This window comes from Protomyctophum bolini, assembly GCF_963924005.1.
Source record: "Protomyctophum bolini genome assembly, chromosome: 6".
Classification (NCBI taxonomy): Eukaryota; Metazoa; Chordata; class Actinopteri; order Myctophiformes; family Myctophidae; genus Protomyctophum; species Protomyctophum bolini.
In genome coordinates, this window is record NC_137867.1 from 39,038,661 (window position 1) to 39,182,839 (window position 144,179).

Here is a 144,179-nt window from a genome sequence, read left to right on the forward strand (position 1 = left end):
GTCCTACCCCCCCGACCATGAGACTTACTGCAGGTCAACTGGTAGTGGTCCTACCCCCCCCATGAGACTTACAAATCCCAAATGTTTATAAACAAATCCCAAATGTTTGTAAACAAATCCCAAATGTTTATAAACAAATCACAAATGTTTATAAACAAATCACAAATGTTTATAAACAAATACCAAAATGTTTATAAACAAATCCCAAATCCCTTGGTCCTACCCCCCCCGACCATGAGACTTACTACAGGCCAACTGGTAGTGGTCCTACCCCCCCCATGAGACTTACAAATCCCAAATGTTTATAAACAAATCCCAAATGTTTGTAAACAAATCCCAAATGTTTATAAACAAATCCCAAAATGTTTATAAACAAATCACAAATGTTTATAAACAAATCACAAATGTTTATAAACAAATCACAAATGTTTATAAACAAATACCAAAATGTTTATAAACAAATCCCAAAACCCATGAGACTTGGTCCTACCCCCCCGACCATGAGACTTACTACAGGCCAACTGGTAGTGGTCCTACCCCCCCCCCCCCCCATGAGACTTACAAATCCCAAATGTTTATAAACAAATCCCAAATGTTTGTAAACAAATCCCAAATGTTTATAAACAAATCCCAAAATGTTTATAAACAAATCACAAATGTTTATAAACAAATCACAAATGTTTATAAACAAATCACAAATGTTTATAAACAAATACCAAAATGTTTATAAACAAATCCCAAATCCCTTGGTCCTACCCCCCCGACCATGAGACTTACTACAGGTCAACTGGTAGTGGTCCTACGGTAGTGCCGGTTCTAGGCCTTTTGAGGCCCTAGGCAACATATTATACAGAGGCCCCCCCCCTCCTGCTTTGCCACGCCGAATAAAAATTGTAAATTTGCCATGAAAATGCTTCAATCTGGTGCACTTTGAGATCAAAATTAAGAAGCTAGGTGGGGGCCACATGTGGCCAGTAGCCCATGTAAGGGATACATGAAAAAAAAAAATCTTCTCCCTGTGACGAGGCCCCATCAGTGGTTGAGGCCCTAGGCGACCGCCTAGTTCGCCTATGCCTAGAACCGGCCCTCAAGGAAGCATGAGGTCAGTCCGCTGCCCCCCAGGTTGGCAGAGGAAGTGTAGCGCCCAGGATTACATTCGATAATTGACACCAGGTGAAAACAATGGGTTTGCAAAATCATGGGATAAAAATTATAGAAAAAAAATAAAGGGGGATTCTCGGCAGATAGCGACAATAGGATTATCTGACCTACAGTACAATATCTCATCTGATCTCCCTCCTGTTTTTTTGTCTGTTCACCCTCCACCCGACCACCCCTGTACTCCACTACTCCAGGTGTGATGCCAGCATATCCAAGCTGAGTGCTGATGTGAGGTCTGGGGAACAGCAGACCGTCAGCCTCCGTCAGGAGGTGGCAGAACTCAGATCCGCTTTGGATGGAAGACTGAAGGAGATGGAGCTCAAGGTGTGGTGTCCTCATTATCTATATATCTATAGCCTACTATCTCTCTTGTTTTTCTGACAAAAATTGCCACGTGAGTGAATATAGTATATTTCGCCATGCAGCCTTAAATAATATACACAGTGATTGAGTTTCGTTCATGTGTCATGTGTCATTTAGTGTGAAGGGACGCTATCATTTGTGGTCTCACACTTGCATGACCACACTCTCTGAAGGGTGAAATGAAATCACCCCAGAGGAACCAAGGTCTCATTGTAAACTGCTTTCTTATCCCAGTCTGTTATGTTGTATTTCCTCCATAACAAGATCGATAGCAGAAAAAACAACCTTGACAGCCTGCTTTTAGAGCACATGAGACTCCCCTAGCACAATAAACCTGACCTCTCTCTCTGTGCGCACACACAATGTATGATGCATTCACTTCGACATAAAGACACAAGCATTTACGGTTAATATCTTCCATAGTTGCCTTAAAACAACGCACATTTTATGGAATGTGTGGTGTGCATGTGTGTTTGTGTGTGCGTGTGATTACTATAGCTGTATCAGGTGGAAGGCAGACTAGAGGGCTCTCTAGCAGAGCAGTCCCAGAGCCACAGGAGGACTTTGTCTGAACTGCAAAGCCAGGTGAAACTACTGGAGGCCAGGTGAGCCCATGTTGACAAATATCAATTTACCAGAAAGTACTTACCGTACTTTAAATAAGGTAATCCTTTTCCAAGCCGCGAACCCCAGAGGACCGTCAGCGGTTCTTGGAGGGGTTCCAGTGTTGGTCGACAGCAAACGTAACTAATATACTTTGTGAGTCCGATCTACTGTATAGTGTATGTATAACCTCACAACACGTCAGAATGTGATGTGTTATTTAAAAAAATAAATAATCTTGGATTAATTTTCAACACAAATCTTAAATTCCTGGGGTCCCTGGAACAGTTATTTTCAGATGGGGGTCCTTGACATGAAAAACTTTGAGAACAGCTCTATTTATATTCCGGCTGAGCAATCAAACTACTTAGCAGCAAGATGTGTAAGAAATCACACGTATTCTTTGCTTCAGAGTTCCGAGGTAAATTCTGAGATATAAATTATATAGTCAATGAGCTCTCTTTAACTGGATTTCTCCTGTTGCAGAATAATAGCAGGTGTTTCTCCAATGGTTCCCATGGCGATCATTAGAATTCTTTAGAGAAATGCACTTTACTCTTTTAGCTAGCGGGACAATAGAGATGGGCACAAATAATTGGTTCCACGCTGTGTAATCCAGAGGCATTATTAAGCTAGAGGATAGTTTCAGCTCACTTGAAGTATCAGGATAACAAACAGACCTCAAGCAAACACCCCCCATCCCCCTGAGACCTGAGCGATGTTGCTGTGAATGTTATTTAATGCTTATACATCTCGGGCAGACATTCGGTAATTACCGGTAAATAAAAACAATCACACCCATGTGACTTGAGGGGCGCTCTTATCATCATACTGTACATCATCTCATTCTGGCCAATCACAAATGCGAGAAGCTGTGCATAGGAGGGGCTATCAAAAAGAGTAATTTAATTAGTCAATAAAGTGTCAAAGATCAGAAGGGCTGTTCATTATTGAAAGCTTTCTTTAAACATCTCAAGGTGAATCTTAAGTCATTGCTTACATATTGTAGTAAAACGATGCAAGAGTTACAGTAACACTCAGGACCACTGTGGTCAAGGTTGGGTGTGTTCCTAATCAGGTTTCCTTCAGCTGTGCAGCAGAGCAGCAGAAAGGCTCTGGTCAGCCATGCTTTATATAGCTTGTGCAGGGCTGCTGAAGAAGCATGTGGAACCAGCAGAAACAGACGACAAAACTCATAGTAATTTAATTGTACATGCTTCTGCAAAAATAAACAAATAGTAAGCATTACTGATGAGAGAGGGAGTGTATACGGTTTGGGGATTATAGGATATTGTTTTGCAGCTCCGGTCTATGGTAAAACGGTGTGTTAGACCATGTGTGTACAGTATGTTAAGTGTGTATGTTAGACATGGACAGGTAAGGGATTATATTGTTGTTGACATTGACATATAATCTATATAAATCATTTGTATCAGAGCCATGTACTGCAGCCTCACCGAGAGAGGTTATGCACTGTATAAGGGAGAACACACACACACATGCACGCACGCACGCATGCACACGCAGTCACACACATCCTGCCTCATTGATTTTCTCAGCCACTTCATTAACAACGAGAAGAAAGCCAACTGAATGAATTGAAGCTCCTGGCTGTATGAACTGTAGATAATATAAATTTCCCCTAAGAGAGAAGTCGTAGTGATTCATTGTCCGACGGCCAGAACGATGCAGAGATACTATATTTACAGTATCAGCATATCCGGTGGGGTGTGTGCGTGACTGCGTGTGCGTGCGTGTGTGAGAGAGAGACAGAGACAGACAGTCCAATAAACCAAAGAATACACTGGCAGAATACTGTAGCTGTCCTGAGGACTGATTGAACCAAAACTAAGAAAAGCCTTGACAATATAAACTGCCCATCCTTCTACACCCCTCTATGGAGCTTTGGTACACATTCTTGCCGCACACGCATGCTCAAACGCCTCCACAATTTCCACAACCATTGATATTACAGCATTGTTTGTAGTTTCTATCCTATAGTATGTTGCAACGTGACTATACAGCTCTGTTTACGCATTTCTTTATTCCCTTTTAATTGTACATACTGTACTTGTCTTATAGTTAGTATGTGTTTGAGAGAGAGAGAGAGAGAGAGAGATCTGTACCTTTTACAGACAGACAAATTCACTATTGTTCGTGTTCCAATCTCACTGAAATATCTGCTGCCTCAGCCAGCGCTTGCAGTGCAAGATAAACAGAAGAAAGTAGACCAGACCAGACCACTAGACTAAATTAATCCACTTGCAGCATGCTGTATTCTCTCTTTTCACTGCTTTAAGATTCTACTGCTGTCCTTAGCAGTTGATATGCTGGTTTAGCCGAAGATATTTAGTGCAGAGCGAAACCAGGAGGTGTTTCATAACATATGTTGTTTATTTTATAGATACAGTATTATCTAAAAACGATACTTCTGGCTGCTCGGGCAGTACAGTACAGTACAGTACAGTACAGTACAGTACAGTACAGTACAGTACAGTACAGTACAGTACAGTACAGTACAGTACAGTACAGTACAGTACCACTCACTTCAGACGGGTCAGATTTTTACTTTTTGCTCCACAAATGAGATTGCAGGGCTCAATGGATGCAGATGTTGGTCTTTTCAACTAGCAGGGCTTTTAGATTGTAATTGTCCTTATGCACTCTGTTTCTTTGGAATTTGTTTCATATTTTACTCCTGTCTGAGTTTTGCTGTTGAGTGTCCAACATCCCACTGCCGTTTAAAAAGAGCACGTCGTATAAATGAAAATGAAAATCCATGAATTACACAAACTGACTCATTCATTAAGGCAGCAGAGAGGTGAGGCCCAGCGATGCAGGAAGTCAAAAGATACAGTAGTTTAAGTACTTACTGTAAGTAGGATTAAAGACAAAAGAGCGTTAAAATAAGATCCAAGAATGATCCAGTTTAGACATAATTCCTGAGGATTACAACGTAGAGCGCGCAAAGGCATTAGGAGTAGTTTATGTGAATTCAGAAACGCCCATCTGGATGAACTGAATAGGAGCAGTAGTGGGTATATCAGCAAGAGATGTACGCTGCTGTAGGTTAATAGCACAAGTTTCAGTAGGTCGTCTTATTGATTATTCAAATTAAAAGGTCCTCTACAACGGTGCTGATTTCGTCGACTAAAACTATGACGAAAAATGTTCGTCGACTACCTTTTTTCACTGATGAAAACTAAATTGAAACTAAATTGAAACTAAGCTATGATGATTAAAACTAATATTAAATATATGGACAATTTAGTCAACAGCTTAAAAACTACACAAAAACGTCATTTTACACTTGGTTGCATGCTGAAAATAGCCAATCTACAAGCTTACAACGCGTCACGCTGCGACACGTAAGCTTGTAGATTTTCAGCAAGCGTAAAATCAGCGTAAAAAGCGTAACATTAGCCATTAGGGCATCAAGGCCTGCAAAAAACAACAGTAGATTCAGTCGGCTAAAATCGCATGACATTTAGTCGACTAAAACTAGACTAACACTAAAGCATTTCAGATGATATAAACTATGACAAAAACTAAATTAAACTTTATTCAAAAGACTATGACTAAACAAAAATCAAAATTTGCTGCCAAAATCAACACTGCTCTACAACTATCAATAGGGTTTTGCCGATCTGATCATTTTCAAATGATCGGATCGGGAGCCAAAAAACATGATCGGGACATCCCTAGTATCAATATTATCCATATCATGATATTAGACTGGATATTATCTGTGATTTGGGGTATTGTTCTATTGTGATATGGCATAAAGGTGTACTATAAAATATAAATATCGGATCGGGAAAAATCTGTATCGGCAGATGTTCAAAATCAAATGATCGGAATTGGATCAGGGGCAAAAAAACGTGATCGGGACATCCCTAACTATCAGTACTGCTGTAGGCTACCGCTATATCATTATACAATCTTTTAATCTTATTGTGACCTTCTTTGAGACTAATTATCAGATGAATATTCTGCATACAGAGCCAAGCATGCAGGATATTAACCTTTATACACACTGTAGCTACTGTACAAGAAAATAGAATCCACTAAATAGAAACACACACAATAATAAAGGCTGCATAGCAATACCTCAAATGCCTTACATTTATAGTAGCAGGCCAATTATAAAGATATTGGAAACCAAGCATGCATGCACAGCACATGCGAGCACAGACTTCAAACTGGATATTAGTAGATTGGGTTGTGGGAAGAGCAAAGTGAGTCACTGTTATCTTTTTGTCTTGTCTTGTTAGAGTAATACCTGGTTGCTTAGTAACATTCTAAATTTGGAGCTACAGTTTCTGTGCTTTCAAACGGTATACAGCACCACAGTATCCAATATCCTATACTGAAAGAGACAGGTAAAAGCCCCTAGTCTAGGTTATTATTGTCAGCTAACTAAATCTGGTTGCATTAATTTACAGCAATAGCAATACAGCTGATCCTAAGATAGTTTGTATGCCGTCGTTTATATTTTTGTATTTTGGACACTTTTTTCATTTTAAATTTCACTGGAGAATATGCAGCATCTCATTCTTGAAAGGGTCCTCAAAGCACAACATGAAACAAGAAAACACAAGACAAAGAACAAAGGACAACATATCAACAAGAACATACAATTTACAATTGACATTTAGCAGACGCTCTTAATCCAGAGCAAGCAGACAGTAAGAGACATGTGAGAAGTTTGGCTGGTTGAAGACCAAGCGAGCTGCGGCATTCTGGATCAAAGAGGCTTGTTTGACTGCCAGGATTAATTAATCTATCGCGCATTGCCAACGTTTTATCGCTCGCAACCCTTATTTTGAAGAGCCAAATATCCGTAACCGGATGTTACAATGACAAAGTGTGGTGTATTGACCGGTTGTTGTTCTCTCGGTCGGTGGTGAAAAAACCTGACAGCGAGTATCACAGCGCCTGCTGTCGGCCGTTGAAAAACCTTGTTTTCACCAGAAACGACATTCATTCCGCTGATTTGGAGATACAGGCCATTGAAAGCACCACATAGATTGCAAGTGGATGCATGCGCATCTTCAAAATGGCTGTGGCCACTGTCCCACTTTGACTGTTCCCACGAGTGACAGCTAACGATTCGATCAGATCAAAACATGGATTAAAGAATATAAACCCTGGAAAACATAGTCTACGGTTCTGGCAGGCTAGACGATTAATTTAATCCTACGGTTACGGTTCTGGCGGGCTCCGTATTAAGAGCGCATGCCAGTAGGCTAGTAAGGACTCAAGGAGAGAGTTACAATAGTCAAGTTTTGATATGACTGATGTCTGGATAAGGAGCTGGGCTGACTCCTGGGTGAGGAAACGGTCTAATTCGTCGAATGTTATATAGATATAGTGTAAACCTACAGGATCGAGTGATCGCTGTAATGTCTGCTTTGGATGAGAGCTGACTGTCCAGGACAACACCAAGGTTCTTACACATACACATAAAGGCTCTCCACCATCTAAAACCCCACTACATCAGTACACTAGTATACATAGAAATGCTTTCAATTGAAATGAAATAAAATTGAAATAAAATAAAATAAGACAATTCAGGTGGCCCAAATCAATCAGACAGTAGTTGATTCAGAACACTGCTGCTCGAGTCCTTACTATTAATACCAATACATTTGATAATATCCAGTTCTCAGAGCCATACACTGCAGGCTCCCTGACCCGTTTATTTCACAACAGTTTATAAAACATGAAATCGCTTAGGGCCAAAATAAATTTCTGATCTTCTGCTACCTTATGAACCATCCAGGCATCTCAGGTTGTCTGGGACAGGATACTGCTTTCATTCATTCCGTGTGTTGCACTCTAATTCTATATTTGTAGTTTCTTTCTTTTTGCTATATTCTTAATGTTGTCATCTTAATATTACTCTTATTTTCAATAATAACGTAATACTCTTGTTGTTTGCGTAAAGCACTTTGAATTGCCTTGTTAAAATGTGCAATAATAAAAAATGAACTTGCCTTTGTGTGTTGTTGTGTGTTCAAAATGTAGTTATATATCCATTCTCTGTGCGTACAGAAGCTCTGGTGAGCTGCGGGATGCCATAGAGGAGATAGACCGTGTGAGGAAGTGGGCAGAACAGCAGCTCCATGTCTCTGAGAAGACCAATACACAGGGCAACCACGTACTGCACACTTCACTCCAGGATAAACTGGTAAGAATGGGGTCTTTCTTTACATACTTTCTGTGAAGTTGCCCGAGGGCCAAGGGTCAGCGGTGCTTTTTGGTGGATTTTATTTCTCCAAAACTCCAGCTCCAGTGCAGATATTCACAATGGAAACATATCAAACTGCAAAAATAATACTGGCCAAAATACAAAATAAAGAACTCAAAAATACTTAACGCACAACGTAGGACAAAGGAAAAATAACCAAACTGAACTAGGCTATGCCCATGACCTGGGCCCTAGCAGCTCTCTCACTGGGCTGTCAGCATGATGCCTGCCCCGAGCATAATGACTAGCTCAGCTCTGCTTGCAGTCTCCCCTTTATAGGAGAGGATCCTACCACCCACAGAGAAGCACTTAACCATACACAGCTTATCTACAAGCTCACAGATATCAGCTGAACCTGAATAAGTAACCCCGTACATAGATGTTCTATTTTAGATTAATCGTCATATGGGGTTACATTAATTTCCCCAGATAATAGACATACTTTGATAATTGACATTGTGAAACACCCCTACTCCTCAACAGTACTTGGCACCTTCCCCCCCTTCTTAAACTGAATGGCTGAGCCCTGCTCTGGTTCAGCAGCTCCGATTCAGATAGAAGAGTGCCAGCACTGGAGAGGCCATACAAACACTGAGCTAACCACAGGTCACAATAAACTGAATGTTTACCCTGTGTGTATCATTTCATTTGTACATCCTTATGAACCCTGAATGAATTGTAAATGCATACATCAACAGTATTGACATTATACGATAGGACCTGTCTGCCCCACTACCCACAGTCTGTGTGGTGTGTGCGTGCGTGCAATGTCCTTAATCAGTGTGTGTGTGTGTGTGTGTGTGTGTGTGTGTGTGTGTGTGTGTGTGTGTGTGTGTGTGTGTGTGTGTGTGTGTGTGTGTGTGTGTGTGTGTGTGTGTGTGTGTGTGTGTGTGTGTGTGTGTGTGTGTGTGTGTGAATAGGGCACGGGCTGCCCCGTGACACTTTCGTTACATAATAATTATGTATGGGGTTCAGTGTCTTGCTCGGGGAAACCTCTTATGAAGCTTGGAGCATTCGGGGATGGAAGTTAAACCATAATTTATACTCTGTAGAACAAACAAAGGTGTCACTTTGCTGACAAGAACCAGTCTAGCTATAGCTATCGTGCCAAAGTTGTTCACTTTTAGATCAGTTCTTGTCGGTAAGCGACACCGTCCAAAGTCATTAGCATGCAGCCGCGCCCAGCAGCCGGCGTAAACTAGAGTAAGTCCAGAAAATTAAGGCCCGGCCCTACCTGAGCCCTCATCAAACCCTGTACACTCAAGACACTGCCCCTGCTGCCACCCTTAGATCTCATATGGAGCGGACCTGTTCTGACATGTTGAGTCGTGTATTAAGTAACATAATAGTAATATTGCCCAACACTAGTCGTCAGTCTTATCCTTGCTTCCCCACCACTGCACAGTATGTCTTCAGATTAGTTTTGATCTATTTTTAACTGCCTATGTTGACTAATCAAGAAAACTAATAATGGGCGAGAATTAAATGTACTGCAATCCGTCACACCATTTTCAGCTTTGACTCAGCAGAAACTGTATTCAGCCTTGAAGACTGACTGTATACAGTAAAGGACAGATGGTCAGAAACCGTCCAGTGAGTGATTCAGGCTTACGTTCAGAATTACGGTTTGGGTTGGCTTGACTAGGCAGGTAGTGTTGAAGGTTAATTATGGAAATAATGTACAGAAAATCATCGAAGGTACTTGCTGCAAGTAGCACACAATTTTGTCGCTCCCCATCAGTTTCCCCATTTCCTGTCTGTCTACTGCCCTATCAATAGGCATAAACATTTTACTATACTTGTGGGAACACACACACACACACACACACACACCTATCTGCCTGACTGTGTGTGTGTGTGTGTGTGTGTGCAGGTGGAAGCAGAGGCCAGGCTAGCCGAGCGTCTGCGTGTGGTGGAAAGCCGTGCGGAGCACTCGGAGACCCATCAGCAGCGGAGCAGCCACGGCCAGCTGGAGAGACTGAAGCGCTCAGAGACCAAAGTCAGCGGCCGCATCAACTCACTGGAGAGCAGCCTCCGCCAAGAGCTGCAGCTGGTCAAACAGGACTACCAGGAGGGTAGGTTGGTGCTATGTAAGCTTTAGTGTTGATTTCGTCTACTTAAAACTATAACGAAAAATGTCCATCGAATACCCTTTTTCACAGACAAAAAACTAAAATAAAAACTAAATGAAAACTAAGCTATATGATGATTTGATGACTAAAACTATATGACTAAATACACTGACAATTTCGTCAACAAATAAAAAATAGACTAAAATGTTAGGGATGCACTAGTAAGAGATTCAGTAGTCATTGTATGCTTTGGTTGCAGGCTGGAAATAGCAGATCTACAAGCTCACATGCAACCACGTGTAAAATCAGCCATCAAGGCAGCGCCAAAATAAAAATGTGTTGACTAAATCAACTGTAGATTTAGTCAACTAAAATCGTATGATATTAGTTTAGTCAACTAAAACTATAGACTAAAGGTAAAACATTTCAGATGACTAAAATATGACTAAAACTTTAATTAAAAAAAATATTCAAAAGACTATGACAAAGTGGAGGATAAATTAAGTACTCATATCCGCCCCATGCAGTACTTACTTGAGTCAAAGTATTGATGCTCAGTGGTGCCGACCGATTCTGCTAAAGTATCTGTCTTGAGAGAAAAGTCTTGCCCAAACATGGAGGGATGGTGGGATGGTGGATCTAACATTATGAATTCCCCAAAAGATATTCACACAAAGATATTTGTAACATGAAAAATATTCAGTGTGTGAGATTAGCCACGGATAGACAGACAGCGTTGAAGATGAAGGAGTCATCTCAAGCAAGTGAAGCATTTCAGTGTGAAATACAGCAGCAAGCTATCTACACATGTCAGTGTTAACAGCTAGACTACGCTACGTTATTATATGGAGCAGACCACAGAAAACTTGACAGCCTGCCTCTGCTTGAAGTGACACATCCATCTCCAACTCCTCACCCTACCAATTTGTAGCTCATTTCCCCAGAGACAAATAAAAGGGAAGACAAGGGTATGTCAGTCCATGAATCTCCTGTCCTTTAAGACTCCAATATGCATCCTGGCACTGCAGGGACCATCCATCCACACCCCAACCCCACTTACAATATCGGAATGAATTGATGGAAGGAGATGGCATGGGATGGGAGGACAGCGATGCAAAATTGATAAGGCTCGTAAATATAAGAGTGAGAGGAAAGAGAGAAGACTGATGTGATGTGAACTGTTGTGAGAATCATTTATATTCACTCATACATTCACATGTTGAAGGACTGTAGGCTACATACATTATCCAGATACTGCTGAAAGCTCTGTAAATAAATGTAAAAAAAAAAGAATCAGTGTATGTATAAGTATACTAGTCATACCCACTGTTGACAGTCTGATGTTTGAACATATTCATAGGCCATGGATGTATATTATATTCATGCATATTCACTGATGATAGATTGTACATCTATGCTTTTGTTAACTCTTGTTAACTCAGTCAGACAGATGTCTAGTGTTTATTTATTTTATTTTTATTGCATCTTAATCTCTGTTTTTACCTGTACTGGCCTGTGTTGAACTCTCCACGAGTATGAACCCTCCCAGGGAGGGGGAACAAAAAAGATGTATCTCATCTCGAATTGAGGGTTACATAAGATGCCGTGAGAAAGAGAGAGAGAGAGAGAGAGAGAGAGAGAGAGAGAGAGAGAGAGAGAGAGAGAGAGAGAGAGAGAGAGAGAGAGAGAGAGAGAGAGAGGGAGGGAGAGAGATGTATGAGGGAGTGCATTTGCCTTTAAAACCTTTCTAGTTTCTATATTATTTTGAATATTTCATTATACAGACCAGATATTTCAAACATGGGCAGCTTGGACTTCTGTTGTGTCTTGCCTCTGTAATGGCCGACACCAAACCATATGAGAACATAATTAAAGGCTCTTGGAGCCAAATTGCACTTCTATTTATTTTGTTTTGTTTATTTTATTAATGATGTGTCCTTCCTAAATGATGACGTAATGTCAACCAGTCAGAGGGTGGTTGGTTGTCATTGTAACCCTTATTACTGTACCTGTCAGTACAGTGGGTGATGACACTCAGTGGGTGATTGGCATATCCAAAAGATATGCTATGGACATTGAATTAATCAGGCATGTGTCAAACGTTTAGTCAACCCAGTTGCATTCCTGTATAGTCTACTACTGTTAGGCTTTACAAAGGGGATGTAAGTGATCATTTGTATTAAAATAAGCGTTAATGATTGCTATAATAATAATATTATTCCATCCTAAAATAATCTGGACCAAAACAACAAAATCCATAGTTTGCATGATGGTGGAACTGGCGTTTTGGTCTTTAACTTTTAAACATAAGTCTCACAAAGTCTGTGTTTCATGTGTTCTGTGTGTCCAGACAAATCTATCAATATAAGTCTCCATCATTTCCTTGTGCTTTGGCCCCATTAATTGTCACTTTCTGCTTTAAATTGTAGACTCGCATTCTTTATTTCTTCCTTCAATTGGTAGATTGTCTAAATTGTTCAGCTACTAACTCCACAATTCCTGCTTTTTGGACAGGGTTTAAGTCTGTTCATGACGCCATCGACTCCCTGAGGCAGATCGTTGACGCCAGATCCCGCCTGGACAAAGAGAAACTTCAGAAAGACTTGAGACACATCCGAAGAAAGATGGTGGGACTCAGTGACCCGTGAAACATTTTCAAATCAGAAAATGAGTTATTCTCTGCAAGGCCACACATCCATACTAGTGTAAATCATGCTTAGTGTCACTCTCTCCACTCATATTCAATTGTTCTTTAATCTTGTAGCAGGCCTATAAACATTAGAGCAAGTTGTGGTTCTGTATAATTGTACCTAGCTGCTTTTATCTTCCATCTGAAAATCCATTCTGTGAGGTATTTACCTCAAAATCTAGTTGTTTGGATGTACTCTTTTGGCATTTGGCACACAATACATTTTGCACACACAAAACAGTAGACGTGTAGGAGAAGGAGGGAGACTCGCACACTGCCCCTTGCTGGTTCAAGAGCTTTTATTTAAATGCATAATGAGCAACGTATCAGTCTTGTGGAAGGTCACAAAGCTCTAGTCATGTGCGGGTATCTCCCTCCTTCTCATACACATCTACTGCATGCTTTGTTGCCAACGCACCTGCTTAAAAGTGAACCGGGTGTGCAGTCTTCTCTGCACGAACAAAACATAAGTAAAACATTGTAGAACTTTGTCTTGATTATAATGTACTCATTGTACTGTTAATTCTTACTTTCTGTGGGCATTAAACATATTGTATAGGCCTGATCAAACATTAAAAGGAATTTTCAATTAACTATAGTAAAGTAATTTAACCCTTTCAAACAAAGGTCAACTTTAGACAGGCATAGATAATAAAGTGAAATACAAAATAATAGAAACTCGTTTTAAGATCATTTTATTTGATGAACTTTAAAGTCCCTCTCATAGGCCAACAATTCATGTTTTAGGTGTCAGGTGAAATTAAGTGGCTGATGACTCCATGTGTATCAGCAGACCAATCTTTATGGCTGTAAATGTTTTATTTTGTGAATCTGAATATGTAGGCCTACTGGATATTCATGTTCGTTTTCTGCTGTCATAGCACTGGTATACAAATTATGGCGAAAAGCAAATTAGGCTTGCCGGACACTGCAGCCCCAAATAATAATAAAAATCATCTCATATGGCACTTCAGAATGCATTTCTAGTAATAATATGAGGAAGACTTTCTTTCACACACACACACACACACACACACACACACACACACACACACACACACACACACACACACACACACACACACACACACACACACACACACACACACACACACACACACACACACACACACACACACACACACACACACACACACACACACACACACACACACGTGTCTCTCTTATCTATTTAAGTTCTCTCTGTAACGCCTTCCCTCCCTCCCTCCCTCCCTCCCTCTATCTCTCGGTCTTTCTCTTAACTCTCCCAACTCTCTCTCTCCCTGCGGTTACCCCAGGACAGCTAGCTGTTTTCTGAAAAAACTATGTTGCTAGGCCTAGTAGTTCTCCTCATACATTTAGCCTGTCCAAGGACGGAGGACCACCAACATTATATGCATTTGGCTGCTCATCTCCAAATATTTGATGAGATTTGAGGCAAAGATTTGAGTTAGAAATCTTCACCTTAAACGATCAGGAGAATAGGTCGGGTCTCAACGTTAATACAAATAATTTGTTTAGAAGCCTTGTATGACGAAGGCTGTGATTAGGAGTTCACACCATTGTAATATTGGAGTAAATATACGAAGTCCCAACCTGAGATTCAAGGTTGACAAAATAAAAGAGTTGACTTTGACTGCTGGAGACCTGTACGAGACCACTGTCCCAGTAGAGGGCATCAGGATTTAGAAGACATTTAGTGGAATGTGCTTTCCTTTCTATGCAAGCCAAGTATGATGAATGCTGTTTCAGTAAAGCTCAAAGAAACATGAAGGAAGCCAAGCCATTACTATAATTGTAGACTTTTAACAACATGAAATAGACTTTGTTGTAGCCTAATATGTTTTCACAATTACTTCATATATCATAATTATCAAGTATATAATAATTATAATAATTTGACCTGATGGTCAAGATTCAATTCATCCTCTGAGCAAGCAGGCACGCAGGCATCCATTAGACAGACAGCGCCTTGGGGCCAACTAGACTGATTCTGAATCAGCATTACACTGCATCTCATTCTAATGTGAGAAAAGCAAGCCAGGTTCTTCACCAACATACAGCAGCAAAATGGCATGCCTGATGATGACCCCTTGTGGTATGTTCTTCAATTGCTAAAGAAGGAGAACAAAGTCATGTATTCTCATTTATCTGAGATAATGGAAAAAACTAATCATAATGAGAGTGACCGAAGGGACATGATTCATAAATTGCAACGGCTTCCCAATACACGGCTTGGGAAGCCGTGGATATACACGGCTTGGGAAGCATAGTGTTGCGTAGTAAATAAGTGTTGCGTAGTACATAATACCTAATAAATGTGTCTTATTGCCTTCGTAAATAAGCCTAATCTAAACTTCAGAAATAGCCCTAACTGCAAACATGACAGATGGTCACGTTTTTCACATAAAGGTCAGTCATTTGTGTGTTAATTTATCAATTTGTGGCTCAAAGAGTGTACAATTGTACAAATAACACTCTCAGAGTTGAATTGAGGTAGGGCCATAATGTTATAACTCTTAGATGGTACTCACATCAGCTCACTGTTGAGCACGCCAACAACTGTGGGGCCTTTCAGATGGTACTCGGCAGCGCCACACTCTCAGCTTCTGGATCTCGTACCACTTAATCATGTACTACAGGGTCACACACAACACAGAAGGTCATGTGATGTACAGTATAGGAAACTTTAAAAACAAGTGATATTAGCTACAGCATGTTTTGGTAGATGATATTATTAAAACTACAATGCAAAAGTAGTTGGAGGAGGTGTCTCCTTCTTCATTTGAGAAATGTAGACCCTGTTGGCCACCTATTGGTTGATAAGGAGTACTGCCTGAAGCTCATACTTTAGGATTATCTCCCCTGGATAAACGTGTGAAGGTACTACTCTCCCATGCGGGACATGGAGGTTCAAGTCCCGCATAGTACATGTAACCTACAGATTGCAGCTTTAATCCATTTTGACCTGAGATCAGAATCTATAAATGTCTTCTACATCCTGACAGTTTTCTGAAAAAGCTATGTTTCTATGTCAGTCGTTCTTCGATTTTTCAAAAATAGCAGACCTACAAGCTCATAGCGCGCCACTCGGTGGCGCGCTATGAGCTTGTAGATCTGCTATTTTTCAATAGCTAAAGCATAACATAATGCTAACACCAAAAGGGGTTCCCGCCCAAAATGGGTAAATAGTACAAAAGGACCCCAATGGAAACAAGCCATATGCTTTATTGGGTTTAAATCCTCTTAGCAGACCTGGTATTGAACTGTATTTTCCTGTGCTTTTTTCTGCAAACTGCTAATAAAGCAGCCAATCAATCAAAATGTATTCTACAGTACTCAACTATTCATGCATGTACATTTGAATTAGTAAATAAATGTTTGTGTTGCTCCGTAGCAGATATCAGATAGTAGCAAACACGAAAACCAAGGCCAGATATATGCAATATAGTATTAGTATATAGTATATTCACCCTGGTGGGATCAAAGTTCTGCTGAACAGCAGGCTGGGGGCATTTGCCAGGCTTGAGGACCTGAGCGTTGGCTGCCAGAACGCACGTCAGAGTCACAGAAATCACCTGGATGGCCTTCATCTTCTCACAGAACCTGCAGAGAATATCAGAGGTTTGTGCTTGTGAAGTACAACAGAGCATAATTAATTCATGATGTCGATAATGCAGAAATTATTTCAGACAAAGAATAATAGCTGAGGAAAGAGCCATATAGTAATGGTTGAGAATCACGAAGCAGTGAAGGGTCCTGAAAGATACATCAGTCTTACCCAATACCAAATCTTTCTGTTTTATGAACACAAGGCTGCTGTACTTTATACCTCATACTAGGCACCTACCATATGGGGCTATAGTGGAGTAGAAGTAAAAGTACCTGAAAACTGTACTTGAGTAAATGTGCTTTATACTTTACACCAGCACTTCTAACGAGGAGTGACACGTCAGCCGGGTGGAGTCACACTCCAACACACACAGAGGTCATGGTCAGGGGTCACGGTCAAGGTCACAGTGCAACAAACCATGTACAACCCAGATTCGGCACAAACAAGGGACTAAATTATTTTCGCTCCTATGCCACCAAAATGTGGAACGCCCTACCAACAGTCATTAAGACATGTGAATCCCTTGACTCCTTCAAAACCGCTCTCAAAGGGCATCTACGGACGGCTGCAATTCGAAATTGGCCCCCGTAATATCTGAATCCCGCCATCAAGATGCCTCAAGACCTCACCAACCAGATCCAGAAACAGCTTCTTCCCCTCAGTCATTATTCTCCTGAACTCTTTAAGCAAACGATAGTCTGTCCCCCCCCCCCCCAGGTCAACATATGAACTCCTGACTGTACATAAACTGTATTTTTTCCTACAGTTTTTACTCTTGCCAATACTAACAACTATTGCAGTACTATATGACTATTTATTTGTATTGCATTTGGATTGATGCCAACAGATTAATTTCGTTGTACACTTGTGTCCAATGACAAAATAAAATCCATCCATCCATCCCCCCTCCCTTTTCCCCTCACTGTATATGTTTCTTTTCCCTTTTTACCTCCTTTATGATGATTTCCTGTTGTTCTTTAACTATATAGAAGTGTCTATTTGTACGTCTCTAAATGTTTTGATGAATTGAACATGGTGGACCCTGTTGTAAACAAGTGTAATGCCTGATTGGGTTGTCCACTCACAGTTAACAGTCTTTGTATTGAGTTTGTGCTTGAAATGTACTGTAATTTAAATATTTCAATCAAAAGTACCAGTCACACAAAACACAGCACAACTTCACTACCTTCCATTGGTCTGTAGATGGCAGTAGTTGACAGGTATAAAATAATCATGGCAAATAGACCACATGCCCACCACTACACACATTGATTGATTGAAATATGTATTAACAGTTTGCAGAATTACAGTACATTTCAAGCACAAACTCAGTACAAAAGACTGTTAACTGTGAGTGGATGTCCCAATTAAGCATTACACTGGATTACTGTGGGCGACTGTGGCTCAAGAGGTAGAGCAGGTCGTCCAATGATCCATGGTTCGAAGTGTCCTTGGGCAAGACACTGAACCCCAAATTGCTCCTGATGTGCTGGTTGGTACCTTGCATGGCTTCTGCCGCAAACGGTGTATGAATCATGAAAACACATGCCATGATTTTGCAGATGTAACTCTAATGCACCTATATAATATTTGTGTCCTTGTATGCATATCCTTTGTGTGGACATAAATAAATGGTTAAAATATATGTGTGTGTGTGTCGTGTGACAATGTCGTTATGGAAAAATAATGCAAGGATGTAGAGGCAGACCTCTGTGAAGTAAATTTACATTTGGTAACTACATTGTTTTTTTTCTTTAGCTTGTTAATTTATTTATTAATGTCTTGCAAAGCTGAGATGTGCACACACATATGACATTTACACACACCCTCCACATACAGCACTTTGTGCCGCACTGCGAGCTTGTCTCTGTTATTTGTGAACGGTTTAGAAAAACCTTGAAAGTAGCGATGTCCCAATCACACACACACACACACACAGTCTGTCTCGCTCACTCACTTACCACTGACATTGTGTATTTTGTAACACATTTATTTTTTCACCCGGTAACAATTGCCTAAACTGTAATCCTGGGTGGTACTCTCCCTCTTGTTCATTAACAAGAGATTTCTGCACCTGGCAGTTATGACTGAGTATTTTTTGTTTTAAGCTGCGTTTATCCATTTCATGCATTTGTCTTCTGAATATGAATTTGTTTCATTTGTCCTTGTCCTGTATTCTATGACAATAAAAAATCTCTATTTTCTTTTCTGTATTCTGACATTTTGTCAAACTCCAAACCATGTGGAGCTTGTACAACAATTTGTTTTACCCACTCTAGACCTAAACTTGTGTGTGACAATAAAGTTGAAGTTGTAACCTGAAGGCTAAGCTCATAATTATTTTTGATGAACAAGGACTTAGGGTAACAATATTTCTATACAGTTACAGGTGCATTTAGTTAAACTATAACACTCTCGTGAATCTTTTAACAAGACTTGTTTGCACAGAAGGGCAACAAATGTATTCAACATATTTCCATTAAGAATCTTTATTGATATGTATTGTTTATGCCTCTGGTAGCCTACTAACTGAAAACAATTCCACTAGCAGATGTTGTGAATATTTCAGTTAAATATACAAAGTTCTTGTTGACTGAAAGGGTTGTGTGATGAATTATAAATTAGCCTCCCTCAACTCATCCACAACCCTTTCCTATACCAGTCAAAGCAGGTTTCCACATGAACCCTCCACAGAGATCAGATCATTTTGCTTCTGTCCCGTTTCTGTGTTCATAAACGGAGATTAAACTGTCCACGACACAACAGAAATATGCAGATCCATCTTTATGCAGCACTGTCCCTTCAAAAGGTCCCATGACATGACGTCACTGGTTGCATGGAGGTTTAGGAACTGGCCCTTTACAGAGGCCCGTCCGGGGTAGGATTGGGATCCTTTAGGATTTTAACGATTACAGTTCCTTAACGATTTCTTCTATAGTCCGATGCCTTAGCGGTTCCCGTCAACGATTCCTATAAGGTCTGTAACTCTGAGAGTGTACAATTGGAACCAAATGCATTTGATTCCATTTGTACACTATCAGAGTTATGGTGGTCCTTGAGAAGCATGAGACCCACCGGTATTGTAACTGTATAGCAGACATGAAGTCCACATGACAGCTCTGACAAGTGTGATAAAATGGGCCCCGGAAACGGTTCCAAATGTGATGGAAAGAATTCCGGTTGCTTAATGTTGGATCCGGTTCCTCCGGTTCCGGATCCCAACCCTAGTCAGAGGTCAGCTGTGGTCTACTTTGGGTTTGGAGAAGGAGCCCAGCTGTTTGGTGTTGGCGTCTCTGAGCTGCTCCAGCTGTCTCTCTCCACGCCGGTACAGGTACTCGATGTGCATAACGTCCGTCTTCTTGATACGAGAGTTCTCCCGGAACTCATCCCTGATCCGCGGCACGAAGCCTGGCTTGTCTCGACCGGCGCGGAGGAACTGGCGGTACAAAGCCAGAACATTCTTCTGCAGCTTACTGTGACGCGCCATGGCTATAATAAACAACACTGAATTTGTATTTGTGAGAGACGGACAGTAGTATGCCGGCTGAGAGAAAGAGAGACAGTATATGAGATACAGATAGATGGAAGGCCTGGGGGAGGCGGACGGGGGGGACGGACAGTGCAGGAGGGACTGACACAGACAGTGTCTCTCTGTGATGTATATGAAGTTCCTATACAGTCCACAAATTATGGTTACTGGTTCCAGGCTGAAGAACTAGACAAGCACAGTGGCAGGTGGGGGTGATTTGCATATCCAGAGATGGATAGATGTGTAGGACAGTCAGTATGTCTCCTATAAAAAAGAAGAAATAATGCTAGTATTTGTCAATCCCAGAATACAGACTATAGTGGTGGTTTCAGATGGACCAGGCAGTGACTGAGCTTAAGCTTTTAAATGCAAATCACACCAATGACAAAAATATATTGATACAATTCTGTAAATGATTGAAACATACATGTTTCAATCATGACATGACCATGACGTGAATATACAATGACACAGCATAGGCACTCAGATCATATCATGTTGTATACTACAACACTCCATAGCCATTAATCTATCTAATGTGTGTATATGCATGCATACATATAAAACTGACTACTACATTATCTCTTCACTTCACAAATGTTCTATTTAATTGCAGTCAGAGTACAGACCTGTTTGAGTCAGTGTATTGACCCGTTTGTCAGCTCTCTTTGATGGTTGGTCTCTCCTGATCTGTGAATTTTCCATCAAAGCACACTAACAAAAACTCTGTTTTTAACGTTATATGGCGCGATGAACGTTGTGTCAGTTACTGAATTACATATCTCCTGAATCTCCACAATCCATATGACCTCGCCATGCATGTTATGACAGAGCAAAGTTGCGTCAAGTAAGCCACAACAAATCTACTATGAGACCGAAAGCAGGGCAACCTTTCCTTCAAAATAAAAGCTAACCCCTCTGGTCCAGGAATACTTCCAGGAAGCAAATAATATGTGTCAATGTATGGACCATCTTCAAATTTGACTATAGTATAGTATAGTATTCTGGGGGTTTGTTTGGTTTTGATTATTTTTCTAAAATGGATCATCAAAGATATGGTGTGATTTTATATTATGATAATTATTATTATTGTTATTAACTATAATTTCACTGTATTCATACTTATGTTTGTTTATTTATTTGATATGGACTTCACCACAATCACATTTCTCATTGCACAGTTGTACAAATTGTAGATGCATCGTTTACAGTGCAAAATGTTCACCACCTGTCCACAGCCCACAGGAGACTTTTCAAAAAATGCATGCAGTAGCACTTTAGTTTAAAAAACCCAATCGTTCAAAAAAGGGAATATATACTAATAGTATTTACAACACATGAAATTACAATACTCATTACATTAAACCTACTTACCTACAATACAAAAGTTGGCTGATTTTGACTTTCACACACCGGGGAATTGTTGTTTAATTATGGTAACTTGACGCTAGTCGAAGAGCCAAGAATAAACAGCTTCCGCTTCGCAACGGATGTCATGATGTCATGGTGCGCCTTTTACTTTGACAGATAGGTGGAGTAGTTGTTGTCAAAACAAACATGGTGGCCTGTCCGTGTCAGGCGTCAGTCTGGTGGTTGACAAGTGGACGGATTTTTCATTAACGTCCTAAAGGTTTGGTATGCATCTTCTATTCTTATACAGGCATTGTGCACGTTTAGAATTATATGTTCACACACAATGTTGTGTAGAGTCAGCGAAGCTTTGCTATAGCTGGTTCATGTTGGTTAATATTCTCAACAGATTAACATTGCAGTCAGGGTCAACTCACTCAACTAATAGCATTATCGACCAGCTAAAGTCAAATAGTTTACACAGGGTGATTTAATCAGAGATCAATGTTATTGTTATGTTGCTGTTACTATATTCTGCTATCGTCACACCTCATCATGACCTGCATTCATCAGTGTTTTTGCCCACGTCATTGATTGATTAAACTGAACATTTTCGTTGAAAACAATGCATTTCCAACCCGAGCTTGTCTCAGTTCAGGCTGCATGAACAGGCTTAAGCCCTCGGTTTCTGCCCCCTCAATATCGTAATTCTTCTATTAGATGGCTCTGGGTAGGGCGTCAAGGACCCCCAAAATGATATATATTTGGCGGCCGACCTCAACATATTTTGTTCCAGGGACCCCCAAAAGCAAAAGAAAACCCCAATATATTCAAAGGTTTGCACAAAATTAAGATCTTCGCACCACATCTGCTATTTTTGAATAGCAGATAAAGTGGTCAAAGTGGTAAAAAAAAACAAAAAAACAAAAGTAACACAGATGCTTTCTCGGTTTTAAAGACTGTAGTTGTACTATAGTAGCTACCAGTGACCACCATCGAGCCTGTACCGGCAGGTGTTGAAAGTGTTGTACGAGCGGTTTCGGATTAATAACGCACCAGCATTCCGTAGTCTGTAGTTTCAGGTCATTTATTAGAAAAGCCCGTCTTTAGATTAAACAAAACAAAATCATTCGTATAAGGTTATATTCCGTTGTACAATTGTGCTATGCTATGTGGTGGTGGTGGTGGTGGTTTAAATGTTTGTCCCTGCCGCTCTCGTTTCTGATCACATCATGCCGTCACCTGCCTCATCACAGAGTGACACCCATAAATCAACGTGACGTCCTCACATTACCATAACAATCAGCAGATCGTATAAATAATAGCAGCAAATAGCAAACAAAATAACTCAACATTTCATAATATCATTTCTCAGGCATAATTCATAGAAAATAAATGATAATCATAAATGATAAAGCAAATCTACAAATGGCTTCAACAAGTGTGTTATGTTAAAATTACCACCAACTCAATCAGTGTTCTATCCGCCACTCCTATGTTATCCTACCAGCGCATCCAGGTCCAAGAAGAGTGTGTCCATCCGTAAATTCTGTACCCTGCGCTGACCTCTCTCCTCCAATCCAGTCAGCACAGCAGCCATCATGCAGGTGGAGGTGGAAGAGAAGGAGGTGGAGGAGCAGATGGGTCGGCTGTTGAGCGGCGAGGGGTTAGAGGTCACGCTGTTGGACGTGATTCCCGAGCTGGCCAGACCACCGGTGGTACTGAAGAAGACCGTCTCCTACATTGTCTGCGCCGTCATCTTCAACGATAAGGTCAGCAGAACTAGGCCTGTCAGAATTATACATAACCGCCTGATCGATTACTTGAGATAATCACAATTTTTAAACGCATAATCGTTTCCATCACAAATTAGAAATGCCTATATCCATTATATCTAGTTTGCTTGTTAAATACTTCAAATCTGCTCTGCAGAATTTATAAGTGGCCTGTGTGGAAATGAGTCGTGATTCAAAAGAGTTTGAATGCTCTAGCAGGCAGCAGTTGGCATAGGTCTACACTTTCCCTCTAAATTGGATTTGAACCCCTAACTTCCTGTTCTAGGGTAAACATTTGGTGAAAATAGCAATAGCAACGGTGAATGTATTCAAGACACTGGCGAATTAATCGCATGGAAGACACTGGCCCCATACATTTATTTTGTAATGAGTACGTTTGCATGTTCCATCAGGAGGAAGTGTTGATGGTACAAGAGGCAAAGCAGGAATGCTACAAACAGTGGTACCTCCCTGCAGGGAGGATGGAGGAAGGAGAGAGCATTGTACAGGCTCTGAGGAGAGAGGTGAGAGGAGCTGTAAAGTGTAAACAAGGAAACTTTACATCACCGCACGCATACAGTGGGAATTTTCCTTGATCCATGCTTTGGACATTATTATAGGAATCACGGACTGTCAAATTATCCATGCGTAAATAATACACAAACAAAACATTTGTCTGTCTTTGAGGTTCAATTAAATCTAGTAGGTAGGTGTTATGGACAAAGGCTTATTTTGTAAGATATGTCATTACTGGTTTTGTGTTTCTCAAACTCTATTAAACGATGATACAATATTTTGTCAGGCAGAAACCTAGTCTTGGAATATATTACTGTTTTTTTTGTTTTGGTGGCAGTTGTCAGCAAGTGTGCAGTGTCAATAGCACACATCTCCCTCAATCATCACATTCAACTGAAATACTTTGTCAAGCCGAGAGGTACTATATGTGAAAGGTAGTATTCAAGAGATGTGTGATAATATTTAAAGACATTTTATTGTTGGTCAGGTGAAAGAGGAGGCAGGGTTTGACTGTCAACCAATCACCTTGCTGCTGATCCAGGAACAGGGACCTCAGTGGATCAGATTCATCTTCCTGGTCAAGGTCACAGGTCAGAGTTCACACATAACTAATATCACTGCAGCACTGGCATATTCGTCTGGTTTCCAGGATTGTAGTTGTTTTGTCTTTTTGGTTGGTACATAATTGTGTTAAAAAGTGTTAGTTATTTTATAGTTTTGATATCTTGAATGAGTAGGTGTGTCTACACGTTTGATGGAATACCGGAAGACTCGCCCCGGTGCTTGCCCGTTTTTCCTCCCGGAATTGTCACCAGTGAGGGGGATAACTTTGTAATATGCTATTGGCTGTTTGTATTCTTTTGGGAAAAATATAAAAAGATACTCCTGTAGAAAGGCTATATTATTTTACTTATATTGACCCTATAAACAATTTAGTATCATTTAGTATATGTAAGGTTTTGCCCCCTCAAATGGTACCTCGTCAGATAATCCCCCACATAGCCTACGACAACTTCTGTGAACAGACTTCACTGTAGTAGCTTTTCATAAATTATATTTGTACTTAGGCTGTCATGAAAGTTTATAGTTAGAGAAATTCAAAGTCCAGCCGTCTGCTGTCCAGCCTCTCCCACCCCTCACTGGGGAAAATTTTGGGAGGAAAACAGAAACGGGGCGAGTCTTCTTGTTACCGTTTGATGTATGTATTCTGGATACATACATTGGTTATAATATATTTTAATTGGTTATATGTATTCTGGATATAGGTATGCATACAATGCATACAGTATTTGGATAAAGTGTGTCATTAGACTTGAATCTTTAATACAAATGTCCTACATTCACTAGACAAGAATATGTTTGCTTTTAGGAAGCTTTCAACTGTTTACAATGTGTTAGTGTTAACACATACATTTCTTTCAATCTGTCTGACCATACTGTAGGTGGGAGTCTGAAAACTCCACAAGACGCTGACCAGGAGTCTCTACAGGCGGCCTGGTGGGACAGAACATCTCCCCTGTCTCTCAGAGGACGAGACATCCTTCCACTCATTGACGTTGGACTCAAGTACGAACAATGAGGTTCATGTTTATGACACTATGGTACAGTGGAGACTAGGCAGACAGTACAGAGAGAGATAGCACAGGGAGAGAGACACGGGCGAGAGACAGGGCAGAGAGGAGACAAACATTCACATTTTGGTGAAGGACTACCGGTACATATAGCTCATAAGAATGGTGTATATCAGGATGATAAATGGCAAAACCATGACAAATCTTGATAGGAATGTGTTTTTTTTCCTCTTTTCCCCCTCCAAAAATATATAATGTCTGAAAATACACATTAACATGAATCTAACGCAAATACAAACAAACAATATAGCTGCGAGCAGCGATAAGGCGGGACCAAGGAGAGGGAGAGAGAGAGAAGGGTGGAGAGAGAGAGAGACAGAGAGAGAGAGAGAGAGAGAGAGAGAGAGAGAGAGAGGGGGGGGGGGTGGAGAGAGAGAGATAGAGAGAGAGAGAAAGAGAGAGAGAGGGAGAGAGAAAGAGAGAGAGAGGCGGTGGAGAGAGAGAGAGAGAGGGGGGGGTGGAGAGAGAGAGAGAGAGAGAGAGAGAGAGAGAGGGGGGGGGTGGAGAGACAGATAGAGAGAGAGAGAGAGAGAGAGAGAGAGGGGTGGAGAGAGAGAGAAGACAGAATACACTTATTACACTATTACACTTATTACACTATTGCACTTATTACACTAATTACACTATTAGACTTATTACACTACTATTACACTATTACACTATTACACTATTACACTATTACACTTATTACACTATTACACTACTATTACACTATTACTTATTACACCATTACACTGCTGTTACATTATTACACTATTACACTATTACACTAAATACACTTATTACAGTTACTAGTATCTCTATTAATGTGATGTCATGTCCGAGAGACAGAGAGAGAGAGAGAGAGAGATAGACATGCACAAATAAGAATCACAGGCTGAGTTGTCGCTACCCGGATTTGAACCAGTGACCCTGTGGTCCAAAGGTGAGAGCTCGACCGACTGAGCTAAGCAGACACTGTCAGTTGACTCATTCTAAACAGTAACATGCAGTATAGGTATTAGCTGCCAACCGTATTTGGAAGACGTATTAGTTGCATGAGAGGTTTCACAAAACAGCATTTTCGTTGGCTCATAAAAACTTCATTTTTTCACTTAAAATAAATCTGTTACGATTTTTTGTTCGTTTAAGTCCAAAGTTCAAGTGTAGACGTTTTTGTACATTTTGATCAAAGATTCTGGGAGGAGATAGATTTTAAATGGTTTTCATATAATTCAAAATGGTGCGTAATCTAAAGGTCAGAGGTCAAAAGTCAGAATACGAAAGTTGTTCGCCATGAGGAGACAAATATGTGTATCAAAGTGTCATTGCCAACGGTCAAACGGTTCATGAGATATGCACGTTCAAAGTTTGCATTTTCAGTGCTATAGCGCCACCATTTGGCCAATGGTCATGGGCTTCACATGGTCACCGTTTGGCATGGCCCTCTACCAGATTACAGAGTTTCGTAAAAAGCGACTGCACGGTTCAGTCAGAACAGCTATTTTTGGCGGAAGGAGAAGGAGAAGAAGGAGAAGAAAAAAAAACACAAATACAAGAAGTGACCAAAGTCACTGCGTGTCTTCTTGGTCCCTTAATTACATTTACACAACAGTACTGTTAAACAGATCTATGAAACCTTCCAAGCTGCAGCATCACTTGGAGGAAACCCTAGATTGATACTTAAAATAAAATCCTGTCTCACATCTGACAATCGGCTAAATATGGTGAGCTAGCTTTGAAGACCTCTTATGAAGTTGAACAGAAGGCGTAAAATACCCATAAGCAACACAATTTATGTAGTGCTGCTTTTAATTTCTCTCCGCTAAGGGGTCCTTGGCCTGAAAAACATTACGTTACATTAACTTGCTGGACTACTCAATTACTAAGTTAATCATTAGTTCATTACACCCTAATTATTTGCAAGAATACATAGTTAGTATGTTAATTATACTGCACTTTAGTCTGAAACGGACCTTCACTGAACAGGACGTTCTGGTCAACTTTCCACCACATCTTTATCTCTGGATGTGGTTTTTGAGAGGAAGCGGTCATAACCAACACATCTTCTAATGTGGTCCATAGGTCCAGGAAATGGAAAATCCAACGCAACACAGTAAACCATACTTGACAAACAGGCCTGCAGTATAGAGTGAAAAGACAAGTCTGTTATATAATCCTGCTGTGTGTGTGTCTCCAGCTCACTGAGTAGTTAGTGTGGCCCTGTCTACATGCATCATTCCACATGGTGCTTCTCAAACCAGTTCTCTTGAAAGCAGTGAGTTTCATTCACTGATTCCAGCCAACCACAGGCTGGTGGATATACGGGGGGTTTCTTTAATGTGTGTGTTTGTAGGTACCGTCAGTCGGCCTGGCATCCCACCACCATGCCTATAGACATGCCCTGTCAACACGTTGCCCAGAGAATCATCATGACCTTCACCAACTCACAGCAGGAGTTGTGGGTACTGCTGGCCACAGGTACAACACTTCCTCTCAACCACAGCACCCATGGCCTACCCTGTAGATGCTATTTTGTATTTGTATGTGTCTAATGTCCTGGTGTAGACTGTCTGGAATGTCTGAGAGTATGTACTTAGATAAAACAAATGTTTACAAACAATCTGGCGTCATTATCTGGCGTCAATATGTCTCAACAACTGCAATTGCGCTAAGTGGTCACACTGCTGGCAAAAGCACGCTGAAATAGCTTTAATGCCTGCAGACAACAACTCATGGCTCAAACTAGATGGGCCCGCCCCAAAGTCATTAGCGCAGCTGCGCCCGGCAGCCGTTCTCAACAGGCCCGAAAATTAAGACTCGGCCCTACCTGGGCCCTACCTAACTGGGCTGGCCCGAGGCCCTGCCTGGCCTTACTAATTAGCACACATTTTACACCCTACCCGGCCCGAAAACATCAATAAAAAAAATCACACCCGTGTGAAGTGAAGGGCGATCTTATTATGCAATCGCACGTGTCTGCTCACTCATACATAAGTTGCAATGAATCAGATGTGAGTTTAATATAAGAGAACAGAATAACTATGGGAAAGGAATAGATCAGTGGTTCTCTTTTTTTTAGCTCAGTCTGGACCACTAGCCTATGTTGCTGACTGTTAAGGGCTTACAGCTGCTATAAGCAATGTTTTTTTCCCCAGACAGCCAGCAATGGGTAGAACGCTCCCAAAATAAATTCTCTGTGACACATCTAGGGGCCGCAATCTGCATTCAAAGATGTTCCTAGAAGCTTTGTCATTGGTCGAAAAAAACCCGGTCGCAATGACCAATCAGGAAGCAGACAGGCAAATCGACCAATGACAAAGCTTCCAGGGTGGTGGTCCCTCGTTCATAATCAGTTGAAAACCCCTGTTTTAGGAGGACACAGAAGATATCCAATGACATTCTGTTACTTTGGAAAGCCAAAAGATTTTGCCGGTCTCTGAGCACACTTTCCCACCTACACCATCCACAAACCAAGCTCCACAGGTTCTACTTCGAATTGGTGATTCTGTCTGGCTCTAGATTGGTTCACTTCTTGTACTCATCATACATGCTTGTTTAAAACTATTGATGTGTTTGTTTTGAAGCTCCGTCGGCCCACCTGCCGGCAGCCGCCGCGGTGAAGACCCACACGGTGACCTGGGCTGCTAGCATGGTGCTGCAGGAAGCCACGCCCAGCCGTTACCACGACTACGACCTCAGCACTCTGGGCGTGCTCAGCCTGCAGCACACCGGAAGGCAGCCGGGCAAAATGGACGGCGTGTGTCTCAACACGCTGGTGTCTTTGGTGGAAGACCGCCCCCAACGCAATGAGGACGGAGAGCGCCTGGAGCCGGCGGAAAGCGCCCCTCCGCCCCTGGAAAACCCCCGTTACCGCTGGCACAGGGTACGGAACGACGCACTGAGGCAGAATATTCTGGAACGAATAAAGAAGAAGTCAATTTTGCCTGTCAACAGTCTGTACTGACTAATTTTTTATTCCTTTCACACTGTTCGCATTTTGAAAGGAACAGATTGTGTCATTTAATTGCGTTAGGGCTCAGTCACACATGTGCCCCAATACATCTGCATTCTGCAAAACATGCCATGTGTCATGTTGCTGACAATGCTGGGAGGAGTGCCGGTTTTGTGGTCTGTAAGTTTGTTTCACCTGGTCAAGGTTCAGGTTCACCAATGTTGAACAGGACAGTTCGGACTTCACACGCTTCAGAGCTGTCAACGCACCACAGGCCCTTTTCTCCTCATGTAATTGTAATGGAAGTGAACAGAGAAGCTGATGCGTCTGAAGCTCAGAATGTGTTAAGCTCTGCACTGTGTAGTGTCGCGTTCAACATTGGTGAACCTTGGCCGGGGGCACCAGCCAATAGGACAGAGAAGCGCTGTGCGTTGATCACACTTGGCAGGGAAAACTAGAAACTGACGTTATAGATCTCCAATGGCCTTGTAAAACTATGCAGGTTTTTTACACATCATTTAATTTGCTTATAGCCATTATCCAACATGCCAAAGTTTTACATGCCTAGTTCCAGTATATAGTAGCCTGGCCCAGCCAGCCTGATTTCTGGTGTAGAGGGGCAGGTGCTGCTGGGATCACGGCGGTGGCTACAGCATATAGTGGTTTCCGTAACACCATTTGCCAACATAGTTGGTATATACACTGTATATTATACAGTAACATGAATTTACCTTTACAATGCATACATACAAGATTTCCATGGAGAGGAACCATAACTTATATTTTGTATACTTTGAATGTTTTTAGATGGTCATACTATGCAGATATACAGTATGTTGGTTACTTGTTCAAATGTTATTTAGATAGACATAATACTACAAGTTTGATAAGCTTGACTACAAATTCTGTGTAATTCTAAGAATGTCCTAGATATAGCATAGCATGTTATTTTACACAGATGCCATGTTGGATGTTTACGTGGTATCTTTGCCCTCTACGTGACCATTTACCCTGTTCATGACATTTTATCTGATCTTGCAAGTTGCTCTCTGGATAAGAGTGTCTGCTAAATGACTATATATATTTATATCAAAATAAAGTAACCATGTATTGTATTTTGACAGTACAATAAAATACATTTCCCTGGTGACATCATTCTATCGCTGGTCCATAACCTCCACTTCATACTTTATTCATATACAAGATTCCTTTACAGGATGTCCTCACTGGTCAACAAAAGCACCTTGAAGACCTTAACAGGAGCCCTCGTACAAGGTTTCTTTGACTATGCATGCACCTCTTGGTACCACAGCACCTCAAAGGCCCTTAAAACAAGGCTCCAGACCTCCCAAAACAAACTGGTCAGGCTCCTACTTGGCCTCACTTTGAGAGGCTGGGATGGCTCAGGGTCGACGACAGAGTACAGCATCTTGCAATGGGTCTGGTCCACAAGATTCGATACACCACCAAGATGCCCATGTACCTGTCTAAATACTTCCTTAATGTAAACGAAGTCCACACCCACAACACCAGAGGGAGAGCAACAAACCATGTACAACCCAGATTCGGCACAAACAAGGGACTAAATTATTTTCCCTCCTATGCCACCAAAATGTGGAACGCCCTACCAACAGTCATTAAGACATGTGAATCCCTTGACTTCTTCAAAACCGCTCTCAAAGGGCACCTACGGACGGCTGCAATTCGAAACTGGCCCCCGTAAAATCTGAATCCCCCCCCTTTCCCCTCACTGTATATGTTTCTTTTCCCTTTTTGCTTCCTTTATGAATTCCTGTTCTGTTCTTTAACTATATAGAAGTGTCTATTTGTACGTCTCTAAATGTTTTGATGAATTGAACATGGTGGACCCTGTTGTAAACTAGTGTAATGCTTAATTGGGTCGTCCACTCACAGTTAACAGTCTTTGTATTGAGTTTGTGCTTGAAATGTACTGTAATTCTGCAAACTTAATAAATATTTCAATCAAAAAAAAATCCCTCCTCCCTTATCAACAGCTAGGGGAGGAGGAGATAACACGGATCCAGGGTCCTTTTCTTTTCGCAGATAAGTAAGCCTGGGACCGAGGCTAGGGTCCTCCTCCTCCTACTTTCCTTGAAGGAGAGCGAGCTGTGACTAGTGGCTACAGAAAACGAAAAACAAAAGCCTGCAGCGACTCAGCGCGAGACCGCGAGTGACTACCATCTGGACTGGAGCACACTCTACACTTGGCGGCAGTAGAGGTCTTTCTACTGGGTCCGCCTGATGGAGGCACTGTGACTGCACACTGCAGTGCACACATCCAGGCCAGAGCCATCTAATAGAACATTTACGATATAGAGGGGGCAGAAACCGAACGCTGTTCATGCAGCCCTGAACTGAGCCAAGCTAGAGTCGAAATACATTGTTTTCAACGAGGGCGGCGCAAACAAGAGCTAATTTAAGCATGTGTGCAACATGACAACTGTTAAGTATTGTACAGTAACAACTAAAGTCTCTTTAATGTTTATGTTGTACTATTACTACAAAACAATCTAAAATAAAGGGATTTAAGATCATTGAAGCTGGGCTGTTGCCTGGGTCCAATATGCATTTCTGCCTACTTTCGGTCCAGGACTTGGCCCTGTTGGTTGTCCCCACGCTCTATGTAAGAAAGCCGCCATTGGACTATAGCCTCGGTCCCAGGCTTACTTATCTGCGAATTGGACTGGCCCCATGAAGTGAACGCAGTTTGCGTAACTCTGTCTATGGCTCTGATCCAGGCTATCCCTTCCATGTTTAAGGGTGTGGCCATTGGCCAAGTCATTCAAGGCAAGGCATTAAGGCAAGCCTCAGAAGCCTGGAACTGAGTGGACGTCTGGGCGGATAGACAAGAAGACGAGTAGTAATGTAAACGTAATTACATCAATACAGGGCAGGAACAAACAAAACTGGATGCATCGACAGCCCGACGATCCTTTTGGTTTAGTTTGTTTTCTTCTTTTTCTCTCCAATCTCTATTTGTTGTAGTTTTTGTATCACCACGCCGATAAAATGCCTTCTATAAGACAGTTTAAGGTCACTTATGACGCCCTGAACGACCACGGGACGTTCTCCGAGGGCGACAACATCAGCGGCAAAGTGACGGTGGAGCTGGAGAAAGACGTTAAAGTGGAGGCGCTGTTTGTCAAAGCCAAGGGAGACGCCAACGTGCACTGGTCGGAGCGACGCAACGACCGCACGTACAACTACAACGCGCACAGGAGGTTCTTCAAAGTGAAACAGTCTCTGGTTGAGAAGGGTAGGAGGCCATTAATAATACTGTGTGTGCTGCCGTTTACAACAGTGGTTCCCAAACTTTGTCATGTCGTCAAGGACCCCCACATTGACACTAATTAGCCCGCGGACCCCCTCACCAATTTGAAAAGGTTACGGCTCTAGCAGTGATTCTCAAGCAGTTTAATTTCAACTAAGGACCCCTAGTTTGACATGCTACGGACCCCCATTTAATGGCATCTCCAGACTCCATCTCTGGGATCCCGAATTTATATTGTAATAAAAATCAATGTTAATTTAACTCTAAGAGTGTACAGTAAGATCCATTTGGTTCCATTTGTAAACTACCCATAAGAGTCCATTTGGTTCCAAACAATCATTTAGCTGGGGACCCCCTGGAACTCCCTCAAGGAACCCTAGGGGCCCGGACCCCACTTTGGGAACCACTGATTTACAATAGAGGACATCATCATACCAGGAAGTTGCATGGAACACTTTTTAGTAGAAAAAACAATACTTTATGGCCTTGACAACCCATCCTATCTGATTGCATTAAACTTTGTCACTCACTTTGCCACTCGATTTGCCATTCACTTTATGCATGCGCAATTGCGCATACCCATATGTGGTGGTGGTGGTGGTAGTAGTAGTAGTAGTAGTGGTGGTGGTGGTGGTGTTCATGTATACGTACTGAGAAGTATAAACTACTACTACAGGTGGCTTTCTTCATTGCGTGCATGACATGTTTGCAGGCTTGCAGTTGTTGCAGACTAAATTTGTTGCAGCAGCAATCGCTCTGTGCGAGAAAATTAATGTGCGTCCTGCAATGATTCCTCTGCAGTATTGCTCTCACTCTTTAATGTTTTGTTTTATAGTGTTTTTTGTTTATAGTAGTATTACTTATATCCTTTATCTTTACTTCTGTGCTAGTTAAACATTTAAGAACACCTTCATATTGTAGTAGGCTAAAGTAGTAAGTAATCACATACCGGTATCAGTACCATCCATACCTTAGCTATCATTGAGCCATAGACTGCCCATGATGACTCAAAGTAAATAGACAGCCTATAGGCATACTTTCCAGTGGTAGAAAACGTACTCACATTCTTTACATACTAAGTAAAAGTATCAATACTTCAATGTAGAAATACTCTGTTACAAGTTAAAGTCCTGAATAAAAAATATATTTGAGTAAAGTACAAAAGTATTGGTATCAAAATGTACTTAAAGTACCAAAAGTTGAAAAGTACGCAGTCTTCATTATGCAAATGTCCCATTTCACACGTTTTAAAATGTCTCAAAAATCTTTTGAAAATAGCAGATTTACAAGCTCACAGTGGCCGAAATGTAACGAAAGTTTTCAAATGAATGTAGCTAGTGGAGTAAAAGTACAATATTTGTATCCGAGATGTAGTGGAGTAGAAGCAAAAGTATTGGAAATTGGAAATACTCAAGTAAAGTAGGCCTACAAATATCTCAATTTTAGCTACACAAATACAGTAGCCTACTAAGTAAATGTACTTATAGTTACTTTACACCACTGACACTTTCTGGGATAATTTATTAACCACAACCATTTCCCGTGCAGATAATGTTCTTCCCAGAGGGATACATCACTTTCCATTCTGCTTGAAAATTCCAGCGGGGTGAGTGAGAATAATTACAATTTTCAGGAAATGAAGAAAACCTTAGGCTATATTTTTAAGACAATGTAATACTGCCTCATCAAAGTTGGTATTTTGACTTTATATATTGATAGGAGGAGAGGTACGTGGTGGAGTTATCTGCTTTAGCAGACAGTTTGAGTTTCCGGATTACTGTGATATTAGTATGGCCAAGTCAGGCTAAGTTTGAGGGTCCAATGGAGTTAGGTTTTGTCCAAAGCACTTTTTATACATTTCATTGGTTCAATATTTGTTTTAACCAACGCACACGTAAAGGGTGTTGAATGGTGTGTAACTGTGTACACGCCATTATCTCTATCTCCAAGTTGTTTAGTTTTTAGTTATGCATCGTATTAACGGCAACAAATCAAAATGTAGCCTACTGCCATTGCCATCAGATCAAGAAGTTGAATCAGTTTGGTCTTAATCCATTAATAAAACCGGGAAATTGTGTCATTTTAGATTTTAGATATTCAAAAATAGCAAATATACAACAAGCTCATGGTGTGTCAATTCGTGCTGCACTATGAGCTTGTAGATTCGTTTTTTTATTGTGAAAATTGGTGCAAATCTTTAAATATATTCTTTAACTTTAACTCAAAACTTTGCTTCTGGGGGGGGTCCCTATTTTGAGACAGGGGTCCGCAGCCAAATACATATACATTTCGGGGGTCCTTGACATGAAAAACAAACGACATCCCGTTAGTCGGACTACGTGGCCGGTTAAGACTCACCCCGTGGCTTCCACGTGCAGTTATGATTTGGGATTGTTAGTAATGGGTCGGACTAATGAGTGGTCGGAACAATGACACGTTACCCTGCACTGCACGACACCACTGCAGCACACATGTCTATCCTGTCCACTCCAGTCCGAACAGCCACACCTTGAACAAGCACTGTAGTAATTGAGTAGTCAATCTTCAGGCCAAATTAGGCCAAATTGACCCCTTAGCTGAGGGAAATGATTTAGCCGATTGTCTGTTGACTGTTGAGAGACGTGAGACAGGATTTTATTTTAAGTACCGGTATCTATTGGTTGACTCCAAGTGATGCTGCAGCTTTGATGGCCTAGTGGTCCAGGCGCATACAGTATAGGCTCTGGCCTGACAGCGCGTCTCTGACACACACACATGCACACACAACTTTAGCATTACAATGAATGAAAAAGATGCGTCTGGTTTATCGTTGCAGATCCATGCCATCCTCCTTCAAAGGGACTTATGGGAAGATTGTGTACGATATCGAAGCTAAATTGGAAAGGAGTTGGAGGATGAATGAAACCGATTCAAAGCACCTCAACTTTGTCTCCAAGTCTTTCCACAACATTGGCCACCTGATGGTATGTACATATTATGTTCCAGTTCATGTTTGTTGAGAGTACTAGTGCTAGTGGTTCTAAAATGTTTTATTTGCAAGGACTGGTCTGCAACCACCTTTACTCCAGCTAAACTTAGAGAGAAATCTGATTTCATGCCATTAACAAAAACACACAATTTAACGTTTTTATACATATTCATTACTATATCCATAAATGTACCAATGATGCCTACTTTAGATAGTTTATACCAAAGGGCATCCCTCCAGACTGTATCGAATGCCATACTGTAATGTAATCTATAAAGGAACAGAATAATCTCTTATTTTTAAAGCAAAATAATTCAACAATGTGCTTCAAGAGAAAAATATGGTCACTGGTGGAGTAGTTTTTTCTAAAGCCTGCCTGGGTTTCCCTCAAGATAGTCTTCAAGATTGTCTTCACAGAAATGTAGCAGCCTTGCATTTAGTTCATTTGTGAACAATTTACCCATGCAACTCAGAAGCGTAATCCCTCTATAATTATCACAGTCAGCAGTATTGCCTTTCTTGAAAATTGGTACGATCATGCCAAGTGTCCAATCTTCAGGGAAGATACCAGAGTCAAGGATCTTATTAAACAGGGCGGAAGTGCGGAAGGTACACAGCGTCACTGCTACTGGCCATAGTGGCCAATCGCAGCATGTCTTTTCCAGGATTTATCAATTCAATCCAAAAGAGCTGTATTTGCATGAGAAAACAAAATGACAAGCTCCCAACGCATCACTACTGTATGTGACCTGTTGTGATATAATACACCACAAGGAGGGCTACTATATGGTGATCAACACCTCAAAAGTATAGCATGATCTCAAGTGTATGCTACACACAACTTCTGCTGTTATGCTACAATTCCATTACTTATATTTATGATTAGAAAGCAATGAGGTCAGTCTGTTGCTCTCCCCAAGTTGGCAGAGGGAGTGTAGCACCCAGGATTACATTAGACAATTTACACTGGGTGAGAAAAATGGGTTACAAAATTGTGGGATAAAAAAAAGGGAAAAGAAAGAAAGAAAAAGTACTTTGCTACTTACAGCATATGATAGCCATTGCTAGCATAAAGGTAAGGTAAATGAGGATAATATGGTCGTTTAATTGGGCAGGGTAGGGGACTTAGAGACTTATCTTCTTGCTGTGTGATGTGTGTCCTTTTCAGGCTCCCCAATGTGGTTCTACGAATAAAGAGATGGGCATGTTCTCCAAAGGTCAAGTTCACATGGACGTAACTGTCGACAAGAGGGCTTACGCTCCAGGTAATGTCACCACAACTTTATAACTTCTGTATTCAGAATAGAGTCCATAGTAATCAATTTAAAGTTTTTTACTGTAAACACTTATTCTGTCCAACAACTATATGCATCTGCAGATTGGTACTGCACTGCCATTCCGACTCGCTCAATGTTTGATGATAAAGTCCAGAAATGTATTCCGATACAAATTCAATTCAAATACTTTGTGATTTTCTTTGTACTATGGACTTTCTAATATCCATAGTACATACAATAAAACAAGTTATTAAGTTTTTTATTTTTGGCATTCTCACCCATGAGTAGACATTTCATATTTGAAGTAAACTATACATTGAAATAAATATCTCTGTCTTAACTCAGTTCATATCATTGACCTACTTAGTTCACACTTGGCTGGTGTATTGGATACAAATATACTGACAAGAAGACAGGAAATGTGTTAACCACCGACTAAACCACTAACCCTAGTAGCTTCACAATTCAAATGTAAAATAATTGGGTTAGACTTCGCGCAGACGAAATGAAAGCCTGGGTATCGAGGCTAGACTTTAGTGGACGATTATTTGTCATACAAATAATTGTCATTTATGATTTAATTGTGTTTCTTTGCATTGAACGTTTGAACATGTGAATAAGAAAATGCCTTTTAGGCAAACATTGCAGTATTGATACTTTTAGTAAAAACTAAAAAAAAGTGAATACTTTTTCCACCACTGCAGGTGAGACTGTGAACATTGTTGCCAAAGTGAACAATGCGTCATCCAAGGAAATGACACCCAAGTTCAGTCTGAAGCAGAAGGTGGTGTTCCACGCCGATGGCCATAGCAAGTATGAGAGCAGCGTGTTGAGCAAAGTGGTCGGAGACGTCATCAGTCCCAACACGGAAAAATCCATCACGTGTAAAATGACGCTTGGCTCCAACATACCCCAGACCATCCAGAACTGTGAGAACATCATCATCCTGGAGTACGAGCTAAAGGTACGGGGGGGGGGGGTTCCCGGTCGGTCCACTCGTAGAAATGTAGTAAGTAAAGTACACATTAAAATGTACTTAAAGCAGCACTGTGTAACTTTCCTTTTCTACCCTAGATTTGAACCCAGTTACTTCACCACTTTTCAACCCATCTTCATATAATTGGTCCTCACTAATTGGTCCTCATAATAAAATACCACCATTTCTTTCTACTCAGTCTGTGTCTCATAGGATAGGCGGGTAAAAATATGGTTTGACCCTAAAAAAAATTCACATTCTGTTGAAGCTTTCAGGAGATTTATTTTGATACCATAACAATAAGGAATACATTCATTATTACTGGGCGGTACTGTCATATGATGTGACATTTGTAAAAGCATGGCTGCCAAATGATAGACTCATTAGACTGGGAATATTACACAAATCATGGAAGAAATGTACAGAGAAATGTCTGCACTATTTTATTTGTAAAGGTGTCTGGCAATAATAATAATAATAAAAATATGTCCCCTATAGGGTAGTGGTTCCCAAACTGTGGGCCGGGACAAACATTGTGAAAATAGGCGATCTATAAAAGCTCACAACGCTGAGTGTCTTTGCACCAAACACACTCAGTAGGACCAATTGGCCACTTGTCTGGTCTATGGGGAAGATGGACTCCTCAGTGGGGATACAGTGGAGAGAAATGGCCCCTCAATGAGCCCTCATGGGCCTAGAGACTAGAGGGTGTGCAAGTCAGTCCAGAGCTATCACACATGTATCTTGGTATATAGGCAGGTGGTGGAGTGTGGCATGGATAGGGTTCAGTTATGCTTGTCACAGACATCTTCTTATTCCCGAGACTGTAGTAGTTGTGTGTGTAAAATTAATTTCACATTTACTTTGTGTTTGCTACTGCTGGCAATAACCTTGAGCCCTGGGCTCCAGTCTCTGTCTCCCCATAGAATCCCAATCTAACCTCCCTCCACGCTGTAGCCCTGCTGCTATCCAACAAACAAGCATTGCTGCCTTCCAATGCATGGCTTTTTAAGTCATATGGCAGCCAAGACTATGGACTTTAATGTTTGTTTAGGGCACACTAAATGACAACGTAGGATGCCATGTGGCCAATATAAATACAGTGGGCTCCCCTAATTTCGTGTTTTTTACACCTTTTGCAATTTCGTACTACAGTAGCTGTTCTAGAGGAGAGGGGAGAGGGTATTCTGCGCCATAAAGATCAGTCACTGGGGGCCCCAGTAATATTAATGGTCAGCCACCAACCAGACACCGACTCTCCTGTGAGCCAGTCCGACATAGGGACACCCCTGTCTGCCTGACAAACAATCATGCACCACGTGGAGGTCTTAGAACCACCACTATGTGGGTCCGACCCTTCTGTATACCTATGCCCACTCTAAGCGCCTATAGCTCAGACCTAGGAGCCAGCAGGAGGTCCATTTGGGACCAGCATGCATAAGAACACAGTTCTGACAGTCTTGCAACATGTGGAGGTCTTATAACCACCATCAGTGGAGACTGTCCTCACTACCTAGGCTAACTCAAGAGGTCCTATCTCGGGAGTAAGAGCCAGCATGGTCCACATGGGACCATTGGGACTATAAGCCAGGCGACATATAGGAACACTCCTCCCAGCCTAAGCTAAGTTCCTTAGTTTCTACCTCCTCCACACTCCGTTCCCCAGCATGCCGTGACCCCCACCTACATGAGTGAGTAGATTAATCTTGTGACTCATGTAGCCTATTTATTTTGAGATGTTTCCTCAATGTAGACATGCAACTGGTGCAAGTTGCAACATCCTTTGCAGGAAACTATGGCATTGCATTTATTGCACTTTGCATGCTCAGCCTCAAGAGTCATTTCCCTCTCTGTTAACCACACTCGCAAAGTGCAATAAATGTGATGCTGTGGAGTAGGAAACTGCGAGACAGGAAACCCAGTTTGTGTAGAGGAGTTTACTGATCTTCCACATACAATACAGACACTCTGTAGTGAGAACAACAACACCGGAACCGGAAGCACTGAGTCCTCCATGTTTCCCCCGTGCTCTTAAAGGCACCATAGCCCTCGGGTGAATGTCTCTCGCAGTCTCTAGATGTGGGTCACCACAATGCCATAGTTTCCTGCAAAGGATGTTGCAACTTGCACCAGGAAACATCTCAAAATCAATACGCCTACACGAATAACGTTAGAAAATAAAAACTACTAACTTCTACAGAGCTTTTTATTATGACTCGACGTCTTTCTGTCTGAATCACGTTAACTAAAAATCAATTTCTCTGCACTTATTTTTACGACTTATAAGCAACTCAATTGATTTTTATTTGGCTCTAAATTAATCGCGCAACTGTTGAGAGCCCAGCCTTTAGGTGCATATACATATACCTCCATAGATTGATTACTTTATAAACAGTTTGCAAAAAAAAGCACAGGATCATAGCCTACAGTACAATAAAAAATAATATTAAATTAATCTGAACATTAAAGACATTTGTCACCACAACAATCATTATTGCAATGTGTACTGTATATTTAATATACAGAACAAATTTCAACAATGATATTGTCGTGGCGGCTAGCTGGTGGTGATTAAATAATAGTGCCAACTCATAATTGTAAATTGCAAATACAATCATTTAATTTGTGTTTATTAAGTACTTGGTTAGGTTAGTTATAATATAAGCATAATATATGTCAGAAAAAAGGGAAAAAATAATATTAGGAACCGTTAGGAACCGGAACCGTTAAAGTCCTAACAAATCCCAACCCCCCTTTACCTCCTCACCCAACCCCACCTATCGTACTCCCCTCTGCACCCGGTAGAGACTTAGGTTCTGACTACTCTGCACTAAGAGTAAATAATGCAATACATTAGTTTTGGGTGGGTGTCAAAGATGAATTATTTAGTTTGAGCCTAATTGTATCCACAGATCCAAATATATATAATATTTCAATATTGCAATCAGGAGTAGGCTATTGTCTATCAACTGACAATATTCTCTGCCACAACCTTCTGAATTACTGCAAATTGTGACTATTAGTTTTGTTGTGTTTTGAGGATATCTTGAAACCTTATTCCAAAAATATATATAAATAGTTAGATATTTATTAAATATTTAGTTTAGTTAACTTGAAATCGGTGACTATTTCAGAGGGTTTTAACAGTCACAAACACCATATTGGATTTCACAATTATCTAATTGTATCTCTGCAATTTGGACAAGTTCAATGGACTCCTAGACCCCAAAAACATAGGGTTAGACACAAAAAGTACTTGTCTAGGATGAATAATGAAGGAGTTAGGCTATTTTAATGGTTTTTAGGCCATCTTGGACGCCATCTTGAAAATAACACCTTTCGGGTGGTCAAACTTTGGTAAACTTTTAGTATGTTATTAAGGACACCTAATACTACATAAATCAGTTGAGAAACCTTTTGTTACAATTTTTTTAGGGTAAGGTGCTTTTTTCATATATTTACCCGCCTAGGAGGGCTATGGGCAGTTCAGAAACCCATCCACCAGTGACACCATTGCTGTTTCTATTTGCTTGGATTCCCCATCAATGATGTCACTACAGGACAGGTTTCTGACACACAGCCCTCCTGTGAGACACAGGCCTTTCTATCAGGATTAGTGAGACCAATTCTATGAAGATAGGTTGAAACATGGTGAAGTGGTCCGATAATTAAGTGCTGAGATATTTACCATAGAGGGTTATGCATAAAGTGAGTGGCAAAGTGAGTTTAACATTGTTTAACGTTGTTTAATGCAATCAGATAGGACTTTTCTGTTTGTATGTATGGGCAGTCAAGGCCAGAAAGTATTTTCTGTCACTCGGTACGCCTTCCTGCATAACTTCCGGGTTTGATGAAGATGTCACTGAGCTAATAGAGCCTGCCTGCTTGCTCGAGGGATAAACTGAATCTTTATCCATCAAGTCAAAATTCGTGCCAGATCCTGTGTCTGGGTGAGACATGACCTTTCTTTGACCCGAGAGACAATATACAACCACCCCAATTGTATTAATTAAAAGTACATGGTGTGGTCTAAGTGTATTAGATATAGATCAAAATTCATGGGACTGGACTGATGACTGGTTGGAGATTCATTCCTTAATCTATAGCAAAGTGGTTTGAGATGTCATTGGGAAAAAAAGTTTTTAGGGAAGTGAAAAGCGGATGTGGAAGGCCTCAAGTCTTCATTCAGAGACGTTTGAGTTACAGAGAATGGCCCACTATCTACCAGTAAGACGCGCAAACGCGGGAAGCGAACGCAGCTCGTACATATTTGGGTTCTTTTAAGATTTATTTTTAAGTTATTCTTTTTTTAAGTCTCATGTCACCCAGCCATGACTCAGCCATAACCATATAAGGAGTCCCCAAAGCAGCTATACGTCCAAATATGGAGTGTGTTGCATCAATCACAAACAAATCACTCAGCTCCATATATGGGCAAAAAGGGGGAACACACGCACGCACGCACAGACAGACATGATCTGCTAGGTCTCATAGTAAGTGCTCACTGCGTTCGCAATCACTGCGTTCGCAATAAATGCCTCTGTAAGTCTGTAATCGACGGAGCTCGAGATCCGTTCGCCCCTACATCTCCATGGAGCTGAGATGTTCTCCATATTTGGGCATGCCTGACAAAGAAAGAACTCCATATATGGGCATAAAAGGGACACGAGACATAATAACTGGGTGGGGCTTGCATTTCCAACTTGCATCGTTCCAAGAGGCCAATGCCGCACCGCTCTAGTAAAGTATAAATATAATAAATATGGTCATTATGAACAGTATTAGACATGTATAGTATGTGATGAGACGAGGCTTGTACTCAATCAATCAACAAACACATTATACAAACAGCAAACATAAGTCGCGACATAATACTGGCATAGCTCACCATATATTATCAAAATGCATTGCATTACAGTGAAAACGGTATCCCCACAACAATGAGACAGTCAGCAGTGAACAATATAGGTTTCAAACACATTTAAAATGACAACTACCTTTTTCCCCTTTCCAGCTGGGCGCTAAACTCTGAGTGACCATGGCGTGGCAGTTCCGTTGGCAACATAAAATCCTTCACTGTAGCGCTTTCCCATCCGTCTGACCGTTCTGTTCCATCCCGAACACATGACAAACAAACATTTCTCAACTCATGTTGGGCTGGCTTTAATAGTCAACTGGTCCCAGTGGACTAGTGTGCTTCCGGTGTTCCTGGAAAACCTTTCAAAATAAAAGCTTTTCCGTTCCGCGGTCTGTTATATTACCTTCGGGTGCATTTACATATACAATGTCTGCTGTGGAAAGGGTTCATTCTCAGCTGTGTGTTTTATCCAGCTTGGGTTTACTCATTTGTGTGGACATCTGGTGGTCAAAGATGTAATGCGCATGCTAAGACTGTATGTAAAAAGGAAATAAAGGCAGGCAGAAAAATGCAATTCAGAAAGGCAATTTCTGAAAAACATTTATTTATGTTTAACCCATTTAGACCCGAGGACGCATTTGTGTCACCTTATAGCTTTTAACCACTTTAACCATTATTTGAAACTTTAGGTGTTTGTTTTTTTAAATCGTGAAAATGTGTGCAAATCTTTGAATATATTCTAACTCCTATCTTTGCTTCTATGCGGGGGGTGTCCCTGGAACAACCTATTATCAGATGGAGGTCGGCAGCCAATTACATATACTTTGGGGGTCCTTGACATGAAATAGTTTGAGAACCACTGACATACAAACCTAGGTTTTTCAGAAAACTGTCAGGATTTAGAAGACATTTGTAGAATCTGGTCTCAGGTCTAAATGGGTTAAGTACCGTAAGTCTTTAGATAATATGAAAGGATACCTGAAGGAATATGAGCTGAGATCTAGATAGTATGAAATATCTGAGGGAATGTGAGCTCCTTGACACCTTTACCAACTTGGACAATAACGTGTCAATGAGACACAAAATCTCATTAATCTGCTTCTGTATTCGTAGGCATATTTGGACATCAGCTTTTCTTCGGACCCAGAGGTCAAGTTCCCGGTGGTCCTCCTTCCACTTGGATACATGGATCTCTGCGGCGGCCAGGGCCACCCGGGGGCCTTCGGCGGACCAACCAGCAGTGATTTCCCCCCTCCCGCTTTTCCTCCGGGCCCATATCCTGCTGGCCCCCCAGGTCAGGTCCCGTATGGACCCCCGGCGTATGGACCCCCAGGACAGGTGGCGTACGGACCCCCCCCAGGTCAGGTGGCGTACGGACCCCCCCCAGGTCAGGTGGCGTACGGACCCCCCCCAGGTCAGGTGGCGTACGGACCCCCCCCAGGTCAGGTCGCGTATGGACCCCCAGGTCAGGTGGCGTACGGCTACCCGGCTGGCCCAGGTGCTGGGCCAGGAGGATACCCCGCACAGCCACCTATGTACGGTGCGCAGCCAGGCATGTACCCCGCCCTGCCCGGCGGCGGGACCCTGGCAGGGGGTTATAACAACCCATTGCCGACGCAGCCGTCTCCTTACGGCTCTCCGTTCACCTCGTCTTCGACGTCTCCAGTGAAGCATCCTCCTCCTGCGTCTGCGCCTCCGCCTCCTCACGCATTCCAACCACCTCCCTCTGCCCCGGCCCTCCCCCAGAAGTCCGACCTCCCCCCCCCCACCGACCAGCTGTACAACATGAGTCTGTCGGACATGTCCTCCCCCTCCGCCCCGTCGTACAATCTGTCCGACACGTCCCCCTCCGCCCCACCGGCGTTCAACCTCCCGGACATGATGAACACCGACTTCCTGTCCCAAGAACAAGTGCCTCCGTCTTATACGTCACTTTACCCGGAGCCTTCCTCCGACACCAGTGCACCGGGTGAAAAGAAGTAGTGGTTTCCAAGTGGTATACTGGGGTTAAGCTTGATTTTATACTAACCCTATCGTAGCAGCTTGAAGGTCAGCTTGTGTCAACTCAGCAAGCGACGTCGTAGTACAGAGTGGTTAGGTTGACACCTTGTGGCCTTGTAACACTTAGCACCCACAGGCATTGATGTTGTCACCTTCTTGTTTTTGCCATATGAATGCTTTTATATTTTGGAATTGTGTACATTACAAAATACTATATATATGTAAATGTCAGATTTTATCCAGCTACTGTATATCTTGATGTTTATTACCAACCCCTACTGATAAGCTACCTTGACCTTTATTATGTGCCCACTTGGAACACTGACACCATTTCAGGGTTACTTCTTTACCACGCAGCCTGGAAAACATGGATTTGTCTTATGCTGTTTATTTCCAATCTTGGGAAAAGTGTTGTTCTGGAAAATATTGTATCTGTAAAGAGATAACTGCAGATCAGGTTAGATATTAGATATATAAAGCTAGATAGAGGTAAATAACAGATGCACCCTAACACAGTGGTTCTCAACATTTTCAGGCTGTGACCCCCAAAATAATCTGGGGACCCCCCATCCTGACAAACACTTGGAATTGTAGAAGCTGAGGCATTAATTTTTTTGTTTGCCGCTGTTCCACTGATAAAAACACTCCATTCCCATTGAAATGCATTGGCAAAATCCGCCCTCATAGGTAGCATAAAGTGCGCTGTGATTGTGCCCTTACAGAGGATAACCATGTTGCATACTTGTTTGACTTTAAAGAAGAAAGCGAGAGCAAGCACTCAGTTGAATAATTCCACGTAATGGTGTAACGGGTGCACGGTTCAGGAAGACATACACTGTGAGAATAAATACCAGCACTCACGTTGTGTCCTTTTAGGATTCTTGTTTTTTTTATTCTTGTTTTTTAATAGGATAGGAATTATGATCATTGTGAACATCGTGAGGAAAATGACCATTTTCCCACAGCGGTCACTACGAATGTTTGTTTTTACTTTACAAAAAAAGAATAAGGGTGGCTGGAAAACTTTAGGTGACCTGATAAGATACTGTAACTTGTTTATTACAAGGAAGATGACTACAAAGAGAACTATAGATATGTTGTTTTAAATATCATTTTAACTCAAGTGGATATGGAGTCCACGCTAAAACTATAACGACAACAGTTGAAAACCATGATTATCATAATCCTTCCCAATTGACAGTCCATGGCCACATTTAACATGTCATGTTTAACACATAATTGGCATTGAAAATGTTTACAGAACAATATCATTCATCATTGTGGATGCTCGGATTATTATCCTGCAATGTGATACGCGGGTGCGGACGGCAGAACAACAATGCAGAGAGGAGGACAGTGTTCCAGGAGTCCTGAGTTGCTGTCGACTCGGCTAGTCCACACCCTTGCATCGCATTATGATTTCATTATCTTTACAGTTATCATTCTTGGTGTGTGGATGCCATGGATGGCCCTTTTATGGTCAGGCCACGTGTTCTGATGGCTCTTGTGGGAAACGGTGTCATGTTTTCCGATTAGGACAGAGGTTCCACTGTTCCACAGAATAGGCCTTTGTTATTATGACATGAAATGTAGAAAGGAGGAAGCGGGAAGAACGTTAAATAAACGATGTTGCCCATGCCATTCTTTAAAAGCTAAACATCTCTTCCACGAATAGGCCTTCTGTTTTTATTAAGCCATGTCACATTAAGGTCAATCTAGGTCTGTTTGATTCTGATATTGAACTTGGATATATGTGAGTTGTGAGTTTTACATGTAGATTCTGTATAAATATATAGTTAAACCTAATTAGCACCCACCTTACTTACACTGTGTTGTGTAACTACCTTTGCAGTCTCCACATGGTCAACTTCAGTTTGCTCAAAAATACTGATGGATTAATAAATCGTTTAATAAACATTTCCGAAAAGGAGTAGGAATAATAATGCCTATTTATTCCTACCCCAGTTCACATATGAGGTGCATGGTCTTGGATATACTAACCACTATATTTCCTCTGACTTGTGAGATATTAATAAATGTCTGTTGTTGGTGCATATTCTCTGTAAGCAAGCGAAATTGCGGAAATTGCAGAAATTGCGGAAATGGTAATTGCGGTAATGGGAATTGCGGAAATGGGAATTGCGGAAATTGAAATTGTGGAAATCGTAATTGAGGAAATTGCGGTATGGCAGAAATTGCAGAATTCAATTTGCTGAGGCTCCATTTACAGTACCCATATTTTTTCTATTTTAGTTGTCTACTCTAGTATAGTACATTGGAAATTGTATGACATGATGGATTTACAGTATTACCCCACATTTATACACAAATGACTACAATGGAAATATGCTCTCAGGCTTCTTTGTGTTTTATCCTTTCGACAGATACTGTATGTATTGTACAAATATGTTTGTGCATTTTTGTTAATAAAAACAATTATCTATGATGCGTCTGATGTTCACATCACAATGCAAACAATGAAAACTAGTTTTCCTTCGTATTCATTTACATACTACATACCATGTAGTCAATGGTGTAAACTCAAGTGAACGATAGTAGGCTACAACTGTGTTACATAATGGCTAATAATTCACCAACATCCCCACTAGCATGTATCCAGGTCATCACCTAATTTTGTTACTACTTACTAGTGCACAGAGACCCCTTGGGGGTGATGATGTTGCACTATAAATAAAAAATAAACTGAAACTGAAACTAATTGCAATGTGCAGCTGTCTGGCATTTCCAAGACCCGCACGCAAGAGTCTGGTCAGCCATGTTGCACAGTTGGGCTCTAAATGTGGAACATAAAATTCCCATAGATTGTGAAATCAACCAGGTGCTCGAATGAGATACAAAACAGGTTTAAAAGTAGGCCTTTACTTGGCATACCTGCCCTGATGAAGACTCCTTTGTGAGGTGAAACATGTTGGCTTTTTAAACCTTTCGAATAAAATACCTTGAATTTTCTATCCACCCTCTCCTCATTTTTACACCTTTTTGAGTGGTCGGATCGCTGCCTTTTCTTCAGTATTTGGTTATATTATTATCTTTGAGGTGTGGGGAACAGTAGGCTTTTATGCACCACATCTGAAACAAACTCCCAGAAAATTGCAGGTCTGCTGCCACTCTTATTTATTTTAAAACATCCGTTTGCCACTGCCACCTTTCCTTTTTCTCTTTTCTTTCTGTACTTATTTAGTTTTGCATCCTAATGTTATTGTATAATTTAGTTTCCTATGCTTAATGCTGTGTAAAGCACATTGAATAGCCTTGTTGAAATTTATACAAATAAAACTAGAGCTGCACTCTGTCCAGTGCCTACTTGTGCACACAATTAGGCCATAAATGGCCTACTAGTGCGCAAGCAGAGCATGCAAGTCGGGTTATAACTGGCTGTCAATGGTGACGTACCGGTAATTACGATATGTTTCAATATTCGTTGGGTAACAGGTAACGTATGTCACGTATACATGTATGTAAGTTGAAAGTACTATACTGTGATCGGCTATGCATTGTGCTCAGAGGTATATATACTAGATGTTGATGGTGACATAATTAAGATATGGATCAATGCCGGGTTATAACTGGCTTTTGATGATGACGTAATAAAGATAGGTTTTCAGATTATGTATACATAGACATTACCTTTAATTCACCCGACACTGAAACATATCCTAATTACGTCACCATCGACAGCCAGTTATAACCCGACATTGAAACATATCGTAATTACGTCACCATCAACATCTAGTATATCTCCGAGCATACACATAAAAAAGTCAGCACAACCACAATACTTGCACGCTCTTCTTGCGCAAGTAACTACCTTGCCTTGCCTTTCTCATCTGTCACTCCACAGGGCAAATATAGGTGCTACGCCCTTAGGATACATAGATTTTGTGTTAACCAAACAGTTATGCAACTTGTGTTCTCAGCGAGGAGGGTACCTTTTCAGGTGATCTGAAAGGAGATGCCAGATGTGCAGTGGTCGACTCGACATGGAATGGGAGATGACAGCAGAACATGCACACAGAAGATATTTGTAAACTCAAAGTGTTTAATTCCAGAAAACCCAGAAGGTTTGAAAAGGTTTGAAGGCTGGCTGAAAAGTTTTTTTTTAATGTCCCCCTAAATGTAATTCAATTCAAGCTCCATCAATCATGAAAGGTGGAAAGGGACAGAGAAAGAAACTCTCATGGCCCTCTCACCAACACCTGTTGCCATAGGCCACTGTAAATGTTTGAACAACACTTGACCAATGCACAGTGAGACATTACACAAAGCATTATTTTGCCTGATCGAAAGGCTCTACTGTAGGTGGGGTGCCCGGCTGCGGCCCCCACCTTAAATACAATTTCATATCAAAAGTCACATAGTGAGTGTCGTTTTTGGCAGTTGACAAACTGGAATAGAGGGTATGCGCATGCTTAAAGTGAATGGCACATCGAGTGGCAAATCGAGTGGCAAAGCAACATGCGTGAGTTTAACATTGTTTAACGATGTTTTTAATAATAGGACTTTTCTGTTTGGATGCATGGGTTGTCAAGGTCAGAAATTAGTTTTTGCCAGTCAGTAGGCACTCTATAAAGCTTATTGTCTTGACTCTTGGTTGTAGGCTATTGAAATGCATAACGGCCATAACCTATATGTCATATTGTGTTGTGGAATGGGTCCTCCAAGGAGAACGGCTTGGTCCCGGAAATCGAAAACCTCTCCCTTCATGTGTTGTGAAAACCATTAGATCACTGTATCCATCAGCAACTGGAGAATATGTTGGATACAAGGAATCAGAGGACTTTCTGGATTTGTTTTAGTTCTTTGTTTATTTTCTGACTTCTGTGTTATATTATATTGCTCCATAGTTTTTTGATATGTGCAATAGTAAAATATAAAACTAATAAAAGAAATCACACCCGTGTGAAGTGAGGGGCACTCTTATCATCGTACATCATTATACATCAACTCATCAGGCCAATCACAATTTGCGTCTTCATCATGACGTAAATTGACACTGTATTTGCTCAGCCTCAGACGTAATTGTCCATTCATTGTCAATGGGAATTTAAAGTTTGTGTAAGACAGTTTGTGGACATACCAAAAGCTGGAGGGGCTAGCACCTATCAAAAACTAAATTTGGTCTGGACTGAAATGTGTATACAGATATACATATACACAAATGAAGAAATGATAAGAATGATAACACACATTTTGGCTCACTCAGTATCAGTATCAGTATCAGAAACATTATCTGTATTCTCCAACAGATTTTGCACTGGAAAACGTGTTGTATGTTCTAGAATCATAGTATCTTTATCAGGCTTTGGAGTTCGAGCTATATTGGCAGGTAGATGAACTGGAGGATGGATGTGGAACCGATCATCTCCAAGCTTGATGTTGTTGTCAAGTCGCCGTTGAATGACTCGTTGTACCAAGTCGTTTCGAAAGTCCTGGGATGTAGGCTCATAGAGGTTCCTAGAACGCCATTCACCTGACAGCTTGGAGTGAAATACACTGACCCTCTCTTTTCCTGGGGGAGTAATATTACAAAAACACAGCATATTCATTTATAACATTAAAGTTGTAATATGAATCCATTCCATGTTTATCCCACTTAGACCTGAGGCCGTTTCTAAAAATGCCTTCTAAATAATGACCTATGTTTTCTGAAAACTTCAAATATTTATTCAATAATTACAAAAATGTTGCTATTATTCTGTACATAGCATCACCATCAGCTACCCCAATAGGGGTTCCCGTCTTGAAGGGTAAAAGGTTAAAACCCCAAAGGGGTTCACATCCTAAATGGGTTATTTTTCATTTTAAAACATTTTGGTTTGGGAATGCATAGCACACAGACACCGTCCTGTCAAGTTCAAGTCTTTTTTTGTTTCAAACATGCTTACCAGCTTGAGTAGTGGCATGTTGACGGCCAACATTGTGGTTGTGGTCAATGACACTCAGTTGGATTCTTGCCTGCATGGTGACATATTTGAAGTGCCTTCTCTTCTCAGCATACTTCAGCATAGAACTGTGGTACACTTCAAGAGCTCCTGAAAAAAATACATGGCATCATTTTTATAAACATGTCCTATTGAATTTTTGAACAGGTAACACATCAAATAATAGTATTCTTTGTAGTTTTCTTTTGTGTGCCACCTAACAACGCTATTGTTGGGTGTGCTTGGAAATGTATAACCTACAAATATCATAGCTTGGGTACCAATATTCATAAACTGATTCCATCTTACCAGTGTGCCTGAACAAAGTCATGTGATCCAGGTCTCTCAAGAGTCTTTTATCAAGTACAATAGCCTTGAGAGTGTCGTATGCGGCACTGTCCTTCTGAAGCCACTTCTTCCTTCTCTGTTGGTCAACACTGAGCTCATCATGGTAACACTTGTACTCCTGTCCATCATCTTCCCACCGGTGGATGCCACATACATGAAACAAGACAGAGGTCCAACGGCGTTTCAATTCCTGGACACATTTGATTTATAAATTTAGACATTTTGCAACATAACGCCCGATTAAAGTATTTCAGTGACATGCTTTGCTCTGCAATACAGCATTTTATAACAAATACAATAAAATCAGAATCACCCTTTCATCACCACCACAAGTGCTGCAAGACCACCAAAGGTGATTGCTTATAGACTTGATCCATGGCTGCAATTCACGGTTGCATTTCTTCTTTGATAATGCAGCTACCTTCTTCTTCACGCCTACAGAACAGAAGACAGACATGGAATTAATGGATAAACTAAACAAACGTAATAATTAACAGTACAATCTTCACAACAAAAATATACTTTTCTATCAAACTTGAAGTGTTACTGTAGATAAGGCAAATAGATATATACTTTTTATTACTCCTGAAGGAAATGTGTTCTTTTCAACAGCTCCAGTTGCAATACATTCATAGTGTCAATGAAAAGCATGGTGAACATGTAAAATACATAGAATGCAGTTTAAAAAATATATATATATATATATATATATTGAGCTGTAGCTGGTTCAGCCTACAACGTCCTTGATCAGCTTCCTGTACTCCCCCCTCCTCTCCCCATTGCTACACTGGCAATAACTGTACACAATAGATAAAGAAAAACATCAACACAATTACCTTTTGCAACATGCCATGGATCATACTGAATACTGATGTCTAAGTTTAGGGTACTGCACCCTCATGATCTTCCTTATGGATGGATGACGATCTGTGGTGACAACATCAATACCAACTCCTCGACTCAGCAAGCCATTCAGCCCCCTCTGGAAACCTTCGGCCTCCATCGCAGATGAACTTGTAGTCTCAGATACCTTTTCGAATCAGAATTAAACAAACACAAAGTACCCACAAAAGTAAGTAAAGGCTAATGGTGTATCCATATCTAAAATATAATGACAACAATACCATGGGATGAAAAATGTTACCTGGACTAATTCTGACTTTATTATCTTCTTGGTTGCGTCATCCATGAAGTTGTAAGAAGTGTATTTAGCACTGTAACCTGGGGAATCGGATCTGTACAGAAAAAGAGAGAATCAATTATACAGCTGGGTTAGACGTGGATTTCAAGATACAATTACATTCCAAAATGTACAATTTGATCATAATACAAATTACCGTATTGTGCCGAATATGAGGCGACTCTGATTATAAGACAACCACCATTTTTCAAGACTCATTTGTGGAAAAAGAACATTGCATGTCAAATAATAGTCCCTGATTATAATATGAACATGTTTTTTTAGGATATTTCCATTGGGAAAAAATGTAGCCTTATATTCAGCACAATAGGGTAATACACATTTGTTTATGCTTGTTGGTGCTGTATTCAGAGGGTTAGCACCAGAACCCGCTATGAAACGATATAATTTGATACATTTCATTTCAATAGTAGTGCAGCACTTTATTTCAAGACTATATAGTCTTCACTCTTCAGTGATGCAAATAGGCAGCATCCTTAGACTAGATTGACTACATTGAGAGAGGATGCAATCACTACATTGAGAAAGGATGCAATCATGTCACCCTCCGTGGGTCCTGGGATGCAATACTGTACTCCAACGTCATTGAAGTAGGACTCATAAAATGTCCCTGGGACCCATCTAAAAGACCACCATTGGGTTCCAAATGTCCACACATTACATTGAAAACCTATTTACATCACTGAGTCTGTCTGTGTGTATAGGTAGTACATAAATCAACTGCCCACATTAATTGGAATAAAAATATATAACTACCTGGCATCACCTCCAACGTCAATATGTCCACCATTACATGTTATTTCCTGGAGATTGGACATAATTTGTTCCTGCATTTCAGTGTAGGCTTCATAGACAACTGGTATTAGATAGGTTGACTGCAATGAATAATAAGCTGTCTTTCTAGGAAGCTGTAAATTGACAATATCAGCCCACTCTGTAATTTCAGTCTGTGTTGTCCCAGTGAAAAGAATAGCCGCTGAAGATATCAAGTTGTTCTCAGGCATTCCACGAGCATCAGGACAAGATTGCCATGCTCCACTGTGGCCACCAATGCAAGTCCATTCAATCTTGATCATGGATCCATTACAAGTTGTTTTTCTATCAAACTCATCAATGATTTTCCCACATGTGTGACAAGTGGCAAACAGTTTCATGAGGGCTGTTTCATTTACAATCCACTTCCTTTCGGACCAATCACTGCTATGTTGATGTTCTGCTACATGAATGCCATCATCTAAGAAAGACGTTTCCACAGGAGTACATGCACTGCTTGGTGTATGAAATGTGCTGTCCTTTTCACAAGGCGTTTCCATTGAACTCTGGCTCGTCTCCAGTGCCTCAGGTGCAACTGCTGAGCTTGTGCTCTGTAAGACATACATTCAAAATAAATTAGAACTAGATTTTGTGTACATATAGTATACACACACAATTACCAAATAACAATTGTATTTTGTACATTATGTTTAATGTGTTCATGGTTTCTACGTTTACTGGGCCCTAATCAGAATTGTATCTTTTTTGAGCTACACTAAACTGAATAAACTGTACATATCAGCAACTACCTGTGACTGTGTCCAGGTGGGAGGCAAAGCAAGGTAGGTTCCTGAAGATGATGCCCTTGTTCTTGGAACAGCATGGTCAGACTCAGGGCTGGTGAGAAGAAGCTTCAGGCAGGAATCTCCCACATTCTGAGGGGTACACTGAGGCGTAGACTGTACTAAACTTGAAAACATTTTCCTAGCTTCTTCAGGGCTGGGATCCATTATGGCCTCCAATGTTTCAGTTGTATCCATCACACCAGCAATAGATCCCTTTAAACAATAATTGCATGGAAAGTTATGACATGCTCAGGTGGGACTGTGTGTGTGTGTGTGTGTGTGTGTGTGTGTGTGTGTGTGTACGCATGCACACACACTTCAAAATGGAGCACTAAGATCACACACACACACACGTGACGTGTGCATGTGTAAAAAGGAGCACTAAGATCAATTACATAGGGTCATCTAAGAAATAAATGTCATAGATGCAGTCATGTAGGCCTGCATTAGTTACTTTCATAATGTTGTTGACCCTACCCAATACAGTGTTTGATCCAACTTGACTAGAGTGATCTGGTTCACAGTATAGCACACGTGCATCAATTATAATTCTTCATTCAAAGTGAACATATTAGCCAAGTTAGAAGTAGTATAGGCTACAATTACGTAGTTGAATGATGGCCAAAACATATTACCATCAGGTTATTACCGCTCCATCCTCCATCTGATCTCACAGATGCTGTTTTGAGTCTAATCGAACAGTAGTGGGGTTCCGTCTCCATGTTAAATTTAGTTGTCATTTACAACTCATGTAAAAGTTTCACTTTCAGTACTAATTTCAAGGTGAGGGTCTATAGAACCATTTTGGTTCGAGTGGCAATCACCAAAATAAAATAATTGGCCTATAGGGGGCGTAGTCAGGTGCCAACCCCCATCAGCCCTACCAAAGTATGTAAACTGTTGTAACTTTTGATTAAATTATCCAATCTGAACATATGAGATATGTATGGATTCACAATCAGGAGTAGCAGTTGGTACTTAAACCTTATTACACATATAATATTTGTTTCCACCCAGTATTGGTGTATATCCAGCTTCTATCCTGTTGAACCTAGAATGGTGATGTTGGTGCCTATACCTATGTTATCATGAATGCCTAATTGTATAAAAACAAAATACATATAATAGGACAATATATAATATTTCACACAAATGAGACAATGCAGTACATATGTGGCGAACTAAAGTTAGATATTGGAATATAATACACCACTCGTGTGTTATATTGGTTTATTTTATTAGTTATACTATGTACTGCCACTTTAGGGGGCAGAGTAGCAGGTGTGTCTTAATTGTTCAGACTTGGTAGCTTGTTAGTTATAAGACTAAGCATACTGCAGAAGAGAATGAGCTGCACTGATTGCTCTCTTGTGGTATTGATATTTTGAAGGTAAGCAAAAAAGTTAAACATGTCATGAAGGATCCTAAAGTGTTTTTTATGAATATGGATAGTCATGTGGGATAAGTGGCCAAAGTACTACATCCCAATAGTATGAGCTAGCATCAACCAAAGTAGCCTGTAGCTATAGCACAGGCTAAAACTATAGCTACAGTATAGCAATTATGCTGAGGAAGAAATTGTGTTTTCATTATTTTCATTATTATTACAATGGTAAATGTGAATGTAGCTATATGCACTGCTGACTGTTTTCTTGTATTAATATGTTGAGGCAAACTGTTAAATACAAAAGTTATATAATAATATAGTAATATAATAATATAACATTTTCTATATTCTTTCATGATATGACCCTAACAGAAAACTAAACCTGGATAAAGTATTTGTCTGTTATGGCTGGGACAACGAAATGGCAGTTGTGCATTTTGTGCCAAAAGCAAACTGAGGAAAGACTTGTTTTCCCTCTTGCAAATCCAGTTGCCAGTCGTAGAGAAGGAGCCTACACAGACATCATAGGCCTTGCAAGTCAGTTCAGAGCAATTGACGCTTCTCCCCACCCAGACGTAGAACTTCCAGATGCAGAATCCATGAAGCTAAATCGTGCATCCTGGCATACAACTTGTCTGCATCTTTACAGGGCAACAGCACTTGACAGTGCAAAAAAAAGGCATTCTGGAGGTGCTGTGGCATTGGCAAGAAGATCATGCCGGACTGGTGCACCTGTTAATCGTTGTCTCTTTTGTGGTGAAGAAACATATGCAGCAGAGCATTCATTCCAGAAGGTAGAACTCACCCAAGAGATAAACGACAAGGCAGTTGCGCTTGGGAGAAGACCGTATCGTGGCACTCCATGACTATCCATATTCATAAAAAACACTTAAGAATCCTTCATGACATGTTTAACTTTTTTGCTTACCTTCAAAATATCAATACCACAAGAGAGCAATCAGTGCAGCTCATTATCTTCTGCAGTATGCTTAGTCTTATAACTAACAAGCTACCAAGTCTGAACAATTAAGACACACCTGCTACTCTGCCCCCTAAAGTGGCAGTACATAGTATAACTAATAAAATAAACCAATATAACACACGAGTGGTGTATTATATTCCAATATCTAACTTTAGTTCGCCACATATGTACTGCATTGTCTCATTTGTGTGAAATATTATATATTGTCCTATTATATGTATTTAGTTTTTATACAATTAGTCATTCATGATAACATATAGGCACCAACATCACCATTCTAGGTTCAACAGGATAGAAATTAGGCGTAATGTAGTAATTCAATGTACATTGGCAGACATCTTTATTTTGTTTCTATATCAGATTATTCAAATAATAATAATAAATATTAATATTAATATTTGAAATCCAGTTGATTCCTCACACAGGATTGACTTGATATAGCAAGAAAAACAAAGAAAAAACGGCAATATAAAAATTAAGACATTTTTCAAATAAACATAATTCCGATTTTGGCCATTTTGGAAATTTGTCAAAAATATATATTTCTATAATTTGTAGATTTGCCGCTCAAACTAAAATTGTTCTATAGGTAATTATCTACAAATTAGAAGTGAAAGTTAAGCTTTTGTTGAGTTGTAAATGACGGTGTGTCTAGGGACCCCACTACTTGTTTTTAGCTCGTTTTTCCTGCTATTTTTGTGGATATACACCAATACTGGGTGGAAACAAATATTATATGTGTAATAAGGTTTAAGTACCAACTGCTACTCCTGATTGTGAATCCATACATATCTCATATGTTCAGATTGGATAATTTAATCAAAAGTTACAACAGTTTACATACTTTGGTAGGGCTGATGGGGGTTGGCACCTGACTACGCCCCCTATAGGCCAATTATTTTATTTTGGTGATTGCCACTCGAACCAAAATGGTTCTATAGACCCTCACCTTCAAATTAGTACTGAAAGTGAAACTTTTACATGAGTTGTAAATGACAACTAAATTTAACATGGAGACGGAACCCCACTACAGCTTTCTATTAGGTCAACAATATAACAATCCATTCCATCATCTTTTATTATTATTATTATTATACGATGTGTTCTATACAGTACATGTCTGTCCGTCTGTCTGTCTTACCTGGGGTGTTGCAGAACTTGTAGATGCAGAAGCATGGGTGCATGTGTTTGGACCGACGACCCACGCATGAGGTACAGCGCTGAACTTCAGAACATGTTTCTTCCCTGTAGTACTATAGGGACATAATCTTTTGCATCGAAATGATCACTGCATATGCGAAACCGTTTTATTTTTCTCAAGATTGTATGGACGTTCAAACCCACTGCAGCAAGCCAAAGTTGTCTCGTTCTCGTATTATTAGGGAAACGGTGGAAGAAATGTTTGGATCCAGACGTACTCTTGTTAGGACATCCCGGAAAGTTGCAACTTCGTACCATTTTGATCTATAATACAGTGTTGTCAACACCTATAAAGTTACCGAACCGTCAATGTTTTGAATCAAAAAAATCCTCGTATGCGCGCCTTCGCGTTGAAACCCCGTAGCTAGCTAACCTGGGGCAGCTGCATAGCATCTAGCTTTGGTACTGTATCCCGCCGCAGCTTCCGCGGCGCGGCAGCTCAATGGTGTTCTATGCGGCGCAGTGATACTGGACACAAAGAAAATAGTACCATGTGACAGTGGGGTCAAAGTTGAGCGAAAGTTAGTCTATAATGCTAGATATAGGTCAACAACACGAATTACGGTAGTTTTGTAGATTGGTTTATTTTTAATGCGTGGCCCCCAGTGACCCTGGAAACTACTTGATATCCAACCAAACAGGAGCAGAGGGAGCTGAGGGACTCGGCCAGTCATTTAATACCTTTACACCCGCGATATTTATGGTAAGCTTTTCATACAGCTTCATGTCCAAAAATCCGAACCAACCCTTTAAGTATTGTACAGTAACAACTAAAGTCTCTTTAATGTTTATGTTGTACTATTACTACAAAACAATCTAAAATAAAGGGATTTAAGATCATTGAAGCTGGGCTGTTGCCTGGGTCCAATTAGCCCCGCAAGCAGAACCCGAATGTAGTAAAGTTTCTGACACTTTTATGACTTTACCCATTGGGTCCTGTTTCACGCTGGGCTGCCGTCAGTTACGCACACACAAATACAATGTAAACACGCCATGAGACGGACTTCTGCGCGCTTTTACCATGTTTATTCATGTATTGACTTACGAATGTGCGAACTATAAGTACCTTACATACCATACCGACACATCTCCTGTGTCGCGGAAGCCGTTAAGTATTTTTAATCCATGATTGATTAAAAATGTCGCTTCTTCCTACCTTGTTTATTGACACCTCATTGTACCGCCTATCTGGCTAGCTAGTGGTGCTACAGCTATGACGGAGCAGATCAAAGGCAGGGACGTAGCCCGCAAAGCCAACCGCACATCGGGAGGCGGTACAATAAACGGTAAATAAACAAGAAGAAATCAAAGCGACATTTTTAATCAAACATGGATTAAAAATACTTAACGGCTTCCGCGACACAGGAGATTTTATCAGAGGTATGTAAGGTACTTATAGTTCGCACATCCGTAAACAAACACAATAAAAAGCGCGCCGATCGAATAAAGGTTGAGTTTGTGTATATCCGCGTTCCAACAATCGCATTGGAAAATCTTAGCATGACCAGGGACCCTACCTAAAGCGAAAATAAAATTTCATAAAAGCTTTATGTAGGGTTCCGAGAGGGATAGGGTCCAATATGCATGTCTGCCTACTTTCGGTCCAGGACTTGGCCCTGTTGGTTGTCCCCACGCTCTATGTAAGAAAGCCGCCTTTGAACTATAGCCTCGGTCCGAGGCTTACTTATCTGCGAATTGGGCCATTGGACTGGCCACATGAAGTGAACGCAGTTTGCGTAACTCTGTCTATGGCTCTGATCCAGGCTATCCCTTCCATGTTTAAGGGTGTGGCCATTGGCCAAGTCATTCAAGGCAAGGCATTAAGGCAAGCCTCAGAAGCCTGGAACTGGAGTGGACGTCTGGGCGGATAGACAAGAAGACGAGTAGTAATGTAAACGTAATTACATCAATACAGGGCAGGAACAAACAAAACTGGATGCATCGACAGCCCGACGATCCTTTTGGTTTAGTTTGTTTTCTTCTTTTTCTCTCCAATCTCTATTTGTTGTAGTTTTTGTACCACCACGCCGATAAAATGCCTTCTATAAGACAGTTTAAGCTCACTTATGACGCCCTGAACGACCACGGGACGTTCTCCGAGGGCGACAACATCACCGGCCATGTGACGGTGGAGCTGGAGAAAGAGGTTAAAGTGGAGGCGCTGTTTGTCAAAGCCAAGGGAGACGCCAACGTGCACTGGTCGGAGCGACACAACGACCGCAAGTACAACTACAACGCGCACAGGAGGTTCTTCAAAGTGAAACAGGCTCTGGTTGAGCCAACGAATAAAAGTACGCAGTCTTCATTATGCAAATGTCCCATTTCACACGTTTTAAAATGTCTCAAAAATCTTTTGAAAATAGCAGATTTACAAGCTCACAGTGGCCGAAATGTAACAAAAGTTTTCAAATGAATGTAGCTAGTGGAGTAAAAGTACAATATTTGTATCCGAGATGTAGTGGAGTAGAAGCAAAAGTATTGGAAATTGGAAATACTCAAGTAAAGTAGGCCTACAAATATCTCAATTTTAGCTACACAAATACAGTAGCCTACTAAGTAAATGTACTTATAGTTACTTTACACCACTGACACTTGCTGGGATAATTTATTAACCACAACCATTTCCCGTGCAGGAAAGCATTGTGCATTTCTTCTTCCCAGAGGGATATATCACTTTCCATTCTGCTTGAAAATTCCAGCGGGGTGAGTGAGAATAATTCTGTTAATGATGAAACCTTGTTAGCAGATCATGCATCCATTATACCAGTGGTTTTTCAACCATTTTCATATCAAGGCCCATTATTTATTCATTTGAGCCACGGATGACCATTTGATGGCATTATAGACACAAAACTAAAGAAATATTTTGTACTTTAGTAATATTTTGTCCACTATCCATGCTGTATTGATGTTGGTACCATTAGGAGAGAATAACAGGCAAACGTTGATCAAAATAACAATTATATTGTCTCTATTGTGTAGATAAATATTATGTTTAACTATAATTTAACTCTTGAGAGCGTAAAATGAAACCAAAGTAGTGTAGACCCATAAAGCCCTAATCACACCCGAGGGTCGCCATGCAACTGCAACATGCAACTCCTTACAGTCTTGCAACCATTATTCCCAATGGCATGTTGCAAGGAGTTGCATTGGTGTAGTTTGTTTTGTTGCAAGGAGTTGCAGCTGGTGTGATTTGGGCCTAAAAGGGTCCTTTTGGCGACCACCTGGAGCCCCCTCAAGGACCACTGGTGGTTCCTGGACCACTGATTGAAAACCACTGAATTAGAGTGAACAGATGTATCATATCTCTGCTATTGGAAAGAAACCGCCCAACTGGGGGGGGGGGGGGGGGGATACAATTTTCAGAAAATGAAGAAAACCTTAGGCTATATTTTTAAGACAATGTAATACTGCCTCATCAAAGTTGGTATTTTGACTTTATATATTGATAGGAGGAGAGGTACGTGGTGGAGTTATCTGCTTTAGCAGACAGTTTGAGTTTCCGGATTACTGTGACTGTGATTAGTATGGCCAAGTCAGGCTAAGTTTGAGGGTCCAATGGAGTTAGGTTTTGTCCAAAGCACTTTTTATACATTTCATTGGTTCAATATTTGTTTTAACCAACGCACACGTAAAGGGTGTTGAATGGTGTGTAACTGTGTACACGCCATTATCTCTATCTCCAAGTTGTTTAGTTTTTAGTTATGCATCGTATTAACGGCAACAAATCAAAATGTAGCCTACTGCCATTGCCATCAGATCAAGTTGAATCGGTTTGGTCTTAATCCATTAATAAAACCGGGAAATTGTGTCATTTTAGATTTTAGATATTCAAAAATAGCAAATATACAACAAGCTCATGGTGTGTCAATTCGTGCTGCACTATGAGCTTGTAGATTCGTTTTTTTATTGTGAAAATTGGTGCAAATCTTTAAATATATTCTTTAACTTTAACTCAAAACTTTGCTTCTGGGGGGGGTCCCTATTTTGAGACAGGGGTCCGCAGCCAAATACATATACATTTCGGGGGTCCTTGACATGAAAAACGAACGACATCCCGTTAGTCGGACTACGTGGCCGGTTAAGACTCACCCCGTGGCTTCCACGTGCAGTTATGGTTTGGGATTGTTAGTAATGGGTCGGACTAATGAGTGGTCGGAACAATGACACGTTACCCTGCACTGCACGACACCACTGCAGCACACATGTCTATCCTGTCCACTCCAGTCCGAACAGCCACACCTTGAACAAGCACTGTAGTAATTGAGTAGTCAATCTTCAGGCCAAATTAGGCCAAATTGACCCCTTAGCTGAGGGAAATGATTTAGCCGATTGTCTGTTGACTGTTGAGAGACGTGAGACAGGATTTTATTTTAAGTACCGGTATCTATTGGTTGACTCCAAGTGATGCTGCAGCTTTGATGGCCTAGTGGTCCAGGCGCATACAGTATAGGCTCTGGCCTGACAGCGTGTCTCTGACACACACACATGCACACACAACTTTAGCATTACAATGAATGAACAAGATGCGTCTGGTTTATCGTTGCAGATCCATGCCATCCTCCTTCAAAGGGACTTATGGGAAGATTGTGTACGAAATCGAAGCTAAATTGGAAAGGAGTTGGAGGATGAATGAAACCGATTCAAAGCACCTCAACTTTGTCTCCAAGTCTTTCCACAACATTGGCCACCTGATGGTATGTACATATTATGTTCCAGTTCATGTTTGTTGAGACACTGCAGAGCTTTTCTAAAGGCCAGGCCACAGCCGCCACACCAATGCAACTCCTTGCAACAAGCAACATCTTGCAACCATTATTTACTCCCCAATGGAGTTGCATTGGTGTGGACTGGCCTTAAAACTGTTTTGTTCAGGGGTCATCAACATGTAATGTTCTTCTTCTTGATCATAAGACAGAATGACTGAATGTCAAGTCTCCAGGCTTTCTTCAGAATATGCTCGACACTTATCAACTATGACACTATGGCATATTAGGACTAGGAGTCCAACTAGTACTAGTGGTTCTAAAATGTTTTATTTGCAAGGACTGGTCTGCAACCACCTTTACTCCAGCTAAACTTAGAGAGAAATCTGATTTCATGCCATTAACATTACTATATCCATAAATTGACCAATGATGCCTACTTTAGATAGTTTATACCAAAGGGCATCCCTCCAGACTGTATCGAATGCCATACTGTAATGTAATCTATAAAGGAACAGAATAATCTCTTATTTTTAAAGCAAAATAATTCAACAATGTGCTTCAAGAGAAAAATATGGTCACTGGTGGAGTAGTTTTTTCTAAAGCCTGCCTGGGTTTCCCTCAAGATAGTCTTCAAGATTGTCTTCACAGAAATGTAGCAGCCTTGCATTTAGTTCATTTGTGAACAATTTACCCATGCAACTCAGAAGCGTAATCCCTCTATAATTATCACAGTCAGCAGTATTGCCTTTCTTGAAAATTGGTACGATCATGCCAAGTGTCCAATCTTCAGGGAAGATACCAGAGTCAAGGATCTTATTAAACAGTGCGGAAGGTACACTGCGTCACTGCTACTGGCCATGAGGGCCGGATTTAGCCAGCCCCACTAAGGTGGGCAGACAGAATTTGGGGTGTCAAACCACCAAAATGCATAGAAAACTATATGCTATCATCATCAGTTCATCTATCTTCTCTTTGACCAACAGTATGCTAACCCAATTGCCCTTCCTGCCACTACCTCTGCATTTACCCCGGGCTTGGGACAACTTGTGCAACACAGGAAATGCTTTCTCGTATGTCTTCATGGGTTTAGACACAGTGGCCAGGTCTGTTTCGTTTGGACAACATAAGTTCCCTTTTCAGAGTTGCGTAGTCTGCAAAGGCTCCAACAAGGTTGAGTCTAGTCTAAATCTCTCAGAATAGGGTACAAGGCTTGATATGGTATGATATGATTATGATACTATTGACATACTTTTGACTCCACTATACCTTTCTAAGCCTTATATTTCAAATAGTGAAACTAGCAGATCAACAAACTTGCAGTTTCTTTTTTAACGTCTACATTTTAATATAGACAGAGTTTTAAAGGCCTGCGCACTTAACATTATTGTAAAAGAAAGCACTCCAGTACTTCAACTCACGTACACATTTGACAGATAATATTCCACTTGAGTCGTACTTTGACTCAAGTACTGGGGTTGGTTTGTTGTTGTTGTTCATCCATGTCTATATATTTGTTATAGATTTCTCATTTGCCAAGATGACCATGTTATTTTTTCTTTCGTGCAACATGGTGCGACGGTAGGGGGTTAGGACACGTGCCAGTGTGGAGAAGGAACTCTCACATGAAGCTGAAGACACACCAATTACAAGGGCTGTCACATACAACTTGTGCAACACAGGAAATGCTTTCTCGTATGTCTTCATGTGTTTAGACACAGTGGCCAGGTCTGTTTCGTTTGGATAACATAACTTGGCCAACATTGGCTTTGCAACAATGAGTTCCCTTTTCAGAGTTGCGTAGTCTGTTCCAGTTTCAGTAAGAACATGCAAAGGCTCCAACAAGGTGGAGTCTATAGAAATCTCTCAGAATAGGGTACAAGGCTTGATATGGCTGTCATTAGGTCTAAATTCTTCTTTGAGAATCTGTTTTCCAGCTCTGAAATGGCCCTGTCGAGGATGCTGAGCAAGGATCTTTTGAGAGACTGAGAGGGGGTGATGGTGGGGTTATCAGTATCTGTATAGCTGGAAGCCCTTCAAGGACCTCTGGGGTAGCCCCAAACCTCACTTTGACCCCATATTATTGCTTATAGCAGCTTTAAGTAAAAGTAGCAATACTGCAACATATACATATTCTGTTAGAACTAAAAGTGTGGAATTCAAAATGTACATAAGAAAAAATACAAAAGTATTGGCTTAAAAATGTACTTACAGTAGGCCTACCAAAAGTAAAAGTAGGCCTACTAAGTAGGCCGATAAACTTTATTTTCTTTGTGTTTGAGCATATAGAATTACTCCTGCTTCGTGGATCTGTTGCTGGAGGCGTGGTTATGTGTAGGAGGTTTTCGACGCGGCTCATTTTCTTCAGTGTGTGCTCTGTGTTGTGTTCTGAACACTTCTTTGTTACACTTTTGCGGTATGGGTTCATTGTTGGGTCTAAAAATGCTGCGCAGTGCCCACCCAATCAGAAACGCTACAGATATTTTTATAGGCAAAAAAATAAAGGATCCCCATAACTTTTGATTGGGTGGGCAGGACGCACGTTTGGGTGGGCTGTGCCCACCCCTGCCCCCCCCCTAGAACCGGCCTTGCTGGCCAATCGCAGCATGTCTTTTCCAGGATTTATCAATTCAATCCAAAAGAGCTGTATTTGCATGAGAAAACAAAATGACAAGCTCCCAACGCATCACTACTGTATGTGACCTGTTGTGATATAATACACCACAAGGAGGGCTACTATATGGTGATCAACACCTCAAAAGTATAGCATGATCTCAAGTGTATGCTACACACAACTTCTGCTGTTATGCTACAATTCCATTACTTATATTTATGATTAGAAAGCAATGAGGTCAGTCTGTTGCTCTCCCCAAGTTGGCAGAGGGAGTGTAGCACCCAGGATTACATTAGACAATTTACACTGGGTGAGAAAAATGGGTTACAAAATTGTGGGATAAAAAAAAGGGAAAAGAAAGAAAGAAAATGTACTTTGCTACTTACAGCATATGATAGCCATTGCTAGCATAAAGGTAAGGTAAATAAGGATAATATGGTCGTTTAATTGGGCAGGGTAGGGGACTTAGAGACTTATCTTCTTGCTGTGTGATGTGTGTCCTTTTCAGGCTCCCCAATGTGGTTCTACGAATAAAGAGATGGGCATGTTCTCCAAAGGTCAAGTTCACATGGACGTAACTGTCGACAAGAGGGCTTACGCTCCAGGTAATGTCACCACAACTTTATAACTTCTGTATTCAGAATAGAGTCCATAGTAATCAATTTAAAGTTTTTTACTGTAAACACTTATTCTGTCCAACAACTATATGCATCTGCAGATTGGTACTGCACTGCCATTCCGACTCGCTCAATGTTTGATGATAAAGTCCAGAAATGTATTCTGATACAAATTCAATTCAAATACTTTGTGATTTTCTTTGTACTATGGACTTTCTAATATCCATAGTACATACAATAAAACAAGTTATTAAGTATTTTATTTTTGGCATTCTCACCCATGAGTAGACATTTCATATTTGAAGTAAACTATACATTGAAATAAGTAAATAAATATCTCTGTCTTAACTCAGTTCATATCATTGACCTACTTAGTTCACACTTGGCTGGTGTATTGGATACAAATATACTGACAAGAAGACAGGAAATGTGTTAACCACCGACTAAACCACTAACCCTAGTAGCTTCACAATTCAAATGTAAAATAATTGGGTTAGACTTCGCGCAGACGAAATGAAAGCCTGGGTATCGAGGCTAGACTTTAGTGGACGATTATTTGTCATACAAATAATTGTCATTTATGATTTAATTGTGTTTCTTTGCATTGAACGTTTGAACATGTGAATAAGAAAATGCCTTTTAGGCAAACATTGCAGTATTTTTAGTAAAACTAAAAAAAAGTGAATACTTTTTCCACCACTGCAGGTGAGACTGTGAACATTGTTGCCAAAGTGAACAATGCGTCATCCAAGGAAATGACACCCAAGTTCAGTCTGAAGCAGAAGGTGGTGTTCCACGCCGATGGCCATAGCAAGTATGAGAGCAGCGTGTTGAGCAAAGTGGTCGGAGACGTCATCAGTCCCAACACGGAAAAATCCATCACGTGTAAAATGACGCTTGGCTCCAACATACCCCAGACCATCCAGAACTGTGAGAACATCATCATCCTGGAGTACGAGCTAAAGGTACGGGGGGGGGGGGTTCCCGGGCGGTCCACTCGTAGAAATGTAGTAAGTAAAGTACACATTAAAATGTACTTAAAGCAGCACTGTGTAACTTTCCTTTTCTACCCTAGATTTGAACCCAGTTACTTCACCACTTTTCAACCCATCTTCATATAATTGGTCCTCACTAATTGGTCCTCATAATAAAATACCACCATTTCTTTCTACTCAGTCTGTGTCTCATAGGATAGGCGGGTAAAAATATGGTTTGACCCTAAAAAAATTCACATTCTGTTGAAGCTTTCAGGAGATTTATTTTGATACCATAACAATAAGGAATACATTCATTATTACTGGGCGGTACTGTCATATGATGTGACATTTGTAAAAGCATGGCTACCAAATGATAGACTCATTAGACTGGGAATATTACACAAATCATGGAAGAAATGTACAGAGAAATGTCTGCACTATTTTATTTGTAAAGGTGTCTGGCAATAATAATAATAATAAAAATATGTCCCCTATAGGGTAGTGGTTCCCAAACTGTGGGCCGGGACAAACATTGTGAAAATAGGCGATCTATAAAAGCTCACAACGCTGAGTGTCTTTGCACCAAACACACTCAGTAGGACCAATTGGCCACTTGTCTGGTCTATGGGGAAGATGGACTCCTCAGTGGGGATACAGTGGAGAGAAATGGCCCCTCAATGAGCCCTCATGGGCCTAGAGACTAGAGGGTGTGCAAGTCAGTCCAGAGCTATCACACATGTATCTTGGTATATAGGCAGGTGGTGGAGTGTGGCATGGATAGGGTTCAGTTATGCTTGTCACAGACATCTTCTTATTCCCGAGACTGTAGTAGTTGTGTGTGTAAAATTAATTTCACATTTACTTTGTGTTTGGTACTGCTGGCAATAACCTTGAGCCCTGGGCTCCAGTCTCGGTCTCCCCATAGAATCCCAATCTAACCTCCCTCCACGCTGTAGCCCTGCTGCTATCCAACAAACAAGCATTGCTGCCTTCCAATGCATGGCTTTTTAAGTCATATGGCAGCCAAGACTATGGACTTTAATGTTTGTTTAGGGCACACTAAATGACAACGTAGGATGCCATGTGGCCAATATAAATACAGTGGGCGCCCCTAATTTCGTGTTTTTTACACCTTTTGCATTTTCGTACTACAGTAGCTGTTCTAGAGGAGAGGGGAGAGGGTATTCTGCGCCATAATGATCAGTCACTGGGGGCCCCAGTAATATTAATGGTCAGCCACCAACCAGACACCGACTCTCCTGTGAGCCAGTCCGACATAGGGACACCCCTGTCTGCCTGACAAACAATCATGCACCACGTGGAGGTCTTAGAACCACCACTATGTGGGTCCGACCCTTCTGTATACCTATGCCCACTCTAAGCGCCTATAGCTCAGACCTAGGAGCCAGCAGGAGGTCCATTTGGGACCAGCATGCATAAGAACACAGTTCTGACAGTCTTGCAACATGTGGAGGTCTTATAACCACCATCAGTGGAGACTGTCCTCACTACCTAGGCTAACTCAAGAGGTCCTATCTCGGGAGTAAGAGCCAGCATGGTCCACATGGGACCAGTGGGACTATAAGCCAGGCGACATATAGGAACACTCCTCCCAGCCTAAGCTAAGTTCCTTAGTTTCTACCTCCTCCACACTCCGTTCCCCAGCATGCCGTGACCCCCACCTACATGAGTGAGTAGATTAATCTTGTGACTCATGTAGCCTATTTATTTTGAGATGTTTCCTCAATGTAGACATGCAACTGGTGCAAGTTGCAACATCCTTTGCAGGAAACTATGGCATTGCATTTATTGCACTTTGCATGCTCAGCCTCAAGAGTCATTTCCCTCTCTGTTAACCACACTCGCAAAGTGCAATAAATGTGATGCTGTGGAGTAGGAAACTGCGAGACAGGAAACCCAGTTTGTGTAGAGGAGTTTACTGATCTTCCACATACAATACAGACACTCTGTAGTGAGAACAACAACACCGGAACCGGAAGCACTGAGTCCTCCATGTTTCCCCCGTGCTCTTAAAGGCACCATAGCCCTCGGGTGAATGTCTCTCGCAGTCTCTAGATGTGGGTCACCACAATGCCATAGTTTCCTGCAAAGGATGTTGCAACTTGCACCAGGAAACATCTCAAAATCAATACGCCTACACGAATAACGTTAGAAAATAAAAACTACTAACTTCTACAGAGCTTTTTATTATGACTCGACGTCTTTCTGTCTGAATCACGTTAACTAAAAATCAATTTCTCTGCACTTATTTTTACAACTTATAAGCAACTCAATTGATTTTTATTTGGCTCTAAATTAATCGCGCAACTGTTGAGAGCCCAGCCTTTAGGTGCATATACATATACCTCCATAGATTGATTACTTTATAAACAGTTTGCAAAAAAAAGCACAGGATCATAGCCTACAGTACAATAAAAAATAATATTAAATTAATCTGAACATTAAAGACATTTGTCACCACAACAATCATTATTGCAATGTGTACTGTATATTTAATATACAGTACAAATTTCAACAATGATATTGTCGTGGCGGCTAGCTGGTGGTGATTAAATAATAGTGCCAACTCATAATTGTAAATTGCAAATACAATCATTTAATTTGTGTTTATTAAGTACTTGGTTAGGTTAGTTATAATATAAGCATAATATATGTCAGAAAAAAGGGAAAAAATAATATTAGGAACCGTTAGGAACCGGAACCGTTAAAGTCCTAACAAATCCCAACCCCCCTTTACCTCCTCACCTAACCCCACCTATCGTACTCCCCTCTGCACCCGGTAGAGACTTAGGTTCTGACTACTCTGCACTAAGAGTAAATAATGCAATACATTAGTTTTGGGTGGGTGTCAAAGATGAATTATTTAGTTTGAGCCTAATTGTATCCACAGATCCAAATATATATAATATTTCAATATTGCAATCAGGAGTAGGCTATTGTCTATCAACTGACAATATTCTCTGCCACAACCTTCTGAATTACTGCAAATTGTGACTATTAGTTTTGTTGTGTTTTGAGGATATCTTGAAACCTTATTCCAAAAATATATATAAATAGTTAGATATTTATTAAATATTTAGTTTAGTTAACTTGAAATCGGTGACTATTTCAGAGGGTTTTAACAGTCACAAACACCATATTGGATTTCACAATTATCTAATTGTATCTCTGCAATTTGGACAAGTTCAATGGACTCCTAGACCCCAAAAACATAGGGTTAGACACAAAAAGTACTTGTCTAGGATGAATAATGAAGGAGTTAGGCTATTTTAATGGTTTTTAGGCCATCTTGGACGCCATCTTGAAAATAACACCTTTCGGGTGGTCAAACTTTGGTAAACTTTTAGTATGTTATTAAGGACACCTAATACTACATAAATCAGTTGAGAAACCTTTTGTTACAATTTCTTTTAGGGTAAGGTGCTTTTTTCATATATTTACCCGCCTAGGAGGGCTATGGGCAGTTCAGAAACCCATCCACCAGTGACACCATTGCTGTTTCTATTTGCTTGGATTCCCCATCAATGATGTCACTACAGGACAGGTTTCTGACACACAGCCCTCCTGTGAGACACAGGCCAATTCAAAATTTCATTTCTATCAGGATTAGTGAGACCAATTCTATGAAGATAGGTTGAAACATGGTGAAGTGGTCCTATAATTAAGTGCTGAGATATTTACCATAGAGGGTTATGCATAAAGTGAGTGGCAAAGTGAGAGGCAAAGTGAGTTTAACATTGTTTAACGTTGTTTAATGCAATCAGATAGGACTTTTCTGTTTGTATGTATGGGCAGTCAAGGCCAGAAAGTATTTTTTGTCACTCGGTACGCCTTCCTGCATAACTTCCGGGTTTGATGAAGATGTCACTGAGCTAATAGAGCCTGCCTGCTTGCTCGAGGGATAAACTGAATCTTTATCCATCAAGTCAAAATTCGTGCCAGATCCTGTGTCTGGGTGAGACGTGACCTTTCTTTGACCCGAGAGACAATATACAACCACCCCAATTGTATTAATTAAAAGTACATGGTGTGGTCTAAGTGTATTAGATATAGATCAAAATTCATGGGACTGGACTGATGACTGGTTGGAGATTCATTCCTTAATCTATAGCAAAGTGGTTTGAGATGTCATTGGGAAAAAAAGTTTTTAGGGAAGTGAAAAGCGGATGTGGAAGGCCTCAAGTCTTCATTCAGAGACGTTTGAGTTACAGAGAATGGCCCACTATCTACCAGTAAGACACGCAAACGCGGGAAGCGAACGCAGCTCGTACATATTTGGGTTCTTTTAAGATTTATTTTTAAGTTATTCTTTTTTTAAGTCTCATGTCACCCAGCCATGACTCAGCCATAACCATATAAGGAGTCCCCAAAGCAGCTATACGTCCAAATATGGAGTGTGTTGCATCAATCACAAACAAATCTCTCAGCTCCATATATGGGCAAAAAGGGGGAACACACGCACGCACGCACAGACAGACATGATCTACTAGGTCTCATAGTAAGTGCTCACTGCGTTCGCAATCACTGCGTTCGCAATAAATGCCTCTGTAAGTCTGTAATCGACGGAGCTCGAGATCCGTTCGCCCCTACATCTCCATGGAGCTGAGATGTTCTCCATATTTGGGCATGCCTGACAAAGAAAGAACTCCATATATGGGCATAAAAGGGACACGAGACATAATAACTGGGTGGGGCTTGCATTTCCAACTTGCATCGTTCCAAGAGGCCAATGCCGCACCGCTCTAGTAAAGTATAAATAAATATAATAAATATGGTCATTATGAACAGTATTGGACATGTATAGTATGTGATGAGACGAGGCTTGTACTCAATCAATCAACAAACACATTATACAAACAGCAAACATAAGTCGGGACATAATACTGGCATAGCTCACCATATATTATCAAAATGCATTGCATTACAGTGAAAACGGTATCCCCACAACAATGAGACAGTCAGCAGTGAACAATATAGGTTTCAAACACATTTAAAATGACAACTACCTTTTTCCCCTTTCCAGCTGGGCGCTAAACTCTGAGTGACCATGGCGTGGCAGTTCCGTTGGCAACATAAAATCCTTCACTGTAGCGCTTTCACATCCGTCTGACCGTTCTGTTCCATCCCAAACACATGACAAACAAACATTTCTCAACTCATGTTGGGCTGGCTTTAATAGTCAACTGGTCCCAGTGGACTAGTGTGCTTCCGGTGTTCCTGGAAAACCTTTCAAAATAAAAGCTTTTCCGTTCCGCGGTCTGTTATATTACCTTCGGGTGCATTTACATATACAATGTCTGCTGTGGAAAGGGTTCATTCTCAGCTGTGTGTTTTATCCAGCTTGGGTTTACTCATTTGTGTGGACATCTGGTGGTCAAAGATGTAATGCGCATGCTAAGACTGTATGTAAAAAGGAAATAAAGGCAGGCAGAACAATGCAATTCAGAAAGGCAATTTCTGAAAAACATTTATTTATGTTTAACCCATTTAGACCCGAGGACGCATCTGTGTCACCTTATAGCTTTTAACCACTTTAACCATTATTTGAAACTTTAGGTGTTTGTTTTTTTTAATCGTGAAAATGTGTGCAAATCTTTGAATATATTCTAACTCCTATCTTTGCTTCTATGGGGGGGGTGTCCCTGGAACAACCTATTATCAGATGGAGGTCGGCAGCCAATTACATATACTTTGGGGGTCCTTGACATGAAATAGTTTGAGAACCACTGACATACAAACCTAGGTTTTTCAGAAAACTGTCAGGATTTAGAAGACATTTGTAGAATCTGGTCTCAGGTCTAAATGGGTTAAGTACCTAAGTCTTTAGATAATATGAAAGGATACCTGAAGGAATATGAGCTGAGATCTAGATAGTATGAAATATCTGAGGGAATGTGAGCTCCTTGACACCTTTACCAACTTGGACAATAACGTGTCAATGAGACACAAAATCTCATTAATCTGCTTCTGTATTCGTAGGCATATTTGGACATCAGCTTTTCTTCGGACCCAGAGGTCAAGTTCCCGGTGGTCCTCCTTCCACTTGGATACATGGATCTCTGCGGCGGCCAGGGCCACCCGGGGGCCTTCGGCGGACCAACCAGCAGTGATTTCCCCCCTCCCGCTTTTCCTCCGGGCCCATATCCTGCTGGCCCCCCAGGTCAGGTCCCGTATGGACCCCCGGCGTATGGACCCCCAGGACAGGTGGCGTACGGACCCCCCCCAGGTCAGGTGGCGTACGGACCCCCCCCAGGTCAGGTGGCGTACGGACCCCCCCCAGGTCAGGTGGCGTACGGACCCCCCCCAGGTCAGGTGGCGTACGGACCCCCCCCAGGTCAGGTCGCGTATGGACCCCCAGGTCAGGTGGCGTGCGGCTACCCGGCTGGCCCAGGTGCTGGGCCAGGAGGATACCCCGCACAGCCACCTATGTACGGTGCGCAGCCAGGCATGTACCCCGCCCTGCCCGGCGGCGGGACCCTGGCAGGGGGTTATAACAACCCATTGCCGACGCAGCCGTCTCCTTACGGCTCTCCGTTCACCTCGTCTTCGACGTCTCCAGTGAAGCATCCTCCTCCTGCGTCTGCGCCTCCGCCTCCTCACGCATTCCAACCACCTCCCTCTGCCCCGGCCCTCCCCCAGAAGTCCGACCTCCCCCCCCCCACCGACCAGCTGTACAACATGAGTCTGTCGGACATGTCCTCCCCCTCCGCCCCGTCGTACAATCTGTCCGACACGTCCCCCTCCGCCCCACCGGTGTTCAACCTCCCGGACATGATGAACACCGACTTCCTGTCCCAAGAACAAGTGCCTCCGTCTTATACGTCACTTTACCCGGAGCCTTCCTCCGACACCAGTGCACCGGGTGAAAAGAAGTAGTGGTTTCCAAGTGGTATACTGGGGTTAAGCTTGATTTTATACTAACCCTATCGTAGCAGCTTGAAGGTCAGCTTGTGTCAACTCAGCAAGCGACGTCGTAGTACAGAGTGGTTAGGTTGACACCTTGTGGCCTTGTAAGTTGTAACACTTATCATCCACCACAGGCATTGACTTTCTTACCTTGTGGCCTTGTAACACTTAGCACCCACAGGCATTGATGTTGTCACCTTCTTGTTTTTGCCATATGAATGCTTTTATATTTTGGAATTGTGTACATTACAAAATACTATATATATGTAAATGTCAGATTTTATCCAGCTACTGTATATCTTGATGTTTATTACAAACCCCTACTGATAAGCTACCTTGACCTTTATTATGTGCCCACTTGGAACACTGACACCATTTCAGGGTTACTTCTTTACCACGCAGCCTGGAAAACATGGATTTGTCTTATGCTGTTTATTTCCAATCTTGGGAAAAGTGTTGTTCTGGAAAATATTGTATCTGTAAAGAGATAACTGCAGATCAGGTTAGATATTAGATATATAAAGCTAGATAGAGGTAAATAACAGATGCACCCTAACACAGTGGTTCTCAACATTTTCAGGCTGTGACCCCCAAAATAATCTGGGGACCCCCCATCCTGACAAACACTTGGAATTGTAGAAGCTGAGGCATTAATTTTTTTGTTTGCCGCTGTTCCACTGATAAAAACACTCCATTCCCATTGAAATGCATTGGCAAAATCCGCCCTCATAGGTAGCATAAAGTGCGCTGTGATTGTGCCCTTACAGAGGATAACCATGTTGCATACTTGTTTGACTTTAAAGAAGAAAGCGAGAGCAAGCACTCAGTTGAATAATTCCACGTAATGGTGTAACGGGTGCACGGTTCAGGAAGACATACACTGTGAGAATAAATACCAGCACTCACGTTGTGTCCTTTTAGGATTCTTGTTTTTTTTATTCTTGTTTTTTAATAGGATAGGAATTATGATCATTGTGAACATCGTGAGGAAAATGACCATTTTCCCACAGCGGTCACTACGAATGTTTGTTTTTACTTTACAAAAAAAGAATAAGGGTGGCTGGAAAACGTTAGGTGACCTGATAAGATACTGTAACTTGTTTATTGCAAGGAAGATGACTACAAAGAGAACTATAGATATGTTGTTTTAAATATCATTTTAACTCAAGTGGATATGGAGTCCACGCTAAAACTATAACGACAACAGTGGAAAACCATGATTATCATAATCCTTCCAAATTGACAGTCCATGGCCACATTTAACACGTCATGTCATATTTAACACATAATTGGCATTGAAAATGTTTACAGAACAATATCATTCATCATTGTGGATGCTCGGATTATTATCCTGCAATGTGATACGCGGGTGCGGACGGCAGAACAACAATGCAGAGAGGAGGACAGTGTTCCAGGAGTCCTGAGTTGCTGTCGACTCGGCTAGTCCACACCCTTGCATCGCATTATGATTTCATTATCTTTACAGTTATCATTCTTGGTGTGTGGATGCCATGGATGGCCCTTTTATGGTCAGGCCACGTGTTCTGATGGCTCTTGTGGGAAACGGTGTCATGTTTTCCGATTAGGACAGAGGTTCCACTGTTCCACAGAATAGGCCTTTGTTATTATGACATGAAAGGAGGAAGCGGGAAGAACGAAACGATGTTGCCCATGCCATTCTTTAAAAGCTAAACATCTCTTCCACGAATAGGCCTTCTGTTTTTATTAAGCCATGTCACATTAAGGTCAATCTATGATGACATCATTGGTGGAATCTGTGAGCTAGTATGCAAAAGAAATAGAAAAACCGCCAAATCTTACTAACCAAAGTGCATGATGTTTTCCTGTATTCTCTCAGTAAAATCAAATGGCTGTTTGATTCTGATATTGAACTTGGATATATGCGAGTTGTGAGTTTTACATGTAGATTCTGTATAAATATATAGTTAAACCTAATTAGCACCCACCTTACTTACACTGCGGAATTGCGGAAATGGAAATTGTGGAATTGCGGAAATGGAAATTGCGGAAATTGCGGAAATGATCGAAATGGAAATTGCGGAATTGCAGAAATGGAAATTGCGGAAATCGTAATTGAGGAAATTGCGGTATGGCGGAAATTGCAGAATTCAATTTGCTGAGGCTTCATTTACAGTACCCATATTTTTTCTATTTTAGTTGTCTACTCTAGTATAGTACATTGTAAATTGTATGACATGATGGATTTACAGTATTACCCCACATTTATACACAAATGACTACAATGGAAATATGCTCTCAGGCTTCTTTGTGTTTTATCCTTTCGACAGATACTGTATGTATTGTACAAATATGTTTGTGCATTTTTGTTAATAAAAACAATTATCTATGATGCGTCTGATGTTCACATCACAATGCAAACAATGAAAACTAGTTTTCCTTCGTATTCATTTACATACTACATACCATGTAGTCAATGGTGTAAACTCAAGTGAACGATAGTAGGCTACAACTGTGTTACATAATGGCTAATAATTCACCAACATCCCCACTAGCATGTATCCAGGTCATCACCTAATTTTGTTACTACTACTAGTGCACAGAGACCCCTTGGGGGTGATGTTGCACTATAAATAAAAATAAACTGAAACTGAAACTAATTGCAATGTGCAGCTGTCTGGCATTTCCAAGACCCGCACGCAAGAGTCTGGTCAGCCATGTTGCACAGTTGGGCTCTAAATGTGGAACATAAAATTCCCATAGATTGTGAAATCAACCAGGTGCTCGAATGAGATACAAAACAGGTTTAAAAGTAGGCCTTTACTTGGCATACCTGCCCTGATGAAGACTCCTTTGTGAGGTGAAACATGTTGGCTTTTTAAACCTTTCGAATAAAATACCTTGAATTTTCTATCCACCCTCTCCTCATTTTTACACCTTTTTGAGTGGTCGGATCGCTGCCTTTTCTTCAGTATTTGGTTATATTATTATCTTTGAGGTGTGGGGAACAGTAGGCTTTTATGCACCACATATCTGAAACAAACTCCCAGAAAATTGCAGGTCTGCTGCCACTCTTATTTATTTTAAAACATCCGTTTGCCACTGCCACCTTTCCTTTTTCTCTTTTCTTTCTGTACTTATTTAGTTTTGCATCCTAATGTTATTGTATAATTTAGTTTCCTATGCTTAATGCTGTGTAAAGCACATTGAATAGCCTTGTTGTTGAAATTTATACAAATAAAACTAGAGCTGCACTCTGTCCAGTGCCTACTTGTGCACACAATTAGGCCATAAATGGCCTACTAGTGCGCAAGCAGAGCATGCAAGTCGGGTTATAACTGGCTGTCAATGGTGACGTACCGGTAATTACGATACGTTTCAATATTTGTTGGGTAACAGGTAACGTATGTCACGTATACATGTATGTAAGTTGTAAGTTGAAAGTACTATACTGTGATCGGCTATGCATTGTGCTCAGAGGTATATATACTAGATGTTGATGGTGACATAATTAAGATATGGATCAATGCCGGGTTATAACTGGCTTTTGATGATGACGTAATAAAGATAGGTTTTCAGATTATGTATACATAGACATTACCTTTAATTCACCCGACACTGAAACATATCCTAATTACGTCACCATCGACAGCCAGTTATAACCCGACATTGAAACATATCGTAATTACGTCACCATCAACATCTAGTATATCTCCGAGCATACACATAAAAAAGTCAGCACAACCACAATACTTGCACGCTCTTCTTGCGCAAGTAACTACCTTGCCTTGCCTTTCTCATCTGTCACTCCACAGGGCAAATATAGGTGCTACGCCCTTAGGATACATAGATTTTGTGTTAACCAAACAGTTATGCAACTTATGTTCTCAGCGAGGAGGGTACCTTTTCAGGAGGTGATCTGAAAGGAGATGCCAGATGTGCAGTGGTCGACTCGACATGGAATGGGAGATGACAGCAGAACATGCACACAGAAGATATTTGTAAACTCAAAGTGTTTAATTCCAGAAAACCCAGAAGGTTTGAAAAGGTTTGAAGGCTGGCTGAAAAGTTTTTTTTTAATGTCCCCCTAAATGTAATTCAATTCAAGCTCCATCAATCATGAAAGGTGGAAAGGGACAGAGAAAGAAACTCTCATGGCCCTCTCACCAACACCTGTTGCCATAGGCCACTGTAAATGTTTGAACAACACTTGACCAATGCACAGTGAGACATTACACAAAGCATTATTTTGCCTGATCGAAAGGCTCTACTGTAGGTGGGGTGCCCGGCTGCGGCCCCCACCTTAAATACAATTTCATATCAAAAGTCACATAGTGAGTGTCGTTTTTGGCAGTTGACAAACTGGAATAGAGGGTATGCGCATGCTTAAAGTGAATGGCACATCGAGTGGCAAATCGAGTGGCAAAGCAACATGCGTGAGTTTAACATTGTTTAACGATGTTTTTAATAATAGGACTTTTCTGTTTGGATGCATGGGTTGTCAAGGTCAGAAATTAGTTTTTGCCAGTCAGTAGGCACTCTATAAAGCTTATTGTCTTGACTCTTGGTTGTAGGCTATTGAAATGCATAACGGCCATAACCTATATGTCATATTGTGTTTTGGACCCTAAAATAAATCTAATGTAGGTTAAATAAAAATGGTAAATGGTGCATTTATATAGCGCCTTTATCCAAGGCGCTTTACATAGATTGTGCATTACATTCACCCATTCACACACCGATGGCAGTGGAAACCATGCAAGGTAAAAGCATGTAAAAAAAAAAAGAGAAAAGAAAGAGGAAATGTGAATACCGGTACAATTCTTTCCTCACTGTGTGGTAATTAAGACATTGTTGGTTCCAAACATTTACAAAGGTCAACAAAACCCACTGATGCACCCTGTATGCAGGCGAAATAAATCAATGTCCACAGGTTGAATCATGTCATTTTTCGGTTTGTATATTTTTTACTTAACTTCCATTTAAAGTGCAGAGATAGGACATCACAAACAAGACAGCTTTTCTCAGTTCCTTATGGCATTGATTTTTCTCTCTGTGTGCTGGTAAAAACCGTTTTGTTCACCCAGCCAGGTTCCCTACTCACCCCTACTAGTCCAGCGGCCAATACTGATATTTTCACGAATTGGTACCATTTTGGTGGCCGTACATTTTTGGTATCTTTGTGTTCCTACATGTCTCTAGTTTATATTTTTGTATGATAACCCTTCCAATTCAGTAGCTTAATGCCAGTTATCACTCTTTAAACAAACCTACCCCATATGAAACTGTGATGTGTGTATATCCTTTATATGACTTCTAGACAATACATTTTGGTAAGCAGTGGTCTTATAAAGAGTTGATCCTAAGGTAGTTTTCTCAGTAGAATCCATTTCTGCACAACTTTTTTTCTATTGTGCATATTTCATTTGAGAATTTGCATATTTGAAGCAACTTATGCACATGCCCTAGGCTGCCAAAGATAAAAACTAAAAGTTTACATCTGTAGCCTAGCTATGAGATGGTCTGCACTAGCTGCTAATACTTCAGCACTTTGGTTAGAAAGGCTTCTTCCAGGCTATAGTCAAAGGTACAGCCGACCTCGAACACCTCTCTATGGTTTTCATTTACAACAATGACATCAGGGGTGCCTGTGACAGCCTGTCAGCTGATCAGTGAATCCTGCTCCGGTTGTGTACAATAGAAAAACAGGTGAGGATAAAGCCTACGACAGCTCCCGACCTGACGTGATATTTGTCCTGGTGCATGTTCAAGTTCAAGGTTTTGCGGAAATAATAATGTATGTAATGTAATGTACACCCATTTTTTGGGCGTACGTACGCCATGTTGATATAAATGAGGGCCATAGTGTCTATTTTACGTCATGATGATGTACGATGATAAGAACACCCCTCACTTCACATATATATAGCTTTTGTACCCAAAAGTATTACGTCATCTTGTCCCCACACGTCTCATATTTGCCATCAACAATGAAAGGAGAAATTAGGTCAAATGTCCGCCAAATATGACGTAAATGTCCGCAACACAAACATTAAATGCCATCGACAATGAAGGGAAAATGTACGTCATCTTGTCCCCACATGTCTTATATTTGCATTGACAATGAAAGGAGAAATTGGGTCAAATGTCCACAAAACAAACATTAAATTCCATTGACAATGAAGGGAAAGTGTACGTCATCTTCTCCCCACACATCCCATATTTGCCATCGACAATGAAAGGAGAAATTAGGTCAAATGTCCACCAAATATGACGTAAAGTTGTGCAACAGGCATTCTGTTTGGCCAGTATGATGCATGATGATGTACGATCTTCACACGGTGAAGAAACAGGACCGCTGGCCAACAACCAACTCTAAATAACAATACTGGCTCTCTTCTCGTCTTTGCATTGACATTGTAATAATGATTCTGATTCTGCATCCTTCAAACATTACAGGGGTACTGTTAAGGGTGACGTAACAATTACATAATCAACATGTCATCATTACTGTTGTCACGGAAATGGTTAGTGGTGTGACGTCAGGCCACGACGTCACAGCACCCTATAAAGTATAGCGCAGAAGACGATTCATTGCAGTTCTACAGATTGAGATACCAGAGACCAGAAGAGAATTACCTGATCCAGATATACCAATCAGCGGCGCCACGTACAGCTAAAGACCCGGACTGACTAAATGCACCAACGTCAAGGGGATACCCACGGAGTGAACCAGTTCGGAGATCAATACAAAGATATAAAGATACATCAGCATAATATACAGTAAAAAGGGATTATTGCATCTATACCGCGAGCTCCACCCCACAATTATGTCATCTCCTTGTCTATATTAACTACTGCAGGGGAGCATTTCCTTTCTGCATTGTAATTTGTGCAGAAATGCGCAGATGGATCTTTCGAGTTTGGCAGTTTAGTAGAAGAAAACCCCGGGCCATCCTTCTAAGTGCTTTATTGGGGACCATCCTTCTGAGTGCTTTCCTGCTTCACGAGTTGGGGCCACGTCACAGAGTACCATGTGAATACTCTCTGCCGATGATAGCCGAGGAGTCCCTGCCATACTCTCCGCCAATGATGGCTGAGGAGTACTTGCCGGTCTGCTCGGCTCTCATCCGCGGAGAGCTTGTGGACAAGAAAGACGAGATACGACCTCAGGAGAGGCTATCGGAGGAGTTTTATCGTAGCGCGACAAAGGACTGCCAAGAATACAAGTCCATGAGAGGCTTCTTCACAGCGCCACTCAGCGCAGAAGAGCGAGACTTCCCCATCGCCTACTCCATGTCGATTCACAGCAACGTCGAGATGTTTGAGCGGCTCCTGCGTGCCGTGTACCACCCGCAAAATGTCTATTGTGTGCATGTGGACCAGAAATCGGCGGAGGGGTTCAAGGAAGCTGTGATGGCGATCGTGTCCTGTTTCCCCAACGTGTTCGTCGCCAGCAAACTAGAAAGAGTGTCCTGGGGAACCTGGTCCATGACACAGGCCCATTTAAACTGCATGGACGACCTGCTGAAGTCACCCGTCGAGTGGAAGTACCTGCTCAACACCTGCGGCGCGGACCTCCCCATCAAGACTAACGCGGAAATGGTCCGGACGCTGAAGGTTCTCAACGGGCAGAACAGTTTGGAGTCCGAGGACGTGCCGGACGCCAAGAAGGTCCGCTGGCATTACCATCATGAAGTCAATAATGACAATGATTACATCAATACCATCGCCAGAACGGGAATCAGGAAGACACCCCCACCAATCCCTATGTTCTCAGGCAGCAATTACTTTGTGGTCACCAGAGAATTTGTGAAACACGTGCTGGAGAACAAAGAGGCTCAGAACTTCATGGAGTGGAGCAAGGACACGCTTGCCCCCGAAGAACACTTTTGGGCCAGTCTGAACAGGCTGAGCTCCGTGCCCGGGTCGGAGCCGGCCCACAGCAAGTACCACCGCTCTGACATGACCGCCATCGCTCGCCTGCAGCACTGGGCCGTTCATGAGGGTGATGTACCCGCCCCGTACCCTCCATGCAAGTCGACACTTAGAAGAGACGTGTGTGTGTACGGGAGCGGCGACCTCCGCTGGTTGTTTCAACCCCTGCACCACCAGCTCATGGCGAACAAGTTTGATCCACAGGTGGATGATACTGCCATTAGATGTGTCGAGGCAATTATCCGTTTCAAAGCGTTGAATGCAGTGGTGGCCCGTCCATAGGGGGCGCTGGTTCCCCCTATGGTTTACTTGCATAATGGAACAAGACAAGGAAAAAGAAAAGAAAAGATCATATGATAAGAACTAAAGAAGGCTTGGTTGACCGCATGCACTGTTTCAGACAGCAGGATCAGATCTAACCTGATGCTGCCAGATCCAAGAAGCTTGCTACACAAGTTTGTTGGGGAACATGGTTACCCAATACCGCCCCATCTGGCAAAGTCAGGTTAGATCAGATCCAGCATGGATCAAGACTGGAGTGAATGATTTAAGGCTCTTTCCAAATAAAGCAGAAAAACATGAGAAAACCTCAATCCACATGGAAAAGGCAGTGAAATTGACATTGTAATAATGAGAGTGCAAAATCTCTCTTGGAAGAGCGACTTCTCTAATAGATAGATAGAGCTTTATTTGTCATTGCTTGCATGAAACAACGAAATTCAGTTTAGAGCTTCACCACTGGCATCAAATAAATAACCATACTGTACAAAGGACCACTACCAGTTGACCTGTAGTAAGTCTCATGGTCGGGGGGGTAGGACCAAGGGATTTGGGATTTGTTTATAAACATTTTGGTATTTGTTTATAAACATTTGTGATTTGTTTGTTTATAAACATTTGGGATTTGTTTAAAAACATTTGGGATTTGTTTATAAACATTTGGGATTTGTAAGTCTCATGGGGGGGTTAGGACCACTACCAGTTGGCCTGTAGTAAGTCTCATGGGGGGGGGGGGTAGGACCACTACCAGTTGGCCTGTAGTAAGTCTCATGGTCGGGGGGGTAGGACCAAGTCTCATGGGTTTTGGGATTTGTTTATAAACATTTTGGTATTTGTTTATAAACATTTGTGATTTGTTTATAAACATTTTGGGATTTGTTTATAAACATTTGGGATTTGTTTATAAACATTTGTGATTTGTTTATAAACATTTGTGATTTGTTTATAAACATTTTGGGATTTGTTTATAAACATTTGGGATTTGTTTACAAACATTTGGGATTTGTTTATAGACATTTGGGATTTGTAAGTCTCATGGGGGGGGTAGGACCACTACCAGTTGGCCTGTAGTAAGTCTCATGGTCGGGGGGGTAGGACCAAGGGATTTGGGATTTGTTTATAAACATTTTGGTATTTGTTTATAAACATTTGTGATTTGTTTATAAACATTTGTGATTTGTTTATAAACATTTGTGATTTGTTTATAAACATTTTGGGATTTGTTTACAAACATTTGGGATTTGTTTATAAACATTTGGGATTTGTAAGTCTCATGGGGGGGGTAGGACCACTACTACTGGCCACATGAGGCCCCCACCTAGCTTCTTAATTTTGATCTCAAAGTGCACCAGATTGAAGCATTTTCATGGCAAATTTACAATTTTTATCCGGCGTGGCAAAGCAGGAGGGGGGGGGCTCTGTATAATATGTTGCCTAGGGCCTCAAAAGGCCTAGAACCGGCACTGTGTACAATAACCCAAGTGCAATAGTGCTGGTGCAATGTAATAGTGCAAAGTTCAGTGCAAGACCAAGTCCATTTTCAGTACCCTTTTAATACTATAGAGGGGGCTCGGCGAGCACACTCTCTACTGCACAGTGGTAGAAGTAAATCAACAGAGCTTGTGGAAGTCCTGCCCATTTAAGTTTCCTTAGATATACAGCAACCTTCCCTGTGTTTCTTCACTAGTCCAATCCAGAAGAACACAGTTTGCTGGCCACTGCTACAGAGCTGATAATGAGGTTACATCTTCCCTTCTCTGGAAACCTGCCTCAAAGCAGACTAGAGGTAGAAAACTGTCATTCCCTGATGTCATCGCTAGGGACACATGCTTCAGTAAGCAGGAACTGGGGATAGCAATGAAGGACTGGAAAGTCTGGCGTGGCATTGTGAAATCCATTATCTCGACTGCGGTCGAAAAATGATGATGATGACAGATGCACTACAGTTCTAGTACAGTGGTCTACATAGAGTGGTCTACGGATGCACTAGAGTGGTCTACAGATCACAACAGTTGTCTAGATGCACTAGAGAAACCTGAGGCTGTCTAAAGTCAAATGGTATCTCTATCTTTGGGCTATCTCTAAATGTGAGCATGCCACACAGTCTCTGAAAAGTCTAACCGGTGTTCCAGCCAGCAATTCCGCAGGTCTCATGGGGGTAATAAAACATAAAAAACACACTTTGGACTTGAGACGCTGAGACGAATAACAGTCTAAGTCCATACTTATTATCCATAATGTATCAATTATGGTTAAGGGGTCAGGACAGCTAGGCCTTTTCGGGGAGCGGTTAGAATAAATTATCGACTTATGTTATTCGTCTCAACTGCTCTATTAGAGGTCCTATGGAATATTGGATGACAAAGATCCAAACCAGAAACAAACTAGAAATGCACTCTGTCGACCTGCCACAGAGTGCGCCATGAGGTGTGCTCACCACTGCTGGTACGCTGCTCGACTAGGTTGGTGGAGGGTGTGTAGAGCCCAGGATCACATTAGATGATTGACACAGGGGTGAAAAATGGGTTACAAAATCGTGGGATAAAAAAAAAATATACTACTACTACTACTTACTTCTGTCCTGAAATAGAGTCAAGATGCGCTTGAATCTTAATAATAACCACTTTAATGAATTTCTTGTGTTCAAATTATATAGAAATAATTGGCCATTTGTATGTTGTTTACTTCAAGAGTTATGGTATTTCTATTATCTCCATCTTGGTTCGTTTTGGGGATAGGTGTAAGAAAGGGTTCAAATTAACCCCTTGTGACATTGTTTGACCTGGGCAACAAGGAGACAACTAGACACCATAAGGGTCTTAAAAGCATGTGTTAAAAAGATGTGATTTGAACGTTTTCTTGTAGTTTTGGACTTTTTTGTCCTGAAATGCAGTCAAGATGTGCTTGAATCTTAATAATAACCACTTTAATGAATTCCTTGGGTCCAACTTATATATAGAAATATATATAGAAAAATAAGTGAATTTGTCTCTGTATGTTGTTTACTTCAAAAGTTATGGCATTTTCTGTTATCTCAATCATACGGTTCGTTTTGGGGGTAGGTCAGGTGTATGAAAGGGTTAAAATTAACCCCCATGGAATATTAGTTGGGGCAACAAGATTCAATCGTAACTAGACACCACAAGGGTCCCAAAAAACATGTTATGCTGCCCTACTTATAGCCAAATTATGTATACATTTGCTATTGCCACTATTACTCGAAAACCGTTGGGACGATCGGCACCAGATTTCTTGTGTACATTGCCAGAATGCCACCGAAATATATCTATTATTTGTTTCCACGTATATGTTATACTTTTTGACCATATTCAACTTTAATTTGATTGATCGTGCAATTATTTCCACTAATATGTTCAAATAAGCAAATTATCTAATTAAATATGTACAATAGAAAAAAGTTGTTAGCAGAAATGGATTCTACTGAGAAAATGACCAGGATCAATTCTTTATAAGACCACTGGTTACCAAAATGTATTGTCTAGAAGTCATATAAAGGATATACACATATTCATATGGGGTAGGTTTGTTTAAAGAGTGATAACTGGCATTAAGCTACTGAATTAGATGGGTTATCATACAAAATATAAACTAGAGACATGTAGGAACATGTACGGCCACCAATATGGTACCAAAATCTCGCCTGGCCCCTGGACTATACTTGCTGTCAATCAATGTAGGGCTGCATCACTGCAGTGGGGAGGTTTGATTGATTGAAATATTTATTAACAGTTTGCAGAATTACAGTACATTTTTTACGGGGGCCAGTTTCGAATTGCAGCCCTCCGTAGGTGCCCTTTGAGAGCGGTTTTGAAGGAGTCAAGGGATTCACATGTCTTAATGACTGTTGGTAGGGCGTTCCACATTTTGGTGGCATAGGAGCGAAAATAATTTAGTCCCTTGTTTGTGTCGAATCTGGGTTATACATGGTTTGTTGCACTCCCTCTGGTGTTGTGGGTGTGGACTTCGTTTACATTAAGGAAGTATTTAGACAGGTACATGGGTATCTTGGTGGTGTATCGAATCTTGTGGACCAGACCCATTGCAAGATGCTGTACTCTGTCGTCGGCCCTAAGCCATCCCAGCCTGTCAAAGTGGGCAGGGGTGAGGGGGGTGAGGCCAAGTAGGAGCCTGACCTGTTTGTTTTGGGAGGTCTGGAGCCTTGTTTTAAGGGCCTTTGATGTGCTGTGGTACCAATTAAGTGCATGCATAGTCAAAGAAACCTTGTAGGAGGGCTCCTGTTAAGGTCTTCAAGGTGTTTTTGTTGACCAGTGAGGAGTCCTGTAAAGGAATCTAGTTCTTTGATTGACTTTTTTGATTACGTTGGTGGCCATTTTATCACCGGAAAGATTGGCCTCCAGGATGGAACCTAGGTATAGGTAATTTCATCTTTTCGTGTGATAATATTGTCACCCACTCTAACCAAGAAGCCTTCTGCCTTGCTGAGATTACTATTTGATCCGAAGAGAATGGATTCAGTTTTTTCCAGGTGTAATATAGTTTGTTATCAGCGAGCTGCAGATTCTACCGAGTTTGATGAATTGAACAATGTGGACCCTGTTGTAAACAAGTGTAACGCTTAATTGGGTCGTCCACTCACAGTTAACAGTCTTTGTATTGAGTTTGTGCTTGAAATGTACTGTAATTCTACAAACTGTTAATAAATCAATCAATCAATCAATCAATCAATCAATCAATCAATCAATCGATCAGTTCGGCGTGTGTGGCGTGTGCCCACTGCCCAGTGCCCTTATTGGTGCCCAGAATTAATTAATCGACAAAGTATCAATACTAATAATGCTAAATAATAACTACAATTATGATTAATAATATTAATACAAACAAACAGTGAAATGGCTTCAGAGCTCTTGAATCCCCCCGCCCCTCCGAGGATCCGCCTTCCCCTTGTCCATGTTATCAACAACAAGTCAAGCGACACAACAAGAGAGAGAGAAATATGAGCTACGCCTTGTGCGATAGCTCATATAGTTTAGTGCTTCACTGCTTTCCTTTCCAACAGAAATGGTAAAAGACCTTAAGGTAACTTGCGATGTTCTCAACCAGGAGGGCACGTTCGCGGGAGGCGATCCGGTCACCGGGAGAGTTACGTTCCGGTTGGAGAAAGAAACCAAAGTTAAGAGTGTTTTCGTCAAGCTGAAAGGCGACGCCAATGTGCGCTGGTCCACAGGGACGGGGGACAAGAGGAGGACGTACCACGCGCACAGAAGATACTTCAAGCTCAAAACGTATTTAGTTCCAGAAAACGCAGAAGGTATGCCTGGCTTTTGAAACATGACTATCATGTGTGACACATTGACTGTGAACCATAATGAGCTACTGTAAAGTTTGAGGTGTCTAGGTGGGTGCAACAGCCAGGTGATGCGTTATGGCGTTATAAAGGTAGTAAGGTACCCAGTACATGAGTGAGTTATATCCAAGATGGTAACAGGCAGAGTGAGTGGGCACTGGGCACTAAAGGAGGAGGAGTGGACCGTAACATTGGCTATTTTGTCCAAAATATAGTATGCATGCCCCAAAGTAGGCCTAATGTTAAGTACATGATTAGAACATGATTGAACATTCATTAAGGCCTAATATTCCTACATTGCTATTGTACATTCAATCTTTTTTTGGGCACAAACAAGAAGCTGAAGGGTACACTGCATTTATCTGATAATGTAGCCTACCGTGCATCACATAATGTATAGGCTATGCTTTACATTAAGCTACTTAAGACTATTATATATATATATATATATATATATATATATATAGGCTATATATATTTTAATTATTATTTACATTTACGTATTTAGGTATAAGGTAATATATTTTGTATTTATTTTGCAGAGACTGCACTTCCTGCAGGACCCCATGCCTACAACTTCAGCTTCAAACTTCCTGTGGAGTAGGTCTATGTGGAAATGTGTTATGTTTGATATACAATTCCTATGCATTTGAATAATTCTGAAAAAGTCTACAGTATGTTTGAGGCATACTAATGCAGCACAGACTGCGATTAAAAATAAAAACATGTTTTGTATTTGTTTCAAAATATACAAAACATACTCTATGTTTGAATATGTATTTGGATCAGAGAAACGCATTTTTGTTTTGCATATTTATAAACCATTACATTATTTCTTTTTGATATGTTGTGAGAATATGGACTTTTCCTTTATAGAAATATGCCACCATCCTTCAAAGGGTTGCATGGCAGGATTGTCTACATGCTGGAGGCCAAGGTGTCTAGGAGCTGGAGGGCGAATAGCGTCTCGAGACACGAGTTAACCTTTGTCAACAAGTTCCTTACAGCATCTGCAACAGTAAGACACCATGGCTAAGTTTAGCACATTTGTTATGAGCTATAGGTCCACCTACAGTATATGATCCAAAACGTTTAGGTTGTAGGATAAATAATATTTTGATTATTTTACTGGGCCTCGGACACCGGCCAGTAAATGGTGCATGGTGCAATGGTGCATGGCCAGTAGTTAGACACACACGAACATACACCGTTTTCAGTGTGTTTTTGTTTTTGAATCCTGGAGCTTTCTCAGTGCATAGCAACCGTTTCCTCTATGTTGTGTATCATTGGCATCCGTCAGTCTCGAGAGGCTATGGAGTCGCACTCTGGGAAGGGGTTCTTCAGCTTTTGGTGCAGTGTTCAGTGTGTCTGAGTAGAGACCAATGCAGGATTTGCACTCCCTTTCGCACTTCACACAGGGAAAGACTGACTATACTGGTATATCTGGTTCTTGTACTGTACACTAGTCTCTTGGTAAAGGCATGTCAGTTTATGATATTGCTTATAGTTTGTTTACTTTAGGCTGTACTCAAAACCTGGACACCCTTCCTTACATTTACATGTACAGTAACTGGACACCACTGTCGTTGTGCAAGTTTTAGTGGGCAATGTGACTGGCTGTGAAGACAGTGTTCAGGCGTAGGTGTGTGTGTGTGTGTGTGTGTGTGTGTGTGTGTGTGTGTGTGTGTGTGTGTGGGGCGGCATTTGATGTTGCAAATGTTGAAAAGCACTTACTTACTTACCAAAATTAATGTGGTGGGTGGAGTCCGGAGTCCGGACTGAGTTTAAGTGTTTCACAGAGTTTGAGTTAAAGGGGCTCAATCTTTGGCTGTAGAGTTATGATAGGTTATGTTTTGTTGTTACTAGACCTTACCCGTTCTGAATATATGAACATCAAATGATGTACAGTGTGGGTAATGCGATGTAATAGATCACATTACTGATTGGGAGGGAATTGGCCTGTCTCACTATAGCGTACGTAGGCTCCGCTATTGCAAACATAGCGGATTTATCCCCCAAAAAGCATGTTTTTGCAATAAATGTTTTAAAATTCCGCAATTAAACCACCCTCAACATGTGAATAAAAAAAATTGGGGTGGATTGGACATTCCGTTGATGATTTGTGTCATTTGTACACCGATTACAGCCGAACGATACGGACTATGAAAAGTCTGCCTGTGGTGTTTTAATCGGATAGGGACAGAGATCATGTGTACCGTTTATTGTGAGATTTGCACAGAAGCTGTAGGTGGAAGAGCAAAAAGTGTATTTTGAAGAATAGTCAAAATGGCGGAAAATCTATCCTGACTCAAATGGGCGTGGGCTATATGGGGAGACCCAAGGGATCCAGGGAAAGTGACGTTTCGATTATACGACCTACGGTTCAAGAGTTAAGGTGAAATGTAAAGTGGGCTGTTATAGTGCCTGATTAATTTTAATAATTATTAATTAATTAAGTGTAAGTTAAGTGTAGCTCCGATGGTTTCTGAGAGAGAAATACTTGATGTGAGTTTTCGTGAGTGAGTATAGCTGTATACACTGTATAGCTCTTTAGTGGCTAATGTAAATGTAACATGTATTCTAGTCTCCTCAGGTTGGTTCAGTAGAAAAGCAGCTTGGGACTTTCCACAAAGGACGGGTCAAACTGGAGGCCTCTGTTGACAAGGGCACTTGTTGTCCAGGTAACTGTACCCAACATGCTGGTTTTAGTTTGATTTACAATATAAAAAGGACAAGTCAACAGTGTTAATTTTGTCAACTAAGACTAAAACAAAACAAAACAATTTGCATTTTTATTGATAGTGTACTTTCTAGGAACATGCTCTGTTTTGTTTTATTATCCCAGTGATCATTGGTCATTATCTTCTTCTAAAGGTGAAAAAATGACTGTTGTGGCCAAAGTCAACAATTCCTCAACTAAGAAAATGACACCCAAATTCAAAATGGTTCAAAAAGTGGTGTATCGTGCCCAAGGCCACACCAATTGGAGTTCGAAAGAAGTGTGCAAGGCGGTGGGGAACGTTATTGAACCCAAAACAAACGAAACAATCACTTGCCAGATGGAGGTTCCTGCAGGCCAGTTCCCCACCATCAACAACTGTGAAATCATCTCATTGCATTACCATATAAAGGCATGTACAGTTTGTTTGTAGTTACAGTATGTTTCCGCAAAGTTCCCTTGCATTGACATTCCATGTATGAATCTCAGGTTGGATCCTATGGGATAGTATTAAATGAAAAGGTTTGTTTTGTTTGTTTTTTTCTTGTTCTTTTTAAACCATTTTAGAGTAGCCTATTATTATTTTTACCCCTTTTTCCTCCCCAATTTAGTATTTACAGCAATTAATTCTTCCCCACAGTCACACACATTTCTCGGTGGTGGGCAGGGACTTTACCACTGCGCCACCCAAGAGATAAAAGGTCCTATTAACCATTAAAAATGACAATACCGGTGGCCTGGCATATTTAGCCCTGATTGAAGATGCATGGTATACAGTTGTTGACATTACTTAATACTCAATACTTAAGATCTTATGACAATCTTTATTGTCATATTATAAGTTAGGTGAGTGACATTCTTAGTTGTGCAGGCTCATCATTGCAGTTACATACATGGTTGTGGTTTGAAACTGAATATTACACTAGCCCTGAATCTTGCGGGAGCGGTTGGTGTTTATATAGTTACCTGCAGGCGGAAATGGGTGGTCAAGACAACGGTCTACGGCGCCTCTGACACACATACGATTGTAGATTTTTATCTCAGATGTCAATCTAACTGCCTGCTTCTTATTCTCAGGCCTATTTGGATATCAGCTTTGCTTTTGACCCAGAGGTCGATTTTCAAGTGGTCATGCTACCCGCTGGCTTGAAGTCACCATTTGGAGCTGTGGGACCGTCAGCCTACCAGCCACAGGCGTTCGGTGGTCCCGCTCCCTACCAGCCACAGGCGTTCGGGGGTCCCGCTCCCTACCAGCCACAGGGTCCCGCTCCCTACCAGCCACAGGCGTTCGGGGGTCCCGCTCCCTACCAGCCACAGGGTCCCGCTCCCTACCAGCCACAGGGTTTCGGGGGTCCAACAAGCAGCGACTTCCCCCCACCCTACCAGCAGCCACAGGGTCTCGGGGGGCCAAACCCCCACAGTGACTTCCCTCCACCTGTTGCCCCGATGGGACTTTATCCTGCAGTCCCCACAGGTCCAGGCGTGCACGGCTACCCAGCAGCCCCAGGCCCCGGTACCAACAATCTTCCAGGGTACTCGTCCAAACCGCCTGCATATGCGGATTTCCAAAATTATCCATCATATAGCAACCCTATGCCACAGCAGACTCCCAGTCAAACTGGTTTCCCCGTGTATCCCCACCTCCAAACTGCTCCACCTGCGTTCAACCCATCTCCCGCTGCACCAGCGTTCAACATCGCTCCAACTGCCCCTGCGATGAATTGCAACTTCCTGTCTGAGCAGAAAGAAGAGCCTCCGTCTTACACGCCCAAGTTTTAGCTACGTACTGTAAGACACTGGTTCTCAATGTGGGGTCTGGGGACCCACATGGGTCCTTGTTGGGGCAATATAAGAACCCATCTGCAAAACAAAGGGGAAACAGCACCCAGTCTGTCTCGAGAGACTATAGAGACTTGTAGATCGGCTATTTGAAAATAGCCAATCTACAAGTTCACAACGTGATGTGATGCTATGCTATGTGTAACGCGCTGTGAGTTGGTAGATGGGGATGGGCTATTTTCGGAAAGATTGCATAAAGTTTGAAATATTTGAAATAATTTTACACAATATATATGGCTGGCCAGAGGGAGGCAGTTTAGTGACCAGGATTACTGCATGTTTTTTGTGAGGGTACCTACCCTAGGGGACACGGGGAGAACATGCAAACTCCACACAGAAAGGCCCTTTCGCCAACCCCGCCTTCGAGTATGGGCACTGATGACGCGGAGGAGGAAACACGCCGCCAGCACCCACAGCGTCCCTAGCGGGAATCGAACCCAGGACCTTCTAGCTGTGAGGCGACAGCACTACCAACTGTGCCACCGTGCCCCACAACAATATTTTCTTATGGGAGTCTCTGGCACAACAATTTTGCAGATGGGGGTCTATAGCAAAATGCATTCTGTTTTGGGAGTCCTTGACATGAAAATGTTTGAGAACCACTGACATGAGAGACTGTATGTGAGAATGACCATTTTTGTGGTTTGAAGCAGTACAAAGACATGGTAAAGTTGAACCAAACGGTGTATTTATTCACCAAATACAGATAACATTCCATTCCATCTTGTCCCCACATTGCCTTGGTGGTGTTCAGCTTTACACCCCTTCTCTCTCTCTCTCTCTCTCTCTCTCTCTCTCTGGGTGCTCCACACAGTGGAGTCACAAAGATGCCAAAAGCCGCGAGCGGCAGGCGTCTCTTCCGGGTTCTTAAAACAGCTGGTGGATGGAAAATGACGCTCGCGCGCAGCTTCCACTTGCCGCAGAGGCAAGCGTCTCCTGTTTTCTGTCCCAACGCAGCATTTTGACGTGTGGATGGAGCTTCATTTCCATCCACCAGCTGTTGAAAAACCAGCTTTGAGAAGGAAAAAGTGGTCACGTGACTGGGCTGCGCCATGACACTTTCATGGACACTTTCATGGGAGCCAAACTCACACCGGAAGTGCAATGAATACATGGCAGTGAATGGAGCCGGCTGGACCAGAAACATTATTTCTGAACAATTGAGACCTTTGTCATATAATCGGTTCAGGAATATATCACAGGTTGTTTTCTAATTGTCTGCAACACAGCAGACAAATTATGTGTTACATGTCTTCTGTTATTTTCCAGAAGTGATTACTTTATCATTCATAAATAATGTTTGTTCATTGTTGTTCATGAGCTGGTCACTGAGCTGTCATTGACTCCAGTGCATTCTGCCAAACTTCCGGGTAGTTTGGCTCCCATGAAAGCCTCCATGAAAGTGTCGTGACCACTTCCTTTCCTTCTTAAAGCTTCCTTGTGAAAAACCAAGGACTATCTAAAGAGGACGAGAAGCGAAGACCGTACGGTGGACGCCATGTTGCTCCATGGAAGGAAAGAAACATGCGCAGTTGAGACCAGGAAGTTGTACATGCCCAAATTTGTGCCATATACTGCCATACAACTCATACTGTTCCTGTATGGGTTGAAGCAAGGTATATAAAGTTATACTGTATGTAAATTCATAATGTAAAAAATAACATTCATTGTCTGGGTTTGATTTGATGTTAAGTTGTTTTCAACCTAGCATCCATATTGTGGTTTTTTGGCGTTTGTATAACATTAGGTGTAAAGGTGGGTGTAAAAAATTCTAATGACGCATTCGAATTCATGCTGCTAGAGTAAGGTGGACCTTAGGGCAGATTCACACTATGGTCCCGGGTGTGCACTCGGGACCACTTGGCAGATGATGTGGTAGTGTGAATGCTGCATAACGTTCCCGGGATCGCATGGGGAGGTAGTTCCCGGACCACAGGTTGGGAAACACTGTGCTAAACAATATCTACTATATCAGTAGTTTTTACATTCTTTGCACATAAACTGATTGAGAAAAACATCACGTGACCAGCCAGGCCCCCCGAGCCTGTCCCATTTGTCACTTTAATGTGAGGGCAATCCTATTCAGCCACAGACACCGTTTTCTCTTTATCGCCAGATTTATGCTCTCCTCATCTAATTGGTAGTCCAAGTTGCTTCACAGTGTTTTGTATGTAAACAGCTCGATCAAAAAAAAGAGTTTAAATAAAGGCATTTATTAAAATGTAAGTGAGTTGACCTTGCAATCAAATTTAGAATCAGAATATTAAGCTTTATAGTATCCAGATTATTACAGTATTAATTATCCCCAACTAGTAAATTGTATAATTTATTTTATTACCACACATACCTTCCCGCTACATACTTAACTTAAGTGATGCATGCCTCAGTTACTCACCCCCAACATGTTGGCACTTCAGCACTTCTGATTGGAGGACTGAAAACAAAAAGAGAAGTTAATTTCACGTTATTGTTCACAGAAACATATCCCATAGCCTGGAGGGGTAGGTCGAGCTGCTTAGGTGGTTGCCAGACAACCACAAACCGGACACTATTAAAAAATGTTTATTCAACGATAGATAGATAGATAGATAGATAGATAGATAGATAGATAGATAGATAGATAGATAGATAGATAGATAGATGTGAATGATAGATAGGAGTGTGTTCACATTCACAGACATGAAGACTATAGGAAAAATTACTACTACTACTACTAATAATAATAATAAAGAAAGCTCTATTCTGATAGCAATCATTGCTACAGGCTAGTGTTTGTTCAGTAACAGGCTGGGTCAAAGTTTGAGACTCGGAAAATAGTCAAAATACAGGGGGGATGCCACTGAACAAATATTCTATACAGATGACGATTACTGTCACAGTAGTCTACCTAGTTATTTAATTTAACACGTATTTTAACACCAATAATCCATTTGAGTGGTTAATTGGTTTGGACTATGCTATTGTCTCCCCTGACAACCAATAGCCAATAAGGATGTGACCGTCTGTCCCTCCTGGTAATGGGATGCAGAGCTCTACCAAACTTGAACTGTAGACTCAAGTGTAACTGTTTGCTGGATTAGAGAGAGACAACAAACTGTCTGCATGTCATCATCTGTATTATCATCATCGTCATGTGGAAAAGACTGCTGCTGGGTCTCTGCATTATGGCTGTCGCTGATGGTAAGTTGGTAACACTCTTTTTATAACTATGGTAGAGTTTGATTCCAACTTGTTGTAGCCTAAAGTTGTTAAAGTTACACGGAGTTCCATTTTCCTTGCGACGTCGCTGTAGCAACTGCATAAAACCGCACTGCATGGCACCATCGTTGCACTCCATGGGAACCTTGCCGATTTCATGATCTGCTTACACAACTTTTTGTAGCGTTTTTTTTAAATAATGCAGATATAGTTTTGAAATTGCAATCATTTCTGCAAGGAATCAATTAAGGATCAAACTTTGTTCGTTTTTCTTTTTTCTTTTGCAGGTGCATTCCGAGATTTCCGAAAGATGAGAATTTGAGAACTTGTCGATCGATTTAGCTGGTGTATATATACGTTCAACATCGAGATCACAGCGCATTTGTCTATATAAACTTATTGGATCATGTGACATTAAAAAATAAAATAAGAAATTAACCATCTTTTATAACAGTGGCGCCATGCATCAGCTTGCTGTAATATGTGTGCGTAATAAGTGTGCGTGCGTGTGTGTGCGCGTGTGGGTGTGTGACTGACTGTGCAGGCCGTTATAGGCCTACTTTCTTTTCTTTCTTTATTCATTTATAAGCTTCCCACTCACTCTGCAGTTACCGTTTTCCATTGCATTCCTCACAGAGGCATCTGGCTTCCTGATCAGAAACAAGCTGCTGGGCAAATGTCTGAAGGTCCACAGCGGAGGCAGGGTGGCACTGGACGAATGCAGCCAGGGGTCCCCCTTACAGGAGTGGCGATGGGTCACCCCCGGGGCTGCAGGGGGGAGGAGGAGCCACAACGGGCAGCAGCACGCCATCAGTAACCTGCACACAGGGGACTGTCTGACGGCACCGCGGGCAGAGTACGAGGGCGTCAGCCTGCAGGCCTGTGGCGAAGCTGAAGAGATTCCTCCTCCTCCCGGAGAAGAAGGAGAGGTATATATGGTGAGGGAGACGAGCCAAGCATGGACCTGCAACAAAAAGGGTCTTCTCAGCCTGTTGGGCAAGGGGCTGCACCTCAGTGCCACCCCACAATCCACCTTGGTGTTCCTCTCCAAGGACCATAAGCAGGTATGATTTATGAATACGATCATACTTGTGAGATACTGTATGGGGGAGCCATGCCTTTGGTTGCTTTGAATGCCAGCATCAGTGTTTTGTATTCTGTGCGGGCAGCGACCAGGAGCCAGTTGAGGGAGCGGAGAAGGGGGGAGACGTGTGAGAATTTTGGCTGGTTGAAGACCAAGCGAGCTGCAGCATTTTGGATCAGTTGGAGGGGCTTAAGTGCACATGCCGGTAGGCCAGTAAGGAGGAGTTATAATAGTCAAGTTTTCACAACTCCAGTCCAGTGTAGGGGTATACGTGCAACAGTTAAAACTGAATTGATTTAATCCAGTTGTTCTCAAACTTTTCTCATGTCAAGCAAGGACCCCCAAAAATGTTGCCAGCATGGACTCTCTTCTCAAAAAAATATTTTGTGACAGGGACTCCAGAACAATGTAATAAGTTAATCGCGTAATACTCAATCCCTATTTTGTGCATGTCGGTATGCTTCTGAATTAATCAAAAAGTTATTAAAAGTATAATCACTGGCCTGGGCCGTGGCTCAGCAGTACAGGCACCTTGGCCGGTAGCCCAAGACTGGCAGTGTGCCGCGGGTTCGACTCCCGATCCCAACAGCCTTTACTGCATGTCTTCCCCCCATCTCTCTCCCACATTTCCTGTCAGCCTACTGTCTGTCCCTCTATAGAAAATAAAGGTGAAAGCCGCAAAAAAAACACACAATCGCTAATACGATATATATAATTATATATATATATATATTGTTTTTTCCATTAACTCTAGCAGCTAGTTAACTGCACACAGACCTGTTCACCTAGATTGGAGGTCTGCAGGGAAACTGGAGTCGACCGCTACCGGAGGGAACAAAGGCACATCATAGAAAGCCCTTTTGTTTGTTTATTGTCAAACCACTTCACCCAGTGAATTTGGAAGTGAGGAAACGACAAAATGAGCAGACAAAATTGGAATTTTAACGCAATTGAAGCTTCTCTCTCCTAACTGGATGAAATTGGGCATGCATTTTTTTTCTACTGTATTAAAGATATAATAATAATATACAATGAATAATAATAATTACAAAATTATTAAATCTACTAGTTTTGATTAAGAAAGTAGAGTAAATAGGTCGCACATGAGGCATATTGTCGGTATCAGCCGAGAACGCGGGAGTCTATCCTCTTGGAGCACCATACCTACCAGGGGTACAGGCTTTAGTTTCGACATACTGTTGGTCCGACAACGACAACCTACCTCAAACCCTAACCATAACCACAAGCACGGAGCAGCGCATGTTCGCCAACCTTAATCCGGTCGCCAACCTTTGGGCGGGAACCCCTTTTGGTGTTAGCATTATGTTATGCTTTAGCTATTGAAAAATAGCAGATCTACAAGCTCATAGCGCACCACCGAGTGGCGCGCTACGAGATTGTAGGTCTGCTATTTTTTTTAAATCGAAGAACGACTGACATAGAAACATAGCTTTTTCAGAAAACTAAACATTTTTAGAATCCGATCTCAGGTCAAAATGGGTTAACGCATGTTCGCCAACCTTGATCCGATCGTTTTCCGCATGTCGGTCCTATAGTATGTCGGATAAGTGTGCGTACCCCCCCTACCAGTACTTAACCGTCCGCACTAGTTGGGCAACCGTTTCACCACTACAGTATGATTAACTAAATAAGCCCACACTCTGCCCCTAAAAAGCAGGGCAGTCGGTGGAGGACACTGGACAACCAGACTGTGTGCAGTGAAAGAGACAGCCATCACCCTCATGGCCGCATGGACCCAGCACTGAACCCTGCCTCTGTACCTAGTGCCATGTCCATGTCCAACTCCCATCAACAGCCTCAACCAAGTAAGTAAGACAGCCAAGGTCCAATGATATTGATATTCCTTTTCTCACATAAAAGTCTTATCTTAGTTGACTGCTTCCCCCAGGGGTCTATACTCTATAGAGCGTCACAGTCCTGCCCCCAAGAAATCGCCGTTCATTTTCCTCATAGGCCTTTCTTAAAGTATTTATTTAAAGACGGTTACGCCGCAGACAAAGCCAACTCGGATCGTTACAAATCATGACAATGAACACAATGTTTTGGGCCGATCAAATCATTTATAAGAAGAAAAACAAAACAAATAGTGTTGTCTCCTGCCTTTATTTTCTGGAAAATGAACGGCGATTTATTTTCCGGGTCTCTCGAGGGGGCGGGACTGCGACGCTCTATAGCAGTGGTTCTCCACTGTGGGCCACATCGCATGATTTTGGGGTGTCCCCAGATTACAGCAAAGTGACAATTTAAACTGCCACACACAAAAAAGTAAGAAAAGAGAAATAAAGGCCATTTCTGCATCACAAGTTAATTGCCTAATCAACTATACTATAAAAACTGGTCAAACATCAGAAAGAGGCAAAATTTACAAGCTTGCTATTTTCAGAATATTTATCTGTGGAACCGAGTCAACTCCTACAACTCCAATTGTTTGTCAGGGTAGGGGGTCCCCAGTTGACATATTATGATTATTTTGGCTCACGGCCTGAAAAGGTTGAGAACCACTGCTCTATAGTAGCCTACTAGCCCCCTACACCCCCATCTAAACCAAATCAACTTGGTTGTAGAGGGGGGAAATAGTTGATCTACACACAGCTTGTACATCTGCTATTTCATGTGAATATTGAAATCACAGATCTTTCATTTCTATGACATGTAGTCCAACACTCAAAAGAGGGGGCTCACAACTAACTAAAATGCTCCAATATAGAGCATATAAAGTCCTGACGTCACTCGTTCATCCCCTAGGACGGTCACGGAAGTCGTTTCTATATGGAGAATAACATTTGGTCAAATTGTCCCAGCGCTATTGTCAGGGAGGTGGCTCTGTATCGGTTACGATTGTAAGTCACTCATATTTGTTGGTCTGTTTCTGACAAAAACATAAAGTTCTGGTCACGGCGGTGGTGTTAGTGTTTCCTCCCCATCAGTCGATACTTCATATCCATGAGTCAAACCGCCCGGATCATTCGTTTATTCTTGGAACACGCAATATTAAACACTGTTGTTTCATGTTTTGTTCACGACAGAAATCATACCATTTCATGATTTGTGACAGCCCTACTGCTGTGAATAAAATTTGAGCATTTTAAAACTAAAGTGACTTTAGCTCCCATCTAGTTTTGCATGTATTCTCAGTGCCAACTCCGGCTAATTCTACACCCACTTCCTCTATTTCCTATACGACTTAATGTTTATTTTCATTGGCTCCATTTTGTGATGCTAGTCGCATATAGACGATTGTGTTTCCCATCGGGGCTGCAGATTGGGTTAGAATGATGCACGCTCTCAGGCTGAGGGTGGGCTGGATCTCATTTAGTTAAGAGCTTTTCATACCAATCAATATAAACCCACTGCCCTCATCTGGAGGGGGAGGGGGGGGGGGGGGTAGCATGACTCAGCATGATACATGAAACCATCTCTCAACTGATTTGTGAAATGGTTTATGTATTATTTATACTAAAATTGATAAGATATCCCTCTCTCTTTTTCGCTCTGGTCTCCGTCTCCCTCCATTAAAACATGTTTATTGACTAACCCTATACTATTCCAGCCACTGAGTTCTTTATCTGATGATAATTAACCACATGAATTGAAAAGTATATTCTGATGCATCAAAACATAATAAATATTGATATAATAATAACATATACTGTAACCGAGATTCTCCTAAATTTGTAGGTAACCGTCAGATTCCCTATTTGGGGAGGCCTTATAGACGCCTTATCAGACGACGTCACACTGATAAGCAACAGCATGCGTGCGCATAACGGCAGCAGAAGAACACCACCTCTCATAAGATGCAATGGAAAAGTTCTAACTGTACTCTGCGTGTAAAAAATGCCCCATCAAACTTTCAGATGCTGTTTTTATCCTAGTGTGGAGGAAGAATGATTGGGATTTTTATAGTGATCTCTCGCCCCTTGAAATATATAATCCATTGGTTTCTGTTGTGTGTGAACAATAATAGCAATTCAAAACGGTTGTCCTCAAAACCACACCTCCAGTCGCTGTCATAAGAACGGGAGGTGCGCTCATGATAACGGCAGGAGAGCCTGGTTGTCCATGCCTGCACGCGCACCTGCAGCCCATCAAGTATAATTTATGATTATAATTTCGATTACATTTTTTTCGATTTAAATTTCAAACATCGAAGTATATCAAAATGAAAACAGCAACATTGTATCGTATACAATCGCAATGCAAATAATCAGTATTGAATCGTTTTGCTATGCAAATAATCGATTGTATCAATACTACATTTTTGTGCGTAGTATTTAGCAATTTTTAGAAGAAAAAGAAAGTGGTTTAATTACTTTGTTTAAAATAATGTCAATGTACTTTAAATAATTACTGTATCGATTTAAAATCATTGAATCGTATCGGATCGCCATAATGAACCAATATTGTCCATGTATCGTATTGTAAACCATGTATCGTGATACGTACCGTATTGCTATTAAAATGTATGGTTACACCCCTAGTAACCGAATGCCTGCCCCAAAACACACTTGCCCCCTTTTTTGCGGATCACTCACCCCCAGTGGTTCTTGCATTCTTGTATTTTTTTTACTGAGGTTAAGGTTAGAAATAGGTTTAGGTTAGGCAGCATAGCTTTACTGAGGTTAAGTTTAGGAATAAGGTTAGGTTCAGGCATATAGTTTTACTGAGGTTAAGTTTAGGAATACCGAGTCCGTTCCGAGGTCGCCGGATTTGACCTGGGGTGAGCATGTTTTTGGCTCGAGCTTTCTTGTATTCATTGAAATGTCTGTGTTTTTATTTCACGTCCAGTTGAAGGTGTTATGGACTCTGTCACAGAGTGGTCTCCTTTAAACCACAATACAACATCTTCAGATGATCCCACTATGGTGTTCTTCACCATGGACTACGGTGAGTTTTAGTTGTCGTGCAGTCGCGCTGCATTCAAGATGTAACAAATTATTTGGTCAAAAAGGTTAGGGGTTAGGTAATTAGTAGGAACTGATTTTTCTTAAGATATTTTTTTTTTCCTTTATTGATAATGGGAGAGAGATGGGGGGTGAAGACACAGCACAGTGCATACATGTATGTACAGCTCCATCACCACTAGGGGGAGCTAAACATTAAGGAACAGAGAAGGAATGTTTTAGTGTGTGTGTGTGTGTGTGTGTGTGTGTGTGTGTGTGTGTGTGTGTGTGTGTGCACGCACATATACAGCATAGCCAGTGGAAACACATTTGCAAATTAAATGGGAGTGTTTCTGAAACGTTCACTGGTGCACTGGCATAGGTGATGTGAGAGAAATGATTATTTTTTTTCCTTTCAAAGATTAAGCAGAAATTTTTAATCGATAAGTCCAGGTATGCAAACTCTGAACTGATACATTAAGATGGTGTGGGAGTCTGTGAGATAGGTGGGGGTTATTCCTGAGTATAACGATCATTACAATATCCTGATGTGAAAGAAAATGTGTTGAACGTTCACACACACAGGAATGGGCTGGAAGATAACCATGCTGGTACTAAGCTCCTTGGCTCTAGTGCTGGGGACCGTGATACTTATCGTCAATGTTTATGCTAACAGGTGAGAACACACACACACACACACACACACACACACACACACACACACACACACACACACACACACACACACACACACACACACACACACACACACACACACACACACACACACACACACACACCACACTTTATAAATGCCATTTTTACCCTAAACATAATAGTCCATCTACAAGCTCACTAGATCTTCTGTTTTCAGTATAAATCAGGCAACCCACCCCCCCCCCCCCCCCCCCCCCCCCGCTCCCCCTCCAAAGACAAAGACGTGCTTCTGTCCTGATGAACATCTACATAAACAACAGTGTAACAAAACCAAAACAGCCTGAGGGACTGTCTTACAGCACAGTGATGTAGTGGCTGATCACAGCCTGAGGGACTGTCTTACAGCACAGTGATGTAGTGGCTGATAGAGGGAGATGAGACTGAGCCACTTTAACTCTATATGCATCGGTAAGGCGTGAGTAGCCTCGATACCCAGGCTTTCAGCACACCTAAGCCGCAAAAAAAGAAAAATGCGTCCTCCAGGCTTCACTTCCTGGTTTTTAAGACAGCTGGTGGATGGAAAATAAAGTTTGCGCGCAAGTTGCAGCCACGCGCAAGCTTAATTTTCCATCCACCAGCTGTCTAAAAACCAGGAAGTGACACCTGCTCTAAGCTACATCTTGCATCTTCGCGGCGACGCTACTATGTGCCTACACTCTTAGACCTACATGCTCACAGTCACAACGCATCCATCAGCTATTTAAAAAAAATCTTGAAGAACACAAATCTTGTTCTCTCTATCGTGTGCATGCCTCCATGCCCATTGCTCTGTGCTCTGGCACCAATGTAGGCTTCTTTCACCACCTTCAATGTGCGTGCATTTTCTTTTCATTTACTTATATTGACGCCAATATAACCCCCTATAGCATCGCGCCACAAATTCTTTCTGGCGATTGGCTATGCCTGATCACGAGACTTGCGCGTCATGCAGTGTATTTCCGATTGGCTATTGGCTATGAAATGCATGTTGGGTTACAGGTGCATGCGGGGAAGGCAGACTGCCATTACCTAATTCTATGGGTCACAGTTCTTCGTGTAATGTCACCAATGTTATTTATTCATTTATATTTTTTTGCTCCTAGACGTGAGCGTGCCATCAGGCGCACGAAAATTCTAGTAGGAATGCAAGAATGCTCGCCCCAAAACACGCCCACCCCGGATCAAATCTGGCAACCTCGGAGCGGTCAGACCCACAAATCCGGAATGGTCGTGCCCACCAGGTATTTCTGGACAGCAGAACAGTCTCTGGGGTACCGAGACTAGGGGGGTGGCCGGGGTCCCTATTGGGACGTAACTCAAACGGCGATGAGTCGGTTGAAGTGGACTTCGCAACATTCAGCACGACAACTCGCTCGCCTGGTCTCACTCCGCGGTGCGTCTCGTGGTTAAAGTCCAATTTAGATGGCGCGCCTCCGTGTGTTTTGCATGATACTACTACTTCCTATCTTACAGTTTTTTCACGATTAACACACGTTTTTCAAAACAATAACGGCTTTCTCAAAACTGCACACACAACTGAAAACTTCACACACAAAATGCTAAACCCTGACACTCCTTTTGCATGATGACTCTTTATCGCCATCAAATCTCTGAACTGTTCCCAAAATGGAACATATTTTCGAATGACACACACACACATTGAGTACACACAACTAAGCCTTTGCTGCACACCAACAAGCATTAAAACACAACCGTAGAAATGGAACACACCATATGAATGACAATGACTCTGGAGAATGAGCCATTTCTCCTTTTGTACAAAGGCCTACTTTTTCATAGTCAAACAGCACACAAATATGCTTTTCTATATATTTTTTTCCTCCCCATTACTGTAACCCCCAAACACACACCTTTGATTGATTGAATTGTTTATTAGACAGAATGTATAAACAGCAACAGAGTACAGTCAAACACTCAGTCCAAAAGGGATAGTTCAAAAAAGAAAAGTCCTTGTGGTCTTGTTTCCATTTTGGCCCTTAAACACACATACCCACACCCCCACCCCCCTTCACAAAAAATAAGATTTAGGCATCATGCCTCCGGTTCTTGTCTAGCCAGATCGAGGGCCCGACAGGCCTCACTCACGTCGCCACAAGCCTCCTCCATGATCCGAATGTTTAGAGATTTGAATATTTGTGTGTTGTAGGTTGATGCTTTGAGATTTTACGTGAGAATTTGCTATGCAACAACCGGACATTGTGTGTAGTGTTTGGACATTGACATTGGTGTAATTGACATCAGAGTCTAGTGCAGATAAGGTGTGAAGTTGTAGCTTTTTGTGTGTTAACTGTTGGTGAAAAACTAATATTAGGGGTTGAGTGTGAGTGTGTTTTGGGGAAAGCGTTACAGTTACCTATGTTACTGTAGCATGCTGTCAAATAGAAGGCAAAACACACCACTTTGTCTCTTCTGTGGTACAGAGAATAGAGTCCCTCAAAGATCCAATTCCATTGGAGAAAAAAAAAGAAAATCTGTTGCATGCCGCAAACTAATGACCTCTGCAGACAGTGATTTATAAACAAAATATTAAAAACATTTCCCAAGACATCTCAACCATGAAGTGATGGTGCTTTAAATACAGCCCACAATTGCATGATAGTATGAAAATTATAATATAACTATGGACTATCATTTAATTATGGGCTGTATTTAAGACCGTCACTTTGTTACATTATGGTTGAGTTGTCAAGGTATTTGTGACCGAACGTTGACCTTCTTTAATAAATCATTTTAGAGTTGACAAGTGCGTGCTGGAATTTTTCTATGGAACTTAAGTTATATAGTGCCTTTACCCGAAGATGAAGAGTGCTATATTTTATCTCCTATGGTGCTTCCCTGTCATCTAGGAAGCACATTAGTATCATAGATGATAGATACCGACAGCTCCTGAAGTGACCGAAAATGCTGCTTGAAATTCTAATTACTAGGTCCTTACCCGTTCAAATATATGAACACCAAATGATGTACAGTGGGGGTACAGCGATGTAAAAGATCCTATTATTGATTTATGTATTTTGAGGTGTTATCAGTCTGGTGTGAGACTGGCACTTGCCCGTGGGGTGCATACGTTGATTAGACATCCAACCGTCCTACATAGTCCGGCAGCCGAGGTGGACGGGTGGGAAATTTGGTATATACTCCGGTAGTCAGGAATTGCTTTGGGCTCTGCGTTGATTAAACCACATGTGAAGGAAATTTGGGGTGGATTGGACATTCCGTTGGTGATTTGTGTCTTTTTTTGTAAAACAGGCCCCTCCCACTAACTTTGGACGCCGATTACAGCCGAACGATACGGACCATGGACATTCTGCCTGTGGTGTTGTAATCGGATAGGTCCAGAGATCATGTGTACCGTTTTTTGTGAGATCTGCACAAAAGCAGAGATATATATAATATATGGGGAGATGCGGCATGACCCAAGGAATCCAGGGAAAGTGGAATTTTACGACCTACGGTGCAAGAGTTAAAGTGGGCTGTTATAGTGTCACCATGAGGCCGACTGATGTAATTATTTATTACATTCATTTTAATAATTATTATGAACCTCCCCTCCAAGTGTTGTGACTGTAGCTCAGACGGTTTCTGAGAGAAAAATACTTGATGTGAGTTTGCGCATTTTCCCATGTAAGTGGATGGGTAAATTTGAATGCACTAATACGTTCATTAATAATCAATAATTTGTTAAAGTGAAAAAAGGGCTTCGTAATATTATTGTTAATGCCTGTGTGAAAAGTCAGAGCAATTGGTGCAGGCAGTGAGGAGCTACGACAGTGTTTCAGACACACAGACATTGTGTGAATTATAGTATGATGATATGATGATGATGATATTAAAGTTAAACTTCATCTGACAGCCAGCACTGGGTCTTATAATAACCAGTAAGACGCCCAGGCGTGCCATATATGGCCATATATGGTGGCGTGTCACGAGACGCCGCGTGACCATATATGGAGGCGTGACTGACAGGAGATGCCGGTTTTCATAGTAAATGCGACCTACGGTTGCAAATAATTATAACAATCTTATATGACATGCAGCTCAAAGCTATGCCAATACAGTACATATAAGTTCATAATAAGTAGCAAGTACAAATTAAGTAGCATAGCCAGGTTAAAACATTCTCTCTCCCTCCCCCTCTCCGTCCCCTCCCCCCAGTAGGAAGAAGGTGGTGTGTGTGTTGAAATCCTACACTCCCAGGGAGGAGGTGAGCCAGCCGGGGTCTCCCATCCCCAACGAAAGAGCCCCGCTGACCAAGCACGCCATGCGCCTTCCTCACTCCTCCCCTCCTTTACAACGAGGAGAGATCCTCATCCAGTGGAAAGATGGCACGGTTACCCCTCTCTACGAAGCTTAAGAGTCACACTGTTTTGTGTGCGTGATAGAGAGAGAAGAGCACGTGCATGTGGCTTTTCATGCACGTGCACAAGCATTTAGTGTGTGTGGACTGCCCCATGAATACTAATGGTAAAAGGAACAGACATACAGGGAATGTACTTAGTTATGCAGATGTCAAACAGCCTGGTTACCGGTAATCTGTAGGGCATTTTCAGTACGTCTGAACCATAGATGGAAAAGTATAGATAGGCCATAAGCGCCCTACTAATATGTTCACCGGCACCACGATACCAGATAATGAATGCATCTTCACATCAAACAAATACATGACAGATTGGATGGATTGATTACGACCTCTTCTACGTTTCACACGAAAGTCAGACAGAGTTGCTATTATCTAAACGTTGTATTTCTATGGTCTGGACTCTGGACATTGGGGAATGGAAAGAACAGCCACATGGTTAGTCTTAAGGTCTACACGACACCAGGAGCGTTTATTTCCTGCCGTTTGTGTCTTAGTGAGTACAGCCACACTGAACGAATGTTAGGCAGCGATAAAGTGATGTATTTATAATGGCAAATAAAATTATCCACATAGTTTTATATTGATATTAGCAGAAGATGTATTTTTGTATCGTTTATTTGCGTCGCTTCTGGGCTGTAAGGACCTTTTAAGCTCAATGTATACTACCGGTACATTGCGCGACAGTTTTGCTTGCCGACAAGAACTGATCTATAATCTGACGTTCTTGTCGGCATGCAAGCAACACCGAGTATGTATAAATTAGGCTTCAGCAGTGATGCTAAAATCCAGGCCGTGGTCAAGTCATGAAAACATTGTAGATCATACCAGGTTTTTCCCGTAAATGTCTGGAGAGCTCATGTACAGTATGTGGACCGCTGTTGGAGAGGTGTACTGTAGCCAGCCAGGTGGAGATGAAAGCTGTCTCAAGTCAACGCTGGCAGAAACATGAAGTGCAAAAAGCCCATAACAATGTACAAAAAAGAGAGATAGAAGAGAGCACTCTGAGAGAGTGCAGCTTGTACACAGGTGTTGGAGATGTGAGTGCCGGGTGGATAAGTTCAGCAGATTGAGTAATGGTCATGTGAATTGTAGAACTTCTCTGTTGCATGTGTAGAATTACCAATAACACATTTTAAAAGCTAAAACAAGCGATAGCCTAGGGCTTATAAGAGCACTTAGAAATGTATATGTTATTCCTTGGCATGAAGTGAGCTTAGGGGTGCTGTTCTGTGAACGGGGGATCCTGCTGTGAAGAAATTACTCGATCATGGCCTGCTATGGGATGTTTGCCTGAATTAAATAGATTGAAATAGGTTCTGTATGTTTTTCATAATGGTTATCAACTTCGAAGACAATGTTGGTGCCTTGCAATTTTGTGACATTATGTAGGCGTGCCACTGCAATAGAAGGTTGAGAACCACTCGAGTTATGTGATAGGTTGTTTGTCATCCGCCGTATATAGAGTATGTCAGACGTTTAAGAAACAAGGCTGCATGTACTGACTATAGGGTTGGGCCGTGTAATGGTAATATGGTAACCTGAGGGTGTTGAAAATGACCACGGTATCCATTTCAACACGGTTATGAAACAGTGATGCAATGAAAAGTCACAGAGTGTGTTCTCTTCCATTGAAGCTCGTTCTGAGTGATGTGAAAAGTTGAGCGCAGAAGGTTATACAGCCGGCACAGACCGTGGCCATATTGAGATCACTGGCAGAGAGTAATTTACTGAACACTGGATTGTGACATGTGCTACTACTACTATGTTCTTATGTGGCAGAACATTGACGAGTACCCTGATGCCAGTCTTGCCAGACAGGGTTGGCACGATGGGCAGCGACCATGTCAATAGGGTGTGGGTCCATGTGTCCTAACTTATTTGTTGGAGAATGTATTTTGTAGTTTTTTATTTTATGGCTAAACCAACCTAAAGGAAGGTAGAGGGAAATGTAATGTTAAATAACGTTGTGAGATTATCTCTGTTATAGGCCTATGCTAAATTAGTGTTATATCCTACATTTTGTGAAGGTATAGGTGAATTAGTGTGTAAAGTTTATTTCTATCAACAGGAGGTAATTCTGACATGTGCATTGAGGTGCAAATATGGTTCCCTCCAACCCAATGCAATTGTTTTTTACCCAAATTAGTAAAAGTGGTATGAAAACATGTATACCGGCCAACCCTAGGACACTGACCAAGTTATATTCTATTGTTTACAGGTATGTAATGCTGGTAAACAGAGCCATAATTTCAGAAAAATTGGTGGCAGAAAGAGTGACAACTCAAGGAAGAAAGTTAGCCCAGTGTTGACATCAGAGACACTGGGCTCACAGCTAAAATCAAAAATATCTAAAACCACATATTCCTCCTCCTCCTCCATCATTAACATGTATTTTTTTGTGTCCCTTTAAATGCGAACGCTATACGGGGTGGCACCTGCAAATGCAGCTGCCATCCCCCTCCTTTTGCCGGAAAATAATTTGATCATCTACATTCTTCACAGTATAATATTTATGTCACTGACATCGTATGACTAACGGACATTGTTGATCTTCAAGTTACCGTGTCATATTTACACATGTAATGAAGTTGTATACCATGTTTTAGAGCTGAATCAAAGTAGTTGTAGATGATGAACATGTCAGTGAGCTTACCGACCTACTATAACAAACTAATAAATGATAGAAATGAGCCAATTACATAACTTGAATTGCCTTTATTTTATTTTTTGGGCGGTACAGTACAAAAAACTGTACGTTTCTGATGACCTACACAGTAAATATATTTCACATGTATGCTGGGTCCAGGAATGTATTTTGTGTGTTAATTTCAGACTAGCGTTCTGCATCATTGACCTTTTTCCTGTGGTTTAGCGCAGTGGATTTCAAACATTTTGTCCCATGGTCCCCCAAATTGATATTGGAATCTTTTCAAACGGAATTTTTTGAAGTATTTTGTGCCATGGATCCCCATATAAGTGTCAACATAATTATACAATTTAGGCATTTAGCAGACGCTCTTAATCCAGAGCGATTTACATTAAGCAAGAACAAAAAAGCACCATACATCACATACAATTACATAAAAAGCATTTATCATGAAACACGCGTAAGCTAAGAACGTAACAGTGGAATATCATAGACATATAAACTATACATATATACCGGTACTATGATATTATGTACCATTATGTTATGGCTACATACAATGCAATTATAGTGCTGTCTACATAACATGCTATAAATCTGTATCAAATGCTATCTAAGTCTACAGAAATGCTATCTAAGGGGGTAGGGTAAGTGCTATGGGCCATGATGGAGTCTGAAAAGGTGGGTTTTCAGACTACGGCGGAAGATTGGGAGTGATGCTGCAGTTCTGACTGCAATGGGAAGTGCATTCCACAGTTTTGGAGCCAGAAGGGAGAAGAGTTTGGGACGTGTGGAGCGTTGTCCCGGCGTTTTTAGTGAGGGTATACTTCCAGCTTCCCTGCGTTGGCTGATCCGAGTGCACGGGAGGGTTTGTAGGGTTCAATCATACTTGCAAGATATGGGCGAGCCATACCTTTGGTTGCTTTGAATGCCAGAATCAGAATCAGAGAATTCTGTGCGGGCAGCGACCGGGAGCCAGTTGAGGGAGCAGAGCAGGGGGGAGACATGTGAGAATTTTGGCTGGTTGAAGACCAAGCGATCTGGGCCAGTTTTGAATTGCAGCCGTCCGTAGGTGCCCTTTGAGAGCGGATTTGAATGAGTCAAGGGATTCGCATGTCTTAATGACTGTTGGTAGGGCGTTCAACATGGTTTGCTGCACTCCCTCTGGTGTTGTGAGTGTGGACTTCATTAACATTAAGGAAGTATTTAGACAGGTACATGGGTATCTTGGTGGTGTATCGAATCTTGTGGACCAGACCCATTGCAAGATGCTGTACTCTGTCTTCGACCCTAAGCCATTTCAGTCTGTCAAAGTGGGCAGGGGTGAGGTGGGTTCGGGGGGAGTAGGAGCCTGACAAGTTTGTTTTGGAAGTCTGGAGCCTTGTTTTAAGGGCCTTTGAGGTGCTGTGGTACCAGGAGGTGGATGCATAGTCAAGAAACCTTGTATGAGGGCAGAGGGCAGACAGACAGAGGGACGGAAGGACATTGCTGGTTCTAGGAGTGACCACTCAAAAATAGCAGCTATAGATGGGGGGGGGGGGGGGGGGGGGGGGGGTTAGAAGGCATTTGTAGAATCTGCTTCAGGCCTTCTTAATGGGTTAAACTTTCCCTCATTTTTCTAGGGACCCCCTGGAACCCTCTCGAGGACCGTCTGGGGGGTGGGGTGGGGGGGCAGTGGTTTAACATTTTGTTCAAGAGGAAGGATGATAAAAGCACATGCATTTATTGTTGTGCTCACATGAGCCTGTAGCGAGGCAGTAGCAGCCACAGACATGTTGAGGTCGGACTTTGGCATTTCCCTGTGGCACGGAAACTTCTCAGCAGGAGGAGACTGATGTCTGGTCCGTTTACAGCAGAGAGCTCAGAGGGCCGTTTTCATGTTGTTGGCACGGGCATCGCCGGGCGGGGTGAATGTGATCCAACATATTGTCAGCACAACTGCGATTTGACACACATAGTATATTATATATATATATAAATATTTTTTTATTTAATGTTTTTTTTATAGAGGGACAGACAGTAGGCTGACAGGAAATGGGGGAGAGAGATGGGGGAGTGACATGCAGTAAAGGCTGTCGGGATCGGGAGTCGAGCCCGCGGAACAGTGCCATGCAGACTCGGACTACCGGCCAAGGTGCCTGGACCGCTGAGCCACGGCCCAGGCCACACATAGTATATTACGCAATGGCGGAAGAAGTGAAGAATTCTGTATAAGTGAAAGTATCGATACTGCAATGAAGAAATACAGAATTTACTTGAGTAAACGTATACTTCGGTACTTTATTAAAGTACCGAAGTAAAAGTATTATGTAGAATGTCCCATCTCACACAAGTTTCAAAAATGTATAAAAAAAAATAAAACAATACATTTGGAAAAGCTGATCTGCAAGCTCATGCTTGTAAATTGTACTAGTGTACTTAACTAATTTACCCCACTGGTATTATGTGGATTGAAGGGAGAAGAAAATGAAGATGTGTAAAACAAACAATTGAAGATTGACCTGACCTAGTGCTTAAATACCTACGTTAAGCCCTATTTTATACTTTAGGTATTTTACATTTAAAGCCAAGTATTTCTCAAATTGAACACTTAAATCTTTCTGAACTTGTGTTTTCGCCACAACTAAGGTATTTGTGCTTTTAGTATTTTATTATGGACGAAGTAGCAGTTAAAGCTACAGCTGTCCTCTGCCTCCCCTGGTCTGCTGCTGGTAATGTTTATTCCAATGAGAGGCCTCTATAGATTTAATGAACAACAAACAGCATCACACACCCTTCCAGACCACATCCCACATGCCTGCCAATTTTCTTTACAATGTGCTGCAGCTTTCCCTAAAATGGCAAACTAGCTGAAGTTAACTCTCCCACAACCTTTTTGTTTTGAGGATTCTTATTTCACAATTTCGTTTTTTTCAGGTAGGTAGGTAGGTAATTATGCGTGTGTGTGTAGAAAGTTTCAGAAACACTCCCATTTAATTTGCAAATGTGTTTTCAGTGGCTATGCTGCACAACACACACACACACACACACACACACACACACACACACACACGAGTCCAAACAATTCATGAAAAGATTTCTCTTATAATATATGTAGCCTATATTGAATTATTGTCATATATTGTATTCTCACTCAATAGTAAAGGAATAAGGATTATATTCCAAATGACAACAAATTACATGTATGTTGACTTTCAATACCGTATAATCAATGTTATTGTCACATCACAGGTTTACAGGTGTAAAGATGAAACTGAAGCATGAGCTCAGTTCGGGTCTCTCCCCAGGTTGGCAGAGGGAGTGTAGCGCCCAGGATTACAGTTTAGGCAATTGGCAAGGGGTGAAAAATGGGTTACAAAGCTCATGGGATAAAAATATGAGAAGAAAGATAAATTGTTCTTTGTGTTTTTGTGGTGGTCACATGTTAGCCAAACTCCATCAAGCCAGATGTAATTATACGTTGATTGAGAACACGCAGCCTCAGAAATCCCCTCGGACTGTTACTGTCAGTAAGTAAACACCTCAATAATGATTAAGTGATTATATTTGGATTATGTGGTAAACTTGACTTGACTTTCTGCTGTAAATGGGTAGACTTAGCCAAGTTTGATTAGGCTACTTACTGTACACCATGGCTAATAGAGCTTCAGTCACGCCCGGAAAATAATTCCCCGTTCATTTTCCTCATAGACTTTTCAAAAAGGTAATGTTATACAATGCCATAATACTTTATTGTTGCCTAAATTGTTCACAGCATGACACATTACAGCATTTAATTATTGATGTTTGTTGTAATAAATACCTGAAATGGAAGTGTTTGGATCGATTCTAACCATGAAGTCACATTAATGTAACTACTTTTTGTCACAATTAATTCTATTCATTAAGGACATGCCTGGACCTTTGTTTACACATAGGCCTATATGTCCCTTCTGAGTTTTGAACAGAACCATCCGTTTATAAACTTGAGCCATATGATGACATGGCTTAATTACAAGCTGTGATGAGTTTTGGGAATGGTCTGTAGTGGTTGTTGTAGCCTACAGAGGAACTGACTTTCATGGGCGTAGGAAAATCGAAAAGCAAAAATCAACCAAAATTTTAAATGTGTTTTCCATATTCACTTTCTGACTGGCATGCTCTTCAGTGAAGTATAGGCCTATTAGACACAGTGCAAACTTAGACAAAGCATGTGAGGCTGTGGTTAAAAAAACCTCACCCTGCTATAAGAAGCACATTTTACCACTTCTCCACTGTGTTCTGTGGAATCCACCTCAATAGGATAGTTCACTTACCTTCACTGTAGTGCATTGGAATGCATGCAGTGAGAGGCTTCGTGGTTGTCAAGTCAAGGCAAGCTTGGATGTTTATTTACAAGAATTGGTTCACAACATTGGCCTAACACTAATAATTATAAAACAACTAATACTGTGGCTTAAATTATAAAACACAAAGAAAATAGCACATGAGAATAACTCTCTATAGTCGAAGTATTAACTTCCCTCAAGAATGCTGCCAGCAGAGCATACTGAACTGAAAAGGTAAACACACACCTGGCCCTAATCAGCTGGCAGTCCCTCTGATTGGATGAACTCCTACTGAGTGACAAAAAAAAAAAATCTGGCCATGACAGCCCATGTATCCAAACAGAAAAGTCCTATCTGATTGCATTAAACCATGTTAATCAACATTAAACTCACTTTGACACTCGATTTGCCACTCACTTTATGCACACGCATATAGGCCTACCCTATTTATTAACTCAATAAACATAATACTCAAATACCCCACAATTAAAGTCCTTAATTCCAGTGAACCATTAGAGGCAGTGCAACTGGAAAAAATCGAAGGCTACAGTTTTAAACTCTCAACCAGAATGATACGTTGCAAGTGAGAGAACGAAATACTCGTATCGAATTTACATAGAGTGGTCAAGACCACCACTGGAACCCCCGAGCACCATATTATGTGGCGAACGTTAGCTCAAAAAATCTACAAGCTCACAACATGTAGGCCTAGGCTATGAAATAGCACTACACTCCTGTTTATATGCACACGCTGCCACATATTGCACATGGCGCAAAGTGGGATTGTGGTCAAATTAATTAGGCATATGGTCCAGGTAAGGATCGAGGCTGATGGTATAGTGGTATGATGCTATGAAGGTAGTAATGACAGCTATGCATGGAATCATGGTATTGTGGTATGTAGGCTTTATAGAAGTTGACAGCTTAATTGACAGGCTTGCACTGCATACACAGCAGCACAAAACACACACAATCCTGGAGTGATAAATGTTACTCTATGTCTGGATTGTCTGGATCATTGCTCTTCAAAACCCTCTCGACAAGGATTGCTTCATGAATCAGATATGCAAGTTACACAATAAACAGGACATTCCACCTAATTTTCGTGGGAAAGAACTTCTGAATGAATTCTGTTTAAATTCCAGATGCTTCCTGCTCCAGGAAATAAATTGGTGCGATCTTAACACGCCGGGTTTCCTCCTTAACTTCCACGAGATGATAAAATGATGCCACCGCAATTGATTTGACTTAAAGTAAGGCCCAAGCCTCAGTTTGCAGCTGTGCATATACAATCACACACAGACAGGCAAACAACTGCCTAATCACACACACACAACACCTTATACATACTACATAATACATATTATCTTATTTAAACACAACACACACACACCCACCCCTCCCCCCCCCACACACACACACACACACACACACACACACACACACACACACACACACACACACACACAAAATGTCTAGAGGTAGGACTCGCATGCATACTGAAGGCCTATATAGCACTAACAAAGGAACCTTACAGTGTGCAAGTTTCATTGTATTCTTACAATTACTATTGTTATTGCAGTACTACTAGTTCAAATCCACAATTTTACTATCATATACAGTACCTGTATATAGAATGTAACAACACAAAAATATTGAAAAAGTGTCCACACCCGGAACTATGGGAAAATGTCAAATGAACAAGGTTAGCCGTTTGCCCTTTTGATACAGGGACAGTTGTCTCTCAGGGACGCGGTCAAAGACTGTCTAACCACGGTCACATCCTGCTCATCTCTAAACAATACAGTTCCACCACAAGACAGGTCACACATAAGGCACTCTTACAGCAAGATAAAAATACTAACTGTTTGTCTGTTGAGCAAACATTTAGTGGAATGACCAATGTCTTCGCGCCAAGGAATGATGTGGGGACACATTCCCAGGTTGAGAGTTGAATGAAAGTGGCCCCAGCAGGAACATGATATATTGCTGGGACACTTGCAGTGCAAGAGAGTATAGCTTCCTGAAATTCATGCAATGCATGCTGTACTTCCACTTTCTGGGCAAAATGTCAGTGTATAACAACAATGAATCGCAGTGGCTGAGGGAGATTCCCCAGCACGCCCCAGGGGTGTACACAAATTGTTGTTATTTTATTGTGCTGTTGTGCTGTCAGTTACTACAGGAATGCACTGTGGGCATTACATTAATTTTCTTCATGTAGTGCGGTTTTGTTTGTGTATTTATTGTGTGAAAACCGTGAGCCGTATAGGGGTAAACACAGGGTCACAATCATGGCTGGTCCTTCTGAACAGCAAACTATACCGGTCAGTCATTACATCGGTGAAGAAGATGGATAACCAAATCCTTTCAAATGGTGGTCCGTGGCTTAATACGTATCAATTTGATGGTCCTTGTCATGAAAAAAAGATTGAGAAGCACTGGGCCAATGGAGACGGGACGACCTTGCTGTGCTACCCCTCTGTCAGTTTAATAGTGATATGATGAGAGTGGAGGGCTCTCATCATATCTCATCTCATCGATGTGTTCCCACATCGGTTGCAGCCAGACCAGCTAGAGATGTTGGCCTGGCTTTCGTCTCTTCAGTGCCTTCCTTGACTGGGGGAGGCTGGAGAGATCGCTGTACCATTGAGTGTTCTGCATGACAGCAGTGTTGTTTTAGACAGCGAGTTTTGATTTTAGTTTTAGTCTTTTGAATAATTTTCATTTAGTTTTAGTCACGTTTTAGTCTCTCTCTCTAGGTCGCCTCTTTTAGTCGACTAAATATAAGATTTTAGTCGACTTAAATCTACAGGCCTTGATATCGTTGTAATGGCAGATTTTACACTTTGGTTGAATGCTGAAAATAGCAGATCTACAAGCTCACAATGTAGATCTGCTATTTTCAGCATGCAACCTAGCATTAAACTGGATCTCTTGTCCACTAGTCCCTCCCTACATTTACAGTAGTCTAGTTTATTTGTTGACGAAATTGTCAATATATTTAGTCATAGTTTTAGTCATCATCGATTTGTTTTTATTTAGTTTTAGTCAGTGAAAAAGGGTAGTCAACGAACATTTTTCGTCTGACAGGCTGCATCAGAGCTGTGTGGTATGGCAATTATGACTATTCAGGACCACATACTGCAGTGGTTCACAAACCTTTTCATGTCAAGGACCCCCAGATTGATGCATTTGGCTGTGGAGTGTGGACCCCCATTTGAAAATAGTTTGTGCCAGGGAACCCCATAAAAGAAGATTTGTCAATATTTATTAACATTTTATGAAAATACTAATGATACGTAGCTTGCAGAGTTAATTCAGTCAGATATACTCGAGGGGTTTCTTGCTGTGCTCAAGGGCGCATACATATACTCATAACTCGGGGGTTAATATGCTGTATTAGGCTACTATGTGGGTGTTTTCAGTGTGTGCAAGACCCACATGTCATTCGCTAATGTGGCAGTCAACTGACCAATTGGGCGGGGTATTTAAGCTCACCTAGACTGCATGCTTCTTCCTGCCTTCCTTATGCATATGGTTCCTGGTTGTTGTTATGTGATGTTTGCTCCCACCGCCACCCCAGCACCACCGATGGGCTCTGTTATTTCTGTTCCCCATGGGGGGTTGTTATTGTATATCTATCTCCCTGCTCTTAATGTTTAATGATGGTGTTTAATTGTGCCTAGCAGGGAGAAAAATGGAGCAGAGCCGAACGCCAAGATAAAATATTATATGCACAGTTGCACACTTGTATTCTCATTCTATAATAAATATTGGTTAATTCTGACTGAACTAGATCAACAAGCTCACAACACGTTGCACTGTGATGGTGGGCTTGAAGATCGACAATTTTCTTTTGCTTTCTCGAATAGATGGAAAAACGAAATACGGCTTAATTAAGTATTAAAACGGTTCCTCATTTTGCTGGGGACCCCCGGGTATTCTCTCAAGGACACCTGCAAAAAACTGCATACCGTTGTATTATTTATATTATGTAATGCTATCCTTTACAGTGCAGTATATTGTGAAAATGATGTAATTTGTATATTGTGTACACCTGTAGCTACTGTATGTAGGTCTAGGTAATGTTGTTGGTTTCAGGATGGCGTGCCCTGTGTTTTAGATGTTGTGTTGTGTTAAGGCAGAGAGACATTTCATTCTATTATAATACACATGATATAGTCGAATTGAACTGGTGTTCAAAACAAAGAGTTCATAAGACAGTTCTACTGCTGCTGTGTGCAAACAAACAAACAGCCTATTGTCACAAACAACATTGTCAGATGATGCTTCACTCTCTGGTTTCAAATTGGCCGAGAGGCCTGACAAAGTCTTACACAGGGAAGGTTAATTGTTCACAGGTGAGACTAGCTGTCCCAACAGCTCTTTTCAGAGCTGTTGGGATATGTTCAGATATGAATCTTTGTGTTGTGTTCTGTTAAACATCACCACTTTCTCCTATTCTAGCTCCCTTATAATTTATACATTTACCATGATGTAAAAAATAATAATCTCAGATATAAATCTCAGATAAATAATAATTATAATCACATGGGAACAGCGTGGCTCCAATGTGGATCTCTCTTGTGTGGCTCAAAGGTTCTTAAGAACTCATCTTATGGAGATAAGATAATACATAACTGCAAGCAGCGATAACAGGGGTCAAGGAAGGAGCAATAAGAAAGACTATGCCATGCACAATAAGCCATAGAAACATAGAAGACTGACCTTGAGAGCGAGAGAGACAGAGAGAGAGAGAGAGAGAGACGACCATGCAATTAACAAATGAGCATTTTAAATAGCTGACTCTAACATGCAGCCCCAGGGTGAAAATGGTGACTATGGGTCACCCATCTCCATTGATTCTAGGCTTAAAATTATTTATATTTTTGGCCTATTTTTGAGTGGAACCACAAAATGGCCTATAGTCTATAGTATACTGTCTTAATATACAGACCAACCCCATTCTATCCACTTTTCACTTCACTTTCTTTCTTTTGCCAGAAGGCAATTAAGCCTATCCGAGGCTAGATGTGTACAGATGCTTGTGTTTCAGTAGGCAATGATAAAAATGAGGATCAGTCCTTGATCCTTCATTTTGAGAACTTTTGGGGGTTAATGCACATTGTTGCAGCACTATGGTACTTCTGACTAATCCCTCCCGGTGCTTCAAACGAAAACATCAGGCCTTGGGAATTCATGTCTGACTCTGGACCCGAGATTCCATAGAAGAATATTTACGGGAGAAAAGACGGTAAGAGGTCCGAGATACATTGTATTGCATTGCAAAGCTTCAACTGGAGCTTGGCTGAACCCTTCAAGGGAACGCACCTCATCAAATACTGGAAGCTCAGTGAAGTGATATGGTTTCATTTCATTTATTTACCCTCTCAAAGCACAATAAATATGAAATATGTGCACTTTATTTCACTGTTCTAGTGTAAGGCCACAAGGTGCCTTACACTGTATTAGTTATAGATAGAGAGAGAGAGATGCCTTAAGCTTCATGCAACAATAGTGGTGGATCCGACGGCTTCATGTGGATCTCGGACTTCATGGAGCCAGTCAATGATGTCAGTCAACTGAACTACGGAATGACGTATCTTTCACATACGACTCCATATATGGGTAAGGTTTAATCCCAACTCCAGAGCCATAGAGTAAGACAGTGAACAGAGTTACGACAACTCTGTTCACTTCATGGGGCCAGTAGACAACATATAACTCCAAATGTGGGCCACACACACACACACACACACACACACACACACTAACAGCTGGTGCTCTTAAAGAGACAGACAGGCAGACTGGCTGCTCTGTGCGTACAAAGCCATTGACGGACCTGGGCAAGACACTGAACCCTACATTGCCTTCAATGAGTTGGTCGGAGTGAGCTTGCCACCATTGGTGTGTGAATGTGGGAAGTGAGGACGCTGGCGACGACTGTTCGCCACTTCAACTCCCAATGTGAGTATTGTAAAGAGCTTTGAGCACTTGGAAAAGCACTATAAAAATGCAATTCATTATTTCTCACAATAAATTTGAGTGGAATAACAATTAGCCATCCCCGTTAGGGCTCGAACCACCATGCTCTTGGTAAAATTGTATCAGGATTTCTACCACAACCCTCGTGGATGTGACAAGCCCTCTATGTCCTGTTGTTGATTCTTGATTGCATTCCCAGTAACTAATTGTCCCCTGGCTGGGGATAACGTTACTTTGGATTAAACTGAATTGAATCTTACAAGCGTAACCGATGAAATTTGAGCCATTATACGCTCGCATGCCGGTATGCATCCTTGGCACTGCAGCTGGTAAACACATGGTCACTGCAGGCAGGTTGGCGTGACATGGCCGGTTTAACTGAACGTTTCTGACCGTTTGGATTTAAGAAGGATGCGGGCGCTTTCAGGAAACGCTGATGTAAATCTACAATTTATTCTGCATCATTATGTCATAAAATATATAAGAGCATCTCTCTGACATCACTTTGATTGAATTAAAAAAATTCACCCCTGTTGTTGCGAGAGCGTATAGGCTATAGCGGTCTGTTTTGTATTTTATGTTATCGGCCCACTAACCCTGTTATGATCATTACGGTTTAATCTGGCGACGAAACCACCTGCCGTAGGTGCTTAGCACAGAGCTATACACATCTGTTCCCTGCATCAAACGTGTTTACACCATGTGTCTGGTTGAGGCATGGGGATTTAATGTAAGAACGTGAGTTGTTGACACGTCACCCATTTCCTGTTCCCCCCCCCCCCCCCCCCCGGAACTGCAGCTGGATTACGAATCATTGCAGTTGGGCAAAAACGTGTATCTTCATATTTCAACTTTTCTTTTTTTACGCTCAGCGCTCAGGATAGAGATTAATCACAGGACGGAAGATTAATGATATCATAACCGAGCACACCGCTCCACAGGCTGGGAGCACCCGTTGGGCAACATTCGATGTCATTTCCGGTTGGGACGTCATCCAAAGTGGTCCCCCTCCATTTTAGTGGATGAGATCTTTTTAAAAATGTGAATAAAATAAAATCTAACCAAAGATTATGTTTTTGACGGCCCATTTCACCAAATGGTCTCATTGGTTGACGGTGTCTTGGAAAGTGGTGAGCCAACCACTCCATTTTAGGCCTAATAGTCTTCCAACTACACACCACAAAATGCACTAATACCCACAATCTGTGATACGATACGATATGGGTAATTGACATGCTCACAACATTTACTACTCAGCTTCTGATGCATACAGTACGTGTGGTCGTACCATTATGCATCCACACATTCACGATATGTCACACAAATAACCAGCTCAAACATATGCTTTCACATTGTAAAATGTTTCTTAACTTTCAAGATCTGTTTCTTGGGCTAGGATTGACATTATCAATGCCACAGAATCTAAATCAATTGCAGTGGAACGCAGTGAAAGTGTCTAGCTACAGCGGATTCACCTGTGAGAATAAAGCTTCTGTGCTAAGTAGTAAAGTGTGCCGCTTGGGATATTATTTACATTATGAAGAGAGGATGTATACAAAAAAATGTAGCGAAGGAAATAAGCGAATTAGCACAACACCCCATAGCCCCATTCAATTCAATGCAATTCATTTACGGCTTATGGTAGGGGAAATAGCCAATAGCTCTTGCACAAAATAACACCTGGACCTCTTTGGTGGGGTCGTAACAACTATAAAGAAAGGTAAGAAAGCCTTCTAGCATGGAATTCTCCTTTAAAGGCTATAGCGGCATCTAATGTCTCGACGCACAGTGAAAGACATGAGTGTTGCAAACGTATGTAGCTGGTCCCTGCACACTGGTCAGTGCTGCGCGCAAAAGCAGAAGACAAACTGTTCCACATACTGTAGAGTTCAATAACTGAACATAAACTGTTCACATTTACGAATCATTATTGAGCATGATGCTTATGAATTCTACTGACAATAGCAGATCTACAATGTACTGCGAGCAACACAGTGAGTATAAATTAAGCCTTTTTTTGTGGTCAAGGTCGAGATCTTATTGCATTAGCACGTCCTGGGTGCCGACAGCAATGCAGTGTGAATAATTTGTGGTGAATTAAGGGATTCTATTCAATCTCTCCCACACATGCAAGGTGTGCTGCCTTAACCTGCTGGAATTAATCACACAGTCAGACCTGTTGCACAACCAGAATCCGGCCATCAACAGTATTTAAAGGAGAGATTAATTGAGCTGAACAAAGTCAAGAACACAGAAGAGAAAAGGGAGTTTTTGTTGTAGCAATGTTGAAGATATTACCATCGTCATAAATATGGCAATGAGTTCATCTCGGGATAGGCAGCATAATGCGATAGATATGATTTACTGTATCAAGTGTGTACTTTGAGGAGAATGGAGAAGACAAAGGGGCCAAAACAAGAGGCTGCTTTGATTTATACACATGACCAAACGCTGCTGGCCCGGGTTGTTCTATGTGGAGGCTGAGCTATACTTGGGAATGAAAGTTAGTACCAAATATAGCATGGTTAAGTACTGCTGTGCACGGTATAATGATGGAGCAGGTCTCAACATGGGAACTTAAAATGATTATTAAAGAGCTTGCAGCTGAGGGAATAGAGATGTCTATATATTTAGCTGAGCTACACTCAGTGTTGCCATGTCAGCTTATTATAAGTGACTTTAGGTTTATAAGTCACTTGTAAATATTGGTACTGGCGGGTGCCTTTTTTGCATGGGGGGGCTTGTTTATAAAGTGCAGTTGCTTATTTGGGTTTTCCATTTAATTTAATTTTTTTATTATTAGTTAAACCAGTGCTTCTCAAATATTTTCATGCCATGGATTTATTTCAAGATTGTTTTTTAAATACACAAACACACACGCACGTAATAACTGTATATATAGGATGCTTTCGGGTGTGCCAGTACAGTACAGTAGAGGGTACAGTATAGGGACCGCCACACGGTAACTGTCATTTCTCAACCGTTTCGGGGTGGGGAGGCACGCCAGAACCGGCCTGGCCCCCTGGGACACACCCCCCCCCCCTCAACCCCTGGGGACCCCCACATGGTAACTCTGTTATTTCTCTACCATTTCAGACGCGGGTGTGTTCCTGTGGCTGTGGGTCTGGAAATCCCCCCCCCCCCCCCCTCCCCAACCCCCGGGAACCCCCACACGGAGTTGCACCACTCACGAATTTAAACACGATAGAACTACACATCCTCAATTCCTTTTTACAGCATTTCCACAGACTTGTCTCCCATCAAAGAGACTAAGCGTGTTATATTAGTGTGGACGTAGGCCTACTGATTACTGAACCACAACATAAGTTCATAAACTTAGCTGCTTTATCAGTTAATGTCTTCTACGGCAAAAACGCATCTTTTTACGCCGCTCGAAGGGTTGGGGCCGATGGTCTCGGTCGCCCCCGGTCGATCAAAAGGGAGTCAGGTTCAGGGAGGCGGAGACAGGCGCCATGACAGCGCAGTAACGCAAACGACCCCCTAGAAGCAGGTGGCAGCCCCGGGAAGAGTTCTCTTTTCTTTGTGAAGGGCAGGGCGACCTGGAGCACGCTCACAGGAATAATATCTGCCCCGAGTCATGGTGGGGTTCAGGGTTCAAGGTTATTTATTAGTGTCCCCGAAGGGCAATTGGTTTTACAGCAGGCTTGAAACACATAACATACATCAATCAAACCAAACTTATTGCTGCTGGTCGCAAGCGTGCGCTGTGCCCGGCCTACTTGCATCTTCAGAAGAAAAAGAAAGAGGTGGGGGGATAGGGGGGGATGAGAGGGGGTAAGAAGACATCACATCACATTACAATTATCATTGTATAGTGCAATGATAGTGCAATGGTTATCCCTTTGGCTTAGTGGTTAAGATGTTGGCTTATATGCGGGAGACCCGAATAGGGATTCCCCCGTGGGAGGTCAAGGGGGGGGGGGTGATGGGGGGGTGAGTGTAGCAGAGTGGCTCACAGCCTCAAAAGTCTAATATCTCCCCCGAGGCATGGGTATATAGTGTGTTATGTTGTTGTCGTCAGGAGGACACAGTTAGTGGTGACACACATCGTCTATTTGAAGAGGACGTGCAGGAGTAAAGTTATCTTGTTAAAGTTTAAAACGTCTAAAAGTGACAGACATTGTTTGACGGACTAATTCCATTGCTGTTACTCTGCGTTTACTCCTCTTTGACCCTGTGAGGGAGATGGGACACAATACAAACACTACACCTGCTCTGAAGGGCATAGGACACTGTTGCCAGACACTGTGTACTGGCAACAGATTTACAGAGTAAAAGAGAGAAATTTGTTTTTGTGCATCATTCCCATTGTGTTGTTTTTTTTCCATAGGGTGGGCAAGGGGAAAAGGATCGAGATCAAGAAAAGAAACAAAGTAAAATAAATCTACATATTTACACATAAACCTGAGATGAGGTATAAGGGTGCACCGTGCATGAGCATAGCAGCAGGTGTATAATGTACAATTACTTAAGGACATTAAAAGACAAAAAGTCAGCATGCAGAATGTCAGTGCGTGTCAATCACATAATCTACTCAATAAGACTGACAGTATATAGGCCTAAACCGCAAAATCGGTCCATGAGGTAGAGCAAAAAAAAAAAGGTCAAGTCCTTTGTCCCTGCAGGTATAGAGGGTATATAAAAAAGGTCAAGTCCTTTGTCCCTGCAGGTATAGAGGGTATATAAAAAAGGTCAAGTCCTTTGTCCCTGCAGGTATAGAGGGTATATAAAAAAGGTCAAGTCCTTTGTCCCTGCAGGTATAGAGGGTATATAAAAAAGGTCAAGTCCTTTGTCCCTGCAGGTATAGAGGGTATATAAAAAAGGTCAAGTCCTTTGTCCCTGCAGGTATAGAGGGTATATAAAAAAGGTCAAGTCCTTTGTCCCTGCAGGTATAGAGGGTATATAAAAAAGGTCAAGTCCTTTGTCCCTGCAGGTATAGAGGGTATATAAAAAAGGTCAAGTCCTTTGTCCCTGCAGGTATAGAGGGTATATAAAAAAGGTCAAGTCCTTTGTCCCTGCAGGTATAGAGGGTATATAAAAAAGGTCAAGTCCTTTGTCCCTGCAGGTATAGAGGGTATATAAAAAAGGTCAAGTCCTTTGTCCCTGCAGGTATAGAGGGTATATAAAAAAGGTCAAGTCCTTTGTCCCTGCAGGTATAGAGGGTATATAAAAAAGGTCAAGTCCTTTGTCCCTGCAGGTATAGAGGGTATATAAAAAAGGTCAAGTCCTTTGTCCCTGCAGGTATAGAGGGTATATAAAAAAGGTCAAGTCCTTTGTCCCTGCAGGTATAGAGGGTATATAAAAAAGGTCAAGTCCTTTGTCCCTGCAGGTATAGAGGGTATATAAAAAAGGTCAAGTCCTTTGTCCCTGCAGGTATAGAGGGTATATAAAAAAGGTCAAGTCCTTTGTCCCTGCAGGTATAGAGGGTATATAAAAAAGGTCAAGTCCTTTGTCCCTGCAGGTATAGAGGGTATATGTATCATCATCATACCCGGAGGTTTTGCAGGAATGCCTAGTGAGTGGCAAAAAACTACTTTCTGGCCCTATCTGATTGCATTAATTGACTTTGCTACTCGATTTGACACTCACTTTATGCATGCGCATACCCTCTATAATCCACGGGTAGGTTCAAAGGAGAGCTAAAGTCTGACCCAGGCTGACGACACTGCCTGTCATCAGGCTGCCGAACAAGCGCGGGGAGCTCGCCTCCCATTATGTGCTCTGCCCATTGCACTACTTGCTGTAGGCTGGTCTTTTCTCAGTTCTTGGCGCGGCTTCTGCATTTATTGGCCATGGCCTTCATGCCCTCCGTGGACACCACATCTTACCGGTACAACCCTTCCAGTGTGGCACACCGTAAGACATAGTCTACAGACAGAAGATGACATGGCACAGGGCCAGGCACACGTCAACATGTGTGTCCCCACCCTCCCCCAACGGTCATTAAAAGTGAACTTAACTTAAAAAGTTAAGTTCTGGTGTGCCACCAGTTCACTGGCTGTATTGGTTACATCGGTTAAATCATAAATGATCAGAATATACTTTACAAAACCAAGATGTGTGAGGAATACTTACTTGTCTGGTCCAGTCTTTTTTTCCCCCTTCTGGAAATGACACCTCAAATAGCTGGTGGAATAATGGTTGCAGTCATTCCTGGCATTCTGGTGTGTGCCAGCTCAGAGGATATAAGCTGTCCACAGCCTGTGAATAGAGAGAGAGAGAGAGAGAGAGAGAGAGAGAGAGAGAGAGAGAGAGAGAGAGAGAGCAATTAGCATTTATATTGAGTAATATTACCGCTGTCTGTTACTTTTACTTTATGAAACAACAGCGTTGTTGAAAATCAGCATTTCGGCAAAAATCTAAATGGCGGCTCGATATTGTCACTCTTGGAATATTTTGGACAGAAAGTAGCTCATAACATCTTTACGGGGGACTTTTATGATAAACAAGCGACACCAGATTGAAAGAGGATAATTCAAGCTTGGACTGCAGCTGCAAAGTTGGTGAGTTTAACGTAATTTAAGACCAGGAGATCACAAACCAAAAAACATGCATAGGAAGTCGATGGAGGTTATTGCAACTCTGGATTCAGCCAATTGTAAAAAAATCTAGAGTTTCAAATTGCGGCTAGCCACTACCCTCACAAATAGCAGTGAGGGGTCCTACAAACACACCAACAACAGCATTAGCCATATACTATGCTGGACAAACTGATCATGGTATGGTTCCCCAATTCAGAATGAACAGAAGGCTGATGTAACAAAAGTGTCAAGTTTATTCAACATGTAGAGGGTTATTATTATAGCTGGGAAATGATGATCCTAAAAGTGTGTCTGAGCCCAAGTGCAGGTGATATACCGTAGGGTGGCTTCAGGGCCTATTGGGCCCTCCAAACTAAACATACAAAGCATGTAAATAAATCAAAACAATAGCAAATAAAGTAATTAAAGAAATCACAGGAAACAAAATCCAAACCAAGCAAAATAAATGAATGGCCCAGTATTAGGGCATTCACTTCTAGTTATCTTTACTAGTTGACTAGTTGTTTAACTACCTGTTTTTGAAATAAACATTGTACACATAAAAAACGGTGACATTGGTGACTATAACTATAATCTACCTGGTCTTGAGGCCTACAAAATCGGGGGGGAAAAAACGTATCAACTAGTACCAACAAGGTCGACTAGTGGATTTACTAGTCGACTAGTTGAATAGTCGACTTGTTGCTTAATGCCCTACCCAGACAACCCAGTATAGGCTTTTATTGCCTTCATTTTATTATTCTTGTAGAGGAATAGATACAAAGTGGGCTGACAGGAAATGGGGAGAGAGATATGGGGGGGGGGGGGTGACATGCAGTAAAGGCCATCAGGATTGGGAGTTGAACCTGCGGCACACTGCCAGACTGGATTACAGTTTATGTCCTCAACACCACTATGGCACATGGCCCAAAGAAAAGGGATAAGTGAAAGATTGTAGGTTAGTTGTCCTCCTGCAGTAGATCACATAATACGTCTGGTTAAACCTCAATACAAATTAATTACATTATACAAAATATAGCAAAAGAAAAAAACGTAAAAATAAATACCAAAACATACCCAGTCAATATCCCAGGCTGTGGGTATTCAGTGGTTAACACAGGAAAGGACCTGGAGGCTTTGGAAATACAGAGGATAAATTAGGCTAACAGTTGACTAACATTCAACATTGTCCCCATGTCAAAAACCCTCTTTAAACCCATTCCCCTACCTGATTCCAGAAGTGTCCCAGCTCCCCCTAAACATTAGCCTGGATCCAGCCCAAAGATCTCTTGAAGCTTCAAGAAAGCTACAGTCTCATAATCAGGCTACCTAAACATCACACCTGGCAAACTCTAAGAATGGAATATAAAATGCCACTAATTAAAATGTATCCCCATATAATCAAAATGTATTATCAAAGCATCAACACTTGGTTGATGCTAGGCTGTACACCTGACCTCATGCCTCAATGCAGGTCCACAACAAACACTCAAATCAGGCTTCTTGCCAAACATGAGGCCTCAAACCTGGTCATCCCTTGTATGCCCCTTAAAGGGACAGTGCTATCTAATAAAATCTAATAAATTAACTATATATAACTATATATATATGAGAGAGAGAGAGAAACACTATAGGCCCTACTAGATAGATAGATAGATACATAATTGCATTGCACATATTAGCAGCTGTACTACAGTATATTTGCAGCCTATTGAATATAAACTATACATTCTCAAAATCTATTGGCTGATTAAGTCATACCCAGAGCCATAAAGACAGAGTTAGGAAAACTGAGCACTCGAGCGCTGTTCATGCAGCCTGGAGAGTGACAAGCTGGAGTTTGAAATACATTGTTTTCAACGAGGGCGGCACAAATAAGAGCAATTTTAGGCATGTGTGCAACATGACAACTGCTTTAAAGTATTGTACAGTAACAACTAAAGTCTCTGTAATGTTTATGTTGTACTATTACTAAAAAAAACAATCTAAAATAAAGGGACTCAGGCAACTGGCTGTTGCCTGAGTCCAATGCATTTCTGCCAACTTCCAGTCTAGGATTTGTTGTCCCCGTTCAACAGAATTCTATGTAGAAGAGCTGTCATTGGACTGGCCCCATGAAGTGAACGGAGTTGTCGTAACGTTAATCTATGGCTCTGGTCGTACCCAAATGAACCCTGCAACCTGAACCAGCACCATTCCGTGTTGTATAAGCAGGGGAATATTACGATATTATGGAAACTCATAACTCCAATCATAAGATGGGCAGGATTTCCTCTTTTGTCAACAAATCAAATAAAGTGCTCTCAAGACTCTAGACATTTTGCACCTCTTGGTTCTCAATGTCACTAAAAACCAAGCTTCAGTTCAAACCTCCCAAAACAAACTGATATACGAACGTCAACTTCTTGGCCTTGAACCTGTGCATGAGCCACCGGATTCCGACACTTTGCTAGTTTGGGATGGCTCAGAGCCAGGGTTAAGCAAATATCAATGGGTTCAATGGGTCCATGGCACTCAAGGCACACCAAGGCAGAAAAATAAAATGTGGCTAATGCATTGCAAGATTAAAATTCATTCAATGCATTAGCCACTTTAAATTAAAGGTGTTTTATATTTCTACAAGAGTGCCTTGGCCTTGGGGTGCCTGCTGGCCAAGTGGTCCAGGCGCATGCTACATATACAGTAGGCTCTGGCCTGACAACGCGTTACGTGTTCGAGTCCCGTTCATCACAACCCTTGCTGCATGTCTCTCCCCCTCTCTCTCTCCCACCTTCCTGTCTATCTTCACTAATAACTATCAATAAAGCAAAAAAAAAAGAGTGCCTTGGTCTCTTTTTTTTCCAATTCTGTCACACAGTTGTACCAAAGAGCACCTTGTTGGAGATTTATACTCTGGCCCAACAGATGTGCTCCTTCCTCTTTCTTTCCTTTTTTCTAAATATCAATGTGTTTGGGATTTAAGATAGTCAAAGGGACAGGGACAGTCAGAACATCACTGTGATGTCAGAACAGGCCAGCTCCATATAGCGTACGATATGCCCACGGTCCAAAATGATGAGAAACGAGGCTAACTTTTTTTTTCAAAATTTCAAAAAACATGGGCTATAACCCATCGTTTTTTTCATTTTTTCATTTTTTTCAAATCCTCAAAAATGATGAAAAACGGCGTGCCATAGTATGCCGTACGATATGGGCTATAGCCCACGGTCCAAAATGATGAGAAACGAGGCTAACTTTTTTTCCCAAAATTTCAAAAAACATGGGCTATAACCCATCGTTTTTTTCATTTTCAATTTCCGCAATTTCCACAATTTCCGCAATTTCCACAATTTCCAATTTCCGCAATTTCCACAATTTCCAATTTCCGCAATTTTTCCGCAACACTCCGCAATTCATCCGCAATTTTTACGCAATTTTTAAAAAAAAATCAAAAACCGATGGGCTATAAGAAATCTTTTTTTTTTTTTTTTTTTTAAGACTCCGCAATTTTTCCTCAACACTCCGCAATTTGCTAATGTTTCTCATCCTCCGCAACACTCCGTAATTTGCTAATGTTTCTCATCCTCCGCAACACTACGTCGGAGATATAAGGGTCCAGAACTGGGCAGAGTGCTGATTCTGGACAACCAGCTATCCAACGGAATCGACACCGGGCAGTCAGACACTGCACTGGAACTGCATTCCAGTGCAGGTCCACAATGGAAACAAGGCCCCAGACTATATCCTTTTAGCCTTAATGTCTTATTGTACCATATGCGACTAATAAAGTATTCAATGAATGAAATGAATCAATGTAATGCCTTTAATTACCTTTGGGCTAAATACCTTCATTATCGTTTTAACAACCCTACAGTATATGACCATGTGAATATAAAGACTGTTGTACATAATGTCCCTTTAGAATACAATGAAAGACACTGTACACCACCAGGTGGAGTTGGCACTTTCACCGGGTGACATTTTTTACGATCATCCAAGGAGCAGACGTGAGAAAGTAGACAGAATGAGAAAGGGTGTAACATCATACAATGACCCACATTTTAGGCAATGATAAAAAGGACTTTATTATGTCAATATACAAAAGAATCTCCCGCTTGACCAAAAACCTAAAATACAAAAGGGTTTCACAGCATAGGCACATCAGCACCCTGCCATAGAGTGTAACACAAAGGCACTGACACATCAGAAGACTTACAGTACAAGGGCAACACATTGTCGCTGTCAGACAGGAAGCTTACATCTCCATAATTCAAATGTTTTATGTTTTTGCATGCAACGTGTCTTGTGCTTGTAGATCGGCTATTTGTTATTTTTAAAACATTTTGAAAGTGAATGTGGTTTAGTCTGTGTGGGTTTTATAATTTTTGAACCAATGAAACGTATTAACAAGTGATTGTGAATACACAATAACTATATATTAAACAAGATCTTGTGATTAAATACAAAATGTTTCCATTTCCTGAAATGTAAAAGTCCTGGACATACAGTAAGTTGTAACAAGGTTTCTGCCCAACAGCAACACAATTACTTTTGAAATAGTAGTCCATGTTTTTTGTTGTCGTCTTTAAAGCCTTTGATAAATTAACAAGAAAAATGTAGTACATATATTTTAAATTAAACTATGTATCTTACATTTACATTAGTTTTGAGACGGGTTGTTCAAAACAACATTCTTCGCATAAACCGATGCATGGACAATTGGACATATTGAACTATCAGAACTTTAAAGACAATATCCCTGAATTGATTATGTTAGCATTGAAACGATCTGGAAAATATTAAAAAATATCTGGTCAAGGCTGGGATGCACATACTGTATACAGTACAACAATGTAAACAATCTATACAAATAAAATATGACAAACTAATATCTACTTCGGTACAAAGCTTACAATACTCCACGAACACAATGTCTAAAATACACTAAGATTAAGAATTAATGTAATTCTGTGTTTAAAAACAAAAATGCTTTCCTCACCCCCAATATGTTCATAAACAATCATTCCTCTACGGCACAATAGTCACAAGTGAAATGATTATTTAGCCTATTAAGCAGAGACTACTACCGTTATGCCTTTGGCTGTTCCCATGAACATGAGCTGTCAAGAGTCTTTGGAGGAATATGTCCCAACTGGTGCTTTTAGAAAGACAACAGTGTTTGAATGCTCAATCCTCTAGTTGTGTATGTGTGTGTGTGTGTGTGTGTGTGTGTGTATTTACAGACTATGTATTCATATGATGCTAGAGTAACATCCTCGTGTAACGCGGGTTGTTTCACACCATCTCCTTGGTCTCTTCTTTAGAGTGGTCGTTGGTCGTGACGTTGGTGAGACGGACTCGCTCGTTCTCCTGGTCCTTCTCCTGCCGGTCGTGGAACTCTCCCTCCACGTGGAAGCCTACCATCAGCTGGTAAATGATCACGCCGAGGATGGTGCCGAGGAACGGAGCGAAGATCGGGACCAGGAACCAGCAGTTCCCATAACTGAGGTAAACAAGAAAAGCGATTAGCGTTAGTTAGCGATCTGGCTTTGTTCCCCCCCCCCCCCCCCCCCCCCCCCCCCCCCCCCCCCACACACAGCGTTAGTTCATACAGGCACACCTCAGCTGTCAGTCAGCTGTTTTGGTCAATTAGCCTAGCTAGCTTCAATCTCTCATTCACATATCATCTCTGAACATCTGATCATTACGTCACACATCCATAATCCAATCAATCACATCTCATTCCCTCAACAAGGCGGTCCGTTTAAATACGTCCCTCTGTTACACAATGAGTCCATTGCTTCACAGACACTGCTGCTGCAGCTGACAAAGCTTGCCTCCACCACCCCAGCCTCCACCTTTTGATCAGAGTCTGGCATAGGCTCAAGTACTTTAAACATTTAAAGTCTGCCGTGGCATTGTGAAATCCATGATCTCGACCGCGGTCGAAAAATGATGATGATGATGATGTCAAGATGCGCTTAGCATTTATTCAAGCTAAATATCAATGTCGATGTATTGCTCAAACATGTAAACAAAAGGAACTGATTCCTGTGTGCATGGCTTTAAATAAACTAGAATGAAATGTTGTATAGCTCTAATCTGATTCAATGTTCTATGGCTGTAATGTTAAAATGCATTCAAGTTTGCATGTTTCAAGTTTGCATGACTCAATTTAATCTCATTAACTGTCTTGATATGCCCGTTCTTGTATACCCATGGGGGTTTTGCTAACGTTCCCTGATTCTGAAGCATGCTGCTTCGACAAAATTCAGAGAACATCTCCCAGAGCCTTTAACGCTAGGTTTAACTGTATTCCATTCCACTGTATTCCATTTGTTGCAATAAATGGTTAATCTACTTTGACGTGAGTGTTTAACCATTTAAACTCTGTTGACTTAGTAAAACAGATGAGAAACAGCAATTTCTTTTTCACTCTACACCAAATCTTCTATTCACGTGACTATTATTTTTTGGTTTAAAAAGCAGGGAGGCTTGCGCACATCCAGTTCTTTGCTGGTGCTGGACAAAAGGTTCAGCGTGCGGATTACTCCTTCTCTGTATTACTTTTTGGAGCACATCCCAGAATAGGGATGCTGGCCGTTCAAGTGGTTAAACCAAGACAAGACACAAAGAATGCTCCTCCGATGTAGAAAGAATTATAGAAGACTCACCTGAAGACTCCGGTACCCCAGCCAGCCATGGCAGTGAAAATACGTGGTCCCAGGTCTCTGGCAGGGTTGACAGCGTAACCGGAGTTGAAGCCCATAGACAGTCCAATGACCAGAACCACGAAACCCACCGTGAAGGCCTCCAGGCCCTGAGGAATGGGGTTGTTGTACGGGTCCACGATCGCCAGGATACAGACAATGAGAGCCGTTGTCCCGATGATCTGTATGAGTAATGAGGTGAAGGTCTGGTCAGTATGACGTACTATAGGACAGTTAGGCACTAGGGATGTCCCGATCACGCTTTTTTGCTACCGATCCGATTCCGATCATTTAATTTTGAGTATCTGCCAATACCGATTCCCCCCCCCCCCCCCAGAGCCGATATTTATATTTTTATAGAACACATGCCATATTACAATACTAGAATATCCAACATGACAGACAGACAATATACAGTGTAATATCATGATATGGGTATAATATTCATACCAGGGATGTCCCAAAGTTAATTTGAACAATCTGTATTAGAGGGTCGTACCTGATCAAAGAAGCCGTTGAGGAGGGTGAGATGCTTTCCAGGGTAAGTGGCAAAGATGCCAGCTGTGGCGTTGGGCCCAGTCAGACTGAAACTTCCAGGGAGGTCCCACAGTGCATCTAAAAGGGACACAAAGAGATACAGGCTCTTCTTTATATGCTCTCTGGTTTCAATTAAGTAGAATGACACATACTGTATGCCACAGGCATCCAATGTGGTTGCAGAGAGACAGTTTTGTCCAGTCTGGTCAATTATATACTGTACATACTGTACTAGGGAGGACACACAAGCAGGCACGCACGCACAATTTACATGCAATGTAAATGTGCTTATATTGGTAAGTAAACGACAATGTAGCCTTACCAAAACAATTAATTTTGTATACATGGCCCCTAAAATGAGAGTTCAGAATCATAGAAAATGACTCCATTTAGAAGCTTTTTGAGATCTTAAATGAAGAGAGCTAATATATATATATATATATATCGTGTTTTTTTTGTAGAACCTTTGTTGTACAAGCAACTATGGTTTAGGGAGTGGCCATTAAGAGATGACAACATGAAAGGTGATGCTGCATGAAAAACTATGTTTGTACATGTTGATCAATTACTTTATTTACGACCAAGTAAGCCGCAAGTCATTCAACTCTCTTGATCATGAGTGGTGGTTGAGAGAGAGAGATCTTGGCTACATGCCTGGAGCCATTCCTCACCATAGTACATGCCGAAGATGATGGCAGAACCCAAGAAAGCACCCAGAGTCTGGAAGGCAAAGTATACTGGGAACTTTCTCCACCGCTCCCTCCCAAGCAGACACAGGGCAAATGTCACTGCGGGGTTCAGATGGCCTCCTGCGAAAAAGATGCATGTGTCACAAGCATGTTGAGAAAACTGTAGTGTGGAAACCTCATGTTGATAAGAGGTTTCTAACTTTCTACCCCACGGCAACAAAAGTACTTTTAAGTTATTTATAGTATTTGTTAACATGTTGAAGTTATTTAAACAAAAAATAAAATAAGTCCACAGCAAACACTTCAATAAAGCATTTCCTTTATCAAGGCGTGGAGCAGCAGAGCAATATTTTTTGCACCTCATAACACAACATTTCTGCCCGGATAACCCTGAGGTGAAGAGATGGGCACACATCCCAGATCCACAACGTGAAACCGATTAGCAGGTACAGTATTTGAGAAGGAATTTTCACAATGATGTTCGTTTAGGTTTTTTTAAGCTACAGTATACAATCAGTGTTTTACACATCCCTCCTAATGGAGAATTGCAACAATGTCCAAATGACAATATAGAATGCAGCACCTCCAGTGTCAAATCTAGTGTGCCGTCTCGTCTGCCAAACGGTAGGCATCCTACCCCGACACCAGGGTCAAACTTTCTCAATGGAATAGTAGGGAGACCACGTACCTCCAACTATAGGGTTGTCCCGATCCAATCACGTGATCGGAAATTGGGGCTATTAGACTGGAATATAGGCTGCAATTTTGGATATTGTACTATTGTGAAAAATCGGCAGATACACAAAATCAAATGATCAGAATCGGATTGGGAGCAACAAACGTGATCGTGACATCCCTACCTCCAACCACTGCAGCTGACCATAAAACCTTTGATTCTGTGTTTATTTTTTTAGTAAGATATACTAATAAAAATAAACAGAATGAATCCATGATTCACCAGGATCCTGGATATCTTAATTCTAGGCTTAAAATAATCGACGTGAATATGTTTGTAAATCTCTATTGGAAAAATGAATGACCGACTTTTCAGTGGAACAGAAAACCAAACCCACTGCAATGCCCTATAGCAGGGGTTCCCAAACTTTTTCATGTCAAGGACTCCCAAATTGACACCAATTAGCCCGCGGACCCCCATTTGAAAACATATGCCAGGGACCCATAAGGGTCCATTTGGTTCCTAACTATCATTTAGCTGGGGACCTCCTGGAACTCCCTCAAGGACCCCAGGGGGTCCCCGGACGGACCCCACTTTGGGAACCACTGCCCTCTAGGATGAACGACGTAAGGCTGTGTTCCGTCTGCCTTTTATAGGGAATTTAGAGTGAGTGACGGTCTACGTGCACCGTAGTGAAAGCGTGTGTGCATTCTGAGTTGTATGGTCCAATAGAGAAGCCTCGATCTTGTTTGTTCCGACCGTATTATGAATGTTCAGGTGAACGGGTTCCCGTGCATATGACGTACATGAGTGTGTGGATGTGCGCGCGGGTGCCGATGTTTGTGTAGAATGCTGTGAAATGCTGTGAAATGGTCATCTGTCGAGGTGTTGCTATGTATAGGTGGTCTGCGTGTGTGTTTTCATTGATAATCGTCCATGTGACCTGTCCAGGGTCAAACGTGGGTCTGTGTGTCCTGTCATGTGTGCGTCTAACCCGAACATGCATGCACTACAGACGGGTTCCCACACATTTTTTCCAATGACATTTCAAAACTTTTCCAAAACATTTCCAGGGTATTTAACCCAATTTCCAGGACTGTATAACAATCAGTCAGCACAATAATAAGTGCTCTCACCGTTCCGCTCATGCACTGCAGAGGCATAGAGTAAGACGGAGTTACGACATTGAGGGGGCAGAAAACAACCTGTTCATGTGGTTCATGTACTCGTCGCGAGCCCATAGAGCGCTGCAGTCCCGCGCCCGACGAGGGCCCAGGAAATAATTCCCTGTTCATTTTCATAAGCAATTAAATCAATGTGAGTTTGTCGTTCTGTTAATTTTGTCACACCCTATACATTACATATAGGGTATTTTCCAGGAACTTCAGGACCATGGGAACCCTGTACAGATATACAAGTTAACACACACACATACTGTAACTACAATATACGTTTAATTCACTTACACTCCCTCAGGGCTCTATACTAACGACTTATCCGTTTTTGCTCTACACATTCTCACCAAAAATATCGAATTCTAATATCCAATTCTACGAGCTCACACAACGTGTACAGGCTCATTCACAACGTGTCGCATTGTGTGCTGTTTAAGTGGTTAACGTACCTGAAACTTGGCCGCAGACCAGGATGCCCAAGGTGGCGGCGAAGCCGAAGGCAAAGTTGACAGTGAGGAACATGCCGTGGGTTCCCTTGCTCAGCACCAGCTGGGCCACGGCACCACAACCAAACATCTGGAGAACAGAGAAAATGGGTTAACAGCATGTCCTAGTTTTACGCGCCGCACACGCACACACTTTTTCCTTCGACTTACTCGTCCTAGCTTCTCCAGCGGATATTCATTTTCCGCTTATGTTTTAACTTAAGATGTTTTAGTCTGTTTTTCTTTCCAAGAGATTGGGGGCTCGTGGTAGAGGGGGAGAAAGACATGCATACAACACAGGTTTGGGTCCAGAATCGGGTTCTGGGGACATTGCAATTATGATGTTGACGTCACAATCTGATCATTTACCGGCAGCACGACCATCCAGCTGACATGGTTGAGTGTTTTGAGCAGCTGTGAAACTGTAAAGATTATGCGACTTGTAAGCTTGTATAAATTGTGGCTTAAAGCACCTAACAGTATGTACAATTATATTTAGCAGACGCTCTTTAGTCTTATCCAGAGCTACTTACAAGTGCAAGATCTGAGGAAGCAGTCGAGTTGGCACTCTAGTAGTCAAGCAAACAAGGTAAAGTCACTTAAGTAGAGTGCAAAGAGAACACCGTACTTCAAAGAAATTGTGACACGAGGTAAACATCAAACCTAGCATCTGTCTAGCATCATGTATTCATCAGGTTTTTATCCTTTGTAACACACAGCCAGCCGTCGTGAGTGCAAATGTGTTCCATTTCTTACTCTGTGTAGTCAGCAACAAATCACAACACAGACTGCAATGAGTTTTGAATTTTGCTTCTAGACATTAAGAGGCCCTTATGTGTATATCCATTACCTTGGCATACAGTGGTTAATTTTTTTTTTTTAAGAATGAATAAAGTAGAAAGAAATGTATTGGAAATGCTTCAGAGAGATTTTAAGTGTTGCACAAACCGCTCTGAAAGAGAGATTTTAAGTGTTGCACAAACCGCTCTGAAAGACACAAGCAAACCACAAATACTGTTCATTTCATTTTATGGTGCTTCATAATAACTGATAAAGTTATCATAAAGTGGCGTTTTGTAACTCCTGTCATGAAGGGGTGAGAAGTGGGGACATGATCATTATCTGGGAAACCGCAGCAACCGAATCGCCTTTTGATTAAAATGTCCTCCATTGTGTTGTTGAATGGAAGGTGAGATGTTATGCAGAAAATCACTAATGTGTTGACATCTGACCCTGCAAAAAACAAAAAAAGGACTGCCATAGCCATTATGCTTTTGCTTTATCTGATGAACAAATATTCAGTTTCAACCTGGAAGGAGTTTCCTTTCCATTAAGAGCAAAACATGGGTGACACGTACCGCCCACCTTATGGGGCAAAAACATGATCTACTATTAAGGAACATCCTTAAGAATGATAAATGGCGCCTTCATCCAAGGTGCTTTACATATTCACCCAATCTATGTAAAGCGCCTTGGATAAAGGCGCTTTACATAGTCCTGTATATCTGTTCCAGCAACAGGTCTGCGTGTGGTCCTTGCTGAGTTTGCCAGTCTCGGAACCCCCCTCCCACCCCGACAAGTCAGCATTCCACCCAGACCACAGGGCACACATGTTGAGGCTGCCACACTGCACGGAGCCGGCGCCTAATGGAGGTTTCACCCTCACTGCGCTCAGTCTAAATTCTATTCAGCCCCCATTCAACCCAGCCAAGCCTCCATTATAGTGGCAGATCAGTGCCATGGTAGAAGAGTGCTTGTGTGCATATGGATGCATTGCATTTAACTCAGAGCTCCAAGTATTTCTGAATGTCAGAGGCATCTCATTGCAAATGAGTAGGCAGCAGGTACAGTACTTGGCCTGCAACAGTGCCAAATGACTCAGTGAGATGAGATTACACCAGAAAAGGCCCATCCGTAAGCAATTAACACTAAGCTCTTATCTATAGGCAGTTCGATACAGGAGGTCCTTTTAAAAAGAAGTGTTCAACTACAATTTAATAGTTGATGCACATGGCTGTCCAGCTAGACAGGAGCTCGATCAGCAGAGGCGGACAGAGTGAGTCAGAGAAGCCTCAGTAGTGATCTACGACTGTTGGAATGGATAATAATAAAACCATAAATCACTGACTATCGCAGGAACTACAGTAAATCACCAACACCACCTTCTTCTCAAAATGTAATTCTGGACGAAGGCGTCCAGAGCCAAGTTTGACGTTCCAACTGGCAATTAATTTTTCGATCGTAACTTTAAACATTTCTTTTAAAAGGAATCCATTGTTTCTTTGTTCAGACAACTCTCCGACACACACCCTTTCTCACTCTCGCCACGTTTTAACCACGTGTCTTAAACCCTATACATTGTACATCAAGTACTCGGTTCGCTCGCCCCTACACCAAATGTCTTCACTGAAAACAGCCAATCCACAAGCTTGTAGAGAAGGGGTTTTCAACTGATTGTGAACCAACCAGGGACCACCACCCTGACTCAGAATCACTACTGTTGTGTTTGGAGGGGGGATATGGGCGTGGCAATTAACCGCCCCATATTAAACTCATGCAACTTGTGTAGCAGACATGCCATTGATTGATTGATTATGGGCACATAATCGTGCCCATCGTGCTCGATTATTGGTCGATAAAATAAAAATCGTCACTTTACTACAGTAATACTTTCCTGCATACTAAATGCATGGTCAGGGACCACATGCATTACCTTTGTGGACCACCAGTGGAAAACCCATGTTCAACCCATTCGGAACTACAAGAACAATGTCCTCCTTGTGGCAACAGCACATACATTAAAGACCCCGTACAGTATATATCCACCAGCCTGTGGTTGGCCTGAATGAATCAGTGAATGAAACTCACTTCTTAATTGGTCACTACTCAGTACTCAGTGAGTACACACACACACACACACACACACACACAGTCACACACAGTCACACACACCTCCAATAGAGGAAGTAGAAATATGTCAAGCATGCTCATCGTGTGTCACCTCCATTGTTAAGCCTGCCGTCCCACCCAGCACTCGACTCACGTCACCTGCTGAACAGACGTGCCACACCTGCCGGCAACATACTTAATCACCTACAGCACACGGCGATGGGTAGTAGTAGTCACCTACTAACACTGGTGTGGCTTGATTCTTGGGTGAATATGAATCTATATACGTCATTTCACATGACAGCATACATGTATTGTTATGCTTAGCCGTGCCACACCTGCCGGCAGGCAACATACTAAATAAATCACCAACTACTGGTGTGGATTAATTCTCAGATAAGCTACAGTGCAGCCTTACGCTACAGTGCAGCCTTACAAAAACTGTCTCTATGCTGAATTAAAACGGTTCTGTAACTCACTTTATATACACGTGTATGCCACCTAAAATAAAATGTTTTAAAAATAAAAAGACGTGGTTTCAGAATCTCAGAAAAAAAAATATATAGAGGGGTTTTGAGTGGAAAATTTCAGAATAATTGACTTGCATTATTGCATATAATTATTGCCTTTTGTTGTTAAGAGTGCTGGCAACTACTGTGGGTTATTGTGGTTTAGGGAGTGGCCATTAAGGAGATGTCAACATGAAAGGGTACAGGTCTCTACAGGTTGATCAATTACTTTATTCACCACTAAGTAAGCCACAAGTCACTCAACTCTGAGCTACACTGCGTGGAAGCCTCTTGATTACCCTTAAAGCTGCAATTCAGAACTTATATCAACAAATGTAACATATTTTAAACCAATCTGCTGTGTATGGTAGACTAGAGTACGTTATAATACTGTAGTGGTTGGAGGTGCCCTCCCTACTCTTCCATTGACAGAATGAGACACTGGTGTGTCTGTTCACAAGTAATAGTGCCTGGAGCTCATAAGCGCAGTGCAGGCAGCACTGCATCTACCCTGGCCAATAAATGCCTCTTGACTGAGTGGTAGATGTTTGGCCTCTCACACGGGAGACCATGCACCTGGATTAGAGTCCTGAGTAGGGACTTCCTTTAAGTATTAACTGTATATCAATCTGTATGAAGCGCTTACATATGGGATGAAGTCAGACTAAGACAGATTAGACCTCTGAGACTGAAGGGAAAGTTGTCTTACTGTATGTGCTGACACTCATGTGTCCCGGATCCATCCTGCAAACAGTAGGTGTTCTTAGTAAATAAGGTTTGTGTTCACTGTGTGAGTAAACTAGCAGTGATGGAAGAAGTACTCACATATTTTACTTTAGTAAAAATATCAATACTGAAATGTAGAAACACTAGATTTTACTCAAGTAAAAGTCCTGAATAAAAAAATGTGCTCAAGCAAAAGTACCAAGTACTTTCAGTTTGTATATTTAATTTATCGTATAAATAAGTATTGACAACAATATCTGTAAACTAAAAGCGGTCAAATAATTGTAGTGGAGTAAAAAATATGTTTTCCACTGACATGTATAGTGAAGTTTAAAGTATAAAGTTTTGAAAAATGTAACTCAAGTAAAGTAAAAGTGCCTCTAAGCACTTAAGTATACAGTACTTAAAGTAAAATTACTCTCCAACACTGCTCAGCAGCACCAATTATGTTGGACTTACTTGAGAATTGTTTGACACAGATGTCTTGACTTCAATCAAAAATTATTATAATTATTTTGCATCAGCATGCATGTGGACAGTGTGAGGCTTTCTAGCCCGGGGACATTACTGTACGTAGTGCAGGCATCATCTCTGCTGCAGACTTCTTAAGTTTGTCTTCAATACAGACACTTTTTGATGCCCCAAGCTTCACCAGGGTGCAGCATCATCATAGCATCCTGACTGTTGCATATACAAAAAATTACAAATAAACACAACACTGCAATCTCTTTGGGGTCTCTCAAACGATCTTTCGTGTAGACATCAAATCTTCCATCGTCAACACAAAACAATGACAATGGCACTGCAACATGAATCAATCTCTAGGAAAAGATAAGATCCTTTTCAGAAATACTAGAATACAATGCTATGAGTGCTTCTAGGGAAGTGCCAAGCCTGGAGAAAGACAGGTCTTATCGACTGAAAATAATTGGGAAAGGCGTGAAACAGAATCTTCACATTCGGATAATTAAAGATTAAACTTGTTAAATCTGATTGTATATTTTATGTTATTGCATGTTATCTTGTACTTCTTCCAAGCTTCTCTTATTATATTTTCCTAACTGTGAGACAAAAAAAAGGTGCCATACAGAACAATGGAAAAAGGACTTCAGAAAACCCAAAGCATCTGCAATGCTGTGCATACATGGTGAAGGTTCTCTTTGAAACAAACGAAATTAAGTGCAATAGACCTTTTTCCACAGCAGCCAGACTGACATAATAAATTCAACAGTTACATCCTTCACAGGTGCTACCAATGATGATACTAAATATAAGGCTCTTTTCCATGTAATTTGCAGTGAGTCAACATGCACAATAGCAGCACCCTGACTCTGACCTGAACAGAACAGCTAGCCTACCTGTGAAGGAAGTAACATATGTTACTTCCTTCACAGGTAGGCTGTAATATTATACACACACAACATGGCTGGTTTTAGCATTAATTAAAGTAAACACACAAACAAACACTCACCACCAGGATGAGGGTTCCGAGACATTCAGCCAGGGCCTGACGAAGCAGTAGGTTGCGCAGCCTGAAGGTCTGTGCTATTTTGTCCAGGTACACCTTCTGTAGACCCATGTTTAGGTCTGGCTGGAGGTGTCAGAGGAGTCAAGGATACACTAAGCAGGCAGGGATGATGTGTCCTCTGTGTCTGTGGAGACTGTGGTGTGTGTGCAGAGTGGAGACCTGGCGGCCAGCTCTTATAAACACAAGACATGCATGCTGGGGCTGGACCCATGCCAGGCAGAGTCCAACCCCACCCACTGAAGAACCACGCCTCCCTTCCTGTCACTCTGTCTGACACACACGCACGCACACGTGCACGCGCACGCGCACACGCACACACACACACACACACACACACACACACACACACACACACCTGTATCCTTTCACAACTCTTATTCTCTCTCTCTCTCCTCCTTTTCTATGTCCAGTCCTTTTGTCCCATGTCTGAAACTTCATCACCCAACATTATTCCTGCTTTGTCTGCTTTCAATGGATGTGTGAGAACATTTTCCCCACACACATCTATAGCTGTATCAGCACAAATCAGTGTACCATTTCTTCTTTACCCAGGCTTTTGGTGGGGATTTGGTTCCACTTAAGCTATATTTGCCTTGTTCTCAAACTACGGGGCGTATTATCAAAAGTTTCAATCAAATTGAACATCAAACTAGAATATTGTAGGTATACATTTACTTTAAGATTATTTATTTTTGAATGGAGCTTTGATGTATTAAGTGTTTAACTTTTTACTGAGATTTCATGTGGTTCCATGCAGAGTTAAAGAGAAAGAGAAGACAACTGAATCATCATTATTACTAATTATCCCCAAAACCAAACCTGTTTTGAATGTTTTTACCATTAGGCTACGCATGCTTTTTTGGTACTTATTGGGAAAGATATCTATTCCCAAAACCACAACAGGAATTCCTGTTTTGAAACACACGTTTTACCAGTAGGCATACCGTATGCATGCTTTTTTGTTTGTATTCATTGCGCACAATATTTAGTCCCAAAACCACAACAGGAATTCCTGTTTTGAAACTACTCATGTGTTACTGGTATCTGTACGGCCTTTCTCTGGAAGTGAAAACATAGCTGGCAAATTACAGATTGGTGGTGAGAGTTGTCTATAGGCGCCTGGGGGAGTCTTGAGTCATGTCAATCGAAAAAAGCAGACGTCTTTGGACTCCTGCGTCATGCATGTTATGCAATCTTTTGCTGTGAGGCAAAGTTTTATTGTCGACTCAAAAGAGGAAGGAATGGAATTAAACAGACCAAGCTCATCATTATCTTCATCATCATCATCATCATTCCACAAAAATGTGATTAGTGAGTTAGTGCTGTCTGCGTAGATATGCACAATGTGGTTGAAATTGACCTTTAGGCTCGCCATCTCAAGCCATGTGTGCACAGGGTCATTTTAGGAAAGAAGAAGAGTTGGCCCTGACCAAGACAAAGCATAAACCTTGCCTTGAAGCCCCGTCCGCCTGGCTGCTGCACACACAGCAGTTATCAGTTAATTTTACTGTTAGGTTTGGCTGTTGACCAGCTCAAATGGAAAGTATGTTTTTAGCTTATCCATGGTCATAATGGAGAGACAATAGATGCCAAAAAAGTCCCGAAAAGTCCAATCTCAACTACTTTCAAACACAAACATAACACGTGATTGCATCAGCAAGTCCGGATCAATTTCAACCAATAATATGATCATGGCACCTGTCAATCAGTCTGCCAGACACTAGGGCGCCGTTATACTCTAGTGCAGAATGTCAAACAAATCTGGCAGACGCAGATTCCCAAACAGACGCAGGCAAACAAATGTTTGTAAATGTGTGTTTACACTGCAATGGCTTGGGGCTGCAGTAAGGTAAACTTGACTGAGCACTACCTTGTTGCAGTGCACCACGCAGCATGCATTGACTAGCCTCGTTCCCAGCCTTACTCATCTGCGACTGCGAGGGAGAAAAAGCCTGGTCACAACCTAAATGTTGAAGACCCCTGCTTTAAAGGATGTTAGCTTAATTGCTGGTGGCTTGGTACGGTAGGCTGCATTTGAACATGCACCTAATAATATATGTAAAACCTGAAAACCTGAAAAAAAAGAGCAAAATAAGGTTAGAATAATGATTGAAGGTATCGAGGTAAAGCATTCCAGGTCCAAGGGGCATCTGGATCTGGGTGGCATAAGTTGGCTGGGCGCTCACAACTGGCAGTGTTCGCTGGAGAAAATGATAAAGTTGTTAAACATAAATGTTTTCCAGATGCAGTGCAGGGAATGTTCTTTGTGTGTGTGTGTGTGTGTGTGTGTGTGTGTGTGTGTGTGTGTGTTACCAATGTTATGTTCATGATGGGATCCTCTAGTCTACATGAACATAATCCACAGTAGGTCTCAGAATTGGAATTGTACCCGCATCACTCGCCTTATAAAAATGTATTACATTCTGCTCTCCAAACTCTGTCTTTTAGTATGAATCCCATGACTGACCTACTTCAAAACAGATGCATAGGAGCGGTTTTGTGCCCACATGGTACTTTTCACCCAGCCCCTTCTGAGGAAGACTGGCTCAGAAAGAAAAACACTGCAGAGGAGTATACAGGGAATAACAGGAGGCCCACAAACGAGGGAAAGAAAAACAACAAACAGGAGTTATTCAGGTTAGGGCTGCAACTATCAGCTATAGTATTCTTAATGGTTATTCTATGGATTACTTAGAATTAGAGGCGCTGTGTGTGTGTGTGTGTGTGTGTGTGTGTGTGTGTGTGTGTGTGTGCGTGCGTGCGTGCATGTGTGTGTAGTTCATATTGCCTATTAATGTTTCATGTCAATTTGTTGATATAAGTATCAACAAATCAACACTGGAAAAAAAAGTTGTTTTGACTAAATTGATTACCGGTAGTCTGATTAAACACTTTTATACTTTGTTGTACAATATGGTGTCATACAAAAACAGATAAAATAGCCAATACACAAGCTCACAATATGTTGCGAGGCAACACAACGTGAGCTTGTAGATAGATAAGCTATTAAAAAAAAACAGTGCTTCAAAAATGATCCCCCCAAATATGTATTATATAATTAATTAAATCAACTGTGTGATGATTAA

General features: G+C 41.5%; 10 protein-coding genes across 19 annotated transcripts in view; 7 read left to right on the plus strand and 3 right to left on the minus strand.

Annotated features, from left to right (window-relative positions):
- fam81b (family with sequence similarity 81 member B) overlaps window positions 1-13,983 on the plus strand; it is a 31,585-nt gene extending 17,602 nt beyond the window's left edge. The window contains exons 5-9 of the mRNA XM_080764937.1: window positions 1,356-1,485; window positions 2,023-2,129; window positions 8,185-8,320; window positions 10,254-10,455; window positions 12,967-13,983. Coding sequence (XP_080621063.1) covers window positions 1,356-1,485; window positions 2,023-2,129; window positions 8,185-8,320; window positions 10,254-10,455; window positions 12,967-13,100 — 709 coding nt within the window. The 3' untranslated portion in view covers window positions 13,101-13,983. The remainder of the gene's footprint in view (window positions 1-1,355; window positions 1,486-2,022; window positions 2,130-8,184; window positions 8,321-10,253; window positions 10,456-12,966) is intronic.
- Window positions 13,984-19,258: 5,275 nt separating this feature from the next.
- On the minus strand, window positions 19,259-21,113 carry sdhaf1 (succinate dehydrogenase complex assembly factor 1). Of its 2 annotated transcripts, none has more exons than XM_080765622.1 (2): window positions 20,913-21,113; window positions 19,259-20,547 (listed from the first exon to the last, which is right to left on the minus strand). In XM_080765622.1, exon 2 carries the CDS (start codon window positions 20,239-20,241, stop codon window positions 19,990-19,992), a length of 252 nt encoding a protein of 83 aa, XP_080621748.1. In that variant the 5' UTR covers window positions 20,242-20,547; window positions 20,913-21,113; the 3' UTR covers window positions 19,259-19,989. The 2 variants fall into 2 exon arrangements, with proteins under 2 accessions (XP_080621748.1, XP_080621749.1); XM_080765623.1 differs by having other exon boundaries at window positions 19,259-20,544; window positions 20,909-21,113.
- Window positions 21,114-21,807: 694 nt separating this feature from the next.
- nudt18 (nudix (nucleoside diphosphate linked moiety X)-type motif 18) lies at window positions 21,808-30,642 on the plus strand. 5 transcript variants are annotated; one of them, XM_080766163.1, is made up of 7 exons: window positions 21,808-21,913; window positions 23,227-23,405; window positions 23,822-23,932; window positions 24,412-24,514; window positions 25,367-25,490; window positions 27,891-28,015; window positions 29,122-30,642. In XM_080766163.1, exons 2-7 carry the CDS (start codon window positions 23,235-23,237, stop codon window positions 29,499-29,501), a joined length of 1,014 nt encoding a protein of 337 aa, XP_080622289.1. In that variant the 5' UTR covers window positions 21,808-21,913; window positions 23,227-23,234; the 3' UTR covers window positions 29,502-30,642. The 5 variants fall into 5 exon arrangements, with proteins under 5 accessions (XP_080622289.1, XP_080622286.1, XP_080622287.1 ...); XM_080766160.1 differs by having other exon boundaries at window positions 21,815-21,913; window positions 23,144-23,405; XM_080766161.1 differs by having other exon boundaries at window positions 21,823-21,913; window positions 23,153-23,405.
- Window positions 30,643-32,339: 1,697 nt separating this feature from the next.
- LOC308316732 (arrestin domain-containing protein 3-like) lies at window positions 32,340-75,337 on the plus strand. 3 transcript variants are annotated; one of them, XR_013964201.1, is made up of 7 exons: window positions 32,340-32,766; window positions 34,330-34,387; window positions 35,597-35,744; window positions 36,918-37,014; window positions 37,731-37,990; window positions 43,974-46,217; window positions 74,761-75,337. XR_013964201.1 is itself a non-coding variant. In XM_080765472.1 (7 exons), the coding sequence occupies exons 1-7, from the start codon at window positions 32,520-32,522 to the stop codon at window positions 44,841-44,843; spliced, it is 1,626 nt and encodes a 541-aa protein (XP_080621598.1). In that variant the 5' UTR covers window positions 32,340-32,519; the 3' UTR covers window positions 44,844-47,307. The 3 variants fall into 3 exon arrangements, 2 of the variants coding, with proteins under 2 accessions (XP_080621598.1, XP_080621597.1); XM_080765472.1 differs by lacking the exon at window positions 74,761-75,337 and having other exon boundaries at window positions 43,974-44,198; window positions 44,253-47,307; XM_080765471.1 differs by lacking the exon at window positions 74,761-75,337 and having other exon boundaries at window positions 43,974-47,307.
- On the minus strand, window positions 49,619-52,154 carry LOC308316999 (uncharacterized protein; the record flags this gene model as incomplete). Its single annotated transcript, XM_080765789.1, has 7 exons — window positions 49,619-49,625; window positions 50,238-50,391; window positions 50,768-50,914; window positions 51,113-51,341; window positions 51,465-51,586; window positions 51,988-52,026; window positions 52,100-52,154. The coding sequence occupies 7 exons, from the start codon at window positions 52,152-52,154 to the stop codon at window positions 49,619-49,621; spliced, it is 753 nt and encodes a 250-aa protein (XP_080621915.1).
- Window positions 59,356-73,333, plus strand: LOC308317000 (uncharacterized protein; the record flags this gene model as incomplete). The annotated part of the gene is made up of 5 exons (XM_080765790.1): window positions 59,356-59,766; window positions 62,072-62,219; window positions 65,351-65,447; window positions 66,165-66,424; window positions 72,437-73,333. The coding sequence occupies exons 1-5, from the start codon at window positions 59,555-59,557 to the stop codon at window positions 73,331-73,333; spliced, it is 1,614 nt and encodes a 537-aa protein (XP_080621916.1). The 5' UTR covers window positions 59,356-59,554.
- Window positions 75,338-80,395: 5,058 nt separating the features above from the next.
- LOC308317001 (beta-1,3-galactosyl-O-glycosyl-glycoprotein beta-1,6-N-acetylglucosaminyltransferase 3-like) lies at window positions 80,396-81,562 on the plus strand (the record flags this gene model as incomplete). The annotated part of the gene is made up of 1 exon (XM_080765791.1): window positions 80,396-81,562. The coding sequence occupies one exon, from the start codon at window positions 80,396-80,398 to the stop codon at window positions 81,560-81,562; it is 1,167 nt and encodes a 388-aa protein (XP_080621917.1).
- Window positions 81,563-86,517: 4,955 nt separating this feature from the next.
- LOC308317002 (arrestin domain-containing protein 3-like) lies at window positions 86,518-91,383 on the plus strand (the record flags this gene model as incomplete). Its single annotated transcript, XM_080765792.1, has 6 exons — window positions 86,518-86,849; window positions 87,428-87,485; window positions 87,762-87,903; window positions 89,470-89,566; window positions 89,760-90,016; window positions 90,682-91,383. Exons 1-6 carry the CDS (start codon window positions 86,600-86,602, stop codon window positions 91,381-91,383), a joined length of 1,506 nt encoding a protein of 501 aa, XP_080621918.1. The 5' UTR covers window positions 86,518-86,599.
- A 3,108-nt stretch (window positions 91,384-94,491) lies between these two features.
- Window positions 94,492-106,290, plus strand: LOC308317752 (uncharacterized protein). Of its 3 annotated transcripts, none has more exons than XM_080767032.1 (6): window positions 94,492-94,623; window positions 95,278-95,705; window positions 97,401-97,551; window positions 100,535-100,633; window positions 101,215-101,305; window positions 105,502-106,290. In XM_080767032.1, the coding sequence occupies exons 1-6, from the start codon at window positions 94,575-94,577 to the stop codon at window positions 105,698-105,700; spliced, it is 1,017 nt and encodes a 338-aa protein (XP_080623158.1). In that variant the 5' UTR covers window positions 94,492-94,574; the 3' UTR covers window positions 105,701-106,290. The 3 variants fall into 3 exon arrangements, with proteins under 3 accessions (XP_080623158.1, XP_080623159.1, XP_080623160.1); XM_080767033.1 differs by having other exon boundaries at window positions 105,505-106,290; XM_080767034.1 differs by having other exon boundaries at window positions 97,404-97,551.
- Window positions 106,291-129,211: 22,921 nt separating this feature from the next.
- LOC308316744 (aquaporin-3-like) lies at window positions 129,212-141,269 on the minus strand. Its single transcript, XM_080765495.1, has 6 exons — window positions 141,037-141,269; window positions 135,406-135,532; window positions 133,088-133,225; window positions 132,379-132,494; window positions 131,844-132,061; window positions 129,212-130,672 (listed from the first exon to the last, which is right to left on the minus strand). The coding sequence occupies exons 1-6, from the start codon at window positions 141,142-141,144 to the stop codon at window positions 130,465-130,467; spliced, it is 915 nt and encodes a 304-aa protein (XP_080621621.1). The 5' UTR covers window positions 141,145-141,269; the 3' UTR covers window positions 129,212-130,464.
- Between the last annotated feature and the right edge of the window lie 2,910 nt (window positions 141,270-144,179).

Coding starts and splice junctions, on each gene's coding strand:
- sdhaf1 (XM_080765622.1), bottom strand. CDS start 20,241: ATGGCGCGTCACAGTAAGCTGCAGAAGAATGTTCTGGCTTTGTACCGC.
- nudt18 (XM_080766163.1), top strand. CDS start 23,235: ATGCAGGTGGAGGTGGAAGAGAAGGAGGTGGAGGAGCAGATGGGTCGG. Junction 23,406..23,821: donor CCGTCATCTTCAACGATAAG/GTCAGCAGAACT, acceptor ATGTTCCATCAG/GAGGAAGTGTTGATGGTACA. Junction 28,016..29,121: donor GTGGGTACTGCTGGCCACAG/GTACAACACTTC, acceptor TTTGTTTTGAAG/CTCCGTCGGCCCACCTGCCG.
- LOC308316732 (XM_080765471.1), top strand. CDS start 32,520: ATGCCTTCTATAAGACAGTTTAAGGTCACTTATGACGCCCTGAACGAC. Junction 34,388..35,596: donor TGCTTGAAAATTCCAGCGGG/GTGAGTGAGAAT, acceptor TTATCGTTGCAG/ATCCATGCCATCCTCCTTCA. Junction 37,991..43,973: donor TCCTGGAGTACGAGCTAAAG/GTACGGGGGGGG, acceptor CTGTATTCGTAG/GCATATTTGGACATCAGCTT.
- LOC308317752 (XM_080767032.1), top strand. CDS start 94,575: ATGTGGAAAAGACTGCTGCTGGGTCTCTGCATTATGGCTGTCGCTGAT. Junction 95,706..97,400: donor TCTCCAAGGACCATAAGCAG/GTATGATTTATG, acceptor GCCCCTAAAAAG/CAGGGCAGTCGGTGGAGGAC. Junction 100,634..101,214: donor GTTCTTCACCATGGACTACG/GTGAGTTTTAGT, acceptor TCACACACACAG/GAATGGGCTGGAAGATAACC.
- LOC308316744 (XM_080765495.1), bottom strand. CDS start 141,144: ATGGGTCTACAGAAGGTGTACCTGGACAAAATAGCACAGACCTTCAGG. Junction 132,062..132,378: donor TCAACGGCTTCTTTGATCAG/GTACGACCCTCT, acceptor TTACTCATACAG/ATCATCGGGACAACGGCTCT. Junction 130,673..131,843: donor TGGGGTACCGGAGTCTTCAG/GTGAGTCTTCTA, acceptor TGTTTACCTCAG/TTATGGGAACTGCTGGTTCC.